The sequence below is a fragment of the Dromiciops gliroides genome, chromosome 6 (assembly GCF_019393635.1).
Source record: "Dromiciops gliroides isolate mDroGli1 chromosome 6, mDroGli1.pri, whole genome shotgun sequence".
In the NCBI taxonomy this organism is placed as follows: Eukaryota; Metazoa; Chordata; class Mammalia; order Microbiotheria; family Microbiotheriidae; genus Dromiciops; species Dromiciops gliroides.
In genome coordinates, this window is record NC_057866.1 from 159,311,236 (window position 1) to 159,444,004 (window position 132,769).

Here is a 132,769-nt window from a genome sequence, read left to right on the forward strand (position 1 = left end):
CAGTCTCATTATAATAATCTCCACCTTGGGGAGGTACAGGGGAGGGCCTGTCCTACTCATAATATTCTCCACCTAGGGGTGTTACAAGGGAGGGCTTATCCTAATTTGGAATTCCTGGGGGTCCTAAGCCAACCCCTGAGGCGGGTACCTTTTTCAGTGGAGGTGTGTTTTGGGTGTTTACACGTCATAAGGTGAATCTGAGGACAAATTTGGCCTTTTCTGCACATGTCTCTTTCCGATTCCCATGACTAGTTTCAAAATAGAATCATTTTTCATGAGAATTTCTATAGGTTGTCTTTTTCCTTTATTGTTATTTTGAACTGACCCGTTCTGGTCCGTTATGGATGTTGATCACTATGGGTATGAGAACCTAACATAAGTTATCCATTAACTGGGATCTGACTCCCTTTTAGAGCTAATATCTGAATTAAAGCTTGGGTCTTAGGTTTTTTTCTATTCACCCCTTTTTGCCTCCTACATCAAAGTGACTTTCCCAGGGCCACGCAGCTAGTGAGTATCAGAATTTGAACTCAGGTTTCCCAATTCCAAATCTAATGCTCTATCCAATCAATATATCACCTAGCTGCCTCTCATTGGTTGTGTTGTAAGGCAAATTCTTGTTTAGGTACTAGTTGGACGTGGCCTCTTAGATTTCTCCAAACTTTGAGATTGCATGGGATAACTTTGGTAGCAGTGCTTTGTAAGAACCATAAGCTATCATTATTAAAGTGTGGGTTACACACAATACCTGGGGTTAGGGATCGTGTAGGACATTTTTGTGAGTGAAGGGAGATTTGAGATGTGTGCCAAATATATGTTAATGGTGGAAGGAATTGTTAGCAAATCAGTCTTGCCTTGATGATTTTTCCTCTGTTCCCCATATCCCCCTCCTAGTAATAAGAAATATTTGACACACAGAACATTTTGCTAGGGTATCATCTACTTCATAATCATCTTCCTCGCCTGTCTTATCCTGGGAGCCTCTCTCCCCACCTACGGTTTAAAAAAAGGTGTTGTACATGGATATATAATTAAAATAGAAAACCATTGCCATAGATGCAAAATTGTAACTAGCAAGGGGTGAATGGAGCTTTTTCCCCAGAGTGCAACAGGGTGATGATAGAGTCAGAGATGATCATCTCCACACCACTCTTCTCAGTCTTCTTGAGTTGCACTATGCGACCACAACCAAGGTCCCAAAACCATGGGGGGCCAGACCCCTTTCCTGAGTCTTCTCTTCCCCAAACCCAAGGGTGTAGGGGCCTAGAGAACATCAAGGAGAACAAACCAAGTCAAGCCAGCATGGTGCCATGGAAAGAATTCAGGCTTTAGAGTCATACCATGTGCATTAGAACCCCGTCTCTGTCACTGATTACCCATGTAATTTCCCTGGGTTAAGTCACTTTTTCTCCGTGGGCCTCAGTTTTCTCCAATGTAAAATAAAGGAGCTGGAGAAGTTGGCTCTGGGGTCTTCCCCTGACCTGATGCTGTGATTCCATGATACTAAGAACTTCACAAAAGGTAGAGCTGTTTTCTAGACACTCATGTTCAGACCTCAGGTCTCAAACTATATTCTTTACCTCCACACTCCAGCCTTTGCCTAAATGTTTTATCTATCATTCCAGTTGATGATTAAGAGGCAGTGGGGTCAATGGAGACCTGGATTCAAATCTTACTTCTGATGCCAGCTGTGAGATTCACCTACTATGTTACAGAAAAGCTACAATGATAGAGTTCCCACTCTTCAAAAATCATATATTATTGACTTACGTTATTCAAGAGTGATAAACTTAGAGTCTAGAAATGTGAGCTAGAGTCCAAAGTTGTTCCAGAGTTGAGTCAGCGTTCTTCCCAGAGTACTATGAATTGATCAAAGGATCATAGCCTAGAGTTGGAAAGGCCCTTAGAGACCTTCAAGTATAATCCCCCCTCATTTGACATACTAGGAAACTGGGGCCCAGAGAGATGAAATAAATGGCCCAAGGCCACACTAATGGTAAGTGGCAGGTACTGGGATTTGAACTCAGCTTCAGTGAATCCAAGTTCACCAAAGTACATTGCCTTTTCCATTGTATGCACTAAAATGACTAAAATATTGAATTGAATTGAGATGAATTTGCACCAGAGAAAAGAACATAAGCTTGAGCTCTATCTTTCAAGCCCACATCCTGGTATGATTGCTTGGGATAATTGCTACTTATTTTTTATATATCTATGTACCTCTCAGCTTTGTCCACCATGACAGAGCTCTGTCTAGGTGTCATTTTGCCCCCTCTCTGTTCTTCTTTTCTTTCTATTTGCTCACTGGGGGCAGCTAGGTGGTGCAGTGGGTAAAGCACCAGCCCTGGATTCAGCAGGACCTGAGTTCAAATCCAGCCTTAGAACTTGACACTTACTAGTTGTGTGACCCTGGGAAAGTCATTTAACCCTCATACCCCCTCCCCCCCAATAAAAAAAAGCTCACTGGGCTCTAGGTAAGTACTACATGCTAATCTCTGCTTAGTCAATCTACAATTGCTTAATTAGAATGTAACATTTAAAAAAAAATTTTTTTAGAATGTAACATTTTTGACAGCCAAACAGGATAATTCAAATGGTGAGATCAAAATTAATCTCTCCACGTCCCATAGAAAAGACCAGTAGCCTGGAATCCATTCAGAAACTGACCAGAGGGAGAAAGAATGGATTATTCAAAAGAGTGCTTACAGTAGGAAGAATTCAAATCCTAGTTGTCACTCACTACTTGTGACCTTGGGCAAATCACTTCACCAATTTGTGGCCCAGCAGATAGAGCAATGGGTTTGGAATCAGGAAGACTCATCTTCATGAGTTCAAATCCAGCCTCAGACCTTTACCAGCTGTGTGACCCTGGGTAAATCACTTAACCGTTTGTCTCAGTTTTCTTATCTGTGAAATGATTTGCAGAAGGAAAGGAGAAGAAAAGCTGGAGAAGGAAGGAGTGGCAAACCCCAAATGGGGTCAGGAAGAGGGGGATGTGATTGAACAACAATAATATGTGCCTGCCTCAGTTTCCTCATATGTAAAATCAGGGTGTTGGACTAGGTGACTGCTGAGGTCCCTTTTAATCCTAAATCCTAAAATCAGACAGTGATAAGATTCCTCTCTGGGAAGGGTAGGGGATCTGACTAGATAACTTCTGGCATCCCTTCTAACTCTAAACCTAGGAGCCAACTTAAAGCCACAGTCAGTCTTTTTCTCATTACCCTACCTCTCCCAGTGTTCCACTATTATCTATCTATTATCTATAGTTTCCAACTCTCTCAATAGCCCTATCTCCAATTCTATAACTAATCTCCACAGCCCATTGTTCACTCTTTCTGCTCTACTATTGATATTCTACTTTCTTTCAATTGTCTTGAAAACAGTGTCTATTTACATTCTTGGAGAGATTGGGAATGGGATGGGGTGGGATGAGTGAGAAGGTCTCAACCATGCTTCCAACCTCCCCGCCCCCAACACACACACACACACACACACACACACACACACAAACACACCAGCAAACACTTGACTTTTCTAGTTTTCCAATAGTGTCTATAAAACAGATTGGCCAAGGGAGGGAGCAGTCCTCACAGCTCTCAATTGAGAACTCTTATGAAAAAACTCCCTCCACTGAGATCATCAACACCTCTGTAATTGATAGTCTTAGAGATTTGTTTGGGGCACTAAGAGATCTTCTCCATCCCTTATAATCCATTCAGTTCCCCAGTCAAGCAATTTCTGTTTCTGCAATAGCTCTTGGATCCATTCCCTCCTTTCCATTCCCAATACATCCACCAAGTAAAGCATAAACATCTTAAAAAATCAAGGCAGCTGGTTTTAACCTATATTTCCAGTTGTATCTTCGTGCTTCTTTTACTCTACATTCTAGTCAAATGGGACTCTTTAATCTTCTGTTCTTGCCTCATTCTCTCTCAAGCAAGGGAAGCAAACAGTCAACAACTATTTATTAAGAGTCCTTTATATTGTTTAACATTTTGTTTAACATGGGAGCGGGCCATGCTGAAGTAAGAGTTATACATGCTGGGGCAGCTAGGTGGCACAGTGGATGGAGCACCAGCCCTGGATTAAGGAGGACCTGAGTTCAAGTCCAGCCTCAGACACTTGGCACTTACTAGCTGGGTGACCCTGGGCAAGTCACTTAACCCCAATTGCCTCACCCCCCCCCAAAAAAAAAAGAGTTATACATGCCTCAAAGGCCTAGTTGGTAAGATTAGACTGAAACAAGGAAAATAATAGGAGATACAAGATAGTATACAATTAGGAAGGAGGAGCATTGGGTAGAAACTGAAAGAGTTCGATTTAAGTTCAATATAAGGGGAAAAAACTAACTTCCTAATGTCATGGGAGGATTATGGGCCCCGGTCACCCCAACAATTCTCTGGGGGGGTTCAAGGAACTTTTTCCTTGAAACCTCAGGGGTTTTCCCTTAAAATCAAGTAGGCCTCTCCTTGAACACAATCAAGGACACACACACTCACCTAACGGAGATAAGCGGCACAGATCGAACTGAGCATGCTCCAGGACCATCACCCTACATTCCAGTCATTCTAAGCATCTGGATGAGGTAATCCAGGAGAAGACCACCTGGAACCACCCATCAGCAGACTGCTTAGACCCATCAGGACAAAGTTGACACCCACCACCAGATCTCTCACGAGGGATTCTTCCAACCCCAGCACAACGCGGGAAGACCTCACGCAATAAGAGACTCTTACCCACCCCCATCTAAACCCTATAAAATGGCACCCCACAAGTTAGCCGGGGAGGAAAGCGTTTTGTTCTGGCAAAACCTTCCTCCCGGCTGGTTTCTCTTGTACCCCAATAAACCTGTTCTCTTATTCCTGATTAGGTCTTGTGCGAGAGTGTAATTCTTTACAGAGGAATCCTAAGAACCCACGTGCATTCTCCTATCGGAATCCCCCATATCACTAACAATTTGAGCTGTCCAAAATTGGAATGGAGTTATCTTGGGGTTCCATCATTGGAACCCAAGCAAAGACTCAATGACTAAATACAAACTGAACTAGACAGTCTTTGAGATCTTTTCCTATTTGGATATTATACTATAGCATGCATGCTTTAGATTAACTTTCCTACATTCAAGTTGGCTGTATCTACCCCCTCAAGTTTCCAGGGTACCCTAAGTAGTCTGGAGTGACCTTTTCTCTATTCTCATCAGCTCAAGCCCCAGCTGGCTGTGTTCCCCTGCTGCCCTCCTCATTGTTAGGGGTCAACGACAAGCCCTGGTTCTATTTAACCAATTAAGGTAGAGTAGGTTTGATGAAGGGATATTTACTTCAAAGATACAGTAAGAACAAATATACAAGCATTCCTGCCCCCCACTTCCGTCCGCCCAACACCTTGGGTAGAGAGCATACTCTCCCTATGCCACTTTTAGGGGTGGAGAAAAGAGTAGATTAAAAATTTAGCTCAGTTCCTACATAACATTGAGTCCACCAAGTTCATGAATGACCTGGCTACCATACTCCTCCATCAATTTCCCCTCCCTCTGTTCAGCTCCCTTTTATGTGCTGTTTTTCCCCTTTAAATCATAAGTTCCTGGAGAAGAGGGACTAACTTTCTGCCTGTCTTTGTATTCCCAGAGGTGAGCACAGTGCCTGACACATAGTAAGCATTCATTAAATGTTTGTTAAGTGACTGAGGATTTCTAAAACAGACTTGTTACCTCTCTTTGTCTCTTATAGCTCTAAAGTGCTTCGTAATTGATTTTGGACATGAGATGAGACTTAAGTTTGACCTTATGGATACATAGGATTTCGCTAGGCAGACATGAGAGCCTAGAGCATTTCAAGAAACAGGAACAACAAGAGTTAGTCTTACATAGAAGTGGGAATCAATAAGGCATGTTTATGGGAATGGCTTGACTAGAGAAGAGGTTTTATTTAGCAGAGTGACTGGAAATCAGTTTATGTGACAGAGTAAGAAAAGCACATGACTGGTCATCAGAAGACCTAGATCTGAATTCTGGCCCTGCCAGTCAATAGTGATGATAGCTATATGACTTCACATGGCTCAGACTCAGTTTTGTTATCCATAAAATGGACATGATTATATTTGTCCAGCCTTTCTCATATGATTGTGAGGAAAGTGATCAGTCATGAAAGTGATCTATAGAAAGTGAATTGTGATTTAGTAAGATTAGCCAGACATCAGTATTTATGATAAAACGGAGCCCAGAACAGCTAGCTATATATAAAATCAAACCTTCAGGATGTCTTTGGGGGGGAAAACGATTTTGCACAAAGATATTTATACAAGTTTTATCTGTTATTTATCTGTAATACTAAAAAAAAAAAAATTACATGGTAGCACAGTGGACAGAGCACTAGCCGTGGATTCTAAAGGACCTGAGTTCAAATCTGGCCCAGATGCTTACTATGTGACCCTGAGCAAGTCACTTAACCCCAATTGCCTCCAAGAAAAGAAAAGGAAAAAAATTATGTCCAATGAAAGAACTGTGGTATAAGAATATGATAGACTATTTTAGTATCATAAGAGAAAACAAACATAAAGAAGACATGTAAAAATGGTAAAACTTTTATAGAATGATGGAGAGTAAAGAGAGCATTAGGAGAACAATTATATAAATATAATATAGACACATGCATATATACAAACATGTACATATATCATGACAATTATATAAATTATATATTTTTATTATAATTATATAAGACAATAATAGCAACAAGTAAAACACGTATATACAAAAAAGATCAAAGAGGACATGGAAACACATCATGGTTTGCTATTATTTTGCCATTTTGTTTTGTTTTGTTTTTTCAAGGCAATGGGGGTTAAGTGACTTGCCCAGGGTCACACAGCTAGTAAGTATCAAGTGTCTGAGTCTGGATTTGAACTCAGGTCCTCCTGAATCCAGGACCGGATCTTTATCCACTGCGCCACCTAGCTGTCCATGGTTTGCTATTATTTTATAAAAGTTATCAGATGCATTAAATTATAAATAAAGCGGGCTTTATGGCTTTGAGTATGATCATTTTAATTTCTGTTTATTTGAGCATTCTTGATAATTTACTAAGTTTAGAATCAAATTATTATTATTATTAGGATAACATTCTTATTACTCTTGATAGAATAAAATTCTAAATAACTGAGCAGCAACCAAAAAGCAGTAAATAATGTAAGAGTTCGGGGGCAGCTAGGTGGTGTAGTGGATAAAGCACTGGCCCTGGATTGAGGAGGACCTGAGTTCAAATCCAGCCTCAGACACTTGACATTTACTAGCTGTGTGACCCTGGGCAAGTCACTTAACCCTCATTGCCCCCTCCCATTTTGGGTTCGAGTTCAGAGAAAGGGGTCCTCATTGAACACTGAGGGTGCTAGGGAGTTACTCAGAAAGTTTGCCCAGAGAAAGAAGAATTTGTATTAGGCCTTGAAAGAAGATTAAGACTTAAATAAAGAGACAGCACAGGGAAGGGCAATATTGGTAGGAGGAACAAGGTGAGAAAAGAGAAAACATTAGGAATACACATGATATGTTTGGGGACCATTAAGAAGGCCAACTTGACTGGAGTATAGGGTACTACTAGGGGATAAAGTGAAAGGAAAAAAAATCAAGGGTCATGGCAGAGGAATTTTCATACCAGACTAAAGAATTTCCTTGATTCTGTAGGTGATGTGTGGGGAGAAGAGTGCTGAGAACTTAGCTCTACCTATGTTCTTCAGCATATAGATCCTCCAAACTTAGTTTTGCCCATTATTTTCAGCTCCAATTGCCTTTGAGTATTGTACCCAGAGCCATTAAAAATAGATAACAGGGCAGCTAGGTAGCACAGTGGATAGAGCACTGGCCCTGGATTCAGGAGGACCTGAGTTCAAATCCAACCTCAGACATTTGACACTTACTAGCTGTGTGACCCTGGGCAAGTCACTTAACCCCAATTGCCTTACCAAAAAAAAAAAAAAAGAAGTAGCTAACTGGATAGATAGAGCATATTCCACTTTCCTACTTCTCTTCCCTGTTAAGTAGTAGTTTTATTTAGCGAAACAACCAGATAATTAGCAATTATGAGATGGGAAAAGTAAAGAGCTTAGTTACCCGAATAAATGGTCAAGCAGGTCCTTAATAATCATGACATGGTTATTAACCATAGGGTCATAAACCTATGAGTCCACAGGCTTCATAGAAAGGGTCCAACCTAACTTTATAAAAAGCTAAGAGAGAAAGCAAATCATCTTTCCCATTGAGTTCTATTATTAGTTCAGGGATATGTTCTTATGAGTTTATCTATTCTTGTTGATGCTACTGAACATATGACACAAGGTCATTGTATAGACAGAAAAGAAAGAACTCTGGTTGTGAGAGCCAGATCATTAATGAAATGATTGCATACCTATATTACCTTGAATGGATCACATTAAATGTGTAACGATTGGAATAACGCCACCTGCTGGATACTTACTGTAGAAGAGTTCTGCCCATGAAGCGAAGGTCTTTGAGGGCAAGACCAGGAGTCTTTTCTTTGGCATCAGGAAGTGACGTGGACTAGTGGGAGGGGGAAGAAAGAGACTGGCGCTCAGTCTTGCGCTCTTTCCTTTGGACTCTGGTGGAGAGCGGAGCTAGAAATGTGCTCTCCCTTTAATAGATAGGAATCTAGGCCTTTCTCTCTCTCTTTATCAAATTCTTATTCTCCTTAATAAATGCTTAAAAGTCTAACTCTTGCTAAAGCTTATAATTTATTGGCGACCACTCATTAGATATTTTAGACAGACTAGCTAGAATTTTAACCCTTAACAAATGTTTGGGTCTTAGAAAAATGGGGTTCAAAGCATAAGGAGCTAGGGATATTGCATATTGTATACATTCTCAAAATAGCTCAGTGGATGTTCACTTTTTGAATCTGACTGCCAAATTCCTTCCTTTTCTAACTGATATTTAAAATTATTTTTTAAATGTTTGTTGTTCAGTTGTGTCTGACCCTTCATGACCTCATCTGGAGTTTTCTTGGCAAAGAAACTGGAGTGGTTTGTCATTTCCTTCTCCAGTTCATTAGATGAGGAAACTGAGACTAACAGGGTTAAGTGAATTGCCCGGGGTATCACAGCTAGTAAGTATCTGAGTCCAGATTTGAACTAAGGAAAATGAGTCTTCCTGACTCCAGGCCCTGTGCTGCATCCACTGAACCACCTAGCTGCCCTCTATGGGGTCTCCCTATACCTATAGAAAGCAAAACTCAAATCTTATCATTCAAGGGAGTAAAGGAGACTTAGGTTCATTTCTTACCCCTGACACTTAATGATTGTATGACCATAGGTATTTAACTTCTCAGAGCCCCCAGACAATCTTTAGGCTTCAAATTTCAGAGCAGGTACCAACCTGCATTGGAAGAGGACATTTCTTCATCAGGTCTTTATACCAATTAAGTCACAGATACTGTCCAAGACAAACCAAAACTAAACCATCCTTTATGAGACGGTTCTGGACTCCATTAGACCATGGAAGAAGGAAAAAAATTTAAAGGCACAATCCTTGATAATCTAGTTCACTCAAGACAGGAGAGATTTGTGTAGAAGCCTAGATTTTGAAAGAGGGGGGTCTGGAAGATGAGGAGAAGGAAAGCTCATGTGGGCTCCAGACACCATCTCAATGTAAAAGGCATTTGGAAAAATTAACCCTGTAGGCTAGGTTCCCACCACAGTGAAAATAGAAGTAAAACATTGTGGATGGTAAAGTTTTACAGCTTGGATACATTGGGTTGTTTGTGAAAGAACCATTAAAAATGTGTGAGAAGTAACCTTTCCAAGGAGGCAGACTAACTGGGCCCTGGTTTTTCACACTTGACATTATTGGCCTTGAGAGGAGGGGTGGGAGTTGGGGAGAGCCCACGGGCAACATGGCAGAGGAGAAGACTAGGAACCAGCAGATGCAGGTTTGGAACCCAGTTCCATTATTTTGTGCAGTTGTTTGACTTTGGGTCTTCATCTTTCTGGCCCCTATTTCTTCCTCTATGTAGAAAAACAGGGTGGGAATAAAACTAAATGATCTCTCAATGGTTTTCCACTTTCTATGTTATGGGTCCTCCTAAGTCAACCCCTGACATTTTTAGTTCACTTTAATAATTGGGAAGCTTTTCTTTCGAATGAGCCCCAATTCTTCCCACTATAATTTCTATTTATTGACCCAAATTCTGCTCTCTGTATAAGCAGAAGAAATCTAAACTATTTTTCCTATGACAGTTCTTTTTTAAAAAAAATAATAATCACATTTTAATTTAAAGTTTTGAGTTCCAAATTCTATTGCTCTTTCCCTCTCCTTCCCCCTCCCTGAAGTTGTAAACAGTCAGATATAGCTTATAAATTTGCAATTATGTAAAACATATGACAGTTCTTCTAAGGGCAGACATCATACTCCATTGTCTTCCCTTCTCCAAGATAAATATCCTGAGTTCCTTCATCCCTCACATCTTAACTTCAATATGCTGATGTTCTTCAAGGCACAAGGGCAATGCTGAACTTTCTTCTTTTAATACATCCCTCAGCTAAATTTTCACACCCTTCAAGACTATTTCAGATACTCATTTCGACCTATAATCATGGGGGGGAGGGGGTGGAGACAGAGGGAGATATTCAATGAAAAGAAATAATAAACTGGAGAAAGCTGGAATAGAACTTCTTTCTATTTCCTAAATATCTTCCTAGCTCCAAAGGCTAGGAATATCCAAAGAACTTTAGGAAGGAGAAGATTTAAGAGTCATCTGTTCAGAATCCTAATTTAATGAGGATGCTCCAGCCCCACCAGGGATTACCTTCATGGTCTATTTCATACATGAAAGAAATTACACCTCAATCTAGCCCTGTCTTGGTCCCACAAAGCTAAAGGTAGGTTGACACAGAACAGTGCGTGGAACATAAAAGGTGCTTAATAAATGTTTATTGTATGGACAACACTTTTCCATAAGCACGAATGTCTCTGTTATCTCTTGGAGCATTCCTTAGGTATGTGATTGCCAGTTAATGAAGTCACCAAGTCTTAAGAGTTGGACGGCAGCTCTGAGGCCATCAAGTCTAATCTGGATCAGACAGAGTAGCCTCTCTACTGTACCCATATCTGATAGCCAACCAGCTTTTTTGTTAAGACCTCCGGTAAGGAGAAACCCAGTGCCTCCCAAATCGGTGTGGCATGGTAGAGAAAACAGAATCAGGAAGACCTGGATTCAAATCTTACCTCTGACACTTGCTACCTGTGTAATTGTGAACTAGCCCCTCAGTCTTTCAAAGCCTCAGTTTCTTCATTTGTAAAATGGGGAAAATAATACCTGTAGCACCTCCTTCACAGGTTGTTGTGAAGCCCAAATGAAATAAATAAATAAATATATAAAGAACTGTGCAAACCTATGGTCTATGAATATCAGTTACTATTATCAGGCAGCTAAGTGTCACAGGGTGAAGTAAAGAGAATGCCAGACTTGGAATCAGGAAGGCATTCATTTGAATCCTGCTCCAGACACTTACTAGCAGTCATTGTGACCCTAAGTCACTAAATTTCTATTTGTCTCAGCTTCCCCATCTGTGAAATGGGGGTCATCATAGCACTTACCTCACAGGGTTGTTGTGAGAATCAAATGAAATAATATTTGTAAAGTGCTTTGCCAAACCTTCAAGTACTATATACTATAAATCCTGGCTATGATTGTTATGATTATCTGGGAACTGGAATAAAAAGGATTATTAAGAATATGAGTGAAAAAGGAAGTGGGTGATGCTTTATTCATAGACTCTTAAAGTTAAAGGAACCTGAGGAAGTCCTCTGAAGAGTTGTGTAGATTCTCTGGAAGGATCTAAAAAAGCAAGAAGACTAACATAGGATGGGAGAGTACCAAAGGGTCAACACAACTTGTGCCAGTGAAGGCAGTACCAGTGGTGTGTCACCCAATTAATTATAGGGCTGGGGCAATGAGGAGTAAGGTAGTACACAATTTAAATCAGCACTTATTTTAGTCAAGAGTTAACTGATGGCTTTACCAAAAAGTGGTTATTCATGTCCTTTATTTATACATATTTGTCACTTCCAGATATAGCCCCTGACTTAACTTGTCCCTTGTTTAAAAAAAAAAAAAGTCAAAGAAAACTGTGCTTGTGGATGATCATCAAATATATGACAACAACAACAAAATTATTTTAAAAAGACAACCAACCCCAAGAGTAAGCATATCTGGTAGCATTTCATGTCTGTAGTTCCCACCCTTACTCTTTTGAAGTACATTTCATGATTTGTTCAAAGGGACCAATATTGGTCATTACAATTCCTCAGAATTCAGTTTCTTTTATTATTCTTTGGATTTCTATTACTGTTATATATATTGTGATGTTCCTGCTTTCTTCACTCTTTATCATTTCATACAAATCTTCACAGGTTTCCCTGAGCTCATATTTGTCATTTTTTATGACATAATTTACTTCAAGGGCAGCTAGGTAGCACAGTGCATAGAATACTGAGCCTGAAGTCAGGAAGACTCATCTTCCTGAGTTCAAATCTAACCTCAGACATTTACTAGCTGTGAGACCCTGGACAAGTCACTTAACCCTGTTTGCTTAGGCTTTTTCATCTATAAAATGAGCTAGAGAAGGAAATGGCAAACCACTCCAATGTCTTTGCCACAAAAGTTCCAAATGGGGGTCACAAAGAGTAGGACATGATTGAAATGACTCAACAACAACAACAAAAAATCACTTCAACGAGCATTAATTGAGTGACTACTGTATTTGAGGTACTATGATAAATGCTGGGAAATAGTTCATGACACACAGTTTTTCTAACCATTTCATAATCCACAGACATCCACTTTGTTCCAATTTTTTTGCTGTCACAAAAGTGCTTGCTGCTATGAACATTTTGGTATATAGGGAACCTTTTGATCTTTAATCTTTTTAGGGGATATATTCAGTTGGTCAGTCAATAAGCATTTATTAAAATCCTACCATGTGCCAGGCATTGTGCTAAGCTCTGGGGATTCAAAAAGAGGCAAAACATAGTCATTCAAGAAGCTCACAATCTAATAGGGGAGATAAGCAAACAAATATAAACATACACACATGCTATATAATGAATAAATAGGACATAACTAACAGAGGGAAGGCATTAGAATTAAGAGAGATGGGAAGGGCTTCCTGTGGAAGAGGAGATTTTTAGTTAGGACTTGAAGGAAGCTAGGAGGGCCAGTAGGCAGAGATGAGAAGGAAGAGTTTTCCAGGGCTAGAGGAAAGCTAGAGAGAATGCCTGGAGTCCAGGGATGGAGTGTCTTATTGTTCTTGTCCATGGAAGATGGAGAAAGCCATTGTCACTGGATCAAATAGTACATGGAAGGGAAAATAGGGCATTAGAAGGGGGCAGCTAGGTGGCACCGTGGATAAAGCACCAGCCCTGGATTCAGGAGGACCTGAGTTCAAATCTGACCTCAGACACTTGACACTTACTAGCTGTGTGACCCTGGGCAAGTCACTTAACCCTCATTGCCCCACCAAAAAAAAAATAGGGCATTAGAAGACTAGTAAGGTGGTGGTGGTGGTGTATTATAAGGGGCTTTGAATGCCAAACAAATTCTGTATTTGACCCTGGAAGTTACTGGGATGTGGCAGGCTTTTGAGCTTTAGGAAAATCACTTTGGAGGCTGAATGGAGCACGGATTAAAGTGGGGAGAAACGAGGCAGGGATCCCCACCAGCAAGCTATTGCAAAAGTCCAAGCTTGAGGTGATGAGGGCCTGCACCAGTGTAGTGGCAGTATCAAGGGAGAAAAGGAGGTGTATTGCAGAGATATTGCAAAGGTTAAATCAACAGGTCTTGACAACAGATGGGATATGAGGAGTGAGAGATAGTAAAGAGTAGAAGGTCGTGGTGTCATTTGTCTGAGGATACTTGTGGGGGACTGGAAGGATAGTGGTATCCTTGACAATAACAGGGAATTTTGGAGGTGGGGGGAGAATTTAGGGGGAAAGAGGATGAATTCCATTTTGGACATATTGAGTATAAGAGGTCTACTGGACATTCAATTTGAGATGTCTGAAAGGCATTTGAGGATGTTTTTGTATTGGCTAGCTTTTTTGAAAGGTTCTTAGTCCAAAAATTAGGGCCATGAGATCTTGAAGAATTTGGATAGTCAGCAAGAAGGTAAAAAAAAAATACTCCTTCAGAGCTACTCAGCAGACAGCCTTTTGACCTCAGACAAGTTTCCCCAATCAGATTAGGGTCTGGATAATCCTGGCCTTTGGAGCCAGGAAGATATTTAGGAATATGAAGGAAGGGATTCTACTCCAGTTTTCTCTAGCTCATTATTTACCCTCATTCAATTTAGAGCTGGAAGGTACCCTTGGACATTGTCCTGTCCAAACCCTTCATTTTACAGGAGAAGATAGGCCTGGAGATATTTTCACTTGTCTAGGGATACTTGTGGTCCTTTGGCTTTTTTTAATTTATCTCTTTCTTTCTTTCTTTCTTTCTTTCTTTCTTTCTTTCTTTCTTTCTTTCTTTCTTTCTTTCTTTCTTTCTTTCTTTCTTTCTTTCTCTTTCTTTCTTTCTTTCTTTCTTTCTTTCTTTCTTTCTTTCTTTCTTTCTTTCTTTCTTTCTTTCTTTCTTTCTTTCTTTCTTTCTTTCTTTCTTTCTTCCTTCCTTTCATCCATCCATCCATCCATCCATCCATCCATCCATCCATCCATCCATCCATCCATCCATCAGTGTTATAAGCATTTTAAAATCTCTTTCTCCTACTCCCCACCTCTCAATTGAACAATTTTTTTAAAATCCTCAGAACACACATTTATAGTCCAGCAAAACAAATCCCCACATTGAGCATATACCTAAATGCCTATCTCCTTCTAGATTGTAAGTCCCTCCCCTTTGTGGCAGGAGGTAGGTGGCAGAATTTGTCTTTAGTCCTCAGTACTCATGGTTTAAGATTACATTAATCAGGGTCCTCTGACTTTGGCTGTCTTTCTACTATGCCTTGATACCTCTATTCCTGAGGGTTAATCATCTGTTATGTCTTCTGATATGGCAAGCCAGGGATATTGAGTTAGATTGCAACTGGCAAATTTAATAGAGTTTCTTGAATCCAAAATAGAAAATTTTCTAAACATTATGTAAATTAGAGAATATAATAGTTGGCTGGAGGGGGGGAAAGACTTGAACATCTTATGTCAGCAGCAAAGGTGCAACCTTAGACAGCCTTTCTGTGGGAAGATGAGATCAGTCGTAATTCTGCTTATGTTAAATGGAAGAACTCTTCAGGGAACCAGGTCATTTTCTGTAGAGGAATAGCATTTTTGGACTTAAAGTGATAGAAATTAATGCCAATTTGGGTACTTTCTGGACACACCACAGAAATCATTTTCTCTAGGTATTCCAGTGGGTGATTAAAATGCTATTTTTATTGCTGGTATTTGGTTTTATGAATTTTATCTTTGGAAGGGACCAGGTTTTCTCCAGTTGCCAAATGCCCCACCTAATAATAATGCTTTCAAATAGGCTACAGTAACTTATTTAGCCCTGATTGTTACCCCAAGGTTGGATAATGCCCTCAGGTACCATTGGCAGACATAAAGAAAGGAAAGGAGGTTAAAAGGGGGGGGGGAGAAAAGGAGAAGAGAAATGTACCTTGACTTCCTTCTATGCCTCAGATGTCCTCTCCCTAATTCCCTTCGTTCTTCCCTTTTCTGAAGCCTGCCAGTTCTACTTTCTCCATGAAGTCTTCTCTTACTCCTGTAGTCCATCATAATCTCCCTTTGTAATGGATTCTTAGAATTTATTATCTTTACTATTTTAGCACCATATCTAGACTTCTTAAGTCCAACTAATGCTTATAGGTTGGGTTCTCCTGACTACAGTTACTCCAAGTTTAAGATACCCTGGCTTCAAACACCTAAAATGATATCTCATGAGCCCCAACCAATGCACGTACTTTTTATACTCAGCCATTAGGAGCATATAGTTCAGTGCAAAGACATTTGTTGAGCTGGTATTATAAGGAGAAAGTAGCAAAGTATTCTAACCTCCCTCTTCCCTAATACATAAGGACTTGCACATGTAGGGAACACATATAGCCCAAGCCCTTTGGGCACTGGAGAGCTTAGATATGTTTTCTCTTCTCATGATGCCTTCTTTCTTCTTTTCCTGGACCAAGTAGCCTCCCTTCTTCTACCTAGAGTTGAGGAAAAATCTTTTTTCAAGGCCTAGATTCTTCTTTCATAACTGGCTCCTTTTATTTAACAGTTCACAGTAGCTCTCCTTCCTCAGAGCTTTTCCCTGCCTCGACTAGAATAGGGATGCTCAACCTAAGGTTCACAAACTTGGCTTTAAAAAATATATATATTCCAACAGCTGCATTTTATTGTACAGTCATTTTGACTACAATAGGCGATATGAGTTCCCAAAAAGCACCATGCTATGTAGAATAGCACAATAAAAGCCACACAGTTTAAGGGGGAAATGGGGTTAAGGACAGAACACTAAAAAACTTTGTCAACAACAAATGAAAAAAATAGAAACCTCAAGAAATGATTTATATATACATATATATAATGGTTAAGAAATACATACATATTATAATATATAGTGGTAGTACCTACAGCCTTGAGTTGCTGCTCTGCAACCCTGGTTCCCATGGATTGGAGCCCTTGGTGGAGAGTAGGGTTGGTTAGGACCAGCCTCCTCCATCCACAGATCCTACTACACCAGAAGATAGACAATACTTGGCACTTTACTTTGACCAAGACCTGAAAGTTGCTTATGGAAAGCAAAAATTTTACCTTGACTGTAAAATGGGGAAAGTTTTAGAATGACTGCCTTGAAAGTATATTCCTTTTATGGATGAGGAAAACAACCTCAGAGAAGTTAAGGGATTTGATTGTGGTCATGTTAGTATTAGAACTAGTCAAGAAACATGGGAAACACAAGTTGCCTTTAAGGTAGGGAACCTCATCTGTGGTCAGAATAAATCATAGTTCCCTGAATCTCAGTTTCCCTATCTGTAAAATGAAGGAATCAAATTAGATGATTTGTAAGGTCCTTCCAACTCTGATGTCCCCTGAGATCTATGAAATAAAATGTTCTTAGCCTCAAAAAAGAAAGAAAGGAAGGAAGGAGGAAAGAAAAAAAGGAAAGCACTAGTCCTAGCTGTGTTTCCTATTAGCTATGTGACTTTGAACAAATCAATTTATCTCTTTAGTCCTCGGATCAGTCATTTGGAAAATGGGGGGTAGAAGATCTCTGAGGTCTCTTTCTGTTCTGAGTTCTACAAAACTTATGGGAAAGAGACCTAGATCCACCGGTGTGTTGGTAAATGTTTAACAATTGGCTCTCTAGGGGAAAATGAATACATTACACTCATAGTATATTATATACAGTACAAAGTTGTAGATTGTTGTTCAGTTGTTTCAGTGGAATCCAACTCTTTGTGACCCCATTTTGGGTTTTCTTGGCAAAGATACTGGAGTGGTTTATAATTTTCTTCTTCAGCTCATTTTACAGTTGAAGAAACTGAGGCAAAAAAGGATGAAGTGACTTGCCCAGGATCACACAGCTACTAAGAGCTGTGAGGTCAGATTTGAACTCAGGAAGATGTCTTCCTGACTCTAGGCCCAGACCTCTATCCACTGCACAACCTAAGTACCTAACATAATGGATTAGTATATATAAAATGTATACTTTTAAGTTTAATCTGCATTATTAACATTGTCACCATCACTTTTGAAGTCTAGACAACAAAACAAGAAATCAAGCCCTGATTTGGAATATTTACCAATTTCTAAGATGCAAATGTTCAAACTGAAGTGTTAACAATCTACTCTAGGGAACATATCCCTGTCTAGATCGCTTTTCACTATATTATACTGCGTCCCTGAAACTGAGACAATGTGAAAGTTGCTGAAGACATCTGGAAAACAACTGTATTTCCCTGAGACTTTGTTGTTCGGTTGTTTTTCAGAAGTGTCCAAATCTTTGAAACACCATTTGGGATTTTCTTGGCAAAGATACTGGAGTGGTTTGCCATTTCCTTCTCCAGCTCATTTTATAGATGAGGAAGTGACTTGCCCAGGGTCACATAGCTAGTAAGTCTCAGGCCTGGTTTGAATTCAGGAAGATGAGTGCTCTATTTACTGTGTCACCTGGCTGCACACCCTTAGACTTCTAAGCAATCTCTATTTGAGACACAGAGTGGCTTGGTTTGTACCATAGCAATATGGGAGGGGGAAGGGAATATACATTTATATATATATAGCACTTTCTATGTTCCAGACACTGGAAAACAACCAGTGCTTTTTAAAAATATTATCTCATTTGATTCTCACAACAATCCTGGGAGGTAGGTGCTATTATTATTCCCATTTAACAGTTGAGTAAACTGAGGCAAACAAAAGTTAAGTGGACTTGCCTAAGGTGGCAAAACTAGTAAGTGAATGAGGCCAGGTTTGAATTCAGGTCTTTCTGACTTCTGGCCCAGTGCTCTATCCACTGTGCCATCAGGTATAGAATAAGGGAAATCATCATAGAATGATCATTTCCTCTGAGGAGGGAATGGCAAAACAAATTGCTGTACATGAATGCAAGGGACTATTATTGTGCCATAAGAAATTATGAATGAGATGAATACAGAAAAACTTGGAAAGATATACATAAACTGATGCAGAGGGAAGTCATCAGAGCCAAGAAAACAATATACAGGAACTGCAACAACAATGTAAACAAAAAAAGAGAAACTACAAGAAAAAAATCAAAAGTGAACATTGCAAAATTATAATATTATGGCTCACCAGTAGAGATATGAGACGATAACTCCCACCCCTCTGCAGAGGTGGGACATCCATAGGGCTTATACATTGCCTATATCTTCAGATCTTTTTTAATATATTGATGTTATTCTGATTTTTTTTCTTCTTTCTCTTTTTCAATCTTTAAAAAAATACAATTTGTTATATGTGATAGTTTGGAGGGGGAAGGTAGGATACTGGAAGAAATTATGGTGAGGTTAAAAAACCAAAAGACAACAATCAAATTTTAATTTGTTTTTTTTAAAAAGAAGATGAATACAAGTCTTCTTTTGTTTACCTTTGGATCCATGGAAGTTCAGTAGGTTCAGTCTCTCTAAAGCTGCCAAAGTATTACCAGATTTTATCTTCTGTAACTTCTAGATTAATTCTGCCAACAGAGATCTTCATGGTATCTTTTATTTTGTCATAGCTACAGCATTCTGAGGGTCAATTATCTCTCCACCCAATCTCTGTTCTTTATGATCTAAAAATGGTTCAACACTAGAAGATTCTTTAAAGAGGAGAAGCCCTTTAAAACCTCTTAACCTTCCTGTGGTGTGATCTATCTTTGTCCTGAAATCCATGTCACCCCCAAACTTGGTGAAATCATCTTTCAAGTTTGTTTGTTTGGGCTTGTGTCCCAGCTGAGTCCCCTTGCAGTCATTCTGCCTATATATTGCTCACATTGGCTGGCACTGATCTGGCTGACTCCTCTGCCCAGCACTGGTTCTCAGCCAGGACACACTCACCTGCTTCAGGTCTAGTCTGTGGTCACCACCAATGGTGGCTTTATGGCAATTCTTAGTAGTGCTGTCCTAAAGGGGGCTCCTTGCTCTGGCACCTGAAGTAGGGGAAAGGGGCACAGTGAGCTCAGTCAGAGCAGGTTACATTTTAGAAAGGAGAGGAAGAAATGCCCCCTGGTGACCAAACCTGCTAAGATGCAGTAGCATGAACACAGGTACTTTTATTCTGAATTCAAAAGTTCCCTAGTTATCTTTTTCTCTAGCTAATAATAATCGCTAGCATTTATATAGTGCTTCAAGGCTTGCACAAGGTTCTACAAATATTAACTCATTTTGGGCAGTTAGGTGGTACAGTGGATCAAGCACCGGCCCTGTGTTCAGGAGGACCTGAGTTCCAATTTGACTTCAGACACTTGACACTTACTAGCTGTGTGACCCTGGGCAAGTCACTTAACCCTCAATGCCCTGCAAAACAAACAAACAAACAAATATTAACTCACTTTATCCTCACAACAACCCTGAGAGGTAGGTGCTATTATCACCACTGCCCACCTTTTACAGATGCAGAAACTGAGGCAGACAGTAGTTAAGTAACTTGCCCAGGATCACACAGCTTGAAACTTCCTGAGGCTAGTTCGAACTCAGAACACTGTTACTCCATTGTACCACCTTACTGGCTGCTACTGTGATTACTATGCACCAGGTATTTCCTGGTGGAGAATGTAAGAAATTGGACCAGATGGCTTTATATTTTATCCTAGAGCTAACAGCAAGCCATGGGCAGCTAATTGGGTTAGTGGATAACAATGATAACAGAAGACTAATCTTGCTGAGCTCAAATCCTGCCTCAGACACTTACTAGCTGTGTGACCTTGGGCAAGTCACCTCGCTCTGCCTGACTCAGTTTCCACATCTGTCAAATGAGTTGGAGGAGGAAATGACAAACTGCTCTAGTATCTTTGCCAAGAAAACCCCAAGAGGTCATGAAGAGTTGATACAACTGAAATAAATGACTGAACAACAAAGAAAGGATTGTTACACATTGTTGAGAATGTGTAACAGAAATCTGTATTGAATCTAATCGACATGGTCCTGTGATATACTCTTGCTCCATTTATCAGTTCCTGAATAGGAGCAAAGGAGGCTATGTGTGGTGGCTGATACCAGTAAATCCTACTACCAGAGAGGCTAAGACTGGTGGATCTCTTAAGCCAGGTAATTCTGAGTTGGTGAGCTAAACCCAATCTTCTACCTTCACTGTTTGGCAGTAACATGAGTGATCTTTAAGTAGTCCTTCACTGAGACCTCAGTTTCCTCATCCGTATAACAAGGGGGTTAGACTAGATGACAGATCTCTAAACCATCCATCCTCTAAGCACATAGCCTCTTCATTCTATCACTCCTTCCAAATCATCTAATTCTACTGGATCCTAAGAAAGACTTCTACTTTTCTTAATTATTTCTTTACCTTGTCCATCTGCATTTTGCTTCTCTAGATTGCCCCTACTATCTTCCTTACTGATGGCAACAGGAAAGAGGGCATCATGGCATTATATGAGTTGGACCTTGAAGATTTTAAAAGTGGAGATGGATTCATGTTTGGGGGTGGGGCAGGGTGGGGTGGGGCAGTAGTAGAGCATTCCAAGCACATGAAAAATGACCAGAAGCATTGGTGAGAAAGTCAGGGTTCAGAAATGGAGAGCATTTCCAGTAGGCTAAGGCTTAGGGCTCTTTTTTTTTTTTTAAGTGGCTCAGTGAGGGTTAAGTGACTTGCTCAAGGTCCCACAGCTAGTAAGTGTCAAGTGTCTGAAGCTGGATTTGAACTCAGGTCCTCCTGAATCCAGGGCCAGTGCTTTATCCACTGTGCCACCTAGGTGCCCCCAAAGCTGAGGGTTCTTAAAAGGGAATATAGGATGGAGTTCATACTGAAGGCCACTGGTGTCAAATGCAAATAAAAATGGATGCCTGTGGGCAGCAACCACAAATTAACATTATTTATGTTTCATAGTATTTTTATTTGTTTTGTTAGACATTTCCCAATTGCATTTTAATCTGGTTCAGACAGCACTCTGGAGATGGCTGCTGAGTTTGACACCTGCTATAGACATTTGAATATTATTTGACAGATTATAGAGAGCCATTGAAGATTTCTTTTTGGGAGCAAGTGATATGATCAAAGCAGTACTTTTAGAAGATTAATCTGGTTATACACTTGTGAAGGATAGATTGGATTCAAGGAGAGATTGAAATAGCTAAGGAGGCTCTTGCAAGAGTTTAAACAAGAGACATCAGTGGAAGGGGGCAGCTAGGTGTCACAGTGGATAAAGCGATGGCCCTGGATTCAGGAGGACCTGAGTTCAAATCTGACCTCAGATACTTGACACATACTAGCTGTGTGACCCTGGGCAAGTCACTTAACCCTCATTGTCCTGCAAAAAAAAAAAAAAAGACATCAATGGAGATGGAAAGGAAGGGGAAAGAAGTGACATTGTGCAAAAGATCTTGGGTAGTAGAATATGTGTAATTTAAGATTCTAAATGTGGATTCTAATCTGTTCCCCCAGTTTTGGGGGAAAGTGCCTAAAATCACTGATAAAACAAGTTTAGGTTTTTAAGGGTTTATTGAAAAATGGAAAGAAAAAGATTGAGAACAGAATTCCAACAGCCTGGCATTCCTATCTTTCCTCAAATTTCCTGTGAAGTCCTCTGCCGCTGCCACCATCATCAAGTCAGGAACCCAAAAGCCTCAGAGCTCTCCGCGCAGGCTCCCTTTCCTCCTTCCTGTATCCTCCCAGAAAATAGGAGGCTCCTCAAGTTGATTGGCTGGTAGCCTTGATAGACAGCACCCATGAGTAAACGTCATTTCCTGACGCCAAGAAAAAGCCACAATGCCTCTGAGGCATTTTCCTCACGGCGGAGCTTTCCCACAGCAAGTCTCCAGTAGGTGGCATCATTCCAATCATTACAAATATCATACTTCCTATGGCAAAAAGACCCATGCAACAATTTCCCTATTTGAGTCAAGAGAAATGTGCAGAGGTCAACAATTTTCCTGTTACCTAAGGAATGAATGCTTAGTGGTTTTCCCAGAAAACATGTTAGCAGGATGATTACTTGAAATGAAAGTACTATCTCTTTGTAGGAACTTGGGAGCCAAGACTTTGATAGGCCAGAGTGAAGTATGCCCTGCACATGATGAATTGGCTTCACTTAATCTCTCAAAGACTCTGCTTCCTCTTCTGGAATATGGAGATGGTAGCCTAGTTGGTCTCGAAGCATATGGCCAGCTCTAAGGCTCATTGATGTTATGATACAGTCTAGGTTGATAAAGAAAAGCTTATTCCAGACAATCTGCAAAAGAATTGATACCACAGGTTGGAATGCCATGACAATTGACATCATACTTAAATGGATTGTTGGGAACCCTTTAATACACACTTAATTGAGTTTAAAAATAAAAATACTGGGGACAGCTAGGTGGATAAGCATTGGCCCTGGATTCAGGAGGACCTGAGTTCAAATCCGGCCTCAGACACTTAACACTTACTAGCTGTGTGACTCTGAGTAAGTCATTTAACCCCAATTGCCTCACCAAAAAAGAAAGAAAGAAAGAAAGAATACTGAAGTTCTGTTTGATTGAGAAAAGATAAGAGGGTGGAAATAAAAGAGGAAACTCAACATTCTGTCTCCCCCATTATGCTGTTTTTAAAAGGAGGTCTGTTTCTTATGCTTCTAATAGATTCTTAGAATCCTGAGCTTCCCCCAGCCTTAATTGTCATTCCTCCAAGGTAACCAGGTGGCACATAGGAGAGAGTGGAGGACCTCAAGTGGGGAAAACTCGAGTTCGAATTTGACTGCAGACATCTACTAGCTGTGTGATCCTGTCTGCTTCAGTTTTCTCATCTATGAAATGGGTATAATAATAGTGCCTATCTTGCAGGGTTGCGGTGAGGATAAAAAGAGGTATGGTTTGCAAAACTTCAAGTCCTATATAAAATGCTAACATTGATATATTATCTTCCACTGTTATATTATTTTTCTGTGAAAAGCTTTTCCTGACCCCCCTAGTTGTCAGTAATCTCTCTTCAAATGATCATGTTTATACTTATTTGTTTATATTTTGTATGTCACCAGTTAAATGTAATGTTTGCTATTTTTGTCTTGGTATTCCCCCAAAGTCTAATACAAGGCTTAACATATAGTAAGTGCTTAATAAATGCCAGCTGATCCAAAAAGGGAAAAAACCAAAATGTGACAGGAGAGAAAGGAAGAAGGAGGAAGAGGAGAGGGGTAAGAGGAAGAAGTAGGAGAAGGAAGAGGAAGGAGAGGGAGAAGAAGAAAGAGGAAGAAGAAGGGGAAGGAGAAAGAAGAGAAAGGGGAAGAGGAGGAAAGAAAGAAAAGAAGGGAGGGAGGGGTAGAGGAAGGAAGGAAGGCTACATGGAAGGAGAGCCAGAGCCAGAATAAGAAAGAAGCAGGAACCCTTCTGAAACTCCAATCCAGATTAAGGCAAATTTGGATCCTACCAATAATGTTAAGCGGAAATTATAAAATGCATGTATTTCAGAAAATATGGAATGATTAATGAAAACTTGGTGTGAATTTTTACCTAGATCTATTTGTTAAGGAACTCTGAGGGGAAAAAACCCCAATCTGACAGTGAGAAAGATCCTTGAAGGCAATTACTGTAAAGTTGTTACTTAACCCCCCCCCAAATTCATAAATTGGAATTTCCAGAATAAATAAATTGGGATCAATTACTTTGAATCATGAAAGGAGGTTTCTTACGGGTATAGAGTACTCCAGCTAAACTGGGTTTGAGACGGCATCATTCTTATGGATTAAGATGTGGGAGGGGCTGAGGTGATTGGTGAATTTTTTTGAGTAGAATCCCTTAAGTAAGGTCAAAGTGTGGATCCTTTAGGCCAGTGTCATTATGTATGCATATTAGCTTCATAGTCAATTAGTCATCAGCATGTATAGAATTGAACTATAGCCACTTCTGGGCTTTCCCAGTAAATGTGTTTTCAGCAGCATCCCCCGCCCCCCCCCCCCAAGTAGTTATCACTGCAGGATTCCTTTTAATAGCAGCTATCCTGGGAGGCCATTTAAGTTCAAACTAACACTTAAATGCACCTGGGAAGCTGATATAAACAAACACTTAAATGTAGCAAGGGAGCTGCTATTTAAGGCAACAAGGTGAATCTTTTTGTAATGCACATAATCCTCTAATTTTTCTGTTGTTTTTTTTTAATCATTCTTTGCCTTTGTGCAAAGCCAGGCATTCATCAATAGCTAAGACCAGTGAGATCTTGGGCAAGTGATTTCCCCTCTCTAGGTAGGACTCTTTTTCTATAAAAAGAAGGGAGGTTGGACTCCAGATCACTAGATCACGGATTTATACCTGAAAGGGATCTTAGATTCTACTCCTTCACCACTCACACACTCCCATTTTATCAACTAGGAAACAGGCCCAGAGTGAGGCAGTAATTTGCCTAAAGTCAGACAGGCACTTTGGAGCCTAGAAAATATTGCTTATATCTGGGAATTTAGAATAGTTTATCTGGATAAGACTTAGTGGAGTATGATGGTTGTCTTCACATAGTAATGTCTTATGGAAGCCTTCTGCTTGCTTGAATGGTCCAAACTTAGACCAATACATAGAAATTAGGTAGATTTCCTGCTTAATATAAGGAACGGCTTCTTAATGATTAGAGCTGTTAAAAAAATGTAAGGAAATATCTTAGGAGGTCACAGGATCATTGTATCACAGAGGAGAGCAGACAAATACCTTTGAGGTCATCCAGGACTACTCTTTCACTTTACAGATGGGAAAACTAAAGCTCGGAGAGAGGAAGATTTAAGTTCAGCCAGGCTGCCTTGAGCATTGATATAGGATTGGAACTCAAATTGAGTGCACTTTTTTTGACAGCGTCAAATGACTCGGTAGGGTCCCTTCCAGTTCTAAAACTTATGAAGAGCAACACAATTTTTATAAAGTGCCTGCTGTGTGCAGGACACAGGCACTATGGATACAAAAATATAAGGGACCAATCTTGGGTTTCCAGTTTACATTTCAATAATGTATATAGATAAATACAGAAAAAGTTTAACACGGTTATTTCTAAAGGCAAAGAAATAACTTTAACAACTTCTTAAGTGGAAAGGTTCTAATTGTTTTGAAAGAAACTAGGGATTCTAAGGGGTGGAGGTGAGTAGAGAAGCCTTAAGAAAGTTGCATTTTAGGTGAATAATGAAAAAAGGGAAATAATGAGAAATAAATGGAAAAAATAATGAAAAAATCTTAAGTAGGCGAGTGTTGTCCTTAATTGCGGTTGCTGTTTTTTAACATCTATTTTGTTGTGAATACACTTTTTTTTTCTTTTTTTGTTTAAACTAAACTAGGGGTAGAGCTCTCCTCCTCTAAGAAGCCTAGGTAAAGCGTCAAATTGTTTTGTCATCTCTGAAGGGCTTGCCAGTGGATTAGGGGGGGAAATGCCCTCAAATCTGTAGCCTTTTCGCTTTGTAAAGGAATGTCTCCTTTGCTGCATGCATCCTTACTTGGGGCCAGAAAGATTACGTGCTAAAATAAATGGGTTCTGGATTTGACACAAAACAAACCTATTGCCTTCGAGGGCAGACTAAGCCATGCAGCCCTAGTTTGGAAAGGCTGTGATCAACCAATTCTGGAGATTTTATTTGCACTTGGAGTTTATGGCCCTGCAAATAATGGGGGGGGGGGAAGGGGGAATTACTGATAGGGAAGGGGGAAAAGGACGTCTTAATTGGAAAGTTTAAAACAAAACAAAAAAAGAAGAACCCCACGTAGAAGGAAGACCCAGTGCGGGCGGGGAAAGTGGAAAGACGATTTTAGAAAATAAAACACACGGCCCTAAACTTTATTTGCAAAGACCATACACACCAAGTCAATCCGATCAGGACTAAAGGCAACAGGACTTTCAGAACGACTGAACTCAGCGTTATAACTCCACACCCCCTCTTTTTTTGGGGGGGGGCGGGAGTGGGTGAAAGAAAAAAGCGGGGGAGGAGAGTTGTCCCCAGAGTTAGTTCCCCCGCCGTGTTTGTTGGGGGCCCCTGAGGCAGCGGCCTCCTCCTTCGCTGCAGCAGCAGCTGTTGCTTCTGAGCGTGCTCAGCGCGGTAATTTGGAGAGGATCCCTAGTCTGGGGTGGCGGTGGTGGAACGTTTGTAAGTGTGTGAGTGTGTGTATGTGTGAGTGTGTGTGCGCGCTTGTGCGTGTGTGTGTGTGTGTGTTGTGTATTGGCAGTGGAGTAGTGGAGGCTGGGCGGCTCCGACTCCCTGACGCCAGCGAGACCAGATCAATCCAGGCTCCGGGAGAGGGAGGGAGGGAGAGAGAGAGAGAGGAGAGAGAGAGAGAGAGAGAGAGAGAGGGAGGAAAAGCAGAGAGCGAGCTAGCGGGCGGCGCAGGGCTGCCCACTGTGCGGCGGCTGCTGCGGCTGCTGCTGCTGCTGCTGCTGCCGCCGCCGCCGCCGCTGCCGAAGCAGGAGCGAGGGGAGGGACCGGCGGCCGGGCTGTCGGCCCCGCGAGCGAGCGGGAGGGGCGGCGAGGCGGCCGGAGCTGCGGGATTCTCAGTGGGATCGGCGGCCACAGCAGCCAGACAACGGCGGCGCTGCCGGTGGGGACTCTTCTGCACTCGCCTTTGCGGGGCGCGCCGCCCACGGGGTAAAAACCAAAGAACCCACCCGACCCCCCAACTTTCCCTTTTTCACGTCCCACCCCACTCCCTTCCCTCCCAGCCCCGGCCCGGCTGCTCTGCCCTGGAGCCGCCTCCTAGTCCCTCTTGCTCGCGGACTCCGGGGGGTACTGCCGTCCGGGAAGGGGTGGGGGTGGGGGTGGCTGGATCCTACTTTGCTGCAGTCCTCCCTCCCCGCTGCCCCCCGGCCGCCCCCTCCCCACTGTCCCCCAGCCGCCCCCCTCCCTCTTCCCCCTTCCTGGTTTCAGACTCCCGCCGCGGCGCTGGGATGGTAACTTAGGTGCGTGGGTTTAGGGGAAAGGGTTTTTTTCCTTCGCGGGGAGAAGAGGATGGAAGGTTCCCCCCCCCCCCCCATGATGGCGTCGCCCGGCGGCTCTTAGAAACCCACGGCCCCCCCCTCCCACCTCGCCTCTCCCTTCTCTCCTCTCCCTCCCTCCTGGCCGGCTGTAGGGGTGCGCTTTGAGCTTCCAACTTTGCGTTGGCGTCTTTGTTGGGTTGGAGGAGACGGGGGTGGGGGTTGGGGGGGCGACTTCCCCGCCTCTATCCTGGCGGTCTTGACCGGCCGAGGTCTCCTCCGCTCGGACTTCTCTCTCACTGACTCTGCTCCCGGTTTCCCTCTCCTTTCCTTTGGTTCAGCTGCTGTTGGGGCGGCCCGCGCCCCGGAGCCCCTTTGTGTCCTGCGCCCGCAGATCGGGAAGGGAGAGGGGAGGGGGCAGTCAAACTTGTGGGAGTTTCAGGAACTGCTTTGGCTGGGTTTGTCTCGTGTGTGTGTGTGTGTGTGTGTGTGTGTGTGTGTGTGTGTGTGTGTGTGTACACCACACACACTCACACTTTTTCATACGCACACTCGCTCCCAGCTTTTCTGAAGTGTGGATCGCAGAGAAGGAAGAAAACTCATCTTTTCTCTAAGCTTCCCACCCCCGCCCGTTTTCTTTTCTTGTCCCTCCGTTCTATCCTTGGGGGTCGAGGTCAAGGAAAGTTCGTACCAAAAGTCCCTCTAATTTGTTCCAAGGTTTCGTGGCGGATGATTTTGGTTGCTTTGCCCCCCTCTCCCCCCCTTTTTCTTCCTTCCCTATGCCCGTGGATCCTTTCGACTGGATCCGATCGTCTTTCTCCGTGTGTATTGCAAAGTTTGCTCGTGAACAACTGTGTCATTTACTCTCTCCCAAGCCTTTGTTAGTGTTTCGCTTAGTAGTTTATGTAAGGGGGGGAGGCGGGAGGGAAAGGGAAGACTGTGAGAGAAAGAAACGTGGGCTTGTTTTTCTACATGCCTAATATATGGGAGCATTTATAGGAACAGGGTTTTTCCCTTAGCTGTATTATGGGAAAGAGGAACAAATGTTGGCCGACTCTAAGATTACTGTGACAGCAGGACTTCCCTCCCTCCTCCCCCCACCCCAGTTTTGAAGATGATGTGATTGAAACCTTGATTTATTTGGAAGCTTGGTCCCAAAAATTGAGGCCCAGCTTAAAGGTCTCTTAAGTAAAGCCAATCGCTTTCCGATCTGCCATGAAAACTGGCATATTTCCGTTTGGATTTTTTTTCTTTATTGTCTTGGACCTGAAGTTTAAAAAACAGAATAAAACATGCAGAGTGGCATGATTTGGGCCTGCCTTCCTAGATGTCTCTGAAACAAAACTCCTAAGTAGCTGGATCAAAGAACAGCTTTCTATCAGAACATGTCTCTTTCTAATTGGTTTTCAGGGATGGCATGCCTACACTTCAGTAACACAATGAGAAGACTGTGCTGTGATCTTCATCTTGTTTATTTATAATTACCACTTTACCTTTTATTGAAGGCTGGGGAGCTCTAGTGGAACCGGTGTTTTTAAAAGGAATCTAGGTTGGATCAGGGTTCACCGAACCCACGTTTTTAGTTGGCACCAGTGTTTTTTACATCCCTGCCATTTTTGTTTGTGGCTTTCGGGCTTAAATATATTATACAGACTTTAAGTGTTTTCTCTCACTCCACTCCCACCCTTTCCCATTTGTAGTTATTTGATATTTCTCTGCAGGTGGTGCTCAGCTTGTAATATTGCAATTCTTCTGAAACTATAACTTGGGGCATCAGAGATGATTTTCTGGGGGTAGGTGATGCAGAAGCCTCTAGAGAGGATCAAGCAAGGATTGAGTTACCCCTGAGGGTGGGGATTTGTCCTTGATTTAGTTTTGACCCCTCTAACCATAGGTATGTAACCAAATACATTTTTCCTCTCTCAGTATCCTTTTATACGCTTGAAGATCTGATGATCACTGCACTTAAAAGAAGTGGCAATTTAAGACAAAAAACAAATACATGTTGACTTGTTACATTAAAAAGAAGGCAATTGTAGGAAGCTTTAAGACATCCCAAGTTCAAGTTTTTTTTTAGAAGTCTGGAAATCCTGTTTCCCTAAATATTAAAATAGTCGATGGGTTGAATTTTAGTTTCTGTCTAGGCCTGTGAGTATTTCTGGATTAAAGATGAAATTTAATAGCCAAATGATTGGAAAGAAGGAGTAAACTTGGGTGTAATTAGACAGCCATATTTAAGCTGCAGCAGTCTGGATAATACAGTCCAAGTTGTGTATTGTGTGTGTATAAAAGGGCTCATTTGTGTAGTCTTACAAGGCTAATGGAGGCATCATTGAGCTTTATAAATAATGTAAGTTGTGTATAATGTAGAGTCCCTAGAGACTGCAGAGAAAGCATCATTACCAGCCTTTTCAACCTGCTTGAGATCTTAAATTGATTTACAGCACTGAACTGGTGCAAAATGATACATCAGGATGACATGGGGTCAGCCTGTAAAAGTCTATGATGTCAGCCTATTAGTTCAGTCATCATAATTAAACCATATTACAGGGGCAGCTAAGCTGGAATTTGGTATTATACTTCAGAGATGAGTAGTATAGGACTTTTTTTTTTTAAATGAAAAAGGTCCCAAACTCCCAGGAATGCTTCTTTGTGTTTCTGAAAGTGTCAAAAAGGCTTGACAGTACATTTTCTAATTTGCCAACTGTGGTTTTACAGAGTTTAAGGGTTGAAATGGGATATCAGATAGCCACTTTTTTTCATTGATAGTCAAGAAGACTGATGCTAGGGATGCTTGAATCATCTCCCAGACTGATTTGGGTACCAGATCCTAGAATTCCTAAGATCTCAAAGGATGAAGAGGAGAGGAGAGTGAGCATCTTTCTACATGCCTCTAGCCCTCCATCCCTCTGTTGGTGCTAGATTTCTGTTGTGCTAGGGTTAAATATATCTATCTATCTATATATAGATAGAGATATATATCTGCCCTAACCTGATAGAAGATGACTTTATTTCTCTTGGACTAGACTTAAAATGGTTAACAAAGTCTTAAGCAGAAAAAGATGTGTTTAAGTAAGCTGTTTCGGTAATCCAGGAGAAAAGGGGGGAAAAAAATCTTTGAGTTGTAGCCAGCTCTTAATTATTCAGGCTGGGTATCCAGTTTGTGGGTGATCTAGGTCCTTGCCTTCTCCTTGTACTCTCACTTATTTATTTATTTTCTGGCTAGTACCTCCACTAGAAGATGTTTAGGAAGTGATAACAAATGCTAATTAACTTTCTTATTTTGTTAGATGCTTGATTTGTGGGGAGTCCAGACGGAAGGAATCTCAGGCAAAGTGAGATTTGTGACTGTGGAGATTTTGAAAATCACTGTTTTCCTGGTCTTGGTTTGTCAGAATTTGATCTTGGGTGAAAGTGATTGATTGTTCCAAATTAGTTTTCTGAATAGTTGTTTCAGTCCTCCTATTCTTTTGCCAGTTTAACAACTGAGCTAATATATATAATAACATAGATAACAACTAGTATATATACATACATACTGGGGGATACTACTTGCCTTGCTTTTCAGTTGGTTAATGCTCAACGCAAAAGAATTTGAATGCTCATTTAAGAGAGGCATAATGAATAGGATGGCAGATCTAATGCAAAAGGGGAAAAATCTGGAGCATCCAAAATTTAAGCTAAAAATGAAATTATCTTTAGATTATTTTGTTATTGGAAATGTGACTCACCCCCTTTATTTTGCATAAGCAAGAATTTGCTGTGCTGATCTTATGGTAGTAAAATATCTCAGTAGTAATATGTTATATTGAAATAGTGGAGTATGAGGGGATGAGCCCTGCAATTTGTGAGAAAGGGATGTTTCCATGACAGTTTCTGATGGAATCTTTTCAATTCCTGTTTGATTTCTTCTGGTGGTCTTATTATTATATTATATTACATATTATATTATAATATTACAGACACCATAGAGTCATGGATTTTTTTTTTTTTTTTTTTGGTGGGGCAGTGAGGGTTAAGTGACTTGCCTGGGGTCATACAGCTAAGGATCATAGAATTTTAGAGCTCGAAGTGACCTCATTTTACGGATGAGGAAACTGAGTCCTAACCAGAAGAACAAAGTGGGTCACACTGGTAGAACCCAATTTTATCCTCAGAAACCAGTACCCCTTTTTTCCTCTGTAGTACCACCGCTTCTCTCATTTTACAGATGAAGAAGATATTTGGGGTGTAGAAGTACAGTGACCATTCTATTCAAGATGAGGTCATGTGGCAATTTTGTGTCAGCCAGTTTCAGACCTCAGGTCTCGGGACTCAGTAGAGTTCTCTTTCATTATCCTGTGGGCTGTTGAGATTTTCCTGCAGCAATCCACCATAGTTGGGGGATTGGGGTGGTGGGGTATGCCAGGGTCAGGAAATCATCTGGCATAACACTGTTCTTTTCTCTCACATGGGTCTCGTCTGAATGAGAGTCAGATTTGACAACCATAGACCTGTTTGTTTTTTGCAGATTGAAATTGATTTTTTTTTCCAAGAGGGCGGGTGAAAAAGAAAAAAAAAAACCCTGCATGTAATTCAATCAGTAGAGCATTACTGGAAGATGGGAGATCCGAGATTGTACATGTTGAAATGAAATCATAACAAGGCCATGCCCTTTAGGCAGCTAAGTCTGAGGTACACAGAGAGGCTTTATGAGCACTTTCTTTTGGGGATTTTGTCTTTCAAAGAGCCAGAACACATCTGTTCTATCCTTAGCCAAAAAGCCAAGACGTTTGGGGGGGAGGGGGTTGGAGAGGGTACAGTGGTAGAAGTGACCTCAAAGAGAAGGAAAAATGGTCAAACCTAATTTAAAACCTGTGAAAATGCACATCGGTAAAGTGACTAGAAGATTTAGGGTTAACGAATCAGCCTCTGTAATGCCACTTTTATTTGTGGTTTGCTCTTCAGTACAAAGATTGTCAGGTTGGCCTTTCTGTAGTAGCAAATGGGTGATATTCTTCTATGTGTGCCAGATTGAAATCTCATTACTTTCTTCCTCTCCATTTTCTATAAGTGGCCTGAATACAAATGTTCAATTTGACCTAAGTTGCCAGTCCTCTCCATTTGCCAGGTGGGGTATGATGTTGTTGTTTTTTTTATTACCCATATCCAAATAGCCTTGTAATACAAAATAGCCCCCTCCTCGGACAAGGTCAAGTACAGGGATCATGATGTTGTAGATTTACATCAGAGAGGACGTGCCAGATACAGTGCTACCGATTTCTGATCGATTCTGTTGAGACACGAAGCATCTGAGGATGGAGAGAGACTCATCTGCTGTCAGTAGGGATGAGGTAGTTGGAAAGGACAGGTGGGGCCACTGTGCTGGTTAACTTGAAGAAATCTGCCTTTCTGCAGAAGCTTCATTTGCATAGGGATAACTGTCTCACGGGCAGGAAAGGCCAGGACAACCTTCATAAAATAAACAAATTTGATTCCAGGGGATAAATACAACCAAGTTCTAGGAAAAGGCTGAGCCCTGCAGAATTTGAGCCACTTCCATCTTTGCAGTTTCTGTTAGTTTTGAGTCAAAGCAAAGAGCTATGACGTAGTTAATGGAGAAAAAATGCCTCTTAACTAGGTTTTCTCGAACTATCAGATGGTGGAGCTTCTTGGGACCTTTAGAAATCATGTACAAGCTGCCATCCCCCCCCCCCCCATCTTACAAATGAGGGAAAAGAGACTTAGAGAATGAACCTGAGTTTTGAGGTCACACAGCTAATGAGAGCTGGGTCTAAAGCAGCACATTTTCCCATCATGCCATAGGGGCTCACATATTGAATTTTGACTCTTACTCTACCTCAACAATTGAGTGTATGTTTATGTGTTAAGACTCAACATAGGGGCAGCTAGGTGGCGCAGTGGATAGAGCACAGGCCCTGGAGTCAGAAGGACCTGAGTTCAAATGTGGCCTCAGAGACTTGACACTTACTAGCTGTGTGACCCTGGGCAAGTCACTTAACTCTAATTCAGTTCTCACCAAAAAAAAAAAATCAACATAGAGGCAGAAGACCTAAGTTCTCCCCCCCAAGCAAATCATTTATCTTTGAGGCTCAATATCCTCCTTTGTAAATGGGGAGAATCATTTCACTCTCTCACTTAGTTATGGGGAAATTGCTTTTTTACATGTGGAGTTAGAGAAACAGGAGTAGTTACTCTGTTCATCCTGGTCAGGGACAATTTTTTATTAGCATTTCATTCATTAGACAGTTATCCTCTGCCGATTCCTCCCCTCCTTCATCAAACCCAACTGCTGATGTATTAGATCATTTTATTTTCCTGCTTTGTAGACAATAGACTGTTGTCAGTTTTCTTTTATGGATTCTTCATGATGTTCTTTTCCAAAATAAAAGAGTCTCAAAAAGTTACAGTTTTCTCACCTAGAAGCACTAAGAATAAAGCAAACTTGGGGCAGCTAGGTGGTGCAGTGGATAGAGCACTGGCCCTGGATTCAGGAGGACCTAAATTCAAATCCAGCCTCAGACACTTGACACTTACTAGCTGTGTGACCCTGGGCAAGTCACTTAACCCCCATTGCCCCAAAAAAAAAAAAAAGAAGAAGGAAAGAAAAGAAGAACAAAGCAAACTTAACTCTAATGAAATCAGGCATTGCTTTCAAATAGTTACCAAATAGCAATTTTTGTTGTCCTTTGGGGAGAGAAAGCACATTTATTAGGCATTTTTAGAGCATTTGGAGCCTCGTGGTCACAGATTAAGAGCCAAGACAAACTTTGTAGGCATCATCTAGTCTAATCTGTTCATTTTGTAGAGGAAAAGACCCAGAGGGGTTAATTAACTTGCCCAAGTCCCACAGGTAGCAAGTGTCAGAAGCCAGGATTTGAAATTAGGACCTCTCACTCCGAATATATCTCTTTCTGCTCTATCAGGCTATATCCTTAAATAGGAAATAGAATATAATTGTAGGATTTATGTTTTCCAAGCCAGACCAGTAACTCCATCTTGAAGGTTCACACTTGACTTCTCCAGCATTTTGGGCATCATACTCATTTAGATCCTTTCATAAACAAAAACCTGAAAGCCACATCTAGGCCTAGGGATTTCTGGGAAGGTGGTTTTTTTGTTTGTTTGGTTGGTTTTGGGGGGTTAGGTTACTTGCCCAGGGTCACACAGCTAGTAAGTATTAAGTGTCTGAGGCCAGATCTGAACTCAGGTCCTCCTGAATCCAAGGCTGGTGCTTTATCCACTGTGCCACCTAGCTGCCCTGGTGTTTGCTTTTTTAAATCATGTCCCATAGAGTCCATCCAGAGTTTTGCTAACAGCATGATATTTGTGTGGGTGCTCTCCTTTCAGCTCTTTTGTGGATGTGACAAAAGGTAATAAATGTCTCATTGATTTGATGACAGAACCTGGGATAGTGTGCAGTTTGGTGTAGGACCAAGAATCATCGGGAGAACCATAAGTTCTCATTTCAGTTCTGCCATTACCGATGTGGCCCTGGACAATTCACCTACCTCCTGGAACTGATCTGTGTGCTTTTGATCTTTGGAGACTGGCGGTGATGGGAGGGAAATTAATGAAACCAGCAAACTTGATTAGGAGGCTACTGCGATGATTCCAGCAAGGTGATGAAAACTAGCTGAAGCAGGGACGTGGGGTATATGTTATCACTGAAGACTGAGTCTTGAAGAATGACTCCTCCCTCCCTCCACCTAGTCCATTGAGCAAGGAGAGTCTTTTGCAGCAGTAGATGGGGGGAAGGGTCAGCTCATGGAAACTGAGGGAATCAAGAATCAGATGACAATTTGTGGTATAAAGTGCTACAGAGAAGTCAGGGAGAATGAGAATTAAGGGCAAGACCATTGTACTTGGCATTTGGGGAGGGAGGTTAGAAGAAATCAAAGGATAGCAGTTCCTTGGGAACCAAATTATGAATGAGTAATTGGCTGAATTTACTTCCAAGTCAGGGTTGCTTATAATAGAATTGAAACCTAGGAGTCACCCTCAATTCTTCACTCTTCCTCATTTGCCATATCCCATCAATTGCCAAGTCTTGTGATCCTCAGCTGAAGATTGGAAGGTCAAGAAGTCTGGAGAGTCTAGGGTATTAATGAGGATGCCATTGAAGGGTGTGACCATGAACAGAAGGCAAACTCCTAAGTAGCTTGGGTAAATAAATTGGTAGAAGTGAAGTGACGGACTATTCTGGAGATGGTGAAGAATGGGTGGCCTGCTGGGAGTTTAAAGGCAAAGAGTCAAGGGCAAGAACTTGGGTGCTGCTCTGATAAATCTCATCTAAAGACATGGGGAGGGAAGGTCACATTTGGGATAAAGAAGCCACTAAACTTCAGAAATTTACCAAGTCTTATTCCCTTTTTCTTCTGTTACTGATTGGGCAACAGCTTTCCTGAGTGTTTTCATTTTAAAAAAAAGAAAAAAAAATCTTATCCTGTGAGATTTTTTAAATAATAAAATCTATTGTTCTGAAAATACCCAATATTATCTTATTTGATTCTTAATATTGTGCAGCATTGGGTTTGTCCAAAGGACATCCTAGTTTGATCTAGGGCTGATTGTTGAGATAGTAGATAGCTTTCCCTATTAGTACCTGTCAGAGGGCAGGCTAGGGATAGAGCAAGGTGTCAGCAACCAGATGACGCTTTAAAGGATTTGTGAAATGTCCTCTTGGAAGTTTGCATTTTCTGCTCTTTTATTGTTCAGCCCTTACAGTATGGGCTGTATAAATGCCGAGATGCAAGAGGATCTATCTGTGTAACAGTCAGTTGGAGTCACAGGGTGTTCTGCAGGGTGCCTGACAGAGGCCATCCATCTTTACTTAAAGACCAGAGATGTAAATTAAAAAAAATAAATAAATAAAATCAAGGAGTTTTTTTTTAAAAAAAGACTAGAGATATAGGGGGGAATTGGCTTCCTTGAAACATAGCCCATTCCATTTCTGGAGACCTTAGCATCCAAATTTTTCCATCTGGGCTCTGTTACTATTCACTCTTCTGTGGTTTTTTTGTTTTTTTTTTTACAAACTTCTTCCCATCTTTGGGCTTTGATCTCTTCATCTATAAAATGGGACAGTAATCGGGAAAGGGGGAAGGGAACAAGCATGTATTAAGCACCTACTATGTGCTAGGTACTGTGTTTAGTGCTTTCTAAATATTATCTCATTTGATTCTTACACTCACCTCTTGGGGCCCATTTGCAGGAGCTAGGTAGATAATAGGTGTGCATTTAAACTAGAAAGTCCTACATCATATCCTGGTATAATGGTGAATTGGGGAATTTGACCTGTTTTGGTGATAGTACGAATAGTAGAGTAATATCATTTTGTGGCGTTTGGCTACATTATGATACACTCTTGGTTCCAGTTATACTTGTTATATTGTTATACTTATTCTATGGGGCCTAGCTTATTAAATAATAATAATAGGAGGAATATATCTAGCCCTTTAAGGGCTATCCTGTGTTATCCCATCTGATATTCATAATGATAACAACCCTGTGAGAGAGCTGCTAGAAGTCTCATTCTCCCCCATTTCACACCTGCAGAAGTTGAGGGATTCCAAGTCAGTATGAATCAGAAGTAGGATTTGAACTGACATCTGTCCTGAAGTGACAGGGTTTTTTTCCATTATACCACCATGCCTATAAGAATAGCATCATCAAAAGACAATGTTCTGCAGTGATGCCTGCAATAATAATGGTGCTAACACATTATAACATGATGGGACCCCAGTTATAATGTCATTTGGCCTGTGGCTTATTTTGAACAGCATTTCAAAGGTACTTCCTGCTCTTGTGATTGGTTCCACAAAATCATTTTTGTTGTTGTTGTTGTTCGGTCGTTTTCAGTTTTATCTGACTCTCCATAACCCCCTTTGGGGTTTTCTTGGCACAGATAGTGGAGTGGTTCACCATTTCCTTCTCTTTACAAATGATGAACTGAGGTAAACAGGGTGAAGTGACTTGTCCAGGGTCACGCAGCTATTAAGTGTCTGAGGCCAGATTTGAACTCAGGAAGAGCAGTCTTCCTGACTTCAGGACTGGTACTCTATCCACTGAGCCCTCCACAAAATCATAACTTTAGGCAAAACAGTTAACCTCATGGTATCTCTATGAAGAGGGGGATACCTTATGTATTGGAGGTAAAGTGTGGATAGAATGGCTTTACGTAATTCTATTTTGCACAAACTTTCGGTAGAATTGAATTGATTTGCTATTTTATCTGGATATATACACATTTAGTAGCAGTTGAATTGTGTTGTAGCCTGTGCATATTATAGTCAGGGAGAGAAATTGAAACTCCCTTATCAAATTATTGTTGTCTGAGATTTAAAAAAAATCTTTTTCCTAGTCACTTTCTGTATCTTTATTTATCTGTCATATTTAAAATTGTATTCTGGTAATTCAGTTTTAGCTTGGCAGTAAAATTTTCTAAGAGAAAATACTCTTCCTTATGAATAAAAATTTATAGAAATTTTGAACCGTTATTAGGAAAAAATAGAAAGCACAATATGAGACCACTCTTTAGGAGAACATGAAACTGTGTTGCAAATAGAAATGGCCACATTTAGCACCTTTTGGTCAAAGGGTAATATACTTCCAACTGTGGAAATATGGGAAGAGCACTGAATTTTGGAGTCAGAAGACCTTTATCCATATCCCAGTTCTTGCCCATGATTATCTAATGTGGCCATAGGCAAGCCACTTGACCTCTTGTGTGCCTCAGTTTCCTCATCTGTAAAGTGAAGGGGTTGAGATAATTGACCTCTGTTGTTCCTTTTAGCTCTAAAATTTGCTATTTCGTGATGTTTTTGCCCTATGATCTCATGGATGTTCGTTCCAACACTGCTGTGATAGCAGCTCAAGGCTGAATGCTTGGCCTAGAGTTGACAGGGCTGTCATAACAGGATGGGTGCAAACGTGTTGTCTAAAGCCGTGCTCATTATCTGAAGGAAAGCAGAAAATGGTGCTGAATGAGCATCCCTGTTTTAAACTTAGCTTTCTAGTACCCCATATAGTTAATGTCATTGAGTATCATGGGATGGGCAGTGTTGGGAGAGGGTTACTGGAATAACAAAATTGAATGTTTCCTAACATTGAACTTGTTCATGGACTAGTAACCCAAAGCTTGATTGGCCAGAAATATACAAGCTAGAACTCCCCTTATTTCCTGTTGTTTGTCCTACTTTCTTGAAGAGGACCGTGACATTGGGAAGCGACGTCATGACTTGCACTGAATTCAGTTTAAGTGAGGGAGGGCTGTGCAAGGTCACCAATCTCTCTCTCTCCTCCAGAGCCATCTGGGTCCATTGGCAAGATATACATCAGGATGACTGGAGAAGGCCCCAGATGTTTAAGGCAATTGGGGTTAAGTGACTTGCCCAGGGTCAGACAGCTAGTGAGTGTCTGAGGTGAGATTTGAACTCGATCTTATTGACTCCAGGGCCACTCCTCTATCCACTGCGCCACCCAGCTGCCATTTCCTTTGCCTTATTTCCTAGATGAAAACGTAAAGGAGGAGATTTATTTAGGAAGCATAGCCAGCTAAAACAACAGCAACGAAACAATTTCAGTGTAACCAAAACTGTTAAGTTGTTTGCTCCTCTTCATGATCTCTTGGTAATTCTCTGGAAGCTCCAGAGGCATTGCTGGATCCTCATACACTGGACTCTGTTGCGTGTTTTGTTGTTTCTTATTTGTTCTCTGTAAGCAAAGAAACACGAAAACTTTGTCATTGCTTTGCCCTTGGTAAAGAAGAGAATCACAAAATTAATTCTACATAGCATATCATATCAGTGAAAGTGGGGGAAAGCAGGATTTTTCTTCTAGTATATAATATCCTACTTATCTTGTGGTTCCTTTTAGCCTTCCTCCTGTTCTCTCCTTTGGAGTGGGGCAGGGGCTATCCCTATCTCTCCTTCCATTCATTTGCGTGCCCCACCCCCCAATGATTTTAAAAAGAAAGAAAAAGAAGCAACACAGATTCCCACAATAGGCATGCTCCTTGTCGGGAAGTAGGGTAGTATGCTTCATCATCAGTCCTTTGGAATCATGGTTACTCACTGCATTGATTAGAATTGTTAAGTCTTTCAAAAATGTCATTTGTTTTTACATTAGTCACTTAACAATATCATGTTTCCCCACCCCCACTCCGTGGAGCCCTTCCTTGTGGTAAAGACAAATAGTAATCCAAAAGTGAAACTAATGTAGCATTTGAGTTCGGTAGCATATGCTGTGTTCAGTCTAATAACAAGCATCATTTTGTACTTGGGGTCCCCAGCCTCTTCTAGGGAGGAGAGGTGTGTTCATCTCTTCTCTACCACCAAGACAGGTTCTTTACAATTAGTCAGAATTTGGAGGCTTTCTAGTGTTATTTTCAGTTCGGTTGTTACAGTCACCATGCATAATATTCTCCTGGCTTTGTATCAGTTAATTCATATAAGCCTTTGCAGATTTCTCTGAATTCTTCATTGTTTCTCAAAGTGCGATACTGCCCTATCACATGCCATAATTTATTTAGCTTTTCTCCAACAGTGGACAACCATTTTGTTTTAGGTTAACTATAGGAAAAGGGACTGCTATTGAATATTTTGTTTTATTGTATGGTTTCTTTCTATGATTGGACTTATTTTTAAAAGTGTGTGTGTGTGTGTGTGTGTGTGTGTGTGTTTAAGAGGTACCGTTTAGGTTACTATGATGCTATGATGTTCCTTGGGGAAGAGGAATGGCTAGTTTATTGAGATCTTTCTTTCTTTGTTTCCTTTCTGTGGGGCAGTGAGGGTTAAGTGACTTGCCCAGGGTCACACAGCTAGTAAGTGTCAAGTGTCTGAGGCCGGATTTGAACTCAGGTCCTCCTGAATCCAGGGCCGGTGCTTTATCCACTGCACCACCTAGCTGCCCCCATTGATTGAGATTTTAAAAAAGAATCCTGGCTTGTTTTGTTAAACTGTTATCCATCATCTTCCTCTCAGATGACCCTTAACCTTTTTTTGTATCATGGACCCTTTTGGTGAAGCCTATGAAAGAATGAAACCTATGAAAGGGCTCAGAATCCTATTTTTTAATGCATAAAATAAAGTGCATGGGATTATGAAGGAAACCAAATTATATTGAAATACTGTTATCAAAATGTTTTTTAGAAACAAGTTCAGAAACCACAGTTAAGAAACCGTGCTCTCAAGGAAATGCCCTTCTTTTTACCTTGGTTAGTATTCTTGGGAGCTTAATGAAGAAAAGAATACTTCCAAACTACAACATAACAGTGTAGACCCAACAAAAAAGTGTTACTTACAAGAAAGTGCTTTTGTAGTCTGGTCCCAGCCCATTTTACCAATCTTATTTTCAAAGTGAATTTTATTGCTATCTTTTGTTTTTACATCACCTAATTTCCAATCATATCCCTCTTCTGTCTGTCTCCCACATAGATACTACTTATAATAAAGAATAAGGAAAAGAGGAAAACGAAGTTAGCAAAACCAACCTGACAGTACAAAGCAGTTGACACTGTATGTGGTATCCTGGGCCCAGAGTCTCACACCTCTGTACAACAGAGGGAGGTGTTTTTTCATACCTTTGAGTGCCCAGCTTAGTTATTATAAAGTACCATACTTATTGATTATAATTTTGCATTATTCAATTTAGTTCATTTTGTTGTCCCATTTACATTGTTGTCATCATCGTGTATTTTATTTTCCATCACCCTGCATCGATTTTTATATCTTCTCATGATTTTCTGCAATCTTAATATTCTCTTAGGTTTGTATGTCATCAGTCTTGTAGCATATTATTCCTTTTGGCAATTCTGTATTCCAATCAAGCTAACCTTTTTGCTGTAACTCATATATACAACATTTTTTTTGCCCTCTCCACTATCACCTATGCTCATTGCTCTAAGGGACTGTTTTACCTCTGACATTATCTAAACATATTTAAAGCCCAGTTCCACCCAAGTACCACTTCTGCCTTTTCTCCATCTGTTGGTAATGCCCTTCCAATCCCTTCACCTCCCAGAATTACCTTGTATGCACTTTGCATTTATTTTCGTATTTACTTAGATGTAAACTCCTTCAGTTTCTTCTTGGTTTTTGTCTTTGTAGCCCCAGCACCTAGCACATCTGTGGCACATAGTAGGTGTTTAATTAATGATTGGCCAATTATAGAACAAAAATGTGACTTGTAGGAAGGGGCCCAGGAACTTGTGGCCCAAGTTATCAAAAACCTGATTTGGCTGACAACTGAGGTGATACCAAAATAACATACCAGTGTTTGTTTGCTCTTTTTAGTAGCAGGTCATAAAGATGGGTGAGCTTTGCTGCAAGTAGAGAGGGTCAAAGTCTTTTCTTCACCTAATCTAGTTTTAGGGGAAGAGATCAATTCCATTAATTTTATGATCTATAATTAAATACTTATTCTCAAGATTCAAGTTTTTAGAGACAAGAAGGGAAAATCCTTTTCCTCAAAAAAAAAAAATGCCAGCAAATTCTTCTAATATTCTTAACTTGTGTGCTGGGAAAACCTTCCTGGGGCATTACTAGTTTGATCAAAACTAAATAGAGTTATCAAAATATTTTTTAAAAACAAATTAAAAAACCACAGTTAAGTTAGAGTGTTTCTCGATGTGTGTGCTAATAAAATGTTTTTGTTTGTAGTAATTGACCTCCAAAAATTGCAGTTCTTTTATTCTAACTATTTTGGAGTAGTTAAAGATTCCTGTAAGTCTTGCCTTCTCTAATTCTGGGGTGGTGGTGGTGGGGTGAATTACTCTCATTTTGTTAAAAACAAAGAACAAAAAACCTCAAAAAGTTGGAAGCCAATTGTTGGAGGGTTGGATTTGAGAGGATTGTGCATTTTATCGTCAGGATCTTCTATAGTAAGTCGAATTGACCCCATTGGTAGAGCCTTCTTGCTCTCTTTTTTTTTTTTTTTCAGGGCAATGGGGGTTAAGTGACTTGCCCAGGGTCACACAGCTAGTAAGTGTCAAGTGTCTGAGGCTGGATTTGAACTCAGGTACTCCTGAATCCAGGGGCGGTGCTTTATCCACTGCTCCACCTAGCTGCCCCCTGAGCCCCTTTGCTCTCAATTGCCATGTTGGATTTCGGTCTAACATTAGTTAATGTCCTTGGAGGCATCATGGGGTGTGGTGGATGGGGAGTTAGGGTTCGAGTCTCACCTCTGGTATTTATTGGCTGTGTTGACCTAACTTGTTAGTGACCTGGATAAACATCGAAGAAAATTGCAGAACAGCTGCTCATCTACATTAGGAACTCCAAGAAATTAGAAATCTGGGGGAAATTTTTGTAATGAAGGAAAAGAATGTTTTTGAATGTTGTTTATTAGAATATACTGATGGGAGTGTGTGTGGATGTGTGTTAAAATATACTGAGAAGAGGGGGCAGCTAGGTGGTGCAGTGGATAGAGCACTGGCCCTGGATTCAGGAGGACCTGGGTTCAAATCCGGCCTCAGACACTTTACACACTTACTAGCTGTGTGACCTTGGGCAAGTCACTTAACCCCAATTGCCTCACCAAAAAATAAAAAAATATATATACTGAGAAGAGTTCCCTATTCTGATTCAGACTATTGAAAAGCTAGACACTGATATGTGTCTTTATCGCATGGCCTAAGAGTCTGTCTGGCAGGCAAAGATGGTTATCATTCATCTTGTGAACGCAGATTTACCTGCTTATCATTAGCTATTTGGAAGGAAGGATAGCAGGGACATTAGCAGTGGAATATAAACTCTTGGAGGACTTGAACTGCTTCTTTTTTGTCTAGCATAGTGCTTTTTTCTTGATAGGAGTTTAATACATATTTATTATATCAAAGGGAGCAAAGGGCAGTGTCAGAGGTGAACACTCTCTGTGTTGTAGCATAGCTGAAAGAATATATTTAGAGTAAGAATATCAGAGTTCAGAATCCACTTCTGTTGTTGACTACCTGTGTGACCTTAAACCCCTCTCAATCTCTTCCTTTGTAAAACGAGGGTGAAGAGGACTGGTCTAGATTATCTCTACATTCTCTTTCAGCTCTTAGATCTGCTGATCTTAACCTCATATAACCTAGCTTGAGACTCTGTGACTTTTCTTTATGGTAGCAGGGACAGGGCAACAATAGGTTCCTATGACATTTGAATATTTCCACCTACTTTTGTGGGGAGGGGAATAGAGCTTCTAAGTTCTGCTCTCATACTATCATTCTCTTTTCCCTCTCTTCATCCTCAATTTCGTCCTAGATGAAAAGAGTTTTGGGAGTGGCAGAAGAAATGTTTACTCTGATCTGTTAAGCACACTTTAAAGGTTCTCTTCAAAATCTGTTCAGTGACCATTCTTTCTGATAAAAGTATGACAGGGTATGATCTGGGAGTGGTATATCAGGTTTGCTTTCAGGAGTGACCTTGTTAATTGAATTGGGGATAATGATGTGGTGAATGTAGTTTCACCAGATGTACATTGAATCTGGTTGAAAATATCTGGAAAGAGAAGTTGCCGGTAGCTTGCCATCTTAACTACTATAGCTTCCTTTTTTGCCCATGCTGGCTTTGTAGTCTGACATAATTAATTACAACCTCTTTCTTGTTTTTGTTCCAAGTGGGATGTTTAGGGCTTTCATTTGGATTGTACAAGATGGCAGGAAAGAGGCAGCATGGTGCCACAAAAACAGTGGGGGAAGTAATGGATTTGTAATCAGAAGAGCTGAGTTATAGTCCTAGCCTTGCTCTTGTTAGTTGTGTGAACACTAGTCAGTCACTTAACCCTCTGTGTCTTGATATACTCATCTGTAAAATGTATTTTAAAAATTTGTTAAGCATTTATGTGCCAAGCTGAGCTAAGTTTTAGGAATACAAATACAGAAACAAAGACAATTCCCTCTTTCAAATAGTTAATGTTCTAATAGGGAAGACAATACACATAGGGGATGGTGGATGTTTTGGTCCGGTAAGCTATAGGGATGGTGAGTGAAGTCATAGGGGAATATATTGGCACACCCTATCCAGGAACAATGGCAGAAATGATTTGAACTTGGTACCAGAACTGGAAAGAGAAGAAGGGGTGGTGTAGAAAGAGAGAGGGGAAGATTACATTAGGTTTGGCTAGGTTGTGGAAGAGAGAGTGGGGAATGAAGTGGAACACAGGCTGGGTCTTTTCCTGAAAAAATATTCCAGGAGAGTCAGGCCATTAAAAGAGGGACCCCCAGAGCAGAAGTTCCTCTGGTACCTGGTTTCTAATGTAAGTCAATGAAATAGTTGTAGTAGGTGATCTCTTCAGTTTCCGTCCAGCATTAAGTCTCTAATCCTCAAGGCTGGGTGGGTTTAATTTTCTTTAACCTTTCTTTAACTTAACCGAAATGTCAGCAAAAGTGACTCGAATAAGAAATTGAGGTGATACATACTGAAGAACCCCTGATTGTTGGGTCTGTTCTGCCTCTTCTTGTTTGGATCAATGAATGGGAGCCTCCAAAATAGTCTGTGCCCATTGTAGGCAGTGATCCTGCATCATGCTTTTCATTATAAACCTATTACATTAATAGATATTATTATATAAATAAACATATACCTCATTTATTCCCCTTCCTCCCGTAAATAAGGAGGGCACAAACCATCTTGGGTTGGACATGGAGTAGATCAAAGCTCCCGTGCTAATTAGTGGGATTGAGCCATGAGGGATTGCTGCACTTCCAGCCTGGATCAGATAGGAAAACCCATTCTCCTTCCCTCAGAAAAGTGTCCCTTGGCTTCATCAGACTGCCAGAGGAGTCCACAGATGTTCCAAGGTTAAGAGCTCCTGCTTCACATTCCCAGTGTGGAAACTCCCTCTACTAATATAATCATACAAATTAGGCAGTCTGTATATTCTTTTTTGTTTTGTTGGTGGAGCAATGAGGGTTAAGTGACTTGCCCAGGGTCACGCAGCTAGTAAGTGTCAAGTGTCTGAGGCCAGATTTGAACTCAGGTACTCCTGAATCCAGGGCTGGTGCTTTATCCACTGCGCCACCTAGCTGCCCCCACAGTCTGTATATTCTTGTCTTAAAGAATTGCCTGGGAACCCAAGGGCTTGTGATCTGCCCAGGATTTCAGGGCTGGCTTGAGTCAGACGGGACTTGTACCAAGTGAGATCTGTTCTGATGACTCCAAGGCCAGCCCTCTGTTCCCTGTTCTCTTCTGCTCTGTGGATTAGGATTATCAGTGGAATCACTGAGGCCTGTAAGCAGCTTCCCCTTGTCTAAGTCTAGTCATGACAGTCCCTGTCTGGAGGAAGCAGCAGTTAAGTTTGGAAGAGGAGATGAGGTTTTTGTATTCACAGTAGGATTGTTATGGGAAAGTGCAATTCTGTCAGCTTAAAATGCCCACATGGGTAAACATGAGAAAGTGGAATATTAAGGGGAAAAATTGGGCAAAAGAAAGGATAAATGCTAAGAATAAAAACAGAACATGAAAAATAGCTCTGCTTTTTTTTTAAAATTAATAAAGTATTTTTTTCCATTACATGTAAAGATAGTTCTCAACCTTTGTTTATACAAGCTTTACAATTTCAGATTTTTCTCCCTCCCTCCCCTCCCTCCTCCCTCCCCTAATAGCTCTGCTTTTGGTATTAAGCCAAGTGACTTGCTCAGGGTCACACAGCTAGCAAGTGTGAGTGTCTGAGGCCTGATTTGAACTCAGGTCTTCCTGAATCCAGGGCTGGTGCTTTATCCACCATGCTACCCAGATGCCTCTACATTATTTTCTTGGTATAGATCTTTCTGTGCTTCTCTGTATATTCATCACATATGTCATTCCTTACAGTTCAGGAATATTCCATTATATTCATATACTACAATGTGTTTAGCCATTCCTTGATCAGTGGACATCCACATTGTTTGCCATTTTTTGCCGTCATACAGAGTGCTGCTATCAATATTTTAGAGAATATGGACATTTTGTTCTTATTGATACCTTCCTTGAGGTATAAGCCCAGTGATGGAGCTTCTGGTTCAAAGATATGGACTTACTTTGCGTAACTCCAAATTACTATCCAGAATAGTTGCACTGATTGACAGCTCTCTAATCCTCCCACCCCTCTGACATTGATTATTTGCCGTTTTTTATCATCTTTCCCAATTTACTGGGGGTGAGGTGAAACCTCAGGGTTGTTTTGATGAACATTTCTTTAATTATTAGTGCCTTGGAGCATTTTTTTTTTAATCTTTGCAATTCTTCTTTTGAGAACTGTTTGTTTATATCCTTTGACCACTTAGGTTCCCAAATTTAAGAAATTTACTGTTGCACTATGAGTTTGCTGGCCTGATACATGTTTTTATTCTTATCCCGTAAATTTCTTTTGTATTCCTCTTTCCCATTTTGCAAATTTCATTTTATAATATGCAGTGTGTAAATTGGGAAAGGAGAGTATATAGAGGGTGTCTCCTATTCATGTAAAGGATCTAGGATTTCATTCTTACAGGGTGCTCTTGGTGTGAAAACTTCTTCCACCAATGCAGTTGTCCCCTGTGATCCCGATCAGATTTAGGTAAGCCATAGGGATCTGTCTGAGTCACCAAAATGAAGTGGCATGCCCCAGGTCTGGAACACTAATGCTGGTGTTGAACTAGATCTTGAAGGTCACTTCCAACACAGAATCTATCTGCCTCTGCCTCTGCCTCTCATTAGCCGTATGATCTTGGGTGAGTCATTCCTGGCTCTAAATTTTCTCATCTATAAAATGAAGAAATCGGACTATATCATCTCAAAGGGCCCTTTCCAGCTTTGATCTTTTCATATAGAGGACAGCAAAGGGAAGATTTGTAGTCTGAAAAGTTGAATGAGTAAAAGTCCAAAGTTAACCCGTCTGACACCCTGTAGGTTTGGATCTCACAGAGATCAGCCTCTCGTTTTGTGTGTTGGGAAAGGGAGGCTAGGTGGATTTTAGAATCATAGACTTCTAGAGCTAGATGAGGACCTGAGAGGTAATCTCAAACCTCTCAGGTTTGTAGAGGGGAGAAACAGAGACCCAGAGAAATTTCAAGTAATTTAAAGTCACATGGCAGAGGAGCTGGGCCTGGAACTCAATCCTTCTGACACCTAAGTCCAGTGATTTTTCTATTGTAATTCCATGCTGATCCTTAGATGATCCATAGATCCACCCCTTCTCCTCAACACAAATATGGTGGAATGAACACTGAATTACGAACCTGGAGTTGAGCGCCAACCTTATCACTTGCTGGCCATGTGATTTTGGGTAAGACGCTTAACTTCATTCAGTGCCTTAGTTTTCACTATATGTAAAATGGAGATACTCATATTCCTATAATTGAACTTAATCTTAATGTTTTTAAAATAGGGAGAATCCTTTAAAAAGTGGTTTGAGGTGAGACTTGTTTACTGTGTGTGGTGTTAGGTAGGGTTCTTGCTTCCTGTCCTCTCAAGCTCCACCTTATTCATTCAGCAAATATTTGTTGAATCTACTGTAACCATATTGCTACTGTATCCATAAAACAGTTACAGTATCTATAAAACAGGGCTGATCATAACATTCACATTAACTACCCTTACTGGATGGTTGTGAAGCAAAGCACGTACTTTGTAAACTGTGAAGTGCTATCCAGAGGGAAGCTTTGGTTACTGGAGGTGCCCAGTAAATGTTGATAGCGAATGAATGGGTGGGTCTTAGAGATCCTATGGATGGTAGTATTTGGAAACGCAATGGACCCTATTGAAGGTTTGTTGATTTCTGGAGCAGAGTGGCAGCTTCCTGGTGAGTGAAACCCTCAAGATAAGCAGTGTTTATGGATTACAAGGAGGCAGTCCCAGGTATGGAAAGAGAAAGAATGGGAGCATGAGAGTAATGGAAGACAAGGAAGGGAGTGTGGAAACTAGAAAATATCGGAACTAGTGCCATGGGGTTTTTTTTGTTTGTTTGTTTGTTTTTTCAGGCAACGGGGGTTAAGTGACTTGCCCAGGGTCACACAGCTAGTAAGTGTCAAGTGTCTGAGGCCGGATTTGAACTCAGGTACTCCTGAATCCAGGGCCGGTGCTTAACCACTGTGCCATCTAGCTGCCCCAGAACTAGTGCCATGTTACCAATTATTCTCTACGTGTCTACATAGGTCACTTCTTGCCCTACTCATCTTTCTTTCCACTGGTTTATTCACTACCAAGCTTCTGTTGTGATTGCAGTGAGTTTTGTTTTTTTTAATTTTTAGCAATCATTCATTATTTTAAAATCTGGTGAGATTTCTTGTCGTTTGGAAGAATTTCTTGAGTGAGAGTCAGCAGAAGTAGTGGAAAATCCAGTGGATTTGGAGTTCAGATCACCAGGACAGCTGTGCACTTTTAGTGGCCTTGGGCAAATGAATGAACTTTTCTGAGCCTCTGTTTACTCATCCATGAAATGGAAGGGTGAGATGGGTTGGCCTCTGAAGGTACATCTACATCTCTAGGTCTATGGTCCTAGGATCCTTTCCAGTTCTAAATTTTTGATCTTAGTTACTTTGAGTCATTCAACAAGCACTTAATGATTTTATTTATTGATCACCCACTATGTGATAGGCTGCAGGAATATATTTTAAAACCCAACCTTGTTATACTATATGTTATTAATAGGAAGATTCAAGACAGAATCTTTGAATAAATGGCAACACTTTTGTTTCTGTTTAACAGAAAACAAGCAAAACCTGCCCTGCAAAAAGAAAAAAAAAAAGAGAAAAAAACCCCATCTTTGTCCCTTGATCTTGCAGTAGTTTCCTTTTTAAGGTATGTGCCTGTTACATAATGGAGTAGATAAGAGAGAGACCTTTTATCCTCTTCCCAAAGCTCTAAATCTAAATAGGTATAGGTTTGCCTTTGGCATCTTCCTGATAAAAACTCCCTTGGCTCTTTTTGCTACTGAGGGAATCTGCTGAAATAAATTTACTCAGATTCAGTGATATTGAGTAAAGATAAAACAGTAAAGGGTTGGCAAGGGTGGGGTGTTTTTTTGTTTTGTTTTGTTTTGTTTTAATGTATAAAGTAATTGAATTAGTACTTTCTATCTCTTCTGCTAACTAGGTAAAGAAGAAGACTGATTTTCAGGGCCTAGTACATTCCTTGTTGCTTGGTTTGAGTTTTGTTGCCGAAAATGGTATGGTCAAAGACTTGAAGAGTTGTTTTCCTGCTTTATAACTTCAGGAAGTTGGACCATTCCTCTGGCCTCCTAAACCCACTTTTGTTTATTTATTGAGGCCTGCCATTGTATTTGGTGTTTCCAATACCACGGACAGGACAATGCAATCTCGTGCCTGTGGGACTGCCTGGTTTCCCCCACCGCCTTTCTGGGACGATGTTCAGCTATTTGTTGGAGTTTATGTGGGAGAGCTGGGCTTCTCTACAATCATTCAAGATGCTGTCGTAACTGAAAGTCCCCCACCTGAGTTACATTTTTGTTTGTTTGTTTTATACAGGTTTTCTTTTTTTCCTCTGACCTTAATAAAGACCGAATAAAATGAACATTTATGTATACAAAGTAGAATAGAAGATTTAATGGAACCCTTTATCTCTATTACATACAGCTTGTTTTCCCTTTAAGTATATGATAAAGTTGGCATTTAACTGTTCAAGCTGTTTGGCTTCTCTGTATTTCCTTTTGTTCTGGCTGGATCTTTAAAAAAATGCCTCAATGACCCCCTCCTTTTTTATATGAATGTGCCCCCCCCCACCTCTTTTGCTCCCATTGGAAAAAAGAAAAGAAAAGCAAAACTCTTGTAATAAATATGCATATTCAAGTAAAACTGATTTTCATATTAGCCCTATCCAAAAATATGTCTTTTTCTGCAAGGTTTATCATGTCTTTTTCAGAAAGTGAGTAACCTTCATTATTAGCCCTCTGGAATTATGATTGGTTATTGTTTTTATCAGAATTCTTAAATCTTTCAGAATTCTTTGTCTTTGCAGTGTTATTATTAAGCTATAAATTGTTTGTCTTGGTTTTGCTCATTTCATTTGGCATCAGCTCATATTAGTCTTCCTAGGTTTCTTAAAACGGTTTCTTTAGTCATTTCTTTTGGTTTAATAATACTCTGTGCTTTGAGAGAGAAGGAATCTACAGTGGGGAAATTTTATTATTCTGTAACAGTTACTGTTAAGCTTCAGTTATCAACAGCAAATTCTGGGCTGGGCATCTACCCATCACCCAGAATACTTCGGAGCCATCTCATTTACCTGAACAATTGAGTAGCATTTTAGGAATGTAAAATGGTTTTTAATTTGGCAAGGAAAGCATCAAAACAAAACCTTGTTAACATTTCAAAATTAATAATTCTTAAAGAAATTTACTATTTGGGTTTATTTATACCACTGATCTCTTCTAATCTTAGTCCACATTATATCAGTATGTGAAATTAGAGTTATGTAGTAGTTCCACCTTTGCATTCTTTTTTTAAATTATTTTATCTTATTTTATCTTATCTATCTATTCATTCATTCATTTATTTTTTCCCTTGCTCTGCATTCTAAAGCATTGGCCCCTCAGCTAATGTGTATCAAAGGCGTTTCCCATGGTTTCCTGGTGTTAAGGCTACCATCTACACTAGTATTGTCAAACTCAAATAGAAGTGGAGACTGCTAATCTGTATAGAAAGATCCCTGCTGGCTGAATATTGACTTAGAAAACCACATATTAATGTTATCTATGTTTTACTCTGTTTTTATTTATTTTGTTAAATATCTCCCAGGTATATTTTAATCTGGTACAGGCATGTTTGATACCTCTGAACAACACCATTATTTTCTCTTCCATTGATGTCTGAAAATTTGAGTTGATCTTATTTCAATATTTGTTGAAGGTTAGTGTAAAGTTAAGCACATCAGAACTCATAAGGAGAAATAGAAGGAGCAGTGATTGATCCTGGCCTGGTGTCCTCACTGACACTAGGCAACTAGAGTATTCAATAGCACCCCAAGTGCTGGTGTTCTTTCTTCTTTGGCTTCTGTGATAGACCATACTCTTGGTTTGCATCCTGTCTTCTCTTAATGCCTCTTCCTCATTACTGCTCTTACTCCCCGTTGTGTTCCCTATCTCTGCCTATATCCCTGCACTTTTCCCCTTGGTAATGTGGCCTACTCCCAAATAGCTTCAGCAACCACCTACAAGAACAATATTCAGTCCTTAATCTCCAACTCTTAAGATTATTCTTTTTGTTTGTTTGTTTTTGTTTTTGTTTTTGGTGAGGTAATTGGGGTTAAGTGACTTGCCCAGAATCACACAGCTAGTAAATGTCATTTGTCTGAGGTCACATTTGAACTCAGGTCCTCCTCACTCCAGGGCTGGTGCTCTATCCACTGCACCACCTAGCTGCCCCTATATTGATTCTTAGGATCTTTATTTCCTATCCTATTGATCATTCCCAAGGGAGATAAATACTTCCCGCTCTTCACTCCTCACTTGAAAAAGGGATCAAGTTTTTAGAGGTTTTTTTCCATCTCAAGTGGCTTCCTGGGTGATATGGCAAACATACTGTTTTGCTTTTTTCCTTTTTGCTTGTCTGTACTAATTTGGTGCAATCCATTTAAAAAAATGAATCAGTGGGGGTGGGACAGTGAGGGTTAAGTGACTTGCCCAGGGTCACACAGCTAATAAGTGTCAAGTGTCAAGATTGGTTCTGAACTCAGGTCTTCCTGAATCCAGGGCTGGTGCTTTATCCACTGCACCACCTAGCTGCCCCTTTGGTTGTCTTAACAGAATTAATGTCCAGGAGGTACTGGTAACAGTACCATCGTCCTCTTCGCTTAACTGAAGCTATCTAGAATATAATGTTAATTTGGGGTGCCACATCTTAAGAGATATATTCCCAATTTGGAACATAACTAGGGGACAGTGTCCAGGATGAGAACTAGTTTTAAATCCCTACCTCTGAGATGGTTTTTTGGAGAGATGGGTGTTTTAGCTCAGAGATAACAGACAGAGCATAAAGCACCTGCCCTGTATTTAGGAGGACCTGAGTTCAAATCTAGCCTCAGACACTTGACACTTACTAGCTGTGTGACCCTGGGCAAGTCACTTAACTCTCATATTGCCCCGCAAAAGAAAGAAACAAAAAACAAACAAAAAGAGATAACAGATTGAGTCTGATCTGGAGAAGGAATTAAATTTTTGGCTTGATTCCAGAGGCCATCTAGAATGAAAGGAAGGAACATTTCTGCTGAATGTGAGGGAATATAATATTTCCTATCTATTAGTGCTGTCCAAAAATGGTGGGGCAAGCCTACATGGAGGCTAGCTAAGACTGACTCTCTATGCCATGAAGGACAGTCTTGGATGGGATGGGAGATTGGGTTTGATCAAATCTTAAATTGCCATCGCAAAATTTCTGAATTTGAAAGGACTTCAGTGGCCACTTAGTCCAACCATGATATGGACAAGAATGGACCAAGGCAAGTGCTTGTCAAGGGAGGTGGGGGTGCGGGGGAGGGCACTAAATTCTAATTTTGCCCTGTACCTTCAAGATGATTCCAGTTTTTGTTTCTGGGGGGCCAATCAAAACATGTCAACCCCTCAGATATTTGAAGACAGTGATCATGTCTTTCTCCGCCCCATGCCCCTCTTTCCTAATACAGATTAAATATACATACCCCTTCCAGTTTTAATAAGTACTAAGGCACACAACCTATAACTTTAAAACTTCGGTAAAAAGCTGGTTCAGATTTTCTAAATATTAGTATTGCTTTTTAAAAGTCTCTTCATTTAATGGTGAAAGAGATTTTGTTGTTAGATTGGGGGAAGGTATAAGGTCTTTTAATTTCAGAGAGCTTAAAATGACTTGAATGTTAAAATACTTCTTCAAAGGCCATAATCTGTCCGTTATCTGTTTTCTCATTTCCCCACTAGGTGGGTTTGTCTCTGTCCCTCTTTTAAAACTGCATTTATATTAAAAAAATAGTTAACTTTTGAAAAATTCCTGAGTGACAAGTTAACAAGTTTTATTCCCCTCACCTGTGAAGGAAGCAGCCCCACCCAGCTTTACTGAATGAGAAGGGAAGTGATTTTTTCAAATGATAAAAAAGAAATAAAATTCCATGCCCTTCCCAGAGGAGGAGTCCAACAATTGAGAGAGGAGTGAGACCATATGTTGGTTTGTAAAAGGATATAGCTTGTAAAGATGTTTCCTTTGCTGCCTGTGATGAATATGGATGTGTTTCCCTTCTAGAGGGTCCCCGATTAAATGATGCAATTAAGGGCTGAGCTGACAGATCTAAATATAGGAAGAAGGTTTGGGCTATCCTGCCTTTGTGTATCTCAGCACACCCTTACAGATGTGCACTGCTGTTGTAAACAGCACCTGTTTAGTGAAGAGTTCAAAACGTCAGGAAAGGGGAAGGATCTCAGGAAAACGAGGCACATCAGGATTTTTATGATAAAAGGAAAATCAGATTTCTCCCACAGATAACCCCTCTCTTCCTCCCCCCTCCCCATTTTACCCATGTACTTGGAACTTAGACATGCTTGTTTTGTTTTGCTGGTTAATGCTTTGCCTTCTTAATAATAACGGAAGCTTCATAACTGGCCACTAGTGGAAATTTTCCTCTTAGTATTGTTTGCAGATTGTAAGGTTGTTGGGTTTTTTTAATAAATATCTGCAAGAGTGACTTAATCCAATACAATGGGTATTTAAAAAATCATTTCTGTGACTAATGATTAATCCTCCCACCACCTCCCTTAAAAAGCCCTGAATGATTTAGAGAACATGATTTTTTTTTTTTAAGTCCCTTTGGTTTCCTTCAGTCTTTCCCCTCTTTGAGGAAGCAGACACTTAAGTAGCTGAGGGTGAACAGAGATTGACTTTTGTGTGTGTGCTGGAGCCATTGTAGCTGGAGATTTCAGAAGGGTGTGATACAGATAGAAGGCAGTTTTTCCATTCTGCTTTTGAGTGTGAGTTAGAGTGTGCAGCTAGAGAGACTTTTTGAGGGGATTGGGAGGGCCCAAAGAGGGAGATGGAGAGATAGAAACTTCAAAATGGGTGCGAAGAGGTAGCAAAGATTGAGGTGCGAGTTCTGTATGTGCATGACAATTCATAAGAGTTCTTGTCCTCAAGAAGTTTAAAATCCAGAGAAGGACGTGGTACAGAAAATAACGTACTTAAACAAAGAGGTAGACAAAATGCTCATGTAATTGTATACCCATAAGTATGTACTGTCAATCCACTCCATTCTTCAGTTTTATTAGGGCTATGCAAGGTACTCTAAATGAAATTGTTTTAAAATGCTATAGTGGGGGGAGGAAAAGAATTTGGAACCCAAAGTTTTAAAAATCAATGTGAAAATTTCTTTCTACATGTAACTTGGGGAAAATTCTAAATAAATCAAAACCAAAACAAAACCAAAATGTTACAGCAAAGAATTGATATGATAGAAAGAGGAATTAGACTTATGTTTACACGATGAGGCATGAGGACAGAGCTGAGAGCCATGGATGGACCCTGCCTGGCAGATTTCTGTGGACAGATTTGTGATATCCCGAGCTCTTCTGTCCACTGGGATGGGCTGATTCTGGAAGGAGGCACTTGTATCTTCTTGGAGGTTTTCAGGATACGTTTATATGGTCATTTGCTATTTTTGTAGAGAAGATTCCTTGTTTCTGTATGCGCTGGACTAAATGACTTCTGTTGACCCTTTTCACTTGGAGGTTCTGTGAAAGTTATTCCTTTTCCAATTCCTGAATCATCCCACCTCATTGAGCTCAATGTTCCAAGAGACCCCACTTGGTGTCTCTGGCCAGTGATTGACCTCTTAGGTGCACAGACCACTCTCCATTCTTCTTTATATGGGCCCATGCATCTCAGAGGAATTTTATCTCCTTTATTTTATTTGGACTTGTAAGAAATAGCCTTTCTTTCTTAGTAGTCAAGCTGTTGTGATTAAATGAAGGGTAGTCACAGAGTAACTGCTGTCCTTTCATTACAGGCTTGAAACAGGTGCTCCAGGCAGCATAACTGAGAGATTCAGCTACTAGCATCAGTGTTAGAGGTGCATGGGTCAGAGCTGTAAATTATTCCAAGCTGAAGTGCCTAAAAGAACATAAAATGAGGGTCATCAAAAAGTAGTAGTGATTTCTGTGGTCTCAGTAAATAGTTATTGTTTTGGTTTTCATTATAGATGTAATGGCCATTCTAAGATCCGTTATCTCTTGGTATGTGATAGGTTTCCTCTGTGTGGGGAGGTTTTTGAAAGGAGGGGAAAGGGTGATCATTATTAAGAGAAGACTGGGGGGGGGGAGCTAGGTGGCGCAGTGGGTAGAGCACCGGCCCTTGGAGTCAGGAGGACGTGAGTTCAAATCTGGCACTTGACACTTACTGTGTGACCCTGGGCAAGTCACTTAACCCCAATTGCCTCACAAAAAAAAAAAAAAAGAGAGAGAGAGAGAAGACTGAGTGACCATTTGTTGAGAAGGGTGTAAATCAGGTCATTTCTTAGGTATAGTTTGGACTAGTTAGCTCTTAAGGTATCCTGTCCAGTGCTGAGGTTCTTGGCTTTCCACTTGGGAATTAACTGAGAAGAAGTGCTTTGAGCAGAGGAAAAAGGAAATGTGAACCACTTTCCTTGCTTTGCCTAACTAATGGGCATCTTTGTGCACAAATTGGATAAGTAAGTTGGGTACATTTTTTTAATGTTTTGGAGGTATTTGAGTGAAGTGCCTTGATAAATCCCAAGAGAGATGTGTTAAAGAACTGTCGAGAACGATCACTATTTTGTGGCTGAATAAGTTTGTATAAATGTGACAGAATCCTACTGTGCTCTAAGGAATTATGAAGGGAATGTTTTCAGGGATACCTAGGAAGACTTATATGAATCAGGGCAGAGTGAAGTGAGCAGAACCAGGAGAACACATTAGAAAATGACAACAATATTGTGGCTCTGATCAGGGTAATCAACTAGGATTCCAGAGAACTAATGATAACATGCTACCCACCTCCTGATAGAGAGATGAAGGGAGTCAAAGACTCAGCAGAAGGAGACTTCCTCCCTTCCTCCCTCCCTCCTTCCCTCTTTCCCTTCTTCCCTCTCTCCCTCTCCCTTCTTTTTCTTGGAAATGGCAGTTTGGAGATTTGTTTTGCTCTATTGTATGTGTTTGTGACTGGGGGGTTTGTTTTTCTTTTTTTCTCAACTGGGAGGGAGAGAAGGCAGATGTTTGCTGACTGGGGAAAAAAGGAAATTCAATTTGAAAAAGGAGAGAGTAATTACTATTTTGAAGAAAGGATCAAGAGAGATGCAAAAGAATTCAGCTCTTCTGTCCCTCACTCTAATAATAACTAAGCAGGACACAATCCAGTTAAGAGACATTATTTATATGGGATTTTTTTTTAGTTGCCAATTAATTGTTTAAACTTCTGTAGACACACACAAATACTCAAATATCTGAACAAGAGCCCAAGAGATAGGATAAACAAAATCTTCATAGGCCAATAATAATAATCATAGCTAGCATTTATATAGTACCGTAAGTTTTGCAAAGTGCTTCACAAATATTGTAGATTTAGAGGTAGAATGTCTAATCTAGTTCAATTCCCTCATTTTACAGCTGTGGAAAAGGAGGCCAAAAGTAAGGAAGTGACGTGCCGGAAATCACAGAGGTAGGTAATCAAGTCGCACAAATGGAATTTGGACCCCTGTCCTTTGATTCCAGATATCTTTTCCCATCATGCCTCTCCTCTGTAGTGTCCAGACTTCTGTGTATGACTTTGTTCATTCTTGAGTACCTACACAGTCATGTTCTTCTGGCTGGCTTGAGTCTTTGATTTTTTTCCCCCCTCTCTGAGAGATTTGTAGAATATTCCGTGATCAGTTTTCCTTCATTCAGAAGATACAATTGCCCTATCTCCTTTTTTTGGGTGGAGATGGAGTGGTGGCTAATAGGATCATAGTATCTCAGATTTCAAGCTAGAAGGAATCTTAAATCTAATGACTCATTTTTTAATGCTTTATAAAGTACATAAATTATCTTATTTGATCCTCTCAACAAACCTGTGAGGTAGGTGCTGTTATCATTTCCATTTTACAGATGATAAAAGTGGAAGTAAAGTGAGTTGCCTAGGTCACACAGGTTGTGAGTATCCCACCACTCTAACCCAGCCCACTCATATTACAGATGACAAAACTGAGGTTAACTCAATTGTCAAGCCTACACAGGTAGCATTGGCAGTTAGTAGCAGTGCCAGGATCTGAACCCAAGTTCTTCCGACTGGGCTCCAAAACCCAGCACTCTTTTGTTACTCATGTAACGATTGGAATGACGCCACCTGCTGGAGACTTACTATAGAAAAGCTCCACCATGAAAGGAAGGTCTTTGAGGGCAAGACCATGCATCTTTTCTTTGGCGTCAGGAAGTGACATTTGCTTGTGGGAGGAAGAAGGGGGGAGCCTAGCGCTCTGATGGGGGTTCTTTTCCTGGGGACTGGCGGAGAGGGGAGTTAGAAATGTGCTCTCCCTTTAATAGATAGATGAATGTAGGCCTTTTTCTCTCTCTTTACCAAATTCTTATTCTCCTAAATAAATGCTTAAAAGTTTAACTCTTGCTAAAGCTTATAATTTATTGGCGACCACTCATTAGGTATTTTAGACAGACTAGCTAGAATTTTAGTTTTAACACTCAATACTGCCCTGCTTTACTGCCAATATAAAGTGGCTCAACCAAGGTAACATGTGTGGCTTGGGAATCTTTAAAGGCTTCAAATACTTTAAAAAAAACCTCAAAAACCCGAATGTGTCATTTTTGGTGAGAAAAGGGCCTCCAGACTGAAATCCGTGCCTTGTAGATCCTTTTTGACTTGTTGGTCTTTAATTAACTGAATTTTAGAGATAAGCAAGAATTGGACAGAGATAAGCCTTTGGGGATAAGCAGGAATTGATTTCATCTAAAGTAACTGCTGGTAAGATAATACTAGCTTCTTAGGTCTTGGAAATCCAGTCAGTCCATCATAAACGAATTTTGTTGTGTGGATGACACCCCGGCTACTCATCAAACCTGTACCTTGCCAAGAAGCAACTAGGAAAAGACTTAAACTGATCATTTTGCTATGTCTAATTCCTTCCTCCTCTACTCCTTCCCAGTCCTCCCTAAAGCCCCCTACTTCCTTTTCCTCTGATCATTGGCTATCTTGTATCCCTGAGGGATCTCCCTTCCTGTAGATAGAAGACAAGTAGGGGAAAGCCGTAGAGTCACTGTTTAAAGTTGTTAATAGGCACAGAGATGGTGATAGGAAGATGTATATTCAGAAGTTACTATGACGTAAAACATCACAAAAAGATGTCGATTTTAAAATATCATTAACATTTTTGTTTTTTGGGGAAATGCTTGTGGTTTGCACCATAGCCATTTCCCAAGACCTTTCCTTCCTACCCCATCTCAATACCTTCCCCTTTACTGAAATACTCCCATGAATCTGTGATGTCATCTATTTGTAAAGTTCCTTCCACCAATTCCTCAGCTGTTCATTACTGTAGGATACACTTGTAGCCTGTGTACCAAAAGACTGTCTGGGATATATTTATTGGATGTAGCCAGTACTGGAATTTGTTTTGCTTAATTAATACACATTTGTTACAAGGGTTTGGTTTTGTTTTCTTTTTAAATGAGGGGAATTGTGGGAGAGAAAGAAGATGGATTTTCCTCATATGAAAATAATGAAAAATAATAGTAAGGAAGAAGAATAATTGGTCTAGAATTTAATATTTAATAAAACATTCCTATACCCTAGTATTTACATAAGCATTTATAACTTAAACATGCTTGACTATTCTGTGCCCAATATGTTATAGATTTTCCTGGATTTTTCCTGACATCCAAAGAGAAGAATACTTTGACTGTCCACCTGACATTGACCCCTTCCACATGACCAATCTATCTTCTCCTCCTTATCCTATGGTTCCTTTTGTTCCTGGTCATTTTTGAAGTTTCTTATCAGGCTATATGGTTCTGCCTGTTCACACCCAATTTTGACTTTCCCTTATAACAAAGAAGAAGAAAGTGTGAAGCAAAACTAATCAGCAGAGCAACACTGGCTAGAGCATTCTATACTCAATTTCTCATCTCTCCTGAGACATAGGTATTTCATCATCAGGCTTCTGAAACCAAGTTCAGTCATTATATTTAATCTTTCAGTATTGTTATTTACTTCAGGGTCATCCTTACATACATTTTTCTCCTTGCTTTGCTTTCTTTGCCATGCATCAAGTTATACAAACTTTTCCCTTATATTTCTTCATTAAGTTTTACTCCAATCTCTCTTTCTTAGTTATCTCTGAGAACATTGATTCTTATCCTCTTATCCTCTGAGCTTTATATTTTCTGTGAAAGGAAATGATGTTGTTTCTATTGGAAAAGCACAAGCCAGAAATTGACTTAAGCACTCTTAATTCTATCAGACTGTTTCCTATATCCCACTCCAACTACCTTTTCACACAAACTCCTCCAGTTGCCAAGATGTATGTGTGTGTGCACACACATACGTGTATGTATATACTCATGTATGTGCATATACACGTGTATATATAACATGTGTGTACACATGCATATGTATGTATATACATTTACATACACACACACCCTGTGCTTATTCAGAGTCGGCTCAATGTAGTATAGTTTCTGCATTAGCTTTGTGACATACAAAATTCCTCCTAACCTCTCTCAACCTCAGTTTTCCCATATATAAAATAGTGATGATAATAATAGCACCCACCTCACAGGTTTGGTGGATCAAATAAGACAATATATGTAAAGTAAAGCACCTTGTGAATTTTAAAGAACTATAAAATTTTATAAAAAATGAAGGTGATAGACTAGGTTTTCCTAAGATCACTTTTAGCCTTAAATCTCATGCTTCTAAATTTGGGAGTATAGAGAACTTTATATGCTGCCCCTTTAGAGCAAATGTTCTGAACCTCTTTTGTGTTGTAGACTTCTTTGGAAGAGTGGTAAAGCCCTTCTCAGAATAATTTTTTAAATGTATAACATACCTTATGGGGGAAATCAAAGGCTGCTTAAAGTAAAAATACCTTTTTTTTTTTTTTTCCTCGTCCAAAGTTACACCCCCTTCCCTGAAATCTACAGTACCCCAGGTTAACAACCTTTGCTTAAGAGAGGAACTAAAGGAGAACCCAATGTGAGGAGTGAGTGAGTGCCTTAGGAGAAAACAGTATTTGAAATCTGCTCAGATACTTCCTTCCATTTATAGATTAGATATATGAATCTTTGACCTCAAGAAATGTCCAGTTTTCCAGAGCGACAGGGCAGCCTATTTCTATTACAGTCCTTCTTCTCTGGGAGGAAACAGGTACTTCTCCCTAATATTGTGGTTTGCTCAAAAGTTGTTTTTTTTTTTTTTAAATCACAAAAGGTCCTTGAGAAGCTTTGAATGCCTCAACATCTCACATCATCATAGCATTCCAAGGTTGTGGTAGAGTGTTAGGTATGGGCTTCAGTTTTATAATGGAGAAAACTGAGTCACGGAGGTCATGTCTTTTGATTACAGTTTCAAGCCATTGGTGGAGTTTCCCAAAATAGAAATTGTCTTTGACTTAGAAATGTCAAATTCCTGATTAACTAGACCATGCTGCCTGTTTGTCTTTCTGTGGTGAACGTCATGTACATTTCACCATAGTTTCATAAGCATTTATCATTAAGTACCTATGGGCTCGGCCCCAACTTAGGTGCTTGGACATACCAAAGCACAAAGGAGATAGTCTCTGCTTTTAAAGGCATTACTTACTAGGGGATTGGGGAGTGGGAAGGACTGGAAACCGTGTACCCAGGTGAGTCAAAGCAAAATACTATTAGAGTAATTTTGAAAGGGAAAGCAGAAAAGTTTCCTGTAGGAAGTGGGAGCTAGGGGTTCCAAATCTGAAATGATTATATATAGTAGGTCCTCTTACATCTTTGTAGCTTCGGCTAGCTTTCAATTGTCAAGAGGAAAAAATAAACATGAATGGAAATATTGTTTCTAAAACAATATTTTAGTAAGATGTGGACTTTTGGGTTTTTTTTGTTGTTTTGTTGTTGTTGTTGTTTTTTTAGTGAGGCAATTGGAGTTAAGTGACTTGCCCAGGGTCACATAGCTAGTAAGTGTCAAGTGTCTGAGGTTGGATTTGAACTCAGGTCCTCCTGAATCCAGGGCTAGTACTCTATCCACTGCGCCAACTAGCTGCCCCTCCCCTTCCTCCTTTTAAAATTGTTTTCGTATCTTATTTTATTGGATAATTCCATCAGCATTTAATGGAATCTTTTTTGTAGCCATTAAGTTAGTGGGCTAGCATCAGCATCACAAAACTTCCTCTCTTATGAAACTGATCAAGGGGGCACTTGGATTATCCCTATCCATCCCACTGCTACTTTCTCTCAGGAATGGTAGCCGTTGGATTGTGGCAGCACTCCTTGGTTGACTTTAGAATAATTTTCTTTCAAATCTTTTGAGAATTAAGTGTCTAGCATCAAATGAGTCTCCATTTTTGTGGATGGATATTCACATTGGCCTAATTCTATGTTTGTAGACTAGAGCCTCCGATAAAGAAAACCCTCCTCTCCTGCCCCCTTTCCCCCTTGTGGAATTGACAGATTCAATTTGGATTGAATAGAAGGTTAGTGTATTTTGTCCTGGGGCCTCCTTCCCCATTCAAAGAACCCAAGGAAAATGGCCAAATTAAATACACACTTCCCCTTTGCTTGGCTATTAAAACTTTTTCTAATTTGGAACTTTACTAAGTCAGGCTCTGTGGTGAAACTGTTCTGACTTAGAGAATATTCTAAGATAATGACTTATTTAGCTTTTAGTTTAGACTGAACGTTTTGAAGTTGGAAGAAACCTTAACCAACATTAAGCACCTACTAGGTGCCAGCTTCTAAATGAGCAACCAAAGATACAAAGATAAAGATAAAACTGTCTCTGTACTCAAGAAGCTTGGAGTGTGGGGTTGGGGCATGTAAAGTTAATATAATATAAATGTATATGTTAACAAGGAAAAGGGAGGGATAGGGAGCAGTCTGAATGGTGAGGGAGGAGGACTGTGCTAGGGCTGGCTTCATGAGGAGCTGGAACCTGAAGGAAGAATTCAGAGAGGAGATGTGAGCATTTATGGAGTCTAAGCATGGGAAAAAGGCCCTTACATTTGCAACCAGTCTAGGGAGGTATATCTGGTATGTAGGAGCAACTGAGGAAGGGCTAGCTTTAATGCATCCATCCTCTCCACTCTGCTGTCAAATTGATCTTCCCAAAACTCAGTCTCTTGTCTCTCTGTGTCTCTCTGTGACTGTCTCTGTCTCTTTCTCTTTCTCTCTCTCTCTCCTTTTTGGTGAGGCAGTTGGGGTTAAGTGACTTGCCCATGGTCACACAGTAAGTGTTAAGTGTGAGGCCGGATTTGAACTCAGGTCCTCCTGACTCCAGGGTCTGTCTCTCTCTTGTTTCTCTGTTCTCTCTGTGTCTCTTTCTGTCTCTCTCTGTTCTTTCTGTTCTCTCTGCCTCTCTGTCTCTGTCTGTCTTATCTCTGTGTCTCTCTATCACTCTGTCTCTGTCTCTGTCACTCCAGCAAACTCCAGGGACTGCCTGTTGCCTCCAGGATCAAATTCAAAATTCTCTGGTTTTCACGGCCCCTTTCTGCCTCTCCAGTGCAATCTTATTATCCCTTCCTCCCCTCTGTGTACTCTGCAGTCCAGTGACACCAGTTTCTGTGAGATGGCGCTCCTGCCTCTAGGCATTTTCTCTGGCTGTCCCTCATCCTTGGAACGCTGTCCCTCTTTCTCTGTCTCTCAGCTTCCCAGGCCTTCTTAAAGTGTCAGCCATGCAGGAAGCTGTTCTCAGACTTTAATGAGAATGCCTTCCCTTTGAGCTTAGCGTCCATTTACTTTGAACACCTCTCATCTCTACGAAGCTGCTCCCATGTTGTCTTCCCCACTAGAACAAACTCGAGAACAGCAACTGGCTTTTGTCTTTTTGTATCCCCAGCGCTCAGCACATCTGGTATACAGTAGGCACTTAATAAATGCTAGTCACCTAACATAGAAGAGGTTTGTGAAGCATCTCTGCACAAAGTAAAGCTGGAAGCAGTGTTTGGAGCCCTATTTTGGAAGCCCTCAGAGATCACTCTGAGGAGTCTGTATTTTATCCTGTAACAGACAAGGAACCAAGGACGCTTTGTGAGCTGAGAGAGTGACCTTTGATTTAGGAAGATGACTGTTAGTATACTGATAGGCCCTGTCCCAACTGTTAGCCAAGAACTACCTAGTGGGAGATATTTAATGAACTGATAAGAGGCAGCTATAATGAACTGATGATAAGTTATTACAATTAGCAGCAACCATTTTACATACAAAGGATGTGCCGAAAGCCCTTTGGAAAGTTTGTTTTCTCTCTGGTTAATTAAGCCTCCTCCAATCTTGCCTGGTATTCATTTGTTTTGTAAGCCCTTTCAGAGGTGTAGTACAAAGGTAAACTTCAGCCCTACTCAGGCTGAAAGATTAGAAATTCAGAGGTTTCACAAAGTAGGGTTTTTTTTCCCCCAAAAGTGCTTTTAATTTGATTGAATTAAGTAAAGGTGAAGTATTGGTGAAGAAATTCCTCACTTTGTTCTTTTTTTGTTGTTGTTGTTCTTTAAATGGGACCACTACCCCTCCAACCTCCCGTTCAACATTCAACAGGCCTTCATTAGTTGCCTATTATGTACAAGGTCTGGAAATACAAAATCAAAAACATCCACCCTGCCCTCCCCTCTAGAAGCCTGTTTTATGATTTGAGGCTGATAACTTCAGAAGCAGGGAATATCCTTTTTGTTCCCTTTGGGATTCGAGGTGAGAGTGAATGCCAAAATAGCAGGGGAAGAGGACTCATTTGCTTTCTTTCTATTTTAATTGATACTGAATTGACAAGGCCAGTTCTTTGGGGGGCAAAAGTAAGGAAATAGAAATTTCCCAGGTTTTTCTAAATTTTTAAAATTCTGAACTTAAGAAATAAAACAAGCATTTCAATAACAAAGTAGAATAGAAGAACAGGATTGCGCCTGAAATTGCAGATCTATTAGGTACAACTTGCTATTCCTTGTAAACGTACAGCAAAGTTATCATGTAGCTTTTTTCCTCCCCTCTCCTTCTCCTCTCTTCACTCTAGAGATGGCTATGATTGGACACACACAAATCTGTCTCTGTGTGTGTGTGTGTGTGTGTGTGTGTGTGTGTGTGTCTCCCTCCCTCTCTCTGCATACATATGAGATACATTACATATTATTACATATGTATAATATATATCTCAGGTTATATACACACATAAATATATACACACACACATACATACACACACATACATTACACACATATATACATACTATGGGACCTTTGTGGTTAATTTATAATAGAATGATTTGGTTGCTCAAAGTTGTTCTTAAAACAATATTATTGTTACTGTATATAATTCATCTCATACATTATTTTGTGCAAGTCTATCAGTGTTTTTCTAAGATCATTGAGCTCATCATTTCTTAGAGCAGAGTAATATTCCATCATAACCACACACCACAACTTGTTCAGCCATTCCCCAATTGACCGGTGTCCCAGCCATTTCCAGTTCTTTGCCACTATGAAGAGAGCTGCTATAAATATTTTAGAACATAGGTTCTTTTCCTTTTCCCCTAATCATCTTGGGAAGCAGACCTAACGGTGGTATTGTTGGTTAAAAGGATAAATTTACCAATTCTTAAAACTGACCATAGAATGAGTCCCATCCACATGTAATATGTTTTACCTAGCTGCCTCTTACATATTTAGATAAATTTCTTAAAAGATTTCATGGTTCTCGATCATTCCATCAGACTTTACAGTATCTCAACTCAAGTCCTACCTTCTATAAGAAGTCTTCCTTAACCTTAGTGCCTGACAACCCCCAATTTTTTACGCCTACGTTTTTTTTTTGGTACCTAATGGTTTTTTTTACATGTTGTCTCCCCATTAGACTGTGAGCTCTTTGGGGGCAGGGACTATGGCTTTTTGTTTTATTTTATTTGTTTTTTTTTTTAACCTTTCTTTGTATCTCTGGTGCTTAGCATAGTGAAGAATAGTAATAGGCACTTAAATGCTAATTGATTGATTGAAAGCAACATAAAGTCAGAAACAGTCTACCCCCCAAAAGGTCCACATTCTAAAGCAGAGGCAACATGGAAAGGATTATGTACAAATGAAATCTATGTATGGTAAATACGAGGTAATCTAAGAAGGAAGGCACTAGAATGGGGGGCGGGGAGGGAGGGGAGTGGTGAAAGCCTTCTTGGAGGAGACGAGATTTTAGCTGAGATTTGAAGGAAGCCAAGTTGGACATTCCAGGAATGGAAGACAGCGGGCAAAAACACCCAGAGTGACGGTATGGAGTGTCTTGTTGGAGGAACTGCAAGGAATACAGTATTACTGAATTGTAGAGTACTTGGGCAGGAGCAAAATGTAAGAACAGGCAGGAGGGAGCCACGTTGTGAAAGGCTTTAAAAGCCCAATGGAGGATTTTATATTTGATCATGGAGGTCATTGAAGCAGTGGGAGGTGGAGGTGGAGGTGGGGAGGGGGAAGTATAGAACAGTCTGCTTGGGTCCTGCCTCATCTAAAAAGCTTTCTCTTAGCCAATATATACTTCCATTTGGGGGCGTATACCCTGAGGTGTTAAAAAAAACAACAACCAAAAAACAAGAAAGAACTAGTTATCTGCTCAAAAGTTTTTCATAGTATATGCCATTTCATAGTATATACTGAATATTCAGCAGCAGGGGGATAGCCTAAACAAATTGTGGTCCCTTAATGGAATGGGATACTATTATGCCATGAGGACTTAACAAGGATGAGGCATACAAAAGGAAAAGCCTTTATGAAATAATGCAGAGCGGAAACAAAAGAATGGAACCATAGAGGGTAAGAAGCAATAAAGATGAATACATTTAATATAAAGAGATAAAAGATAATGAAGTGACAGAGAATCCATTTAGGGACTTATAGGGTCATCCATTCATAGATCCAGAGCTGGAAGATACCGTAAGAGTTCAGGTGAAGAAACTGAGGTCTAGAGAGGTAAAGTGACTCAAGATTACACAGATAATAAATGACGTAGGATTTGAACTCGGGTCCTCTGGCATCAAATCCAGTACTCCTTTCACCATATTACCACAGCCTTACATAGTTATGGCTAAAAAGTGATGGTAATTTGTATTGAAATGAATAAAATATAAAGTTACTCAAGGAGTTTAGTTGTTTGAATTGATGTTCATTGTTGTTTTATCTTATTGTTGTTGTTGTTTTGTTTTGCAGGGCAATGAGAATTAAGTGATTTGCCCAGGGTCACTTCACACAGCTAATAAGTGTCAAGTGTCTGAGGTTGGATTTGAACTCAGGTCCTCCTGAATCCAGGGCCAGTGCTTTATCCACTATGCCACCTAGCTGCCTGATGTTATTGTTAATAAAACTTATAGCACAGGCCCTGGATTCAGGAGGACCTGAGTTCAAATTCGACCTCAGACACTTGACACTTGACACTTGACACTTGACACTTGACACTTGACACTAGCTGTGTGACCCTGGGCAAGTCACTTAACTCTCATTGCCCCACAAAACAAAGAAAGAGGGGGAAAAAACTTATAATAAGTAAAAAGCTTCATCTCCCTTACCATTACTTCTTTTCCTCCTCATCATCATTGTTAGCATTATTATTATATTTTTGGCTTAACTAGCTTCCTTTTTTCAAGGAATAGTGTTTTTAAATTCATTGTTGGAATTTAATTCCAATTCGTGCTGGTGAGCTTGGTTTTCTTGGTGTAGGCAAAGGTTCTTAACATGGGGTCTGTGAACTTGTTTTTATTACTAATATTTTGATAATTGTATTTCACAAAAATCGACTGCCTTCATAATCCTACATGTTCTATTTTATACATTTAAAACTGATTATTCTGGGAAGGGGTCTGTAGATTTCATCAGGTTGTCAAAGAAGTCCTTGACACAAAAATGGTTAAAAGCCCCTAGTGTATATGATGGTGGTGGTGGTGGTGGTGGTGGTGGGCGGGGACGTCGAGGGAGAATAGTTTCAGGCTCTGTCAATTGGTTACATTCAAACAGTTTATTTTCGCACTTGTAAGAATATTCTGGGATCACACCAGCTGTTGTGTGGCAATAAAGTCGGTATTCCAAATGTGTAGTACAGTGATGAGTGGTGTGGTTGTTAAGATTTATTATATTTGTCATGTAATAGGTAACTGCTTAATTGGACTTAGCATTAGCAAAATGCCCCTGTTATTTTTCACAGCTGAAATAGGGGCCTAAAACTTGTCTTCAATTCAGCAAACACTTAGTAAGTACCTATTTTGAACCCAATATCCCCATTCTTTCTGGTACATAGTCAGTTTTAATTTTTTGGTGGGGAGGGGGAAGTCTTACTGGTGTCTTTTTTTTTTCTTTTTGGTGAGGCAATTGGGGTTAAGTGACTTGCCCAGGGTCACACAGCTAGTAAGTGTTAAGTGTCTGAGGCTGGATTTGAACTCATGTACTCCTGAATCCAGGGCCAGTACTCTATCCACTGCGCTACCTAGCTGCCCCTGGTGTCTTATTTTTTGCAACACAGTCATCTCCCAGTAGTCTTCATCCCTCGATTGAACCTTCTCTCATAACAGCCAAAAAAAAAAAAAATCTAAGGAAAGCCAACTGATCAGGCTGAGAGCAGCTGGAACATGTAACGTGCCATCCTTGGTCCTTCTCTTCTACCTTCATCACTGTTTTTGTGTATTGTATCCCTTGGACAGGCTAGGGGAGTCCAGGGGCCCCTTCTGCGAATCATGGTTTTAAATGCATGAAATAAAACACTACAGAGAAAACCAATTAAGTTGAAAGACACTTACCAATATATATATTTTTTAGAAGTTCACATACATTAGGCTAAGATTGTTGAAAAGGATTTTTCATCATTCATCTTCCTGACCAAGTTTGTCCATTGCATTCTATTAACGTTTGTTGAGCTGTGTTTTACTGTTGTTTTCATTTAGTGTGGTTTTTTTTTTCTGTGTATATTTTTCTCCTGATTTGACTTTGCGTCAGTTTGTACGGGTCTTCTCATGTGTCTTTGAATTTCTCATACTCTTCATCCTGTATTGCAATAATATTCACATTTGTTGTAAGGTTTAGATATAACCAAATCCCTAAACGAATAGAGCTTTCAGTCTGCTAGGAATAGAAAGTGGAGGAAGACTGATTAAGTACTGCTGGAGAGAAGTGTAAAACAAAGCATTATGTCTTTGGAGGGGAGGTAGGACATTTGGAACAGGGAAACATTTATTTCCTATCTCATTTGTAACTGAATTGCTCATTTGGGTGTCATCTGGCAAAGGGTAAAAAAGTGAAGTATCACTGGATGGAAAAACTATTACCATGTATTACAGTGACCTCGGGGCAGCTAGGTATCACAATGGATAGAGCACCAGGCCTGGAGTCAGGAAGACTCATCTTCCTGAGTTAAAATCTGGCCTCAGACACTTGCTAGCTGTATGACCCTGGGCAGGTCACTTCACCCTGTTTGCCTCAGTTTCCTCATCTGTAGAATGAGTTGGAGAAGGAAATGGCACACCACTCCATTATCTTTGCCAGCATCTTTACCAAGATGGGGGTCATAAAGAGTTGGATACAACTGAAATGACCCAATAATAAATACAGGTGACATAAGGCAGTCAGTTAACTTCTTTGGTGTCTTCCTCAATTCTAAAAGGGCAATGTCAAAACCTATCCCACAAGGGTTATGATAAACTTGGATAAAGCCCCTTTGAGCCTGTTGAAGCCACAGGACCATGGGAAGTTCTGAACTTCACAAGTTATGTTTAATATGAAAACTTGTGGCTTACCAGGCTATTTTGATCAAGTTTCATTTCTTATTCAGGCAGAAATTATTAATAACCACCAGAATCTTGGGATGGGGGGCAGCATATGGATAAGTGGGTTGGGCAGATGATCGTTAAAGGAGCTATTGTAGGCATCAAAATGTGTGAAACTTAAAGTAGTCTATTAATGTAAAATGTTGTTAGTACTAGTAGACATGGTATGGTGGGAGTGTTCACAACAACTACGATGGGGAGCAAGGGAAAAGAATGACAGTAATGAAAAGTGTGGGGCCCCTCAGTTTTGAGAAGTGGCAGGTGCTGCTATTCTGTGACATTAACAAATGAGCCTTGTCCCCTTTCAAACTTTGTACATATTGATTTCTTTAATATTCTCACCATTGACAAAAGGTTGTTTCTTAACTTAGTTTTGTTGATTCTTTTTTATTTTTACACAATAACAATTTCCAGCTTTGAAAGATAAAGGTTGAACTTAATATATACTTAAAAATAAAAAACAGACTATACATAATAGAGAGCTACTGTTTTATTTACAGTTTTTTGTTTTTTCTCTATATATGCATGCATACACATGTGCTCATTTTATTTTGCATTAATTCAGAATAATTTTTTAAGATAACAGTCATTTCCCAGATACTTAGCCTACACTTCCATTGAACCTTCTCTTTTAATAAGCAAAACAAGTGACAGGGTATGTAACATTCTATGCCTCTGTGTCTCCCACCTCCTTAATGGGAGGAATGGGTTGTTTGATTATTGGTCCTTTGGAAATGATATTGATCATTGGACTGAAACTGAATTCAGCTGCTTTTTACTGGTTTTTTTTTTCCATTTATATTAGTATAGTCATGTTGTACTCCTTGCTTTACTTCACTGTAGCAGTTTATATATGTCTTCTTCTATTTCTCTGAATCCTTCATTTGTCTTGCCCAATAGTATTCTGTAACATTCATTTGATTAGCCATTTCTTTTTTTTTTGTGGGGCAATGGTGGTTAAGTGACTTGCCCAGGGTCACACAGCTAGTAAGTGTCAAGTGTCTGAGGCCGGATTTGAACTCAGGTATTCCTGAATCCAGGGCCGGTGCTTTATTCACTGTTATCCACTGCTTAGCCATTCCTTTCAAAAATTTTTATTTTGGTCTTAAGAAATGATACTAGCCTTTCCATAACATAGTAGAATAAAAATATGATTGCACACAGTGTTGCAAGTCTATTATATACAACTTGCTGTTCCTTTTAAATATATATTAAAATTATCATGTAACTTTTTCCTTTTTTTCTTACCTTCTCCCCCACCCCCCAAAGCTGGCTACCATTGGACACAAATATGTATAGATATGTAAAACCATTCTTTACATAATTCTATTAGTTTTTTCTCTGGATGCAGATAAGATATTCCTTCCTAGGTCCTTTGTAGTTAATTTGGGTCTTTATAATAGTCAAAATGACTTAGTCACTCAAAGTAGTTCTTAAAGATGCTTAGCCATTCCTTAATCACTGCTCATCTACTGGATTTCCAGTTTTTTGTTTGTTACCACAAAAATTGCTTTGATATCTTATTTGATTTTGTTCTCTTTGGATTAAATAATAGTGACAGCAGTGGTTTGAATGCCTTCTCATAGTTCTAAATAGTGGGAATATAAGATTTAATAAAAAGTAGCATTTGAATATTCTGTGAAAGTTGGGTTTTTTTGCTCTGTGATCCTTATTTAATCAGCCTGACTTCTGTATTTGGGTACCTATGACAATATCACCAAAGCACATTTAAAAAACCCACCCCTGCTTTCTTTTCTCTCCTAGGTCCTGGATTTGGGTAGAAGCATATCTTGATTTTCTGTGGCACTGGGAATGTTAATTTCCACCTTTCTGGACTTCAGGAACTTGCTGTGAATAGAGTCCAACATCTTCTCCGGTCCTTCCCAGGACTTGCTTTCTGGACATTCCAGTATTTGATTTCCCAACCTATCTGGGAGCCCCAAAGCACTCCATTATGAACGTGACAAGTTTATTCTCCTTTACCAGCCCAGCTGTAAAGAGACTTCTGGGTTGGAAGCAGGGGGATGAAGAGGAAAAATGGGCAGAGAAGGCTGTCGATGCTCTGGTCAAAAAACTGAAGAAAAAGAAGGGTGCAATGGAGGAATTGGAAAAGGCCCTGAGCTGTCCAGGGCAGCCCAGCAACTGTGTCACCATTCCCCGATCACTGGATGGCAGACTACAAGTCTCCCACCGGAAGGGGCTGCCCCATGTCATTTATTGTCGCGTGTGGCGCTGGCCAGACCTTCAGAGCCACCATGAACTGAAACCGCTGGAATGCTGTGAGTTTCCCTTTGGCTCCAAGCAGAAGGAGGTCTGCATCAATCCGTACCACTACAAACGAGTCGAAAGCCCTGGTAGGTGAACCCTTCTTTGCTCTATATGTATATGTGCACACTCCCCCTAAGCGTATTACTTAGAAGACTTAACGATGCTGAAGATATTGAAATGACCATTCTCCTTTGTTTTGTTACTTCTTTTTAAAAATCACACAAAAACAGCCAGTACCTTTTTGATATTTGGAATTCTTTCCCTTTCTCTTACCTCCCTTCAATATTGCACACAATTAGAGACTGAAAACGGGGTCACCTGTTACATAACTCTCACCCTTGAAGGAGAAGGATGATGTTTCAGAAAATGCCAGTTGTCACTGTAATACCAAGACCTCGAACTTAAGTGTTTTTCTGGTTTCTAAATTTAACTGTGTAGTTTTTAGTGAGATTTATACACAGGCAGTAGCATGTGGTGTGAAATCTGCATTTCCTAAAGAGGTAGGTGGAAAAAAGGAGAAGCAAGAGTTTGTACCTACCCCCAGACCATTAATAATACTCAGAGAGAGAGAAAGAGCTCTCTTATAAAAGAAGTGAAGAAAGTGAAAGTATCCTAGCCTAATTAAGTCCTTGTAATTTGCAGAGCACCATGTTAAGATCATGCTATAATGTTTTTGGGGAACTTTTATGATCATGTAATTTAACAAAACAGTTTTTACTAACCATATTTTCCAGTTATTTTACATGTAAAACATGTAAGAGATGCTACTTCTTAATAGTCTACTTAATGTTCCAGTGGTCCAGAAAAGATCACCCCCATATTCAAAATCCTATCTGAGAATTCCAGTAGCTGGGCAAATTCATTTGTGGGCATAGAGGAAGTTGACAGCATACAGGATCATTCAACTGCTACAGTTACATCAGGAAAATGGGTGGTCTGTCCACTTATGAATACTGCTCCCCATCTAAAAAGGACTGGGGGAAAGGTAGCCTCCCCAAAATGGGTGCCATAGTGATAGGACCTAGGGGTGGCTGAGGAAAGTTTTTCCTTGGCAGAAATGGACAGGAATGAAGTAGAAAGTAACTGCTCTTCCCCTTTGGCACCTTGGATCAAAACCCTTGTTACCTCATACTCATTTCAACTCCTATATCTTCCAAACTTGAGACAGTGTTTTATCAAGGGGAGGCATGACGAGAGAACAGTTTGAGAAAAATAAGGGGTTTTTACTATACTTAAAGTTCAGTTTGACCTAATGGGTGATGGAACAACAATACCAACTACAAAAAAATAAATGCCGCCTTAGACCACATCGAGATGACTAGGAGCAATATGGAAGTGATCATCCCACTGTGCTGTGTGCTGGTCCGGGCATGTCTTCAGTTCCCAAGTGCTTCATTTTAAGAAGGATCTCTAGATAGGATCCAGAGGCTGATAACTAAGGTGGTAAAGGGTCTTTTTGTCCCTTTAATGTAAGAATCAATTGAAAAGAATGTGCATCTTTATTTTATTTTGTAAAAGGGAAATGGAGGGGAGGTAGTATGACTCAAAGCATTTGGAAGGCATTGGGCTTGGAGACACCCCTAGTGCCCACCTTCCCACCCTTTTATTCTACAGGCTAAATATTTGGTCCCAGAGGACAGAGGTAGAAGGAATGGGGATGGGCTGCAAAGGGTCAGCTTTAGGCTTGATGTCAAGAGAAATGTTGATCAATTATAACTATCTAAAAGTGGAAAGAACCTACCGTAGCCTCTTTCTTTACAGGAAGTATTCAAGTGAAGGCGGGGTCACCATTTTTGGTTGTAGACGGGATTATTCTTGTTCAGGGTTGGTGAGACTAGATCAGTGTTCTCAGACTCTTTAAACTCTAGGCATTTTCTGGGAAGAATGGTGGCATACTAACCTGTTAATTTAACAACAAAGGATTCGCAGACAATATGGCCCTCAAACCCATTACTCAGGCCTTGGAATTCTCTCCCTTCCTCTTCCCCTCCTCCACCTTCTTTGTTTTCCTCCCCAGGGCTTGTTAGCAGGCAAAGATGTGGCTTTGGGCCTTGAGTGTGATGCCAAGGCAGGAAGAGCAAGCAGCAAACTACAGTTGGGGGCAGAGACTTTCCAAACCCATGGCTCACCCAACTCGTGGGTCATCAGGGACTGACCAGGTTATAGGGCAATTTAAGGCTTCATTAAGAGCTTTAACCTACAGTGGATAAAGCACCAGCCCTGGATTCAGGAGGACCTGAGTTCAAATTTGACCTCAGACTCTTGACACTTACTAGCTGTGTGACCTTGGGCAAGTCACTTAACCCTCATTGCCTCCCCCTCCCCCAAAGAGATATTTCAAAGACAAAATAAACCAGTTGTTTTTTTTTTTAAGAGCTTTAGCCTAAGCCTTTTCCTAAGCCAAGTTTCCAGGAAAAGAGCATAGAATTCCAAACTGCTGCTAAACATTTAAGTTAATTTGTGAACTAATTGGCTGTTAATATAAATCTTAGGTAAGTTATTGCACAGAACAACTGCATTATACTTGCCAATGCTTCTGTAAAGGAGGAACAGGACTTCCTTAATCTGGCACTGCCTGCTGAATTCCTAAAAAACAAACCACCCAGGGGGCAGCTAGGTGGTGCAGTGGATAAAACACCAACCCTGGATTCAGGAGGACCTGAGTTCAAATCCGGCCTCAAGACACTTGACACTTACTAGTTGTGTGACCCTGGGCAAGTCACTTAACCCTCATTGCTCCACATAAAAACAAAAAAACCATAACAAAACAAAACAAAACCCAAACCACCCGCAGGGCAAAAATCTGTATCCAGGAATTGTGGGCACATGCTACTAAAGGTGAAGGAGTCTCTTATATGGACTGGTAAAAGCAGTGCTGGGATTGAGGACAGGGATTGGGTTTCAGTATCATCTATGCTATTTCTTGCCTCAGTGACTTTAACTAAGTCCCTTAACGTCCCTGAGATCGGTTTCTTCATCTGTAAAGGGTCTTGGACTGAACAGAGTATGCACGGTCCCTTCCACATCTGACTCCACTCCTTGAACTCTTACTCCAGAAGAGCTGACAAAAACACCCCATTACTAAAGCTTTGTGTCTCTTTTCCTCACCTAAAGTCTAATAGTGGGCTTTGTTGACCTTCTCAGGTTTGAATTTTCCAACTCTTGCCAGCATAGTGGGCTGTCTTTCTGAAATTTCCCTGCTTTCACATCATCTGGATGAGATGATTTTTGTTTCTCAATATTTAATTATTAAAACTGCCAAAATAGACTTCCTGGCATCATGATTCCTTTTTCTTAAGTATATTATAGGAAAGGGAAGGGGGGAAAGCCCAGGTAGAAGGTTTTTATTTTGAAGCTTAAGTCTCCATCCCTCTGAAATCTTTATGTTGACACTTGATTTAGAGCTAACATTTTGTGGCTGCTTCTGCAGGTCTTTGCAATCTTTCCTTGATGACTTTGAGAATGACAGTTCATATTCTTACATTGCCTGCATTATTCAAACAACCCCACTGACTGTGGTAGGGACAGTTATTTTTATGATATTATTATGCCCATTTTGTAGATGAGGAAACTGAGACTGCCAACTAAGTAGGTTGCACAGTGAGTATCAGACTTGTGGCTTGAACTCAGATCTTCTAACCCCAAAATGAGAGCTTTGGGCCACTGTGCCTATCAGCTAGCTATGTTATGGATTTAAGACAAGTGTAGATTTTTTTTTTTTTTTAGTGAGGCAATTGGGGTTAAGTGACTTGCCCAGGGTCACACATCTAGTAAGTGTTAAGTGTCTGAGGCCGGATTTGAACTCAGGTACTCCCGACTCCAGGGCCGGTGCTCTATCCACTGTGCCACCTAGCTGCCCCCAATTGTAGATATTTTAAAGCTTTTTCCCCCTTATTTCTGCTTTTGTGTTCTTGTTTATATCTCCTTCATTTCTACAGATATCTCTGTCCTTTTCCTATCAAGCGATACTTTGTAACAAAAACTGTAAAAGTAAAAGGGGGGAAAAGGTGGTTTAATAGAGCCTATCAATACATGAAATATGGCCCGAAAGTGTGTTCAAAATTCCATAAGTACCCAATCTTTTCCTTTTTTTCCTCAGGGCAGTAAACGTTAAGTGACTTGTCCCGGGTCACACAGCTAGTAAGTGTCAAGTGTCTGAGGCTGGATTTGAACTCAAGTCCTCCTGAATCCAGGGCTGGTGCTTTATCCTCTGTACCACCTAGCTGCCTCAGCCCCAGTCTTTTCAAAGGAGGAAGGCATTTTCTCAGCTCTTCTTCTGTGTGTGTGTGTGTGTGTGTGAGAGAGAGAGAGAGAGAGAGAAAATGAGTGTGTGAGAATGAGTACGTGTGTGTGAGAGAGAGAGAGAAAATGAGTGTGTGAGAGAGAGAAAATGAGTTTGAGAATGAGTGTGTGTGTGTGTGTATGGGAACTCAAAATAAAAAATAAAAGGGGGGGTGGGAATGACACGGGAAGCAGCAGACAGACCTGAGATGTATGATACAGATCTGGGATTTTTCCTACTTCAGGGTTTTGTTTTGTTTTGTCTCTTATCAGAGTGGTAGAATTGTTTAGAGATGCCAGGCTGTAATGACTTGGCACTCCTCTGCAGGTTCTAGGGAGTGGGGACTTCCTTAGCACTGGAGTACTTTCATGACTAGGGAGACTAAAAGAGGATATGAACAGACCTAGCAAAGGTTGGAAGACAGAAGTCATTTCTGGGTAGTAAGGAGAACTTCTGAAGGCTGGCTGGGCTCCAAAAAAGGTTGAAGGTGCAGGGATTGGAGTCCAGACCAGCCTGTTGGGAGCCTCAGTTTCCCTATTTGTAAAATGGGGATAATAAAACTTGAATTCCCAAGCTCTCTGGTTCTTTTGCAAGGAAAGGGTTTTGTAAACTGTAATGTAGAAATGAGTGAAAAGCGACAAGTGGACTAGTTGGGCTACATGGTTCTGTTCATCATTCGCAACTTTGTTACTTACTATCTCTGATCTTTAGGGCATCTCTTGCCCTCAGTTTCTTTATCTAAAAAATGAGGAAGCAGATAGAATAGGTGGCTTCTAAAGACCTTAAACCTTCGATCTTGCTGATGGTGTTATAGGATCTGTTGGGAAGGTTAAACCTAATGTCTCACCAGGCATTGATTAAGATGTTTTATTCAGTGCTTGAATTTTAGGGCTAAAACCCTCACCCCCATTGTGTCCCCCTTCAACAAAGGAGATTTAGTAGTGGGAAGGAAAAAGAACCCGTTTGGCTCTTTAGTATTTGAGAAGTCAGTTCAATTGCTGTCGACTGCTTTAAACAATGGTCTGACGGAGATCTCTTGCTGTTTGGTCTTAATTTTTGGCCTTCTTCACAAGACCTTTGAAAATTAAATAGTCTTCTACAGTCTTGAACTTAACTGGGAAAGGCTGTGTTAAACCTCTGAAGCTTGAGACTCTGTAGTTCTCTTAGCCTTGGATGTTATAGCCAGGTTGGCCTGTGGATTTAGTATGTGAGTGATACACTGTCAGGAGCCAATGGACCAAGCCAGGAGAGTAGACCCTGGATTCTAGTTGCAGTGCAATTGGATTGAACATTCAATTATTGAAAGAAGACAATGTGGTAAAATGGCAATGGGGTGGGGATGTGATATTGGATTTATAGTGAGAGGACCAGGATTCAAATTATTCCATTGCTACTTACTACCTTTATGACACTGGCTGTCAGTTGGTTTTCAGTTGTGTCAGACTCTTTGTTGACTCCGAGTGGGGTTATCTTGGCAAAGATACTGGAATAGTTTGCCATACCCTTTTTCATCTTATTTTTACAGATGAGGAAACTGGGGCAAATGTGGTAAAGTGACTTGCCCAGGGTCACACAGCTAGTGTCTGAGGCTAGATTTAAATTTAGGAAAATGAGTCTTCTGACTCCAGACCTGGTGCTCTATGCACTGTGGTACCACCTAGCTTCTCATGACATTGGATAAGTCACCAAAATCTGTGCTCCTTCCTTTTCTCATCTCTACAATGAGGAGATTAGACGAGATGATTTCTCTAGTCCCTTCCAGCTCTGAATCAATGTTCCTATTAAGTTCCTACAATGTGCAATGAATAAGAAAGCATCTTTTATGATTAAGGTCTCTTTCTGTAGAGTACATAATATGTCTCTTTAATTACAAATGGCTAGTTTATAGAGTATTTTTAATTGAACTAAAAGTTCACATGACGAAGTGTGAGAACTTAAACCCCTTGGATATCAGTTCACCTCAGAACCATTTATGCATTACACGGACTTGATATCTTGGTTAAGCCTTTAAAAGGTAATGCTGGGGGGGCAGCTAGGTGGTGCAGTGGATAGAGCACCGGCCCTGGAGTCAGGAGTACCTGAGTTCAAATCCGGCTTCAGACACTTGACACTTACTAGCTGTGTGACCCTGGGCAAGTCACTTAACCCCAATTGCCTTACCAAAAAAACTAAAACTAAAATGGTAATACTGTAGAAAAATGTTATTAAGTGCCGGAGGTGTGCTAGTCATCTACCATGCCAGGAGATGGGGAGAGAACACAGCAATTAGTCCTTACCTTTGAGGAGTTTGTATTTAATGAGAAGAAACAACACGTCACAGAGAAGTAAATACAAATGGGCGTGCAGAATCATCGTGGGGAGAGGGTGAGCACCAACAGCCGAGGATCATTAATGTAGGAGGAGGTACAAGAGCAGTGTCTTGAATGGAGCTGGGCATCCAGGAGGCAGAGGTGAGAGCATTCCAGGCAGACAGGAGACTGGCCTATGCCAGGGCACTCACTGGGGCAATACATAGAATGTCATGTACAGGGGACCAGTTTGGCCTGAATGTCTAGTACTGGAGGGAGCAATGTGGCTTCAGTCTGGAAGGATAGCTTGGAGCTAGGTTATGAATGGCTTTAAATACCAGCGTTTTTCCATTTCTTTCTAAAGTCAGGCAGGAGCCTATGAAGTGTCTTGAACAAGGAGTGTGCTTTAGGAATATCAGGTTTTCATCTGTGTGGAAGATGGATGGGAGTTGAATTGAGAAGTAAAAATGACAAATTATTGGAAAATGCCTTTTGAGGAAGAGACATTAAAATATCTCAGCCCCTAATTTTTTATTGATGGAGAAACCGAAGTCTGTAGAGGTGAAGGAGGTTGTTCATTCATTTAGCAACCATAGATTAAGCACCTATCATGAGCTCGGTATTGAATTAGTGACAGAGCCAGGCCTAGACAACCTGATGCCTGTTTCATGCTTCTTACACCCGGTTCTGTTGACGTGTCCATGTATGTCTAAGGTTCTGTGCATAAATACCCATGTCACTTGGAGTATCAGTTAATTAACTGATGACATCAGAGGTCACCTAGTCTAGCCTCTCCCTCATTTTATAGATCAGGTAGCTAAGTTCAGAATGGCAGCTACGTGAGAACAGTCTGTAGAGCTCTGGAGCAAGAATATAAAAGACCCGAGTTCAAATCTAACCTCAGTTACTTGGCTATGTGATTTTGAATTCTGCCTCTTCCACTTACTCCCTGGGTAACCTTGGATAAGTCACTTAATCTCTCTCTGCCTCAGTTTCCTTTTCTGTAAAATGGGCATTAAAAATAGCATCTACCTCCCAGGGGTTGTTTTTTTGTGTGTGGGGGGGGTTTTGTTTTTTTTTTGTTTGTTTTTTTAGTGAGGCAATTGGGGTTAAGTGACTTGCCCAGGGTCACACAGCTAGTAAGTGTTAAGTGTCTGAGCTCAGATTTGAACTCAGGTACTCCCAACTCCAGGGCGGGTGCTCTATCCCCTGTGCCATCTAGCTGCCCCTCCAGGGGTTGTTTTAAGGATCAAATGAAATAATTCATGTAAAGCACTTTGCAAACCTTAAAGTGTTATTATTATTAATGTTATGATTGATAATAATAAACTCAAGTGAATTGTCTAAGGTCACGCAATAAAAGAACCAAGTTTTGAACCCAGGGCCCCTGACTCTTTCCACGGTATGACTCCTGTCTAGTCAGACACCATTCATCTAGAGCCAGAAGGAGCTTCAGAGGCCATGTAGTCAATTCCCATTTTGTAGAGATGCTGTGACTTGTCTGGTATTACCCAGGGAGCAAGTGACAAAGATGGAACTAGCCTGAACTCCCTTCCTCAGAGCCTATCCTGCTTCTTCCTCACTCCCAACACTCCCATTATTTCACGAGCTCAGGGACTCTCTCCACCAACACAGGTTGAATATCTTGCTCAGGGTCGCACAGAGATCCATTCCATTCTGGTCTTTATTATGATTTGAGAACAAGCTCAGTGTTTAAATCTGGATGCCTTTTTTTCCTTTGGTAGAATACATTTTTTTTTTTCCCTGTGTCTCCTACTTCATCTTACTCATTTTCGAAATTCAAGTCTGATCAGCTCTTAATTAAGAACAAAGCACTGACAACTTGCTTCCTAAGATCCTGCTTCTCTGAGGATCATCCAGTCCAACCCCCTCATTTGATCTTTTTTTTTCCCCCGGGGCAGTGAAGGTTAAGTGACTTGCCCAGGGTCATAAGGCTTGTAAGTGTCAAGTGTCTGAGGCTGGATTTGAACTTAGGTCCTCCTGAATCCAGGTCTGGTGCTTTATCCACTGCGCCACCTAGCTGCCCCCAATCATCTTTTAAATAAGTTTTTTGAACTTTACAAACATCAGCAACTCTGAACATTTCCACATGCTGAGAACAGACAATTTAGGATGTCATACAAAACTGGGAATCATAGTTATATAGTTTAATTTTTTTTTAAAAGATGTTATTGAATAAATTGACCACATTAGTTTTTTTTCTTTTTTAATAGTATTTTTCCAATTACACGTAAAGACAGTTTTTAACATTCATTTCTAAAGAAATTTTGAGTTCCAAATTTTCCCCTTCTTTTTCCTCACCTTCCCCCTCTGTAAGATGGTAAGCAATTAGATATAGGTTATATACGTGCAATCATGTAAAACATATATCTATATTAGAAAAAAAACAAAATAAAGTGAAAAATAGTGTGCTTAGGTCTGCATTCAGACTCTATAAGTTATTTCTCTTGATGCAGAAGCACATTTGTTTCAGTGTTGTTATTCTGCTTCTCTGTGTTGCCCTCTGAATGTCCTGTTCTCTTCTGTGAGCATTTAAAAAATGGTTCAATGACTCTTTTTCTACTTTTGAGTATTGCTATCCCTGGTTTGTGTCGGCATACAGTGCCTAGCACATAGTAAGCACTTAAATGCTTATTGCCTTCCCTTTCCCCCTCCCCCTATTTTATCGATGAGGAAACTGAGGCCTAGAAAGGCAATGTGACTTGTTCATCACCACCAAGGAAGTAAGTGGCAGAGACTGAACTCAAAACTCAGTTGCGCAGAGTCTCTCCAATGCTCTTTCCATTTCATCATGTTCCTTTGGTTACTTCAAGCATCCGTTGTTTCCTGAAGATGGGGATCCTGCCAGTGTAAATTAGATCAGTAGTTTAGCAAGTGGTCTTCAGGGGTTGCTCTGCTTAATCACTTCCATTTGGCCCCGGCCCTATGGTGAGGAGTCAGCTCTGAATCTCACCGGGCTTGTCCTCCCATGACAGACACAGTCACTAGGTTTTTCCTTGAAATTTTTCTATATTTGTAAGACTTGCCGGGGCTTGTGCAGTGCTGGCATAGCTTTTGATAACCCAGGGCTCTCTCCATGTTGCCAAGTGGTAGTGGAAGACTAGGGACATACCAGACAGATCATGTATTTTGATGATTATCTTATCACTGTGAGAGTTCCTGGTCATTGAATATCAAAATATGCTGGGTTCTAGCTCCATCTCCTTGGGATGTGGCAGCTTGGGAGTGTGGGAGAAGTCTCTGATATCATCCTGATTTTTTTCCTTGGCTTACTCCACTAAAATATTTTAAAAGGGGCTTCTGAGCACAGGAGGCCAAATGTTTTGTATCTGAATTTGAGGGCACCAGACTCTTTTTATAAATTCTCTTCAAGACAGCTGGCATTTACTTTACATATATTAAATTCATAGCTCCTTGCACATTTCTTTAATGCTTTAGACCTTTGGACAGCTGAGAAATCCACTCCAATCCACATTTTCCTGTTGAACATGATTAAGTTCTACTCTTTACACTCCACCATCATCATCATCCTCATCATTATGGTTTTTATAAAGGAGACACAGGATCATGCCTGCTGGAGCATATCATCATCAATTTGAAGCTCAAGAGGCACTCAGAGGTCAGCTAGTCCAACCCTCCCTTTTAACCTAAAAGAAGCATAATGATTTGTTTTAGATCACATGTTCCTGTTAGAACTAGGACCAAAAGTCAGGTCCTCTAAGGCCATCTGCTGCCTTTTCTGCCAGCTTGTGTTTCCTTGAGGACATTATTTTGATCTAAGAATTCTAGTAAATGTTAAGTGCCTGCTGTATGCCGGGCACTATGCTAAGCACAGGGGATACCAAAAAAAGGGGGGGGGGGAAGAATCCCACTCTAGAGGAACTCCCAGGATAATGGTGGAGACAACATGTAAATAACTCTGCACCGGCAAGCTTTCTGTAGTATAAATTGGGAAGGCTCATCAGAGGAGGGCACTAGAATTAAGGGTCTTGGGGAAAGGCTCCCTATAAAAGGTGATCTTTTAGCTGGGAATTGAAGTAAGTCCAAGAAAACAGGGGGCAGAGATGAGGAAGGAGAAGATTCCAGGGTTGGGAAATGGCCAATGAAAAAATGACCATGTTCTGAGTCAGAAAATTGGAGTGAACATCTTGTATCTTGTTTGGGGAACAAGAAGGTCAGTGTCACTGGATCTCAGAGTAGGGCATGGCGGGGATAAAGGGTAGGAAGACTGGAAAGGTTGAGGGATGTATGAAGGCTTTGAACACCAAACAGGATTTTTGTATTTAATCCTGGAGATAGTTGGGAATCACTGGAATTTATTGAAATCAAATGTCATCGAAACTGATGACTGAAAATGTGGTATTTAAGTCAGTGACCATTTGGTAGCTCACCATCTTGGAGAGGTGGGAGGATCTGATGCACATCAGTATCTCTGAAACTCAGTGTGAGATTAAGAATATCCCTGGCAGACATTCTTTTCCCTTTGTATCTGTGGAATTAGTCACATCCTAGAAGAGAGGATAAATGTTAGCCAGGAGCTTTCAAGAGACATGAATGTTACGGAATAGTATTAGATGTATTCTTCGCTAACCTGAGGAAGTATATTCCTTTTCATTAATGCAGCACAAAACACTTTAGAATGTATACATCTCCTCTTCAGACATTTTGTTCATGGCACTGCTCTTTGGAGGTACTATTGTGAGATCAAAAGCTGTTGAAGGTAGGACCTTCTTACAGGTTTGGGTTTTTTTGCTTTTATTACTGGGATTGCTTAATAGGTGCCATCCCACTCCTATTCCCTGGATGAAAGAAGGTCATTTGCGGTGGCTTCCCAGTGGTCATCACTTTGGCCTAGCATTTATCTGTCTGTGGTTAGGTTGTGCTCACTGTGATATATCATAACGTCCACTCTGTTGAACATCCAGTTCAATGTTCAGATTACATAATAGACTCTTCTCCAGGATCACTGCTAACATGTAATGAGATTCAGGATTAACAAGATACTAATCTCTTCTTCCAGAGTGGTAGCAGATACCAGAAACTGAATTGCTTTTGTTCATGGGGAAGCTAACCTTTTGCTACATACATTGTAATTGCATTGTAGTGGTCCTAGGGATGAATCAGAACATGCCCCCCTCCCCTTCTTCTCCTTCTCCTTCTCCTTCTCCTTCTCCTTCTCCTTCTCCTTCTCCTTCTCCTTCTCCTTCTCCTTCTCCTTCTCCTTCTCCTTCTCCTTCTCCTTCTCCTTCTCCTCCTGTTCTTCCTGCTCCTCCTCCTCTCCTCTCCTCTCCTCCCCTCTCCTCTCCTTCCCTCCCCCACATCCCCCAGCTCCCTCATTTAGCTTTCTTTTTTGGTTGGTTGTTTTTTGGGGTTTTTTTTGCTTACATGACTTCTTTCCTCCAGGTTGAAAATTATACTAGTAGGGAGGAAAGGAGGTGTGTATTTCTGGTATTTCCTGACTGGTTTAAAAGTAAACCCACCACTGCCAATTCAGATGTGAGGAAGACCTGAAGACAACCAGTGAATCTTGGGAAAGCATATTGTTGGGTCTTTTTAGTGTGAAAACTGCATCACTTTAGAGCTGGAAGGGGCCCATAGATAGCATCTGGTCTTCATTTTACAAATGAAGAACTGAGGCCTAATGAGGTGACTTGGCCAGCATCACACACCAAAGTAGGAATCCCATAAGTCCATAAGACTTTGGTTTTTCCAAAGCATTGGGAGATAGATCTGTGGCTTGCAGAGGAGGGATGGATTAATCTGTGGCTGTCTTCTTTGTTTTGTTTTGTTTTTTTGCGGGGCAATGAATGTTAAGTGACTTGCCCAGGGTCACACAGCTAGTGAGTTGTCAAGTGTCTGAGGCCAGATGTGAACTTGGGTCCTCCTGAATCCAGGGCCATTGCTTTATCCACTGCTCCACCTGGCTGCCCCCATGTGGCTCTCTTTTTAATACTGGAAAGAGAAGAGATTACTTAAGTAACCAAGGTGTATCTGAAGGTTCCCCTTGCCTCCAAATGTTTCTCTGCATGTTCTGCCATTTAGAAGGTAATTTTGTAATGTGTATATGTATGTATATATGTATATGTGTGTGTGTGTATATATATGTTAGCTTATATATATGGTATGTTATGTGTGTATATATATTAACCTTATTTAAAACAGTCGTTTTTCCTCTAGCCTTTTTTTTTTTTTACATCTTTGTGTGATTTATTCTATCTAGTTAAACTTGTTTTCCTCTGGAAGAGATCATAGAGGTCATTCTCCAGCCCCCAGCCCCCATTTTTCAGAGAAGGAACCTGTCCCAGATGAGTGACATGGCCTGCTCTAGGTGTCCACATTAACTTCTTGAGCTAGGGTTCAAATCTATATCCTCTGGCTTTTTTCTGCAAAGGACGGAGAAGAAGGAAGCAGGGGAAATTTGGGAGGGCAAGCCTGGGAGGTGGGAGGTGGGGTGCTTTGGACTGCCTTGGACAACATGCAAGCATAGGTGGCTTTGTAGGCAGGAGTTGGGAAGATGACAGAGACACAGCCTTAAGGAGGAGCGGTTTGCAAGGGTTCTAATTCAGTTTTTTCCAGTAGTACCTTTTCAATCAGCCTGGGCTCTTCCCCTTCAATAACCACCTCTTCCCTCTACCCCTCTTGCAAGATTTCCCTGTTCCTGAGACCTTTAGGATTCTTTCCGAAGGATTATGCCAGGTGCGCTGTTTTGAGGGTGCTCTTTATGTGGCTTCTCTCTGGGATTTACTTAATTGAAAGTATTGTCAGTGTTTAGTGTAATGGAAAGCTGCTAGACTGAGAATTAAATTAAATCTTGGATTCTAGTATCTGCTCTGCTGATCATTGACTCTGTGACTTTGGGCAAATCGACTTAATCTCTGCGCACCTCAGTATCCTCATTGTAATAATGGGGGAGTAGATGACTAGGTGATCAGCTAAGCTTTGAACTCTCAGGTATCTGATTCTAGTCCTGTTCTGAATGTGTACAAAGCTGCTTGGATCTGGGAAGGGTGTGTCTTCAGTTTTCTCATCTGGAAAAATCCCTGGGTTGGGCTTCAAACTCTAGATTGTGGTCCAAATAGAAACAGTTTGACCAGGAGTATTGATTGTTCTTACAAAGGAGGATAAGGTTTACATCATTACTATATCATTCCCAAATATATTTTTAAAAAACCATCCAGTTGTGGAAAGACTTACATAAGCTGATGCAAAGTGAAATGTACTGTATACAAAATAACAGCAGTATTGTAAGATGACCTGCTGTGAATGACTTAGTTATTTTCAGCAGTACAATGATCAATACAACTCTGAAGGACTTATGAAAAAATGCAGTCCATCTACAGAGAAAGAACTGATGGTATCTGAATACAGATTGAAGCATAATTTTTTTAGTTCCTTTTTCTAAAGTTTTTTTTGTCTGTTTTCTTTCACAGCCTGACTAATGTGGAAATGTTTTGCATGACTACACATGTATAACTTATATTGAATTGCTTGAGTTCTTAAGGGGGAGTGGGGGGGAGGGAGGGAGGAAGAGAATTTGGAACACAAAGTTTTAATAATTGACGTTAAAATTTGTTTTTACATGTAATTCAGAAAAAAAAAATTCTAAATAGATTTTTTTAAAAAAAATCAACTAGTGGGGGCGGCTAGGTGGCGCAGTAGATAAAGCACCGGCCCTGGATTCAGGAGTACCTGAGTTCAAATCCGGCCTCAGACACATAACACTTACTAGCTGTGTGACCCTGGGCAAGTCACTTAACCCCCATTGCCCCGCAAAAAACAAAAAACAAAACCAAACAAACAAACAAAAAAATCAACTAGTTGTACAATCAACCTTTACCTTAGGATTTTAAAGCTAAGAAGTTATTGTGGCACGAGTTGCAGTTTGTCCAGAGCTGACTTCTTGAGTACTGTGTTTTGGGGGAAGGGAAAGGGAGATGCTGTGGACAGTGTATACAAAGTAAGATTAAGGGAAGGACATGCCACATCTTTCAAAATTGGGGTACCGGTAGTTTTGGGAAACTTCTTATAAAAGATGGATGACAAGACTTGTTTTATACTCTTCTACTTAAACTTCTCTTTTGCCTTCAGTCATCCCTCCTCTGTTTTATTCTTGGGTCTCCAAAGCAGCTCCTGCAGTATTTAACTGAAGACAGTATCCTCCCTGCTCATCTTAGAAGCGTTCTCCAGGGATGGTATTGTTCCTGACAATGCTATTTAAATAAAATGGTAAAAAGTTAAGTAGCAGCTGTGGGGAAAATGCTGTTGAAATGTGTAACCTTCGGCCAGCTGGCTCTTGAATGGGGGGAAAGAACAGCTGTTTAAAAACATCAGCTGTTTTGTCATGGAGAAATCTCAGTGCTATCAATCTTGGTCATACACTTCAAGTCCCCACATGGAGAATAAGGACGTGTTAGCTTGGCATCCCCCTGGCTTCTCAAAATTTAAATTCACAGGATCTACTAGGATGAGAAAGAGAATATTCCTAGTGAGCGTCAACTCCAAGTAATCTCCTGGGGTGGCTCTACCATGTGGGATCCGTAGGGTCATCATGAGCTCTTCCAGGGGCTCTCAGAGCTCACCTTTCTTCATGTTGCAGATCAGGAAACAGGCTCAAGGCTGTTAAATGACTTGTTAAAAGGTCATACAAATAGTGTTAGAAGCGGCGTTTGAATCTATTGACCCTGGAGCAGTGTTCTTCTTACTGCATTGTATTAGAACTGTTGGATGTCAGATCTGGAAGTTCCTCCTGTTGCTCATCTAATCTGCCCATCTCATTATTTAACAGAGAAGGGGAAGGGAATAAACCTTTAGTTAGGCATCTGCTCTGTGCCAGGCATTGCACTAAGCACTTTACAAATATTATCTTACTTGATAATATTTATAAGAGAAGGAAACTGAAACCAGAAGGGGTTGAAGGTTAAAGGGCTTGCCCAAGATAATACAACTAATTACTGGCAACTATACCCCGAAGTCCTTGACTCCTGATTCTGTGTTTTTTCCTTTACCTTCTTTCCTTTTCGACCTCATCTCTTCCTGCTTGGGCACTCCACTGCACAGTTCCACTGGATACTCATTCAAGTTGAAGATAGATTTGGAAAAATTGATGTCATTGTATGATACTGGGCAGTGTGTGCCCTAGAGAAGGATCTAATTCTTAAGGCAGTTCTACCAGAAGCAGCCTGACTCATCTCAGTGAGTCAAGGTTCTTGGAGTGTGTGTTAATAGTTGGCTTTGTGCATTCTCACCTGCGGTTTTTACTAAAATTCTCATCAGGAGCCCGACTTCCTTCTGGGCCCATGCAGACTGACATCATTCAGGAGTAGACCCTCTGCTTCCTCACTAATTGGCATAGCAGTGGTTGGAGATCTCTTATCTTCAGTATCTTTGAGGGTCAAATTTGGAATACATGGGTTTTTTGTTTGCTTGTATGTTTTTACTTCAGGGGTTCTTAAATTTTGTATGTGTGAGTTGCAGAATTCCCCACCTCCTTTGGCCAGCTAGATGGTACAGTGAACAAGGAAAATTCATGTTCCTGAGTTCAAGTCCCTTCACCCCGTTTGCCTCAGTTTCTTCATCAGTAAAATGAGCTGGAGAAAGAAAAGGCAAACTGCTCCAGTATCTTTGCCAAGAAAACCCCCAGATGGGGTCATAAAAGTTGGACAGGACTGAAAAATGACTGAACAACAACAACATTGACCCCTTTGGCAAGCCTGAACTCTATGGATCCCTTCCAATAATGTTTTTTTAAATGCATAAAATAAATTAGAATTTAAAAAGAAAACAAATTAATATGGGAATGTTTTACATGATTGTACATGTAGAAGCTATATCGGATTGGTTGCTGTCTTGGGGAGGTGGAAGAGGAGGGAGGGAAAGAATTTGGAACTCAGTACTTTAACATTTGTTTTAATGTGTAACTGAGAGGAAAAGAAAATATTATTTTCATAAAAGAAACCAAAATACATTAAAATACAATTATCACAAAAAAAACCCAACCCCCCCCCCCAAAACAAAAAAAATACAATTATCAAAATATTGGGGGAGGGCAAATTTTTGGATCCTAGGTTAAGAACCCCTAACTTAGAGGGTCCATTAATTTTTCAGGTTTTTTTCAGTGATGACTGACTTCCCCATAGCAGGTGGCAAAAGATCAGTGTGAGGTTCTGACTGCATGGAGTCCTCTGATACTGGGAAACCTCATGATGTTTCCGTGATGTTGGGAATAAGTGCTAAAAACTTGGGTTAAAACAGAGGCATTAGGGCAGCTAGGTGGCACAGTGGATAGAGCACCGGCCCTGGATTCAGGAGTACCTGAGTTCAAATCCATCCTCAGACACTTGACACTTACTAGCTGTGTGGCCCTGGCAAGTCACTTAACCCACATTGCCCCGAAAACAAACAAACAAAAAACAGAGGCATTATTAAATGCTTTGATTATTCTGCCCCTTGTTTTTTTTTTATCACATATAGTCCATTTTGATGCATTTATAATAATTAAATAAGGACTTGGTTCAATCATTGATAGCAGTGTTATGGGCTCCTAGCCACTCAGTAGAGAGGTGGCTGGTAACTACATGTAGAATGAGGCATTCATTTTCACACATGGTCAATGTATTGGTTTGTTCTGCTTGGTTGTACATTGATGGCTCTACCATGTAAGCGTTTTAAAAGGACATATCAATGTTCACATGGAAGGACAAACACTGTCCTTGTTATGTCTCTGTCTGATCTTCCTTCTGCTCTTGTAGTTTTATGTATTTCTTTGGGAGTTCTGTCTACTTATTGGAGCTCTCTCTTTCCCATCATCCCTCTTCCTCCATTCAAAGCCATCCCTTGTAAGAAATAGGGCAACAAACAAATCAAACTGTTTTTTTTTTAAATTTTATTTTATTTTTGCAGGGCAATGGGGGTTAAGTTATTTGCCCAGGGTCATACAGCTAGTAAGTGTTAAATGTCTGAGACCGGATTTGAACTCAGGTCCTCCTGAATCCAGGGCCGGTGCTTTATCCACTGCGCCACCTAGCCGCCCCAAATCAAACTTTGTAATAGACAATTCCTTTTTTTAAAAAATTAATTTTTATTGATGTTTTTTCCTAATCATAAAAAATTTTCCCAGTACTCTACCTCCTTCCCTTCCCAGAGAGGCAGGCTACATAGCAAATAATATTCTTAGAGGGAAAAATCAGCAAAACTGATCAATACACCCATAAAAAACCCCAAACCCAACCCGAAAATACGTGCATTTTTCTGCACTCTTCCAACCTTTGCAGAGCAGGGTGGGGATGCTTAGGTCTTCTCATACCTTCTTCCCTAACCCTAACCCTAATTTGTAATTTTGAACATTCACTCGTGTGTGTGTGTGTGTGTGTGTGTGTGTGTGTGCGCGCGCGCGCGTGTGATTCTTTCCATTTATGTTGTATTTCTTTAAAACCAAGATGTTTTTCTGTATTCTACTATTATTTTAGTTTATAATATAATTATCACAGGTGTTCTTTTTGTTCATTCTGCATCAGTTCATACAAGTCTTCCCAGGTTTCTCTGAATTTTTCATGCTAGTACTGTCATATTCCATTAAATTAATTTGCCACAGTTCTGCCTTTTTCCATTTGATGAATACCCACTTGATTAACAGTTTTGTGGCTACCACAAAAGTGCTGCTACTACTATTTGGGGATATATGGGACATTTTGTCTCTGATCTCTCTGGAAATATACACAAGAATATCGTCATTGGGTCTATAATTGTTTTCCCCAAAATATAAAAGTGCCTTAATGACAGTTTGGAAATGTCTAAGTTACACCTTCACACTCTAGTCGTTTTAAAATAAAGAACGCTGAGATAGATTCTACAAAGCTGGAAAGGGACCTTCGAGCTATCACTCCTCATTTTAAAGATAAGGAAAGTGAACCCACTTGGGTAGTAAGTGACAGAGCTGGGACTCTGATCTGTTTTCTCTGACTGAAAATCCAGCTCTCCTCCCACTGTGCCACAGCCTTTTAAATGGGTTGTGTAATATATTGCCCTTTTCAGTTTACGTATGCAGATTGATCTTTTCCAGGGAAAGCAGGTAGTAGGACTTTTTCCAATTCCACTTTACTTATGCTGTCTGATTTGATCCTCACAACAGCCCTATGGAAAAGGTGCTATCTGTATGCTCATTTTAAAGATGAGGAAATGGAGAGAAATTGAATGACTCTCCCAGGGTCACAGAGCTAATGAGTTTTAAGAGACTTCTGGCCAGTGTTGTTGGAAGCCACCATGGGCAACACCCATTCATTGCCAGGGTGTGAGCATTGGGTTCAGTGTTGAGCTTATGCTCTCTCTACACGCCCTAGTAGTGCTCTAGAGACATGTGAGATGGGAAGAGGAAGCCAGAGTGGGATCACAGGATTGTAGATTTAAAGTTGGGAAGGATCTTAGAGATTATTTAGTTCAACCCCTTCATATTACAGATGATGAAACCAAGACTTTGGGAGGGGCGGGATGATCTGTCAAAGGTCATGTGGGCAGTGTGGACCAATGGAAATAGCTCAGATTTAATTTCAAATCTCTGTACTTTCACTTGTTACTGCTTTTTGTGACCGTGGGGGCAAGTCACTTAACCCTTTCTGGGCCCAAGTTTCATCATAGATTTAGATCTGAAGGGACCTTCGGGTCATGTAACCCAAATTCCTCATTTTTTGTAGAGGAGGAAACTGTCTTACTCTAAATCTGGCACCCCTTGCATTTTACCTGATGATCTTCTGTAAGACCCCTCCCCTCCCTCAGTCTGTGATCCTGTGATGGTGTGGTTGGAAGCCCCAAGCCTTTGCTATGAAATCCACCATACTTTTCACTAGACTGTTCTGAGAAAAGTCCATCAGTCAGTAAAGAAGGACTCTTGCTATGCACGGGGCACTGTGCTAAGTGCAGACGGTTCATTCTCCCAAGGAGTCCCTGCTCCCTTTTCTTAGTGATAGCAGACTTTTCACATCTCCAGGTTTTGTTCCAGTCAGTGTCTTCTCTGCCCAGAAGCCGGGTGGGGTATGGAGGACGCGGTCCTGGGCAAGGGCTTGCCTGTTTGCTTGCCAAGGTTAGAGCTGGAGAAGAGGAATCTCTTGGGAGGGAGGGAGCTGAGAAGCTCCCTAACCAGGGGCACGTGACTAAGCAAAGCCCGGCATTGATTTGGCCAGGCATCCACCTCTTTGTCTCACCTGGTTACCAGGCTCAGTTGTCTAGTTGGCAGCGAACTGGTGAGCGTACACTCCAAGCTGTATTTTCCAAACCTGGGGGTGGGTACTCCCTCCCTCCCCCATAGAGAATGCAAGCTGAAATGCTTCCCAGAACTCACCCCTATTTTTTTTTCAATTCTCTTCAGTGCTTTTTTTACTCTTCTGTATTTTGGCAGCAGAGTGAAAACAGACTAGAATTGCAGACTCAAGTATTTCCTAGAACCCCTGGGACTCTTGCCTTGCTCTTGGTTTGGTTTCCCAGTTGACTAGAGAAGGGTTTTTTGTTGGTTTTGTTTTTTAAACCTGAAAATAGAGGCAGGCTCTTGGAGATGGGAAATAGAGGCAAGGCACTGAGCAAAGGAGCCATCTGAGGCTCTTCTCTTAGGACAAGTTGGGACAGACAGCCTGAGAGCAGAGAACACAGAGATGACAGCAGTGAACTCGGCCTGATTTTTAAGTGGCCTCTGCTTCACAGACTTGGCAGGACTTGAGGGTTAAAGAAGTTTGAAAGAGTGAAATGAATTATTCAGTTGCTGGGCTATTGGGTTTTGCTTTCAAGGGAAATGTTTCCAATTTGAACCAGCTGGAAGGGGAGTCTTGAAAAAGATACAGAGAACAGTGACCATCCTTTGGCATTGTGGTCTAGGAGCAGCCGTGGGAGGCCATACCGAGGCAACGAGGGAGGACAACTGCAGAAATCACCGAACGCTGGAGCACTTGGTCCTCTAGTTGTTCCATGGAATCAAAAAATGGCTCCAATCTGACACCTAAAAAAGAGCAGGCTCCTCACTTTTCTGGTCGGTCACACAAGCTCAGCTTTCTGTCCGCGCAGCTGTTTCCAGTGCATTGTCCGATGTGATGCAATTTTAGCAAACTTTTATGAAGCTCTTACTGTGTACCAGGTGGTGGGGAATAAAAGACAAAAACTCCTCAAGAATATGGAAGGAAGAAGGGGTTCAAAGAAGCTGTAGAGCTAATCTTAAACTAATTTTAATTTAATCTAAACTAATTTTAGCAAATGTTTATAAAACTTTTACTGTGTACCGGATAGTAGGGCTAAAATAAATTTAAAAAAACTCCTCAAGAATATGGAAGGAAGAAGGGGTGCACAGAAGCTGTAGCCCTAATCTCTTCCTAAGGAGGGCAGTGGTAGGGGAATTTCAGAGATAATATCATAAAACAGATGTCTCTTTGTGGTGTTTTCTCCTTCTCTGAAAATCCATAATGCATATCCTAATGACCCTGTGGTTGAGATGAGAGAGATGGGGCTAGAGGTCTGAAAAGAAAGAGGAAATCTCCAATAACCAGTAATAGTGTCTGAGATGGACCTGGGCTTCTTTATCTTAGACGGACAGCTGGGTAGGCTTAACCAGAAATAACTTCCTATTTTTTGTACCCCCTTTGCCTCAGTTGTATCTATTTGTAGGCGTAGCTATTGTCTAAAGGATCATTCTCCTCTCTCTGCAACACTTAGTCATAGAATGTATTAGCTAAAAGAGTCCTTGGAGATGCTTGGAGGGGGGGGCATCTATCAAGCATCTATAATATTTCATTTGATCCTTACAGCAACCCTGGGATGTAGGTGCTTAGGATTCTTTCCATTTTACAGTTGAGGAAACTGAGGCAAACGGAGGTTAAGTGACTTGCCTCAGGGTCACAAAGCTAGTTAGTGGGGATGAGAATACTTGGAATAACCTATCACGGTTTTGAGGTTAGTGTGAGAACTGGAATCAATTCAACACTATCATTACTGTATGAAAAGGGAGTGTTAATTAATCTCTTGGCCTCTTGTTCCAATCACTATCCCTGTGTTTTATTTCCCAGACCTAATGTCCCTATCCTAGTCAATATTCTCCTTTAGATGTGGATCTCTTATTACTGTGCAGGGGGGGGGGGCATTTCTGTGTTTTTTTCCCCCAGGCCCCAGCATAGTGCTTGATGCCTAGGAAGTGCTTAATAAATGCTTTTTTCATTCATCCATCACTTCCACAAAGGGCTTTGCAAGCCTTAGAATGGTGTAGAAATGTTAGCTGTTGTTACTTGTCTTCCCTGGGCTTTGTTGTTGAACACTGCAGAAAAGCAAGGATTGGGCCATCGATTTGGGTTGTGGTTGTAGGGTTCTGGATCTGTTGTCAACAGGAACTTCTTCCACAAGAATGCATTTAGAGAGCTCTCTTTGACATACTGGAAAGGGATGGGGCTAGAGTAAGTGGTGATCTTTATATGGGGAAAGCTGGCTTCCCAGACTTAACGTGGATGACTTTTGAGGGAGTGGGGGAAGGAGGTAGAGAAAGGGATGGGTGATGGAATCTTTCAGCAGTATTTTTTTCTTGTAAAGGATAATTTAAAGTAGTCTCTTTCAACTTATTTTTCACGAAGCTATAAATTCTCCAACTTGCTGTGATGTCATGTGGGTCATTGTGTGAAAATAAGATATGAGTAGGAAAAGAGGGATTTTTTTTTTGGGGGGGGTACTTTTTTCTATACAAAATGAACTTTGTCATCATTTTGACCCTGTCTATCCGGATAGCAATGATAATTGAGTCTTAAGAAAAATTGTATGGATCTTGAGGCAGAGCAGGGTCTCAGGAAGTTGCTTTTGCTCAGCTGTGGAATTTGCTCAGCCATGAGCTCCTCATGAGCAAGTGGCTGCTGATTGATTCTGGCTACAGTACTTTAAAGGCATGTGAAATATCACTAAGTTCTGAAGGTGAAAGAGATGATGTTTTTGAGTGGTACCTTCCAGAAGCCACTTTATGGAAGTTCTTACTCAGCTTTTTTCCTCCAGGGGAATTTGGAATTGGACACAGAATGTGTATTTTTAAAGACAAAGAAACTGAGTGAAGGGTGATTGCATTAGCTAGCGTTTTATCAGTATTTCAAAATAATAATGGACAGAGAAAATTTGTATTGGATGATATAAGCAAAGGGACTCTTGTCGTGTTTTCTCTCCTTTAACATAAATGTTATCGATGCCTTTTATTTATATATCAGTCATTTCTCATTGTACCTGAGCCCTGCCTTTACTTGAGGAATGGACCTTTGAGTTCATCTAAGGGAGGCCCAAATTGGGGAATAAAATTTGCCCAAGGCCAAACAGGGAAAAGGGTAGAACCAAGATTTGGGCTTTGTACCTCTGACCCTTGCTTTCTTTGTGTCTTTGGCCCCTTTGGGTGGTGGGAATGGTTACTAGGAAGTATTTCAAACTCACTGTGGGAGTTCTGCCCCCACACCCCACACGTACTTCATGCCTGCCTCTCTCTCTCTCTCTCTCTCTCTCTCTCTCTCTCTCTCTCTCTCTCTCTCTCTCCTCCCCCCCCCCCCTCCGTACACATACACAGGCATGCTCATGCACCATTGCTTTCTGGGGAAGAATGATGTCTACCTTTTCCACACCAGAACTCTACCTATTAGCTTTGCCTATCCCTGCCCTCTGGACAACTTAGTTTCTTAAATGAGTCCCTTGGTGTCATTACAGAACTACAGAAAGGGAAGGCAGAGGGAAGGGTGATACTCTTGTTTTCTCCTGCCCCTGCCCCAAGCTCCCCAAAGAATTCTTTCTTAGGATGAGTTTTGGGTGCTGGCATTCACATAGAGATGTCTCACAGGCAATTAGAAATGGGGCTGGAGTTAAGAAGACTGTTGGGTGCTGAATGAGATTTTTAAGAGATGATGGTCTCAAGCCTTGGGAAGGAAGAGGTGCAGCCGTGAAGGGAGAAAAGTACTGGAAGAAAGGAGGAGAGGGCCAAAGACAGATCCTACGCAAGGAGGAGCGGGCTGCAGAACAGGGATCTGCAATAAGAGACAGAGGAGTAGGTGGGAAGTCAGAGGAGATGGAGGGGGAACAGTCTCCAGGTAGAAGGGGGACGGTCCAGCATCACGTGCTGCTCCAAGGCCGAGCAGGACAGGGCCTGAGAAGGGGCCCTGGGATGGGGTAATTAGAAGGTTGTTGGTGACCTCTGAGAGAACAGTTAAAGGACAGCGGTCAGGAAGGAAGCTAAATGACAAGTTATTGTGGAGTGAGTAGGTAATGAGGAGGTGAGGTGATGATAAACTGTTCTTCCTCCCTCCCTTTCTCATCTATCAGTAACCAGTCATTTTTATTCTATCCACCCAGAAAATACTTTGCATCCCTCCCCCCCTTTACATTCCCCCAATCTTCATCCAGGCTCTCATAGCCTCACATCTCTCTCATCCAGCCTGTTCCCCATTACCATAGCCATCTCCACTGTGAAGATCTCTTATCACAGCCCACCTGGGTAAAAACAAAAGAAACCCCAAACAACCCCTTTTCAGTGTCTCCCTATTGTTCACAAAACAAAGTCCAAATTCTTTAATTTGCTGTTCAAGGCCTTTGACAGTCTGGATCCAGCCTACCTTTCTAATCTTTTCCTGTTGTTCCTTCCTGGACCTCGACCAGATTGGATTCACTTTTCCCTAACTGCTTTTCCTTCTTCTGGCTGAGCTTGCAAACACCTACAGTATCCTGCCCTCTCTCCAACATCGCATGGTGGGAAGGGCTCCAGACTTGGAGATGAGAGACTTGGGTTCACATTCTACTTCACATAATTAAAAGGTTTCCTGGATATAACACTGGAAGGGACCTCAGATATCATCTGGTCCAGTGTCCTTATATTACAGATAAAGAAACTGAGGCCAAGAGAGGTAAAGTGATCTGCCCAAGATCACAGATCAAGTTTCAGGGACAGGATTTAAACCCAGGTCGCCCCAAGACTAATGTTCTTTTCTAGTGCTTCTTTACATGCTTTGTGACCTTAACTCTCTGAGACTATTTCCTTATCTTTAAATTGGGGAGAATACGATAGATTTAGGTGACTAGGCTGGTGAAAAAACCTAGTAATCTATATAAAGCACTGTGCAAAACTTAAAAGCACCAAATAAATGTTAGCCATTACTACTACCCGTCTTTTTAAGCTCAGGTCGGAAGTACTACCTATTTCTGATTGATAGTAAACCTTCCATGTATCCTCTTCTAAAGCAGGACTTCTTCACTCTTTTCCACTCAAGACTCCTTTTTGCCTGCAAAATTTTTACGTGACTGTGGGTATGTAGGTATATGAAATAGGTATACAAATCAAACATTTACTGCCAGATTTTTCGTGACCCCCACATTCAGTTACTGTGGGTTATACCCGAGGTTTAAGAAGCTTTGTTCTAAACTGAGAGCAAAGTGTCTCCTATTCTTTTTGTTTGTTTGTTTGTTTTTTGGTTTTTTTTTTTTAGTGAGGCAATTGGGGTTAAGTGACTTGCCCAAGGTCACACAGCTAGTAAGTGTTAAGTGTTTGAGGCCGGATTTGAACTCAGGTACTCCTGACTCCAGGGCCGGTGCTCTATCCACTGTGCCACCTAGCTGCCCCTCTCCTATTCTTTTTTAAGAATTTATTATTTTTTTTTGTTCTCCTCTTCTTTACTCCTTTGTCATTCTCTTTACCTCCCCATCTTTGCCCATCTCTCCTTTTCTACCTCGTGTCTCTTTCCTCCAGTACCCCGTTCCTGTCCCCTCAGTTCCAATGATACTTGGGTTTTTTTTGCCTTTCTCCATGTATGTGTGTCTTACAAAGGGCCACTAGATTATAAACCCCTCAAGGGCAGGCATTTAGTAGAGCTTTTGACCCCCTAAAGTGTTCACTATATAAGTAGATTTAAACTGATTCTATTTATTTATAGCTTATGTTTGGTATTTTTATTTATGTATGTGTAGCTTCTTTCAGCCTTGCTAACTAATTCAGAGCATCACTGACCTCATTTTTGTTTCTTTTTCCTCCCCATCTAGTTCTTCCACCTGTGTTGGTTCCAAGACACAGTGAATATAACCCTCAGCACAGCCTGTTAGCTCAGTTCCGTAATTTGGGACAAAATGAGCCTCATATGCCACTCAATGCCACCTTCCCAGACTCTTTCCAACAACCCAACAGCCACCCTTTCCCTCACTCGCCCAGCAGCAGCTATCCAAACTCTCCGGGAAGCAGCAGTAGCACCTATCCACACTCTCCCACCAGTTCAGACCCAGGAAGTCCTTTCCAAATGCCAGGTAAGTTGTGCTTCTACATGACTGAGGGCAGTGGAGATTCTGTGGTATGGAATTTGGTTTGTTTTCTCCCTCTCTCTCTCTCTCTCTCTCTCTCTCTCTCTCTCTCTCTCTCTCTCCCTCTCTCCCCTTCTCCTCCTCCTCCCTTCCTCTCTCTCCCCCTCCCTCCCTCCTTCCTTCTCTCTCTCCTTCCTTCCCTCCTTCTCTCCCTTCCTTCCTTCCTTCCTTCCTTCCTTCCTTCCTTCCTTCCTTCCTGGGGTGGGGGAGGGGGTGAAGTCAGGTCAGCTTTCTCTTTTTCTCCAGCGTCCAGGAGCTGAGTCAGCTAGCTGTGGTGACCAGGTAGTGATTCTGAACCCTTGTATAGCCCTTGTTATTTCTCTGGCTGGTGGCCAACGCTATTCCCCAAAACCGTAATCTTGAAACACAGATTTTGGCAAAAAGCAGCATCCCAGCCAAGCAAGTGAATGACTAGTGGTTTGTTTTATGGCCCAATTTCTACATCAGGCACAGATGCTTAAAGGAGATTTCTCCTCTCCACCCCCCCCTTACCCCCATCCCCCCCCCCCCCAAATTCAGTCTTAAAAGGTTTTGAAACAGCTGCATCCTTCTGGGAGTGGCGTAGTTGTTGCAGCCTTTGGTCCTTGTGTGGGAGTGGGAGAGGGAGGGGTGTGTGTGTGTGTGTTTTTTCATAAATGTTTTATACGCATTTGCTGTTATGAAAAACATACCCCCCCCCCCCTCCACATGATCTCAATACAGCAGATACCCAGTTGTGAGTTCAAGCTCAGGTTACTATTCCACAAAAAGAAAGATGTGTCCCTAGAGTTCATACCGCCCCCGTTTGATTAAATTTGTTTGAATGGTGATGTAATCACAAGAAACAAATACACTAGAGCCACGAAACAATTGCAACAGAGGTCCTGGAAACCATTCACTTGTTTAACGTCCTAGAGACAAGAGAATTATTATTGCCCTCTTCCCCTGCCCAAGTCTTGATTAGTGCTATCAAGTCAAAGGAAAGAATTAAATCCTCGCCTTTTCCCCTTCTTAAGTTACAGAGGCAGCCCAGGCAGGGTGGGGATCAAGGCCCCATGTGTAGCTGTTAGATCCCAAGAAGGCCGACTGAACAAACAGATACACCAAATATACTTGACATCAATAAATATTTTCTTTTCTTGGAAGGACAATGGGCAAGAATGTATTTTTAGTCACTGAAAGAGACTGACTCTCTCTCTCTCTCTCTCTCTCTCTCTCTCTCTCTGTTTCTCTTTCTCTCTCTGTCTCTCTGTCCTCCCTCTCTCCTTTCTTTTTCTTCCCTTCCTTCTCTTTTTCTTCCTTTTTCTCTTCCCATCCCTTTCTCTCATCCCCCTCTCCACTTAAATTCAGCTCCAGTGGTGACTGTGCCCTAAAAATAGTCCCTTGAGGTTTTTGAGGTGGTTCTCTTCCTTTGCCTTTGTCTCAGGGCTGTGTCCACCCAGACATATGGAGAGGGAGGGAAAGTGAGGAATGTAATCATCAGTTTAAGAGTTGGGTGCCCAGTGGGGGCAGGGCTGGTTTTCTAAGAAGAAGAAGAATGGGCAGTGTTGAATAATTAATAACCTGGGATCTGAAGAAACTGAGTGTGTTCCACTTGGGGTGAGCCATTGTTACTGGGTGCCTGGGATAGGATCATCAGGAAGGAAAAGGAACAGAGAGGTGAAGTGTCATAGGGGAGAAACATGCTTCTGATCAGAATTGTTAAGGCTATATATAGGGTTTTTTCCCCTTGATTTTAATTAAACATTTAAAAATTAACATTATTGCCTACTACCTGTTATTGTGGTTATTTAGTTGTGTCTGACTCTTCATGACCCCATTTGGCGTTTTCTTGGCAAAGATACTGGAATGGTTTGTCATTTCCTTCTCCAGCTCATTTTACAAATGAGGAAACTGAGACAAACAGGGTTAAGAGACCAGGGTCACACAGCTAGTAAGTGTCCGAGGTCACATTTGAACTCAGGTCTCCCTGACTCCAGGCCCAGTGCCCAGTGAGCTACCTACTTCCTCAAAAAATAGAAAAACTAAACTCTTATTAAAATATGCATAGTCAAGAAAAACTAAGTCTTACATTGACCGTGTCCAAAAATCTATGTCTCGTTCTCCTATCACTGCTCTGTGAAGAGCTGAATAACATTCTTCTTCACTGAAATCATAAATTGGGAGCAAGAAGCAACTTCAAAAGTTCATCTGATCCAACCCTCCCATTTTACAGATGAGAGAACTAAGGCCTAGAGAGATCAGGTGGCTTGCACAATGTCATCAGATATCCCAGTATCCCAGGTCCTCTGGGATATCCAAATCCAGTGTCTCTTGCAGTCTACCTCCATGATTGACACAAACCATTAACCTGGTACTGGAGTCATCAGCTTCTTAGCTTTGGCCTGGGTCTTTGAACCTTTCCCCATATGAATCACCGCAAACCATAGCAGCTCTGTTCTGTGTATGCTCTTCTGTCCCCGGTGAGAGAATTCTCTCGATTCATTCCCACCAGCTGGTTTGTAGAAGTTCCCTGAATTTGGTCTCTGAGGAGGTTGTTTGTCTGCATTCCTGGCCAGAGGTGAAGCAGTCAGCGATGCAGCTGTGGTGGAGAAATTGAATTAAGAGGAATCGGAGAGAGGGTGAAAAAGGCGTCCAGAGGAGGCCCTGGAGCCCTGACTCAGGCCTTTGAGTCATTGCCTTGAACATTCTGTAGGCAGGCACCCCGTTAGCCACCGTGGGATGGGAAGCCAGAGCCAGGGTGTACCTGGAGTATAGTGAGTCTTTATACTTGTGATGGGCTTCCACCTTTCTTGTTTTTCTGTTCATTCATTTGATAACTCTTAAGCATTATGTGCCAGACACTGGATACAGAGATACAAAGGCAAAAGAGGAAGCAGCTTGCCCGGGAAGATTTGAAGTATACAGGGAAAGGAGTTGGGAAGCATGCTATTTCAGTAGAGCAAAGTAAATGGGGCACACGTTAGTCTCTGTGAAGAACCGACCTCTCAGAGAGGTAGACTGACTTACTGAATCTCACACACTGGCTTAGGTTTTTATCCTAGGTCTTTCTGACTCCCAGGCCTCTGATCTTACTACTGTTGCATGGTACTACCTCCTCCATCGTGAAAATCTCTAGAAACAGAAAACAAAGATAGTAGTGGTCTTTTTTTTTTTTTTTTGCAATGGGGGTTAAGTGACTTGCCCAGGGTCACACAGCTAGTAAGTGTCAAGTGTCTGAGGCTGGATTTGAACTCAGGTACTCCTGAATCCAGGGCCAGTGCTTTATCTACTGCGCCACCTAGCCGCCCCAGTAGTGGTCTTCTTGATTCCAAGTCCTCTGCACCACCTAGCTGCCTGCCCTAATGAATACTTGATCCCTAAGGACACTTAGGGTGATTGGATGAAGACGGTGTAATAGTTAGAACACCAGATCTGAAGCTGAGGGCCTAGGTTCAAATCCCAATACTACCTGTCTGACTTTGGATAAATTCCCTTATCTGTAAAATGAAGAGGTTGGACTAGTTGACCTTTTAAAGATTATAGTAGGTAGCTCAGAATATCCCGTGAGAAGTGTTTGGAGGCCGTTAGGTGGCATAGTGGATAGAGCACTGGAACTGGAGTCAGGAAGCCCTGAGTTCAAATTCAACCTCAGACACTTAGTAGCTGTGTGACCCTGGGTAAGTCAATCAAACTCTGTCTGCTTTAGTTTCCTCCTCTGAAAAAGTTGGGCGAGGGGCTATTCTGGATCTCTCAAGCTATCTCTGTCCTCATGCCACAAAGGCAGCAGCCACACCTAATCTTATCTACCGAGGGGTGATAATATAATATAATAGCCCCTACCTCTTAAAGTTGTTGTGTGAGTCAAAGGAGATAACATTTATAAAATGGTTAGCACATAGTAAACAATAAATTAGTTTCTTTCCCTCCTTCTTCTTCCCTACTCAGGATGGGATAAGATTTATAATGGGAGGAAGCTCCTCTTTTATTTTATATAGGACAAACAAATTTTTTTGGGGGGGGAGGCAGGGGAATGAGGGTTAAGTGACTTGCCCAGGGTCACACAGCTAGTAAGTGTCAAGTGTCTGAGGCTGGTGCTTTATCCAGTGTACCACCTAGCTGCTCCCAGGACAAACAAATATTAACAGTTCTCATTGCTGAAAACATCTCATCATGCTTTTTGATCTGCAAATCGGCTAGCTGCTTTTTTGAAAAGGACCCTTAAGGATCCAAGCTAGGATTTCTGGGGCTGATAGTTCTAAATCTCAGGGTTCCCAGAATGCGTGGGGAGGCTTTGCTGCTAACCACACAGTTGATAGCTTGCAGTGGAGATGAATGCAGCAACTCCGAGCACAGGCATGTTGAATCAAACAAACTTTCTGAAGTCTCTGAACAACTAAGATCCCAAGGGGGCTTCATTCAAGCCATGTCTCTATATGCTTTTAAAATGGGAAATGCAGCCAGTTTTGAAGTTGGCATGAGTGGAGGAAGGTCGCACGGTAATTACTTTCAGAAACTCTATCTAACTTAGTAACATTCATGTTGCATGAAGACCCATGACTTTTATGTACCATTGCCAGTCTTGGGGAGGTGGGGGCTAGAGACAGCTGTAACTAGGAAGTCTAGTGTCTCTGGAAGGTGGAGAGGGAGGCATGAGGGATAGGGTGGTCTGACCAGGAATGGTGTTATGCCAGGAGGCAAGCTCTCCTGTCCCCCAGAGGGCCAAGCATTTTGAGAAGGTGAAGGAGCTCAGCAGTAATGGGGCCTTAGGGAAAATGATCCCCACATAGGAAACAAACCTCACACTCAAAATACCTGGAACCAACCCGTTTGCCTAGCCCAGGTTTCTTCTCTTGGTGAAAGTGGAAACTTCCTTCATCCAGCAAGTATGTCAAGGCTAAGGGGGTGTGTCTGTCTGTCTGTCTGTGTCTGTTTGTGTGTCTATGTATTTAATCTGCCTTGCAGGGATAATGTTCTGTGTGCTTTTCCCCCAACCTTGTAGCGGATACTCCTCCTCCTGCCTACCTTCCTCCTGAAGACCCCATGACCCAGGATGGCTCACAGCCGATGGATACCAACATGATGGCTCCTCCCATGCCTCCCGAAATTAACAGAGGAGGTAAAATCAATGCCCACTACTTGGTTTCCTTAGGCCTAAGTTTATCGAGTATAAATGTTCATGTTCCCATTTATATTCTTTTGTGTTTTTTAATGATTTGTTCTAAAAGCAATATTGAGCATCAGTAAAATCAATTTACTCTGTAGCTGTGTTTACATTAGACTAATGGAAATCATACCATAAAGTGTGGAATATTGCTTATATTGCCTGATGTGGGCCATGTTTTGGTTGGTTTTTGTTTGGCTCTGTCTTTTTTTTTTTTCTTTTTCTTTTCTTTCCTTTTGTAAATCTTTGTTGAAAGGGAAGGCTGGAAAAAAAAAAAAGAAAGAGAAGACCGTATGTAGGGAAGAGGGAGATATAGATCTAGAAAAGATAAGACTAGGAGAAGGGAATAGAATAAGCATTTGTTAAGTGTCTACTATGTGCCAGGCTGAGCCTTTTACAACTATTGCTAGACTTTCGAATTCATTGATAGAGGAAACTCCCCAATGAGGAAATGAATTCCTACCAATCCAAGTCAACACCTTCTTGGCAACTTCAAGTCTGAGACAGTTGCTGGTACAAAGGGGTCCAACTGAGTTGGTACAAAACTCCACAGATCAAAATGTGATTGGAAATGTTTAACAAAATGAGGAAAACTAGGATACATAATAGATAATGTTAATCTGTGGTTTTAGTCAGTCTGGCCCTATTTTGATACTACTGGCCTAGAGGACTGAGAGGCGAAGTGATTTGCTTGGGTTCATAGATCCAGTATTTGTAAGAGGTGGTCTTCCAGCCTCCAAAGCCAGGGATCTAGCCACTGTGGTCCCTCTACTTCTCATAAATGAACATGAAAATAAAAGGAAAAGGTATCAATTTTAAAAAAGAACATTTAAGAAGAGGAATTTGTCCCCTAAAATATGATGGCTAATCTTGCAGTCTTTTACCTTCTTGGTCCATTTGTTCACAATGCCCTGTGAAAGGATCTCATGTGTACTATGCTCTCCCCATATTCAGAGAAAAGTATGTTATTTGGGAGTGGTTGTAATCTCTGATCAGTCAGGTAAGACTAGCCAGATGTTCAGAATCAGTTAAAGGCAACAAACAGAAAAGAAAAGGCTTTTTTAAATGAACAAGTATAATTTTTTTAAATCATAAAAGTATTTTATTATTTTCTAGTTACATGTAGAGATAGTTTTCAACATTTGTTTTTATAAGATTTTGAGTTCCAAATTTTTCTCCCTTCTTCCCAAGACAGAAAGCAATCTGATATAGGTTATATATGTACAATCACATCAAACATATTTCTGCAAGAGGGCAGCTAGGTCATGTAGTGAATAAAGCACTGGCCCTGGATTCAATAGGACCTGAGTTCCAATCTGGCTTCAGACACTTGACACTTACTAGCTTCATGACCCTGACAAGTCACTTAACCTTCATTGCCCTAAAAAACCCCAAACAAACAAATAAACATTATTTTTTTTTAAAAAGGTGGGGGGCAGCTAGGTGGACCCTGGGCAAGTCACTTAACCCCAATTGCCTCACCAAAAAAAAAAAAATGGGGGGAGGGGCAGCATGCTGTACCACAGGAGAAAAATGCTGGAGTTAGTCACACCTGGGTGTGCATCGAGCCTTGGCCTTGGTATCTCTGTGACCTGGGGCAGGTTCTTTTTCCTCTCTGGGTCTCAGTTGTTTCCACATCTGTAAAATGAAGAGGGTCGACTAGGTGACCTGGAAGACTTTCCTACCTCTGAATCTGAGATCCTCTGACTCCAGCAGTATCCCTGGTCGCAGACAATAGCTGCTTTTGAACCAATTAAAGTTACTGCCAGTACATCTCTGCATTGTCACCATCCTCTGGCCGTGGGACTGGCATTGCTCTGGGAAGCTCCTGGGGCTAAGAGAGTGGGAGTGTTTGGAGCCATCTGATGGCAAGGACTGTGTTCTTGCCAGTCCGAGATGCCAAGTTGCCAAGGCCTAAGAGGGTACGAGATTGGGACAAATAACCTTGGAAGATTCCATGGGAATCATGGCAGGTGATTATCAGTAACCATGGTAGCCATGTTGGATAAGCTCCTGTCCCCAAATAGCATCTCACTGAAGAGAGTCTTCTGATGCACTTGGCACAAGACATCGCTAATTCAATTGGAATGTAGTTGTTGCAAATTGAAGTAAAACGCCGTTTGATTACTAGGCATGTGTTGGACATCAGTAATGTTTCCCGTTTTGTTTTGTTTGAATGAAAAGACCCATACTAGCTATGTGACCCTGAGCAAGTCACTTAACCTCGGTTTGCCTCAGTTTCCCCATCTGTCAGAATGGGGATAATAAAAGCACTCACCTCTCAAGGTGGTTGTGAGGCTCAAGTGAGATGATATCTGTCCAGTTCTAATTACAGTGCTTGGCACATTGTAAGTGCTGTATTAAATGCTAACTATTCTCATGAAGAAAGTGGATCTTTTGAACTTTGCCAGGATTCACGAGTCCCTTTGCTATTGATACTAAGCTTGGTTATCACACGGTTGTGGATATCTTTGAATCTGTAAAATTGTTGACAGACTCAGAGGACTTACACTTTGGCCCTCTTGTAGAAACGAAGAGCAGTCAATCGGGCTTTGCACCTCTCTCCTTATGGGAATTGTTTCCAGGCCTCTGCTGATGTCGATGTGGAATCCAGAGGTTGCATTTCCAGATGCTTCTCTGGCTCCCCGAGGACTGGCTCCATCTCCTTTCTGACACAAGCGTTTACCACATAGGGCTTTGCACTCAGAGAGAGATTTTATGTGTCTTCCTTTGGGCACTCATTCCGTGGCTTGTGTATCGTCTCCAGCATTCACTTCTCAGACATGAAAAGACGAAAGACTACAGAATAAAGAAGTGAAAAAATTTTAACTTCTTCCTAACGCACTCTCTTGGGGGTGCATTGAAATAGTTGAACAGCAGCAAGTGGAGAGGGAACAGATAGACTGGGAATAAAGTAAGCATGCTAGCCAGGTGATCTTGGGGGGTTTACAAGCTGTAACAGCTTTTTAACTCTTGTTTAATGTCGTGCTTGGGTCCTGGATAAGCCCAAGAAGTCTGAATTCAGGAAATGAATTTGCCCTTTAAGTAGCATTTATCAGTTCTGAGTTGATCCTTGCAGCTCAAGAAGTTTTCTTCCCACATTTATCAGTATCTGCGTCTTATTGCAGCTCTCTTTCAGTTTTAAAAATTGCAAATATCTGTAAAATGGAGGTAATAATAACACTTCAAAGGGTTGTAAGAATCAAATGAGATAATATATTTGAAATGCTTTGAAAACCTTGACATACTATATAATGCTAACTCTTATTCAATATAGGTTTTTTAATGACATATTTTGTTTTTATATTAACTTCATTTCCAAATAAACATATACACATTTCTATAATATTTTATATATTATATACCAAAATAATATTAAAATATAGATCTTATATATAATTTAATATGCATATATTAATAATATATAATTATTTTATGTGCCTATTATATAGATTTGTATATAGTTTTTAATATGTAATTAATCTTAAGGCTACCAATAAGACATACATATATACATATATAGATATAGATTTCAAATGAGATAAAATTTGCTTTGTTTTGTTTTTTGTTTTTTAGTGAGGCAATTGGGGTTAAGTGACTTGCCCAAGATCACACAGCTAGTAAGTGTTAAGTGTCTGAGGCCGGATTTGAACTCAGGTACTCCTGATTCCAGGGCCGGTGCTCTATCCACTGTGCCACCTAGCTGCCCCGTGAGATAATATTTTCAAAGCTCCTAATACAGTACCTGGCACATCATAAGTGCTAAATTAAATGTTAACTATTCACATTAAGAAAGCGGACCTTTTGGACTTTCCCAGAAGTCACTAGTCACTTTTATATTGATAAGAAGCTTAGATATTACATAGTTGCTTGATATCTTTATATCTCTTTATTACTATAGGTCTCATATGTATATACACACACATATATATATACACACATATATATTTGTGTGTGTGTTTTCTGTTGATAGCCTTAAAAAATCAATTATTTCTGGAAATGTTCACTTTTCCTAACTCTAACCTAGATTGAAGCCTCCACTGTAAAATGATGTCTACAACAATCTGGTGTGATAGTTCTGTACCTCTGTGTTGAGAGCAGGAAATTACTTATCTATTCCCTGGAACCATTACTGCTTTTTCAGTTACTCAGAGTTCAGTTTCCTTTTAGTAATTGTTCCACTTACATTGTGGATTTAAAGCTGAAAGGAACCTTAGAGCTCACCTCACTTCTGCTCACTTTACAGATGAGAAGACTGAGCCCAAGGGAGGTGGTGAACCTTGTCTAGGGTCACATGGGTAGGGTGTGACAGAGCCAAGATTTGAACTGGAGTCTTCTGACTTCAAGTCTACTTCTCTTTCCACTTGTCCTCTTGGGTTTTTGTTTGTTTGTTTGTTTTTTTGCCTTCCACAGTGGAGCAGACATTAGGAGAGGAAAAAAAAAAAGGTTTCATTTTTCTGTTTCAGATATCTTCATGTTCCACCAAAAACACTTTGAGTATTATTTTCTTTCTCCTTTTTTGTATTGTCATTTTCTTTTCTGTTTTCCCCAAATGCTGTCATTGAAAGCATTTTATGATTTGTGGTTCCTCTGTTGACTTGAAGGCAACAAGGCTTACCCCCCACCCTTTAACTTCTCTTTCTCTCTCTCTCTCTCTCTCTCTCTCTCTCTCTCTCTCTCTTTCTCTGCTTCTTTCTTTCTGGTAATTATATAGATAAGGCTTTAAAAACCTTAGGTCACTGTATTGACATAGTGCTTGGAGGATTTTATATTCCTGGAATCTCTGTAGTTAGTGGTAAAAGAAATCTTACTACATAGAGACTTTTCTTTAAAAACCTTTTAGTTGCAAATGTTCAGGAGCCTGTTTGGTACAGAGATTTGTTGGTCTTAAGAGACTTGACTTAACAAGCTGCATCCTGTCAGTGAAGTTGGGTAATTTCCATTGTTGGCCCATTCTGGGAATGGAGAGACAAAACGCACCTGCTCTGCATGACTTAAAGCAAATGTAAGGAAGTCCGCGTGACATCTGTGGGAGACAGATATGATTCATTCTGGAAGAATGACCAGCTGGCAAGATTTCTTCCTGAGTTTGAGAATTGGGGCAAAGCCGTGGCCTTGAGAGTTCGTTGGCAACTTTAGAAGTAGAGTAACTTCTTACCAATAATTAAAAAGTTGTTTTAAATGGCTTTGGGGAAGCATAGGAATCCTAAGGCTCTTTGGAACTTAATCCTTTTTACACTGGCATTTCCTGGCGTGTTTCCTGGTCTGAGTGTCCATCAAAGTTCTTTTCCTGCTTGCTTGGCTTTTTGTTTTGTTTTTCTTCTTTGGCCACTTGTTGGATTCATGTAGATAGTAAAGCCAGGTTCTAAACAGGGGCTGTCTTGGATCCTGTACATTATATAGCATCCAGCTGGTGTACCGTAAATATGGTGACTTGGATGCCTGGCACCCATTTTGGTTTGCCAGATGTTTTTTTCTTTCTTTCTTAAATTGTATCAGGGAGTTTTAATCTGCAACTGTCGGACAGTGATTGGAAATTGTGGAAGGAGAGAACCTCTAGATTTAGATCCTGGTGTTGGGGTTGCATCCCAGCTCATCTGCTTAACTACCTAAGTGACCTTGGGCAAGTCACTTCAACTTTTCAGCCTCTGTTTCCTTATCTGTAAAAAGGTTTCAGACCAGATATGTCCTCTGAAGTCCGTTCCAGCTGTCATTCCCTTGAGTGAGAATGACTGACTTTGGATGTCTCAAAACTGTTTCCTTACTATTTGCTTATCTAGAATAGCACGGTAAGACGGTAAGTCAAGTTTGGAAGCAGCAGACACTCATTCATTGCAGCTGGGACTGACTATAACCTTTTCTTCTTTGTAGATGTGCAGGCAGTTGCTTATGAGGAGCCAAAACACTGGTGCTCTATTGTCTACTATGAGCTCAACAACCGCGTGGGTGAAGCATTCCATGCCTCCTCCACAAGCGTGTTGGTGGATGGTTTCACCGATCCTTCTAACAACAAGAACCGGTTCTGCCTTGGGCTCCTCTCCAACGTTAACCGGAATTCTACTATTGAAAACACCAGACGGCACATTGGCAAAGGTGTGTGCGTGTGCGTGTGTGTGTGTGTGCGCGTGTGTGTGTGTGTGCGCGTGTGTGTGTGTGTGTGTGTGTGTTGGGGGGGGAGGGGCAGCTAGGTGATGCAGTGGATGAAGCACCAGCCCTGGATTCAGGAGGACCTGAGTTCAAATCTGACCTCAGACACTTGACACTTACTAGCTGTGTGACCCTAGGCAAGTTACTTAGCCCTTATTGCCTTGTAAAACAAACAAACAAAAACCAATTCACATACATATTGCTAGCCAAGCTACTCTGGACCAATTTCCTGTGGCTCACATTTGATGAAAAGTAACTAGTAAAATAGAGGCATTATCCAAGATACCAGGAATTTGTGACTTACCTCTAGTGATATAGCCAGTATGTATCAGATTCTTGAATCCTGGTCTACTTGCCTACAAAGCTACTCTCTATCCACTTCACCACCCTGCCTTAGAATTGCAGCCAATTTGTTACTCAGTTATCAGGGAAGAGATTTTTCAGCACCAGAAGACTCACAGAAGCCTTTCCCACACTTAGGAAATCATAGGTATGGACCAAATGCCTTATTTCATAGCAATTTTGTTTCATTCACCTTTTAAAGAATTTTGGATCTCATCCCTGGATCCCTGGTCCTATTTGGGGTTTTCATGGCAAAGATACTTGGGCGGGTTGCCATTTCCTTCTCTAGCTCCTTTTACAGATGAGGAAACTGAGGTAAATAGGGTGAAGTGACTTGCCCAGGGTCACTCAGCTAGTAAATATCTGAGGCCAGATTTTAACCTGGGAAGGTGAGTCTTCTTGACTCCCGGCCTACTGTTCCATCTACTGTGCCCCCTACCTGCCCTTTTGGAGTTTGGTTACATACAATACCAACAGTGTTAGAAGTTGTGCAGAGTCTGTTTCCTTGTTTTGTAGTTGAGGGAGCTGAGGCCTTAATGGGTGACATGATTTGCCTAAACACACAAAGCTAGTAAGTGAAATAGGTGGGATTTGAACCCAGGTCTGATTTTAAATTGAAATACTATGTGTGGCCTTGTGGATAAAGAGTGGGCCTTGGGGCAGCTAGGTGGAGCAGTGGATAAAGCACCGGCCCTGGATTCAGGAGTACCTGAGTTCAAATCCAGCCTCAGACACTTGACACTTACTAGCTGTATAACCCTGGGTAAGTCACTTAACCCCCATTGCCCTGCAAAAAGAGAGAGAGAGAGAGAGTGGGCCTTGAAGTGAGACATACCTAGGGTCCAAGTGATTCTCTAATACATAATAATAACCTTATTGCCCCAAGCAACTGTCAAGATTATGACCCAGGAGTGTTGCAGGGTACACTGGAAAACTGCTAACTTTGAGAGTCTGGCAAGCATGAGTTCAAATCCCAGCACTGCTACTTCCTACCTGTGACCCAGGGCAAATTACTTCACCTCAGTGGGCCTCTTAGTTCCTTATCTGTCAAGCAAGGGGCCTACCAGTCTGTTTAAGTAGAGAGAATTTTGGGGATCGAGGACCCTATAGTTCTAGCCCTACCCTCCCAGTACAAACTGGTGAAGCTGTGTGGAGGGTTAGGGTGGGTTGAGGAAGAGAGGATTCTAATTAGGTCATTCACAACTACTCAGTTTTTTCTAAAACGTCATTTAAATTCATGCTGTGATAGCTGTATTTAGACCAACTTCCCAAAAACTGGAATAGAGTGGTTGGAAAACATGGCCTTCCCCACGAGCTTAGCCCCGCGTCCCTTGGAGCAGTGATCTAAGGAGAGGGTCAAAAGGTTGGGACTTCACCAGATTTTTTAAGATAATGGCTGTTACTTGAACAAATGCTTGCTAGAAGCCTGAAGGCTCTCTCACAGTGAATCTCCTTTTGTCCCTTTTATTTCAAGCATTAATTTTTTAAATAAGTAAAATCTATTTAGACTGAGAACAGCATCCTGTTCCTTCCCCATTCCCTACCCTTAATTGAAACAGATGGTTCTGTACTTCAGAGTTCTGTCAAATCAGTTGATTAAAATACATGCAAGAGTTCACTCTTAGTACATCAGGTGTGAGCTGCAGATGTTTTCCCACATTCTAGTTTAAGCTTTGGTTTCATCTACCTTGTAGGGAATTTTGGATCCCAGACCAGGAATGCTCTCTCTAATCTCCATTTGCCCGGCACCAATAACGCACCCCACAGAAGCCCCTGTGTGGTGCTTACTGATGGGCCTGGCATTTATTTGTTCAATGGGAATTCTTATTTGTACAACTGAGGGGATTGGATTAGGTGATTCTAGAGGCTTAGCAAAAGACCCTCATTTAAGTTCCCTTGAAAAGTAGCCCTAAAAAATTGGGTCTGTTTTCTAGTCTCAGGCCCAGAAGTGGTCTTCTACCCATACTACTTTCTAGCAGTTTTGCAGAAAATGGGCATGTGAATATTCCTGCAGGCCCCACTGACCTTATACACCCAGTGGTTCTTCTACCATAATAATGGCCTTTGCTTGAATTAAGCCGATTCTGGTTAACTACGGGCATGACTCACTTCTAGACACCTTGGATTGAGGACTATTTACAGGGCAGCCTATTTAAATTAATCTCCTTTCATTCATCCTGACACAGGTGTGGGGTCAGATCTCTCAAAATGTTTCCCCAGCCTTCTTTTTTTTTCTTTTCTCCTTTTTTTTGGGGAAAAAAAAATGTCATGTGCTTACTTTCAAAGCAGAGTTAGATCAGTTTCTTAATGCTGCTGGGACCAGAGCTCTCACAGGAAGGTGTGCGAAGCAGGTGGTGGGCTCAGGGAGATCAGTTTTCATCCAGTGTGAATCATTTTTTCTCCCTAGGTCAGAAAAGCTTTTCCTGACCGGGTATCAGTGTGGCTTTCATTCATCAGCACTTCCTTCACCTGGGCCTCTCTGGTTTCTCAACTACTCTGTCTCTCCCAAATAATACCTCGATTTCCAACATGCACACACACACGCACACACACATGTAAACACATATGCACACACATACACACATGCAGCAGAGCTGCCAGCCAAGGGCTGCTGAAAGTCACCTTAGTCATTGTGGGTGGGGGAGGGATGGAAAGTATGAGATGTTCCTTCAAAATAAGTACTTGTTGAGTAGAAATGCTCCTGTGTTGGGTATTCCATAAAAATGAAGGATGGGGATAATATAACATTTTCTAAGAGGGTGATGCAGCCACACCAAGATTGACATTTGGTTGCCATAACTAATAAGCTTTGCATCCATTTGTCCAACACTAGATAATGTGCTTGCAGGCATTTATATATTTATTAATTTAATGATACTCCTAAATACTTTTAGTTTGGCATCAGTTGTATCTTTTTTGGAAAAATTATCCTTTTTTACAGGCAGCTAGGGGCAACTAGAAGGTGCAATAGATAGAGTACCAGGCCTGGAATCAGGAAGATTAATAATCAGGAGGTTAATAACAGTACATGCCTGTTGTGAGGACCAAATGAGATAAAGCACTTTGTAAACCTTAAAGCACTATATAAATAACATTACTACTACTACTTATGGTTTTTTTTTGGTGAAGCAATTGGGGTTAAGTGACTTGCTCAGGGTCACACAGCTAGTAATTGTTAAGTGTCTGAGGCCGGATTTGAACTCAGGTCCTCCTGAATCCAGGGCTGGTGCTCTATGCACTGCGCCACCTAGCTGCCCCCATTACTACTACTTATGAACAAGGTGTGAGCTGCTGTTTTTAAACTAAAATAATATGTCTCTTCACGGCTTCTTTAAAAAGAAAAGTTTCTGTTGATGCTTTCTGCTTTTAGGTCCCTGTGCTTTCTGGATATTGCTCCTCTCTCTCTGTCTCTCTCCCAAATTCCACTCCTTTGCAAGAAGTGACTCCTCCCTTATATAAAGAGACAGCTGGTGGGGCAGTGGCCGTAATGCTGGTCAGTTTACATCTGGATTCAGACATTAGTATGTCCCTGGGCAAGTCACAGCCTATTTGCCTGTTTCCTCAACTATAAAATGCAGGTGATAGTAGCACCCACCTCCCAGGATTGTTGTGGGGATGCACAAGGAGATAATATTTGTACCAAAAAAAAAATGCTTAGCACAGTAACTGGCACATTACTACATGCTTATTCCCTTCCCCTTAATAAAAAGAAAACGAGATATTCATTGGCCATGTACACATGCTATTCTGCCCTCCTGCTGATGTAGGTGAAGAGAAGGGAAGCACGTTTTCATTTTCTATTCCCTGGCCCATTCACTCAGATTTTTGTTTCTCTCCCCTGAACCTCATCTGCACAGTGTCTCTGCTCTCCACTCTCCCAGTCCTTGCTCTGCTGATTCTTGCTTCTCTTTCAGGTGTTCACCTGTATTATGTTGGAGGAGAAGTCTATGCGGAGTGCCTGAGTGACAGTAGCATCTTTGTTCAGAGCCGCAACTGCAACTACCACCACGGTTTTCATCCCACCACCGTGTGCAAGATCCCCAGTGGCTGCAGCCTCAAGATCTTCAACAACCAGGAGTTTGCTCAGCTGCTGGCCCAGTCAGTCAACCACGGCTTTGAGACAGTCTATGAACTCACAAAGATGTGCACGATCAGGATGAGCTTTGTGAAGGTGGGCAGCCCCCTCCCGGGAGTTCTCCATGTGGATATAAATGTTACCCATACATGACTTTCTATACAAGCATATATAAATACACACAGCCATCCATCTATCTATCTATCTATCTATCTATCTATCTATCTATCTATCTATCTATCTATCTATCTATCTATCTGTCCGTCTGTCTGTCTGTCTATCTATCTATCTATCTATCTATCTATCTATCTATCTATCTATCTATCTATCTATCTATCTATCTATCTGTCTGTCTGTCTGTCTGTCTGTCTGTCTGTCTATCCATCTGTCTATCTATCCATCCATCTATCTATCCATCTATCTATCTCTGTCTCCATATCTGCATATCTGGAGATGATCTTCAGCCCCTGTCAATTTCATTTAGCTATTTTGTAGAAATCTAATTCTCCCCATGGTAGGATACTTTAAAAAACAAAAACAAACAAAAGTTTAGTCCTTGTTCATAATTTTTTTGGCGGGGGGGTGGGCAGGGTAGTGGGGGTTAAGTGACTTGCCCAGGGTCACACAGCTAGTAAGTGTCAAGTGTCTAAGGCTGGATTTGAATTCAGGTCCTCCTGAATCCAGGGCTGGTGCTTTATCCACTGCACCACCTAGCTGCCCCTTGTTCATAATTTTAAAGGTCTGTCTTTAAGGTCAGAATCTTTAACAGTTTCTCCCCAACACGTTTTGACTTATAGAGGTAGTTTTCAGAGGTGTAAATGATGGAAGCATTTCTTATCATGTTAAGTATTCATGTTAAAAGTGTTGAGAAGGTGAAGGCTCAATAAACTCCATACTCTGGTAGGATGGAGTACCCTGTGTGCTAGGCTGATGCTGTGCAGTAGAAGGCCTGTTTGGATCAGAATATATAAATTATGATGGAATTCGTTCTCTAGACCTCCCTCCTTGTTTTCTTATTTCTCTCATAAGCATTTTCTCTAAAGATAACACTGACATCTTGGTTTCAGGGATAAATAAATGACTTCATTTGTTTTCTGGTTTTTTTTAAAAATCTCTTAAAAATCCAGACTTATTTTTTAAGGTCATCATAATTTTCAATAACTATTGACAGGTTCCGTGCTCCACTTACCTTTCAAATAGTAGTATGCTTCATGCCCTTAGCCATGAGGTTGAGGTGGGAAAGGGTTATGCAGTAATTTATTTTAGTAAGTGTGACATCAGGAAATAAAAATTCGAAGAGGCATTGAATTTTGGGGGTGTCTGAACCTGGGATTTTATTAGTGTGGGGCGCTGCCCCTGTGGGAACTCCTACTGTTTCTGGTCACTCTGTAGGATGCACTCTTAAGGAATCCCCTGGGGGCACTGAAAGGTTGTGACTTGCCTTGGCCTCAGGTTTGTGTGTGCATGTCCAAGTTGGGGTACTTCCACCCCATTTTCTTGATTCTAAGAGCAGTTTTTAAATGGGTATTTAAATGCTAGTTGAGGTTTCTTCATGATTTGGTAGCAGATTATAGGCAAAATGACTTCTTATCCCTGAATTAATTCCCTGGGAGGCAGATGCATCAAGAAAATTGAAGAAGGCAGCCTGCTCTCTGTTACTTTGGGAAACCTCTCTGCCTAATTATACACCTGGGTGGGGCCCCGGCCTGGCCCATAGCCTTTGATGTCCTGTCTTCAGAAGCTTTACCCCACTTGTTGTTAAACCTGTTCTGAATGGTATTTATTTCTGGAGATGATTTGGAGAACTATTTGTTAATTACCTTGCCAGTAAGGAAGCCTTTCTCAAGTGAGGCAGAGGGCATTCTCTCTCATTTTCCCCCCTGTTCTCTGGCCATTTAGAAGCAGTTTCTTGATACCTTGGATCTCTAAATCTTCGTGTGCTTTCTCTTGAAAGAGAATCTGGAACCAACCAGTTAGTGACTTCTACATGTAGGCTGTAACTTTACTTGTCTTTCTCAGACTGGCTTCTGTCAGACTGCCCCTTGTTTTCTTTCTGTTTATGCATGCACATGGGCATAATCTTCCTTTTCCAAGGGATCTCGATGTTGAGGTTTTCAGAGGTGGGTGACCACTAAATATGTCGGTGCAGTGTTGCTCCCTTAAGACTGTACTAATTTTTTTTTTTTTTGGTGAGGCAATTGACTTGCCCAGGGTCACACAGCTAGTAAGTGATAAGTGTCTGAGGCCAGATTTGAACTCAGGTCCTCCTGAATCCAGGGCCGGTGCTCTATCCACTGTGCCACCTAGCTGCCCCCTGTACTAATTTATTTTTGATGAGTATTAAGTACTATTTTGGCTCTGCATTTCATGTACATTTTTTGGAGAATTCTATGCTTTGTTAAAACATTTTCATCCCAACCTGTTATTTTTATCAGTGTGGGCAGATCCCCAAGTGGAAAATCCCTCCATATGCAAATCAGCTGCTCCTGTTACCTTGGGCAAATCACTTTATGTCTCTGGCCTTGAAAAGGAGGTGCTTTTTTTTTTTCTCATAGGCTTTTGGATAAGATTTAGATCTAGAAGTGTCTGTACAGATCCTCTATCTAGCCACTACCCTGTAATTATGCAGATATGGAAACAGATGTTTGCTTACTGGAGGGGGGCAGATTATGCAGGGAATAAGTAACAGAACCTCAAAATTCAGCATTCTTGCCAAAGCTGAGTTTTTATGTGACCTCCATTTCAGCTCTAAAATTGTGTGATTTCTCTAAGGATATTATTCTGAAGACTCAGTTTGGAAAGACATAACTTTATTACTCTGAATTGGCATTGGTTGTATAAAAAAAAATGTAAACCAAAAACCATGTCAATTTTGGTTTTTTTTTTTCACATTGAGTATTTAACCAAGCAAAACCGGATTTTATAGCATGAATTTATGAATGAATGAAATAAAATTAAATGAAATGGGGGGAGAAGCATTTATTAGGTGCTTCTTACGGACAAAGCATTGTTGTAAATGCTGGGGATAAGAAAACTAGTTCCCAAGGAACTGACTCTACTGGGGGCCAACACGTATGGAAGGTTTCAGCTACAAATTAGCCAGAAAGGGTCTTGTGGCCCTCGGGGTAGAAGGATAATGCTGATAGATAATGGCTTTTGTTTCTACTGATAAAATCCTATCCTTTTCTGATGCTGAACCACTTGACAAGCCTTTGGTGACAACTCTTGTGGTCTTAATGTCTCCTAATAGGATGATGACTAAGGAGAGGCCCTATTGGTATTGTGAAGAATAGCTAATCCCCAGATGATAACAAAAGTAACCAGGGCAGTTTTCCTCCTTCCCTTTTGGAAACTGATATTTTGGTCCTAATAATAATTATGCACATTTATTTCCATCTCTTTAAAGTTAACACAGCCCTTTCTCACTAGAACCTTGTGAAGCATAGTGCTGGTCATCATAATCCCCATTTTACAGATCAAGTAACTGAGGCTCATAGAATTTAATCTTTGGGGGGGGGGGTAGGGCAATGACTTGCCCAGGGTCACACAGCTAGTAAGTGTTGAGTGTCTCAGGTCAGATTTGAACTCAGGTCCTCCTGAATCCAGGGCCAGTGCTTTATCCACTGTTCCACCTAGCTGCCCCTGGCTCATAGAATTTAAATGACCAGGGGTCACACAGTAAGTGTCACAGACAGAGCCAGAAGCCCAGCTCTTGTCACTCCATGTTCATTGTCTAGTTTCTGTTTGGTTAGACTCATACTATACCCTCTTACTACAGGGGGAAGAATAACTTTCCTGAAGTATCTTGTTTTTTTTGTTTGTTTGTTTGGTTGGTTGGTTGGTTGGTTGGTTTTTTCCCCCGGGCAATGAAGGTTAAGTGACTTGCCCAGGGCCACACAGCTAGTAAGTGTCAAGTGTCTGAAGCTGGATTTGAACTCAGGTCCTCCTGAACCCAGGGCCAGTGCTTTATCCACTGCGCCACCTAGCTGCCCCCGTTAGATGATAGTTTTTTAAAATGCCCATTTTGGTGCTTTAATATAGAGTCAAGATGACAACATATAAACTTGTTTTGCAGTTTAAATTTTTTTAAATTGATACTTTAAATTTTTTTAATGTAACATTTGTTTCCAAAAACATGCTTCCCCCCACACCTCCCCCTTGCACAGGGAGCCATCACTTATATAGCAAAAAAAAAGCCCAAAATGAAATAAGAGGGAAGCACTTCTGCAAAACTTAATCCCACATATCACCTGGTGCTATCTGCCTTTGAACCAAGAGCTTTAAAAAAAATCCAAATCAGGGGCAGTTAGGTGGCACAGTGGATAGAGCACCGGCCCTGGAGTCAGGAGGACCTGAGTTCAAATCTGGCCTCAGACACTTAACACTTACTAGCTGTGTGACCCTGGGCAAGTCACTTAACCCCAATTGCCCCGCAAAAAAAAAAAAATCCAAATCCTTTTGAGTCTACCTGCAATCCACCTAAAGAACCCCCCTCGAAGACCATCACCCTGATGTCAGTTTTGCCAATTTAGTAACGTGATAGGGGTGGGAACCTGCGTGGGGAGGCTGCCGCTGCTTTTCTTTCCAGCACTGTGAGAATACTAGAAAGCTGGGGTTCCAAGGCATGGCATGAGGTAGCATTATCAGTTACCCTGGCATCTCCAATAGAGAGAGAATTGAAGAGGGCTTCTCCTGGAGGTTTTGGCAGTCTTTGCAAGCCTCCTTGAGAAGCATCCTTCCACAGGAGCTGATCAGAAAGTCATTGCTGCTGAAATGACCAGCCAGGGGTGAAAGAAGCTAGTGAGCTGGAATTGTTGGGACAAAGAGGGGTGTGTGTGTGTGTGTGTGTGTGTGTGTGTGTGTGTGTGTGTGTGTGTGTGTGTGTGTGTGTGTGTGTGTAGGTTGAGAGGTCATATATTTAGAGCCAGAGGGTGTCTTTTAAAAGAGGCAATCTAACTACTCCCTTTTAATAGACAAGTTAGTTAATGCCCCCGAGAGAAAGAGATTGAGTGTCTTGCCTGGTATCAGACAGGTAGTAATTAATAGGGACTCAATGTGAACCCAGGTCCTCGGACTCCCAGCCTTTTCCTCTTCCTCTGTACTGCAGCACCTCCAAGGTGAGGTAGAAAAGCCTTGAGGAGATACATTTTAGGGAGCTACCATCTCTGTTCTTGTATGAATGTGTTCTAGCCCTTGAATGGATCCTATAGAACCAGTAAGACAATTTCTTTGTCCGTGATAAAGAAGAACAATTGAGGGGGAAGTGAAGAACAAGACTTTTGGGAGAGAAGAATTACAGGGTACACTTAATTCGAGGGAGTTAAAAGTCAGGAACTCTCAACATCGGTGACAAATAGGTCTTTTGGCAAAACCTGAGCCTTTCATTGTGTGGGACATTCCTATGTCAGCGGTTGCTGGACCCTTAACTGTTTATTGGTGAAAGCATAAAATTGTGCTTCATTTTGAAAATGCTGTAAGGAAAAATTGAGAGGTGACTAGGTAGCTCAGTGGATAGAGCGCTATAGTGCCTGGGCACCGGGAAGATCTGAGTTCACATCCTGACTTAGATACTCACTAGCTGTGTGACCCTGGGCAAGTCACTTAACCTCTGTTTGCCTTAATTTCACTGGAGAAGGAAATGGAAGAAAATCCCGAATTGTTGCTCAAACAATTCTACCTCCCCTCTCTGTGTCTTCACACTGCCTGTCTCCATGCCTGAAATGCTCTCTGCCTCTTGACCTCCTCATAGTTTGCTTGGCTCCCTTTGAACCTTAGCTCAAATCCTGCTTTCTACAGGAGACCTTTCCTGTCTCTCCTCCATTCCCCTTCCCACTGAGGTTACCTCTCATTTATTCTCTGTATATCTTTGTACTTACATAATTATTTACATGTTGACTCATTCCTTGAGGGTAAGAACAGTATTTTTTCACCTTTGTATTTTCCTATGTTTAGGGCAGTGCCATGGTACTTAGTAAACATTTAATAAGTGCTTGTTGACTGACTTGCTGTTTTAATTAACCATTTCATGTGGTTCCTGGGGCATCCTCTTGCTTTCTTTTGCTCCTGTGGCCAAGTACTCAGCATCAGCCTGTAGGAAGCTCAGATAGTTCAGGACACCTGAATGGGTGACTGATGTGTACTCTGTTTTGTTTTCAGGGCTGGGGAGCAGAATACCACCGGCAAGATGTGACCAGCACTCCCTGCTGGATCGAGATCCACCTACATGGCCCTCTCCAGTGGTTGGATAAAGTTCTTACTCAGATGGGCTCACCTCATAATCCTATTTCATCCGTGTCATAAATGCTCCCCACTTCGCTTCCCCCCTCCCCCAATTCCCAGGATTCTGCCTCTTTTGGAACTCTTGGGCCTTGCATGTACTTGAAGGATGTATGAGTCAGACACATTGACAGACTGACAACAGGCTAAAAAGGAGCCTTGATCATACTTGACCTCTGTGACCAACTGTTGGATTCAAAACCTAAAACCGTTGTAACATACTGTCGGTATCAAGAACTCATTTCGTTTACATTGAAACATTCTCTTGTAAAGTCGACTGGATGCAAATCTTCCAGTGGGGTTTTGTGTATCGCTCAAGAAGAATTGGCCAAATGAGGGACAATTCGTCCGAGGGACACGTGTTCCTTAAGAGATCCTTTTGTATTTGGCACTTTCCAGGGCATTGTTTGACAGGTGTTTAGCATTAAGCCGTTAGTCTCTCTGAAGCCTCTCTGAAGCGTGTTTTTTATCCTGTTGGGAGCCCATGATGAGAGTCTCCTTTTTATGGGCTTTTCACAATATTTTTTTAAACTTATTTGTTTAGTAAAGAGTTCCTGGGTTGTTTTTTTTCCCCCTTGTTTGTTTGTTTTTTTAAAGTAAAGGTTAATCTCGATGATATAATGTGTAATAGTCTTTCTAAAATTTGTGGGCTGACCACACTGCTGTCACAATAATGTTAGCATCTGCTCTCTGCTAAATGTGTATGTACAGTGTATTTGGAAGTTTAGAATTGATTAGACTAGAGGATTTTAGGAGTATTTGGGGTAGGGGGGAGGTGGGGGAGGGGAGGGGAATGTGGCAACTGAAAATGTAGACCATACTGTAAACCCAGTTTCTTAGTTTAAAGAAACAGACTGATATCTGAACTTTTAATGTGCATTTCATTTAATTTTTATAGTAACTTTATCCTACTTTTAAACCTTTTTTTTTTTTTTTGCATTGCCCCCTAAATAAGCAGTTATGCAACTGAGTAATCCATGTATCTTTGGGGAAAAAAATAACCAATTACCAGTCAGGAGATGGATTCTTCTTCAAAACATTGTACAATGAGCTTGGATGGACTGAGCATTTTTGCATAGTTTACGTTAACAAGTTGGCTTTAATCTATAAATGCATTATTTTGCCAAACCTAGTCACTGTTTAAATGTTTGGAGGATTTAAAAGAACACCCCTGTTTTGAATCCCTTTCAAACTTTAAAATTATTTTTATTTTCAAGGTGGTTTTTTTTTGTACTATGTTTGGTTTTATTTTTTTTTTCTGCTAATCTTTTATATTCACTTAAGCTGTAGTACTTTGAGTACTTTTATTCCCAAACTAGTGGGTCTTCTCTACTGGAAATTTTAAATAAACCTGTCATTGCTTACTTTGATTAAAAATTTTGCGTGATCAGTTTCTCCAAGGGCCCTTTCAAGAGGTTCAGGTTTTCTACTTTTCTGAGAGATGTGTGAACTAGTCTCAAAGTAGGTAATGGCCCACATCTTCATGTGTGAACTCAAATTGATGCCTTAAATTCATAGATCTAGAAAAAAAGTGAAAGGACTGGAAATCTCCCTCTCCCATCCCTACCGTTTTACAGATGAGGACATTTAGCTCCCAAAAGGTTCAGGTTGCATCACAAAAGGCAGCAAATTGCAGAATTGGGATTTGAACCTTGGTCTTCCAATTCCAAATTCAGAGTTATTTCCACTATTGAGAAAGCAGCATTGAATTATAGATAAAGAAGTAGGGCATTTTGCAGGTAGTTTGGGTTTTTGGTGGATGGGGTTTAAAAAAATTTTTTTATTTATGTAATAACCAGGATGCCAGTAGCCTTCCTTCATTAGGTTTTTTGTTTGTTTGTTTGTTTTTTGCGGGGCAATGGGGGTTAAGTGACTTGCCCAGGGTCACACAGCTAGTAAGTGTCAAGTGTCCAAGGCCGGATTTGAACTCAGGTACTCCTGAATCCAGGGCCGGTGCTCTATCCACTGCGCCACCTAGCTGCCCCCCTTCATTAGGTTTTACAATCTTAGTTAGCTTCCTTTTATGAGAGAGATTACAGTGGTAGAAGATATTGGGGGGGATTCTCTGCAGTAAGCTCAAAAGTACCAGTGGTCCTTGTTTGAATCCTCAAAATAAGTATTTGCAGATAAATGTCAAGGGTATAACTTCAATGAAGGAAGATTGTAAGAAGAAAGTAAGAATGGAGAAACAAATTAACTCTATACAGTATCTGCAGATTGAATGAGTTAGGTGCCCCACAAAGCATATTGATATCCATGAGTACACGATAAAGGGATGAGTGGTTGTCTGGATAAATCCATTTTAGTCTCTCCTTTCCCTCTCCCCATGCCACTATTGTGGTGGTGCATCTTTTTCCCTAGAGGAAATTAGATACTGTATTGAGTTGTTTTTGTGGTGGTGGTTTTTTTAACTCCCTCTCTTTTTTTTTTTTTAAGTGAGGCAGTTGGGGTTAAGTGACTTGCCCAGGGTCACACAGCTAGTAAGTATTAAGTGTCTGAAGCCAGATTTGAACTCAGGTACTCCTGACTCCAGGGCCAGTGCTTTATCCACTGTGCCACCTAGCTGCCCCTTTTTTTAACTCTCTTCAATTTTTAAAAAATAAACATAAAATCAAGTATTTTGTTCCTATTTCCATAGAAATATAGTGGCATTCCTTTCTTAGGACTGTGGAGACATTTCTGTTAGCTCCCACTAGTCTCTAGGCACCTTGCTCTGTTCTGTTTACTACTTACTTATAACTAGGCAGGAAAGGAAGGAAGGAGACAAGCATTTATTAACTACTTACTATGTGCCAGGCATTGTTAGGTCCTCACTTTACAAATAGCTCATTTGAATCTCAGGACAACCCTAGGAGGTAGGTGCTGTTATCTTCCCCATATTACAATTGAGGAAATGGAGGCAAACAGAGGTTAAGTGACTTATCCAGGGTCGCACAGCTAGTAAGTTTATGAGACTGAATTTGAACTCAGATCTTCCCGACTCTAGGCACTTCCTCTTCTGGCACTGAGATAAGTGATAATATCTGGGAAACAGAAGAAAGAAATGTAAACAAACCTTTATAGCTTTGATTTGTCTGCACTTCAAATCTATGTGACCTTGGGAAAATCTCTTGATCTCTATCCCTCAGCTTCTTTTTCTGTATAAAAAGATTTGAGTTAGAGGATCACCAAGATTCCTTCTACCTCCAGTCTAAAATTTAGCCAACCAATATTTACTAAATGCCTACAAATGTGGAAGGCACCATAATAATGAAGTTTTAAGGTGCCTGAGAATTTTTCATTCTTAGCCAAGTCTATTAGATTTCTTTCTTACATTACAATAATTTTGATTTTCTCAAAGACCAACTAGTTAGTTTCCAAATCTGGCAGGTTTAGAGTTACTGATTGGGAAACTTAGACATATATACTTCAGTGCTGATTAGTAGCCTGTCCTTAATAGACCTCAATGTGGATTATAGGAAGATTGGGGATAGGAAAATGATTGAGATGAATCCATTTGGGAAACAACCCAGAAGATCCAAGAAATGTTGGTTGTCCCTGCCTAAAAGAGCCACCAGGTCAAAGAAAACAATGGCTTTCTTAATTTACTAAGAAGAACTGTAGCCATACCTCAAGAAGGCAGCATTCCTAACTGTATTTTCACAACTGACAGATCTTAGGAGTGGAGGGTAATGTGGTGACCTAAAGAGGTAGGTGCTACAATGGAGACTGGAGACTGGAGAATGTAAGGGCAAAAGATGACTGAGGAAGAGCCATTTTTTTTTCCAGTTACCCCCTTGGAAATAGGCAGGTTTTGGGGGAAAGGCCAGTGGAAGTATATGTGTACAGGGGTGAAATTTGGAAAGAATAGATGACTTCTTCATATGGTTCTCTTCTGAGCCTTGTTTGGGGAGTATAATTTTTGAAATCAGCTCACAGCCCATGAAAACTCCATGATTTTTTTTTTTTCAGATAACCTGCTATTTGGCCACTCCTCCATCTGGTACCAATAAATTTGGCTTTTTTGAAACCCAGGTGTATTTTTATCCCTATTAAATTTTCTCTTGATTTGCCCCAACGTTTTTGCCTGTTGAAATCTATTTGTTTTTTAATTGGATAATCCTATGTATTAGCTATGCCTCCTAACTTTCTCTCATCTGCAAATCAAATAAGCATGAAATCTTGATAAAAACATTAAGCAACATAGGGCCAAATACAGATGCCTGGGGAACTACTGGAGATATTCAAGTTGACACGAAACCAAAAATCACTGTTCTTTGGGTCCAACCATTCAGCCACTTCCAATTCCACCTAACATATTATTATCAAACCCACATCTTTTTATTTCAGGCCCCCAAGAATATCATGAGAAACTTTTTCAAGTTCTTTGCTAAAATCTAAATGTACTCCCCCACCTTGGCAGAGATGGAAAGGAAGGGCGCCATAGAGGCTGAATGTTGTGTGCCCGGATGCTCTTGTGCTAGTTAATTTAAGTAAAACAATTTTTTAAAAGGTGAAATGTTGGTAAACTAATTATTGCATTTCCTTGATCTGCAAGTCTAGTAACTGCGGAAAAGGTTAGCCTGAACATTACCTAACCCTGGGCAAGTTCCTAAGGACTCGGAGCTCCAGTTTCCTCATCTGCAAAATGAGGAGTTTTGGCTTGGTGACCTCTCGGGTCCTCGCTGGTGCTCAATCTACAATCCTATGGTCTTGAAGGAATTCAGGGCCCTGCGCCCTTATTGCAGGCGGTAAAGAAAAACACAATCAGTGCTTTGAGGATTGCTTCTTCCTAGAAAGGCAAAAAATGTTCATGGTGTTAAGCTCCATGCTAAAATAGTAATCTCTTGTTAATTCCAGGCTTCCAACTGGAGCCCTTTCTGTGGATTACAATGTGGTTTTGTGTTATCTTCCCTCCCACCCAGTCTACATCAGATCTAGTGCTTCTTCCTGCTTTGAGGATGATGAGATTGTTACAACTTCCCATTACATTCTAGATTTCTATGTTGTGTGGCTCACTGGCCTTTGGATTCCTCCACCCTCCCAGCCTTGTCGTTACCCTATGTGGTGTCTTTGCTTTGGTCTTGCTTGACTACATGAAATTTTCATCTTTTCCCCAAAGATAATTTCCATTTTATAGATGAGCCCCAAGGGCTCCTCTATATCTGAGCTGGCTTTCTGGTTTTAAAGAAGCTAAAACAAGAGCTTCATTCTTCATATGGGCCTGGGATATTGTGAGTCTCTGGCTATGTTGTGCCCCTGCACATGTGAATTTTCATTTATGACTCTCCCTCTCTCTGGACCCACTTTAATGTTGAAGTGTGTGGATTTGAACCAATTTTGCTTTGAGGAAGGGATTTTTTTTTCTTGTCTTTCCTTATGTCATGCCTGTTTTCACTGCAGAAGTGATCTAGTCTGGGCCCTGTTCCTCAGTCCTAGTTCATACAACTGAAAGAAGATAGGACTGGTTTTCCCATGGGCCCCGAGTCCTGCTCACCCTCAGCACACCCCTTAACACTTGCCCCTGCCTTTTATTTCTTTTATGTTTTACCACATCCCCAACTCCTTTGGTCAGCAAGGGTCACTTTGAAAGTCTGAATCACTAGCCTCTTTTTTACTCCCTCTGTTCAGGGCACTGAAGCCTCTTAGGTTCCTCCTGGAGATTCATGATTCATATCTGTGTAAACTGGCAAGCACTTCAGCCTGGGCCTCTGCCTAAGTACACAGCAGAGTCTACCATTACCAGCCACGCTATATTAATATCTCCCTTGTATTTCTAGTAAAAGCCATGCACTGGCGTCCCCGCTAACCCTCCCTCAGCCCACCTCATGCTTAAGAAACTGAAATTGATTCAGGTTCTTTTTTTTTTTTTTTTTTTTTTAGTGAGGCAATTGGGGTTAAGTGACTTGCCCAGGGTCACACAGCTAGTAAGTGTTAAGTGTCTGAGGCCGGATTTGAACTCAGGTACTCCTGACTCCAGGGCCGGTGCTCTATCCACTGCGCCATCTAGCTGCCTCCGATTCAGGTTCTTTTAAAAGGATGGGAGAATAAGGAAATTTAACATTTGTGAGGGATATCATTTTATTTAACCACAAGGCTCACTCAGTACATGAGATTTTCATCTAGGCTACAGAAATTTCTCTACAGATAATCTCCACTTTATAGATGAGCAATCTTCCATATTGGAGCTAGTTTTTTGGTATTAAGAAAGACCTCAGAGACACTACCACCACCACCACGTTCTGACATCTAACCTACAAATGGGAGAAAATGAAGATGATCCTATTGCAGATTTATGAGTGTCTATATTTCAGGAGGTTATGTTTGGCCAAGTTGATGGAGTGATTTTTTAAAAATTTAAAATACACATACGTGAAAGTTTACCCTTAACTGTCAAAGCTCCATTCAGAAGCTCATCCATCCAGTTCACTTCATATTCATGATCATAATGGATAGAGAGCAGCAAGCCTGGAGTCAGGAAGACCTGAATTCAAATCCAGCCTCAGATACTTATACCTGTGTGACCCTGGGCAAGTCACTTAACCCTGTTTACCTCAGTTTCCTTATCTGTAAAATGAGCTGGACAAGGAAATGGCAAACCACTCCAATATCTCTACCAAGAAAACCCCAAATGGGGTCATGAATAATCAGATATGATTGAAATGACTGAACAATAATTATTACGGCTTTGAAATCGACCTATCCTGTTATGCCACTCTAGCTGAACACAGCCTAACACAGTATAACTGGGCATTAAAGTCACTCAATAAATATTAGTTGATTGCCCCTTACAAGGATTCATTCCTACCCAAATCCTCTCCTAAGCAGCCTGGCCAAGACTCAGGCATATTTTGCCACAAGATAATAATAATCCACATCTATATAACTCAAGGTTTACAAAATACTTCTGCATATATTATCTTATTGGATCTTCACAGCAACCATGAGGTAGATCCTATTAGCCTCATGAGGAAAGGGAGGCTCAGAGCAGGTAGGTGAATTGCCCAGTTATATAGCTAGTAAGTGTCTTAGGTACCATTCAAACCCAAGTGCTCCAGACCAAATCCAGCCCTCTCTCTTTCACTCTACAGTGGTTACAACAATCTTACTATCCTACTTTATGATTTTTTATTGGAGGGAAAGAGGAGAGAAAGGAAGCTGGCAATAGTGATACAAAAAAGGGCTTTTGGAGCATTTTTTTAATGCACAGAGGACAACAGTTGGATTTTTGTTTTTAGCTTTTGGAAGGAAGTATTGAACTAAGTGTCATAGTAAGAATATTTAGAAGGACAGCTAGGGGGTGCAATGGAGAGAATGCCAGCCCTAGAGTCAAGAGGACCTGAGTTCAAATTCAAACTCAGACACTCAATGGTTATGCGACCCTGGGCAATTCACTTAACCCTGTTTGCCTTAGTTTTCTCATCTGTAAAATGAGCTGGGGAAGGAAATGGCAAACTACTTCAGTATCTTTGCCAAGAAAACCCCAAATGGGACAGCTAGGTGGTGCAGTGGATAAAGCACTGGCCCTGGATTTGGGAGGACCTGAGTTCAAATCCAGCCTCAGATACTTGACACTAGCTGTGTGACCCTGGGCAAGTCACTTAACCCTCATTGCCCTGCAAAACAAACAAAAACCCAAATGAAGTCACAAAGAGTCAGACACAACTAATTGACTGAACAACAACAAAAGAATTTTAGTACAAATGTTCTCCACAACCAGAGGCACAGCCACAAATTCATACAAATGGCTTCACATTTCCTGGTTACTAGAATCTTTTCCTCCCCTTTGTGAAGTACTTATGAAATTCTTTTGAGGCATGGTAGGGATGCCTACAAGGATCTTCTGGGATCCTTGTAGAGTCTTGAACCAAGTAGGACAGTTTTGAAAGCACTATGTAATTTATTTTAAAGCAAGCATTGTGAAATGGAAATTCAGAATTTCATATAAAGTCATCTTTTTCTGTTTTCTGTATGTAGAAAGTATTCAGAATTTTAAAAAGTTAAATAATAAGGGGCAGCTAGGTGGTGCAGTGGATAGAGCACCGGCCCTGGAATCAGGAGGACCTGAGTTCAAATCTGGCCTCAGACACTTAACACTTACTAGCTGTATGACCCTGGGCAAGTCACTTAACCCCAATTGCCTCACTCCCCCCCCCAAAAGTTAAATAATAAAATCTTCCTCCCACTTCTCACCCTCAAAAAAACAATCATACTTTGTACTTATTTTTAGTATCGGTCATCTAGAGAAATAATTAGTATTTTTACATAAAACAGATTGTAAGAACTAAATGTAGTTTTTAAACTGATTGGGGTGGATTAATGATGCTTCAGAAATGTCTCTCTTTTTTTTGGCAAAGCAATGAGGGTTAAGTGTCTGAGCTCGGATTCGAACTCAGTTCCTCCTGAATCCAGGGACAGTGCTTTATCCACTGGGCCATCTAACTTCCCCTGCCTCTTTTTTTAAACATGATTTACTTCTGCTACAGGGAAGGTTCACTTTGAATCTTATGTGTTTGGCCTGAGTTTCCCTGCTCTTTTTTTTTTTTATGGGTTGGGGGCAGGATGTGGGGGGTGGGATTGGTCCAGACTAGCTGTCCTGCCATCCAGGAAAAACCCAGGAGATGAGGGTAGGGAAGATGAAACTCAGCCAGTGGAATGCGATTCCACAAGCATTTAGTGTGGTCAGCACTAGGTTCTATGAGGGAAATAGGAGAGTTGTTTCTGCCTTGTTCAAGTCGATCCAAATTGAGCGATTTGGGGTTTTTTTTAGTATTAATGTTCTTAATCCCAAGAGCTAACAAAAACTTTTTATGCCTAGTACCACTAGGAATGCAAGTGTTTTATACACATAATCTCATCATCTGGATATGTTACAATATAGGTTTTTCATCAGTAAAACTGAGGGGTTGGACCTTTGTTCTGAGCTGTGGTCCTCACCTGGCTGGGGATTGTCAGGAGTAGGTTGGGACAGAGAATTTCTCTCTGGGGGACAGGAAGCAGTGGCCAAAATGACTGTATTTGGAGGATACCCCTGCCACAAAGATACATACTTTATTCAGAAGAAAACAAAGGTCAATTCCAAGCCAATTAAAGGCAAAACCAACATGATGAATTCACTTCATCTGGTCAGAATGGCAGAGGAGAGTATGCTGTGACTGGGCACAGGATACATGTAGCAGGGGATGAGTTATCAACCTTCTTTTGACTTCTCCAGTCCCTGGACAAATCTTGTGTCAGAAAAGAGAAGGTAGGTATTTATGGTCTCCCACTGTTGATCTGATGCCCTCTGCCAGCCCCACCCTGACGTGATAATCCTGGCCTGAATAGCCTTGGGCAAGTCACTTAACCCAGCTGTAAAATGGAGGGGTTGAAATAGATAACTTGGAAGGTCCTCTCCATTTCTTTTTTTTTTCTTTTTTTAGTGAGGCAATTGGGGTTAAGTGACTTGCCCAAGGTCACACAGCTAGTAAGTGTTAAGTGTCTGAGGCTGGATTTGAACTCAGGTACTCCTAACTCCAGGGCCAGTGCTCTATCCACTGCGCCACCTAGCTGCCCCGGTCCTCTCCATTTCTAAACCTAAGATCTGTGGGTACCCACAGAATACCCTTGATGTGGTCATTGTCCCTGTAGAGGTACAGTAACTGGATCTTCCATCTTCTTTCTGTGCCTCCAAAGACTATTACCCCATATTCAGGATACTCTATGGGTCCATGCTCCTAAAACTAGACCTCATGAATCCCTACTGATGTCTTTACTTTTTGATTATGAGCCAGAGGATGCGATTTGTTTGAAGTAAAGGTATTTACTGAAATGGGATGTCAGGAAGGATAGGGACTGGGCCTATGATTTTATTGATATAGAGAACTCCCAGATGAAGGAAACAAGAGACTTGATGTGAGAAGCCAAACTAATTTTGGAGATACAGCCAAAGAAATATGGCAGCCTCTACATTTCCTTGGTTATAATCACCCCAGAGTAGAATTTATGTCTACATCAATTAGCAATATGATGACAGAATCCAAAACTATTTTTAAAAATACCAATTAAGAACAAGAAGAATCGGCTCAATTGAATAAACAATGAAGCATGAAAGCCCAGACTTCAAGAAACATAGAGCTATCTCTAGAAACTATTTGTGAATTCCACAGAACTTCACCCTTTCAAGATCTGCCAAATCTCTCAGAGCAGCCTAAGTGATTCAGATGTTGGAATTTTTAAGGCCCTTTCCAACAGCCTCAGAAAGTAGACTCTGTATCTTCTCCATGTCAGGAACCCAGCCAAAAACTGATTTGAGAAGCCCGTGAAATCTTCCATCTCATTGAGCAATAGCATTACTTCTCACTGGTTGTTCAGAACGTGAAAGTCCTTTCAGAGGAACACAAGATCAAGAGCCAGATTTTTGAAAGAGTACCTCCTTTGTATTTATTCCTGATGGCATCCATCACCAAACTAGGCCCACAGTAGACATGCAAATGATTCTCCTTAATGGAAGCCATGACCTTCTACCAATAATATCCGTGCAAGGAAAATTTGCAAAATCTACTGTTAGTCCACATTTCAACATCCCTTGTATTTAGGATTATAGGATGAGAGACCATAGATTTAAATTTGGAAAGAACTGAGAAGTCATCTAGTGATTTTTAAGGTTTTCTACAATTTAGATTGTTTGCAGTCGCACTTCACCATTTGCCTTTTTCATACTCTACTTCCAGCTGAAGAGAATGGACAGGTGTTTCCTACTCACATCTTGCTTTCTTCTGCCTTCTTGCATTCACATAGAATCCTAGGGTATAAACCTAACCTAAACCCAAGTATGAATCCCATCCCAAGCAAGCCTGGTCATTGAATCTTTGCTTAAAGACCTGCAGTGTAATTTTCTCCTGAGACAGCCCAATTCACTTTGGGATAGTTGTAATTATTGGTAAGTTTTTCTTTACATTAAGCCTTACTTAATTCTCCCCCCCTGCAATTTCCACCTGTTTTCCTATGTTTTTCTTCTGGCCAAATAGACAAGTCCACCGTGCTCCCAAGTGACAGTCCCTCAAACACTTGAAGACAGTTATCAACCTTTTTCCCCTTCCCACCATGACTTCTTCACTTCTCTAGATTGAACAACCCCAATTCCTTCAAATGGTCCTCATATGATATGATCTTTAAACAAATTACATTTTTCTCCTACTAATAATCTTTTATTTCCTCTCCACTCCTCTACCATGGGAAGAAAAAAGAAAATCCTTGTAATAAATAGGCACAGTTAAGCTAAACAAACAGCCACATCCATTTTGAATCCATCCAGCATCCTGAATCTATCCCTTCTCTGGCAGGAGATAGGTAGCATTGTTCATCAGTCAGATGGTGTGACCTTCACCATTCTGATCACACTTTTCTGATCATTCTCCATTTTATTTGCATCCTTCTGAATGTGTAGAATGTATACAATGCTGGTACACAGATGTGGTCTGATGCAGTCAGGCAGATAATCATCTCCCTAGTTCTGGATGCTATATTGCTTGTGGTAGATGAATATCACATTCACTGTTTGGCTACTGTGTCATACTGTTGAATCATATTGAGTTGGCAGTTCATTGTAACTTCAGATGAATGATGAGCTAAACCAAGGGTCAGCAACCTATAGAAAGATGAGCCTGTTCTTCCCTGGCTCTGAGCTAAGATTGGTTTTTACATTTTAAAATATAATAAAATTTTATTTTAAAATGTAAAAAATATTCTATTCCAAACTAGATTTGGTTATACTTTGAGGACCCCTAATCTAGACCATCTTGTACTTGTAGAATCAACTTTTTTAACCCAGTGGTGAAATTTTGCATTTATCCTACCAAATTTCATCTTACATTTGGCACAGTGTTCTTGTCAGTCAAGAGCTTTTTTTGCACCCTGATTCTGTCACCAGAGTATTAGCTATGCTTTCCAATTTTATGCCATTTGAAAATCTGATAATCATGCCTTATGTGCTTTTTTCCCAAGTAAATAATAAAATGTTACATTCAGAGGGCCAAGCACAAATCCTTGGGATACTTCACTGGATACCTTCTTCTGAGCTAACGTTGAACCACTAAGACTCCTCTTTAGATTCAGTCGTTGGATTTTTTTTTTTTTTTTTTTTTGCAAACCAATGAAGGTTAAGTAACTTGCCCAGTGTCACACAGCTTGTGTCAAGTGTCTGAGGCTGGATTTGAACTCAGGTCCTCCTGAATCCAAGGCTAGTGCTTTATCCACTGTACCACCTAGCTGCCCCCAGTTACCATTTTTAAAAATTTCCATTGCTACTAAATGTCTCTCCATTTCTCCTACAAAAATATAATAATATGGGAGATATTTTCTACTGTTCTGTTAACATTAAGGTAACTGTATCGATAACATTCTCTCGCTCTATTATCCTACTAACCATGAGGCTTCCTTTTCTGGATGATCTCTAGACAACTTTTTAATTGTAACATTCAAAAATCATGCCAGGAATCTAAGGTAACCTCGATGGTCTCTCATTTCCCTATTCTCTTTGCTTCCCTTTTTTTTGAATATCAGAAACTTTCTCCAGTCTTACAGGACTTCTGCTTGGACTTCACCATCTTTTCAAAGGTCATTGGCAGTGGCTCAGCAAGCCTATCTGCTGGTACTTGTTGGTATCTGATGATGTAAAATTTATCTGGGCCTAGTGCCTTGAACTTATCAAGGGTAATTAGGTACTCTTTTATTGGCTTCTTTCTTGGAAAGGACGTGAAATGTAGTATAACATGTGATGAATTTGGAGACAGAGAATCTGGATTCAAATCCAAGTTGGTCAACTTAATACCTGTGTGGCTTTGGGCAAATTACTTAACCCCTTATCTGTAAAATGAAGGACTTGGTTAAGATGCCCACTAAGATTCCTTCTAGCTCTAAATCTCTGATTCTGGGAACCTATTTGTCTTTTGTTTTTGTTTGTTTTGCTTTGTTTTTTGTAGGGCAATGAGGGTCAAGTGACTTGCCCAGGGTCACACAGCTAGCAAGTGTCAAGTGTCTGAGGCTGGATTTGAACTCAGGTCCTCCTGAATCCAAGGCCAGTGCTTTATCCACTGCGCCACCTAGCTGCCCCCCTTTGTTTTTGTTTTTAAGTGAGGCAATTGGGGTTAAGTGACTTGTCCAGGGTCACACAGCTAGTAAGTGTCAAGTGTCTGAGGCCGAATTTGAACTTAGGTCCTCCTGAC

General features: G+C 41.0%; 1 protein-coding gene across 3 annotated transcripts; it reads left to right on the forward strand.

The window, feature by feature from the left end:
- The first annotated feature begins 26,976 nt into the window (after positions 1-26,976).
- Positions 26,977-120,349, forward strand: SMAD1 (SMAD family member 1). 3 transcript variants are annotated; one of them, XM_043973494.1, is made up of 9 exons: positions 26,977-27,245; positions 49,219-49,311; positions 57,107-57,158; positions 71,212-71,801; positions 97,312-97,569; positions 102,584-102,700; positions 108,617-108,838; positions 113,149-113,405; positions 119,466-120,349. In XM_043973494.1, exons 4-9 carry the CDS (start codon positions 71,402-71,404, stop codon positions 119,607-119,609), a joined length of 1,398 nt encoding a protein of 465 aa, XP_043829429.1. In that variant the 5' UTR covers positions 26,977-27,245; positions 49,219-49,311; positions 57,107-57,158; positions 71,212-71,401; the 3' UTR covers positions 119,610-120,349. The 3 variants fall into 3 exon arrangements, with proteins under 3 accessions (XP_043829429.1, XP_043829431.1, XP_043829430.1); XM_043973496.1 differs by lacking the exon at positions 49,219-49,311; XM_043973495.1 differs by lacking the exons at positions 49,219-49,311; positions 57,107-57,158.
- Positions 120,350-132,769: the final 12,420 nt, after the last annotated feature.

Excerpts from the sequence above, each read along its gene's own strand:
- SMAD1 (XM_043973494.1), top strand. The coding sequence starts at position 71,402 with ATGAACGTGACAAGTTTATTCTCCTTTACCAGCCCAGCTGTAAAGAGA. Across the intron at positions 71,802-97,311 it reads CAAACGAGTCGAAAGCCCTG|TTCTTCCACCTGTGTTGGTT; the intron begins GTAGGTGAACCC and ends CTCCCCATCTAG. Across the intron at positions 97,570-102,583 it reads AAGTCCTTTCCAAATGCCAG|CGGATACTCCTCCTCCTGCC; the intron begins GTAAGTTGTGCT and ends CCAACCTTGTAG.